General features: G+C 34.6%; 9 protein-coding genes and 1 pseudogene across 9 annotated transcripts in view; 6 read left to right on the top strand and 4 right to left on the bottom strand.

The window, feature by feature from the left end:
* Positions 1-14,513, bottom strand: part of LOC132543283 (dynactin subunit 3-like) — a 14,680-nt gene extending 167 nt beyond the window's left edge. Inside the window, exons 1-7 of the mRNA XM_060206765.1 lie at positions 14,418-14,513; positions 7,556-7,640; positions 6,820-6,906; positions 5,811-5,894; positions 4,409-4,467; positions 4,102-4,161; positions 1-924 (exon numbers count right to left, since the gene is read on the bottom strand). The exon at positions 1-924 is cut by the window's left edge and continues 167 nt beyond it. Coding sequence (XP_060062748.1) covers positions 844-924; positions 4,102-4,161; positions 4,409-4,467; positions 5,811-5,894; positions 6,820-6,906; positions 7,556-7,640; positions 14,418-14,513 — 552 coding nt within the window. The 3' untranslated portion in view covers positions 1-843. The remainder of the gene's footprint in view (positions 925-4,101; positions 4,162-4,408; positions 4,468-5,810; positions 5,895-6,819; positions 6,907-7,555; positions 7,641-14,417) is intronic.
* A 3,038-nt stretch (positions 14,514-17,551) lies between these two features.
* On the top strand, positions 17,552-19,082 carry LOC132543334 (la-related protein 6-like). Its single transcript, XM_060206824.1, has one exon. It carries the CDS (start codon positions 17,625-17,627, stop codon positions 19,080-19,082), a length of 1,458 nt encoding a protein of 485 aa, XP_060062807.1. The 5' UTR covers positions 17,552-17,624.
* A 9,470-nt stretch (positions 19,083-28,552) lies between these two features.
* On the top strand, positions 28,553-33,403 carry LOC132543285 (uncharacterized). Its single transcript, XM_060206768.1, has 2 exons — positions 28,553-29,249; positions 30,193-33,403. Exons 1-2 carry the CDS (start codon positions 28,632-28,634, stop codon positions 30,502-30,504), a joined length of 930 nt encoding a protein of 309 aa, XP_060062751.1. The 5' UTR covers positions 28,553-28,631; the 3' UTR covers positions 30,505-33,403.
* A 1,616-nt stretch (positions 33,404-35,019) lies between these two features.
* LOC132543289 (phosphorylated adapter RNA export protein-like) lies at positions 35,020-40,555 on the bottom strand. The gene is made up of 5 exons (XM_060206773.1): positions 40,505-40,555; positions 38,129-38,978; positions 36,997-37,088; positions 36,511-36,665; positions 35,020-35,686 (listed from the first exon to the last, which is right to left on the bottom strand). Exons 1-5 carry the CDS (start codon positions 40,547-40,549, stop codon positions 35,404-35,406), a joined length of 1,425 nt encoding a protein of 474 aa, XP_060062756.1. The 5' UTR covers positions 40,550-40,555; the 3' UTR covers positions 35,020-35,403.
* A 2,589-nt stretch (positions 40,556-43,144) lies between these two features.
* LOC132543319 (uncharacterized) lies at positions 43,145-46,225 on the top strand. The gene is made up of 2 exons (XM_060206807.1): positions 43,145-43,226; positions 43,818-46,225. Exons 1-2 carry the CDS (start codon positions 43,145-43,147, stop codon positions 46,223-46,225), a joined length of 2,490 nt encoding a protein of 829 aa, XP_060062790.1.
* Positions 46,226-48,113: 1,888 nt separating this feature from the next.
* LOC132543318 (shiftless antiviral inhibitor of ribosomal frameshifting protein homolog) lies at positions 48,114-55,968 on the bottom strand. The gene is made up of 7 exons (XM_060206806.1): positions 55,909-55,968; positions 52,893-53,004; positions 52,467-52,510; positions 52,101-52,232; positions 51,242-51,345; positions 50,320-50,483; positions 48,114-48,331 (listed from the first exon to the last, which is right to left on the bottom strand). The coding sequence occupies exons 1-7, from the start codon at positions 55,966-55,968 to the stop codon at positions 48,126-48,128; spliced, it is 822 nt and encodes a 273-aa protein (XP_060062789.1). The 3' UTR covers positions 48,114-48,125.
* A 2,315-nt stretch (positions 55,969-58,283) lies between these two features.
* Positions 58,284-67,449, bottom strand: LOC132543330 (shiftless antiviral inhibitor of ribosomal frameshifting protein homolog). The gene is made up of 8 exons (XM_060206820.1): positions 67,336-67,449; positions 63,677-63,788; positions 63,106-63,149; positions 61,804-61,938; positions 61,352-61,452; positions 60,670-60,734; positions 59,663-59,971; positions 58,284-59,476 (listed from the first exon to the last, which is right to left on the bottom strand). Exons 1-8 carry the CDS (start codon positions 67,375-67,377, stop codon positions 59,298-59,300), a joined length of 987 nt encoding a protein of 328 aa, XP_060062803.1. The 5' UTR covers positions 67,378-67,449; the 3' UTR covers positions 58,284-59,297.
* A 2,488-nt stretch (positions 67,450-69,937) lies between these two features.
* LOC132543288 (shiftless antiviral inhibitor of ribosomal frameshifting protein homolog) lies at positions 69,938-76,454 on the top strand. The gene is made up of 8 exons (XM_060206772.1): positions 69,938-69,995; positions 70,702-70,765; positions 71,565-71,676; positions 72,271-72,314; positions 72,521-72,655; positions 73,876-73,976; positions 74,362-74,525; positions 75,108-76,454. The coding sequence occupies exons 2-8, from the start codon at positions 70,739-70,741 to the stop codon at positions 75,293-75,295; spliced, it is 771 nt and encodes a 256-aa protein (XP_060062755.1). The 5' UTR covers positions 69,938-69,995; positions 70,702-70,738; the 3' UTR covers positions 75,296-76,454.
* A 1,423-nt stretch (positions 76,455-77,877) lies between these two features.
* Positions 77,878-91,910, top strand: LOC132543317 (uncharacterized; annotated as a pseudogene).
* A 3,619-nt stretch (positions 91,911-95,529) lies between these two features.
* Positions 95,530-108,981, top strand: LOC132543316 (chitin synthase chs-2-like). Its single transcript, XM_060206805.1, has 15 exons — positions 95,530-95,726; positions 96,255-96,366; positions 97,122-97,466; positions 97,955-98,010; positions 98,170-98,347; positions 99,500-99,649; positions 100,269-101,533; positions 101,897-102,130; positions 102,396-102,475; positions 102,781-102,883; positions 103,677-103,830; positions 104,113-104,328; positions 104,993-105,128; positions 105,553-105,753; positions 107,015-108,981. Exons 1-15 carry the CDS (start codon positions 95,530-95,532, stop codon positions 108,979-108,981), a joined length of 5,394 nt encoding a protein of 1,797 aa, XP_060062788.1.
* The last annotated feature ends 2,721 nt before the right edge of the window (positions 108,982-111,702 follow it).

Genomic DNA, 111,702 nt, shown 5'->3' with positions numbered 1-111,702 from the left:
AATTTCAACATATGTCGATACAAATCTCAGACAACACAGACAGATAGTGTAATAACAATGAAGAGCATCATCTGCCAGGTGGTTTTTCCCAACAGGAATTAATAACAATACATAGAGGGTAACAGTGACCAAAACAACGTCGATCTGCCTTAATGAAGAGTAATGATTAGTTTTGACATATGCGATGTGTTGTCGTGATGATGATATATATACACACTCTGGATTAAAGCCCTTCATCCCAATGCGATGTTGTATTTATTCAACTTCTACAACAGCACTCTTGTGGAATCTGTCTGCTGGTCACCATGGAAATGCACTGTGTACACGAATGTGTGAGCTCCCTCCCCCAGTATGGTCTAATTAATAGACAGATTTATAAGTTATAGAGCTAGAAATAGCAATAAATTATCTACAAGCATCAACTTAATCCTAGTGATATGAACAGCACTTAACACCTGAAGCTTTTATAAATGTATCCAGCAGTTACTATAGCTACATAATCAAAAACTGGACAAGTATAGAATTTACATCTGAAATAAGATTGTTAATGTTGAATTTGTTCAAATAATTTATCTGTATTCCATCACCATTCAAGACTGTGAAAATAAACTAAAAGAATGACAACCTGTCACAGAATTAAGCTCCATTCAAGCTAGGACTTGGTTCAAGATTGTCAACTACCCAGTACGTGGAATTTACACTGTCACATAAACATCTATAGAATCTCAATTCCAAAAGATCAATTGTGTGAAGGTGACCATGGATCACTTCGTCACTTCATATTGCACTAGTTCTGCTGACAGCATAAGTAAGTCAATGTTTAATTCCAATAAACATTCTTGGTCACTTCTTAGAAAGTTTCGCCATCTCTAATTTGGTCAAAATTTCATCCCATTGTACAAACTGCTTGGATGCCATGGATACCTGAAAGTTGGTTAAGGATTAGTATAAACAAAAAAAAGGTCAAAAGGATTGATATTCTTCCTAAATATAATATCATTATTCTTGTTTCATGTAGCATGTTTCTAAGCAATTATTTGAACTTCTTATGTAGGTTAAAGAAAGTTAAAACCATCTTACCACACAATCTTTCTGGATAAGGAAATCTATTAACAGGACAAGAGCATAAGTGAAACAGATGATTGCTTCCCGAAAAGGGCTTTATTGGACACAAAATTTTAACAAAAAGCAACAATTTTGTAATAAAGGGGTTTCAAGCACCAAATCTGATCCATGGTATGTCCTCTTTGTATGACCAATGTATACACCAAGCTTCATTGTCCTAGCTTAAACAAAGTTACGCTATGGACGCAAAAGGTAAAACAAAGGGCAAAAACTGTGTAATTAAGGAGTTGCAGGCCCTGTATTTGATACATCCTCTTAGTATGACAAATGTATACACCAAGTCTGATTATCCTGGTTAAACACAAGCATAGTTATCGCTCACGATACAAAATTTTAACAAGGGACAATAACTCTATATTATGGACTGCAGGCCCTGAATTTGATATAATGCACATCCCCATGGTATGGCTAATGTATACATCGTGCTTCATCATCCTAATTTAAATGTCTGTGAAGTTGTTCTCCAGACAAACATTTTAACAGAGCAATTATTTTGGAGTATGTCCTCGGGCAAAATTCAGGTTAACATACGGTATTAAAAGGGTGAATGTCAAAGTATTCACATGTAAATGGTCCAAGATATAAATCATGGTTACAGGATTAATACTATACATTGTTTGAGTCTTAAAATGAGATGCATTTTGGTTTTTGACAGAAGACAAAAATGGCTCTTCATTTGTGTCTTTCTTGACCTTGTACCTGCTACACATGGAGTGATTATGAAATGGACACAAAATATCGAAGTGAAGTATTTAAGTGATTGTGTGAATATTGAGTTGTGTTATTATATATTGTCAAAACAAGGAGGCTTAAATTTATTTCATCAAGTTTAGTGCTGTGACTTACTTACCTGGATTTACCTGTGCTTCAAATAAATTCTGTAATTATCACTTATCTGTGGTTTTCTTTGTCATTACTGTCACAATTCCTGACTGTCCCAAAAAAAATTTTATCTGAAAATTAGGACAGTCAGGAATACACTCCTATAAAGTTCAACACTTCAATTGATATAAAGCTAAAATGGCTGCCAATCTTGTGTATTTGTCTACAGCCTTTGTAAAAACTTTGCAAAAAAAAAAATAATAATTACAAAAAAAAAAAAAAAAAAATGGCTGCCAATTTCTCAGATACAATAACCCAATGATATTGTTACCTTAGAGGAATATCTCTGAAGCATTCTAGAAAGTGATTTTTTTTATCTCAGCATTGAGGTTTTTACCTTCATTGTCAGCTGGATACCATCATATGCATCAATGAATAATTTTCTATTATGATTTAAAACTCTGTTAAAACTGTAGTATATGGAAAAACAAGAGACTGTATGTACTGTACATTGTGAGAATCTACAATCTCTTTTCTTGTAACAAAGGTATCATAGATTTTAAACAAAAGATCCCAGAGGGATCTTGGCGCCCACCATTTGAGGATCTGTTTTCAGTTCTTGAAGATTTTTTTTTGTTTGTTACAGGTGTTGTAAATGTTCATGAACTGGTCTTCATTGAATGTACTCAATGATGGCACAAGATATTTTTATTAAGCACCTATTAGCAAATATCATTTGAAAAAGATCCCAAAGTATTATTAGATAGCAGTCAGTTACAGGTGGATAATGGACAATATGCTTGTGCTGTATTACTGTCGACATCCAAGATGGCTGCCTGTGGGCCACCTTGATTTCAAATCAGTCCAAAAAAGGTACAATGCACAACTAGGGACCAAGGGAAACCAATATCTATGAAATATCAGAAGGATCCATCCTGGACTTCCTCAGATATAGCAGTAACAAGATTTTACTCTCAAAATCCAAGATGGCTGCCTGTCAGCCATCTTGACTTCGGATCAGTCCAAAAAGGTACAATGCACAACTAGGGACCTAGGGGAACCTGCATATAAAATTTGAGAAAGATCCATCCAGTACTTTCCAAGAAATAGCGGTAACAAACTTTTACATCCAAAATCCAAGATGGCCACCTGTCGGCCATCTTGAATTCGAATCAGTCCAAAAAAGGTACAATGCACAACTAGGGACCAAGGGGAACCTGCATATGAAATTTGAGAAAGATCCATCCAGTACTTTCTCAGAAATAGCGGTAACAAACTTTTACTTCCAAAATCCAAGATGGCCACCTGTCGGCCATCTTGAATTCGAATCAGTCCAAAAAAGGTACAATGCACAACTACGGACCAAAGGGAAACTGCATATGAAATTTGAGGAAGATCCATCCAGTACTTTCTCAGAAATAGCGGTAACAAACTTTTACTTCCAAAATCCAAGATGGCCACCTGTCGGCCATCTTGAATTCGAATCAGTCCAAAAAAGGTACAATGCACAACTAGGGACCAAGGGGAAACTGCATATGAAATCTGAGAAAGATCCATCCAGTACTTTTCCAGAAATAGCGGTAACAAGAATTGTTTATGGACGGACGGACGACGGACCAAGGACGCAGGGCGATTTGAATAACCCACCATCTATTTGAATAGATGGTGGGCTAATAAAGCTGCTTGTAATTGAGTACAGGATTTAAGGAAAGGCTATCTCTAAACAATGATACTTTAGTAATCCCTAAAAGGACTTTGAACAGGATTCTAGGTAAAGAGATGTCTGCACAATGATGCGTCTAGTAATCGAGTACAAATTACAATTCCAAAGGGACTTTGAACAGGATTCTAGGTAAGGTGATGTCTGCACGATGATGCGTCAAGTAATCGATTACAAGTTACCGTTACTATCAGACATTGTACAGGATTCTACGTAAGGAGATGTCTGCATGATGATGTGTCTCGTAATCGAGTACAAGTTACAACCCTAAAGGACTTTGAACAGGATCTCTCTGGGTAAGGAGATGTCTACATAATTGTTCTTCTGTAGAGGACGAGTTTCAACTTCTAAAGGACATTGTACATGATAATTCTGGGTAAGAATATATGTACAGAATAAGCCTATATCAGTGGTTAGAGTGGTAAAAAGGATACAATATTGTTGTAGGCAGATAGAATATTCCTCACTTCATCTGTAATTTCTGCTGCCTTGTCCTGCATCACATAAACAAAAATGTTAGCTTCATTAAACTAAAATACTGAAGACAACAAAAAAATCCTCAAACTTAAACTACAAAAAAAATATCAAGATTGTTAAAATGGACACGAATCACACTTTTAAATTATTTTTTTTCTAATTGAGATGAATAAAGACTTAAAAAAATTCTTGATTGTTCCAATAAATTCGGCAGATATTCTACTATTTAACTTTCTGGCAACTGCTGCCATCAAGTACAATTACCTGTTGGCTCAGTTGTGCTCGACTGAGTTCCTGAAATTTACTTGTATTCTTTGGCAGAGCTTCAAATAAAACAAATGATAGTATTTAACAAATGACTAAAAGACAATTTAACAATAACAATTTAAAAAGGTATTTGTTGATTATGATATTCAAAGTTATTCACAAGACAGCAAGTAGCATATTTAATCTCATAATTACAAAAGTAGCAGTTTACAAATAGTGTATGAATACGCAACTTATCAAACTGCCCAGCATCAAGTCATAATAATATTTTTTTTTGATAGTTAAAAATTTAGGGATTTCTTAATTATCTTGTAGAATGAAAATAATGATGATAATAATAAAAGCATATTTTTCAAAGTCATGAATGAAATTTGAATATCTATTTATCATTAATTTCAAGGAATCTATGTTTAACAATTTTTCAGTATTTCTAATTTCCATATCTGAAGTACGTATGCATCTAAACTTTGACCCCTATTCACAATACCACTGGTAAATGTCTACTCTAGTACAGTTTAGTGTTTGTTTGTTCATGAATATTACAGTAGACTGACAGAAAGACAATAAGCAATAGAGTAACCTTTGTATACAATAGTTTGTCCATATTTCACCCTAATATGTAATTGAAGAGTAAAATTATACACTATTAAACACTATTTTATTGTCCTGTATTAATCCATCCCCTTAACTTTGAGTAAGAAGCACTGTATTGACCCCTGGACTTATTGCAGATTAAATAGTTCAAATTTTGGTGGATTTAACAAAATGCTTGAAGCAAACAGAATGTACTTTTTGTACTGATAAAAAAACCTGCTACAGTTTCCTCTATCAATTTTTTTTCTAGGTATGTATTTTCATCATAAGTTTATTCCACTGCTAAAATAAAACATCATATGACTAGAAAAACTTTCTGGAGGAAGAAGGGTTATTTTTCTACTTTGAACGAAACCTTACTAAGAAGCTGTTTTCCATGATGCAGATGGTAGTTTTGGTGATGAGTAAACAACTGTAATGTGTTTTTTGACAGTAAAGTTGAAGTTCAATCAAACAGGTGAAACTGTTTGAAATAGATGTTGCATAGGAAAAAACCATGATTGTGCAATCACGTTACAAAATGGCTTCCCTGGCTGCAATGTCAAAGTTTGCTACCTTTCTTTAACATTCCCATCAATTTCTGCCTTAATGGCACCTGTGGAACTGGAGAAGTTTAAAAATATATTTTTCAAGATGGCCGCCATAGTGAATTTCAGACATACTAAAAAAATAACAGTTGGTCAGGACCATCTCAGGAGCATTTCATGCAAGTTAGAGCTCAATCCCACTAGTAGAAATTGAGAAAATTAATTATGTTGGCTGAGGAAAAATACTTTTCATTCACAAACTTGTGCCACTCTGTTACCTTTCATGTGTTCACTGTTTATACAATCCGAAAGTGTTTCCATTGTTTCCAGTCGGAGAGTCTGCTGACGGATAAAATCTTCATCTAAAACAAAAAGAAAACATGGAGGTGCTGTAATGAGGGGTTCTTTGTTACCATGTTCAAACATCCCAATGAAATAATGAATTCAACATATACAAATTCTTATGTCAGAAGTTCATAATGTCCATTGGGAGTTTTTCTCAATTTTCTCAACAAGTCTGAAAGTTATCCTTGTTCTCATTGTCACAGGAATTTTCAGTTGTATTGAATCATTCAGTAAAATATTCAAAGAATCATATTAGTGTTTATCAATCATAACAAAAAAGTCACAAGTTTTCTGAACACAAGACAACAAGTACCTAGTATTTTACAATTGATGTATCATAATAGATTTTTCCTGATTCTCCCTTTGTCCTACTTATCCTTTGATATCCAAGCAAACAACACCGGAAAACACCAAACATTTACGTTATACCATGGGTCAGGTTCTATCCGAGGACTTTAAAGAAACACTGATACAACTGCTTCAATTCCCAAACTGTGTGGAAAGGTTTGGGGTCATTTGCCCGACCACATAGCTTTTCCCTGGGTACTCCAATTTTCTTGAACAGTAAGGCCTCATACATCCAGGTCAACAAGACTGACTACTATAACCTGATAGCTTTATTTATAATCGTCGCAAAATAAAATGAAATTCATACTTATACTTAAAAGAGTGATTTAGCGAAGTTTCATAATGTCATTTTCTAAGTGATGACAGTATATCGGACTGATCAATTACATACGACACTAGAACAGTGCAAACATTGACCACTGAAACTAAAGACTGCATTCTGTTGGTAATGCTGACATTTTGATTATTGGGACAGTGTATTTACCAACAAGGACCAAAGGGAACCTAGACGTGCAATTTGATGAAGATCCTTCCAGTGTTTTCTTGAGAAATACTGAAGATTTCTTGAGAAATACTGAAGATTTTGATGCAAACCTGCAATAAGGGTATCAGCCTTGGCCGAGTCCGACACTGTCATCTCGTCTGTATAAGATGGATCAAGGTACTGCTGGATGTCCACCACTGTACGAGAAATCAGCAGAAACATTTGAAATAACTTTACTTTGTCATCATGCCTTTGTGTGAAATGTTATTCTTAATATACAATTTTTGACACAAGTTAAATTTCACTATATAACAAATTTTTTAACAAATTAGCAACAATGAATTTACATATCCACAATAATTGCTACAGGTACATCAGTTTATAAACAAAATAAAAAAACTGTAATAAGCACAATCAATGGTTAGCCTTTTTCATTCTAAGATAAGATTACAATAAAGTGTGTTTATCATGTTTACAGTTGTTATTTGTAAAACCACAAATGTAGAAGAAAACCATCTTCTGGCTTTCCTAGGATTTTCAACGTAGTTTTTTGATAATAATGTCAGTAATACTTTAGTCAAAAGTGAAGTCTCTATTATTAAAATCAAATTGTCTCATAATTCAGACATTATCTTAGTATTCTATACAATGTAATTCAACATACTTATTCAATCATCTAGCTATACAAACATTTTTCTTTACAACATGTATCTTGTTAACTTAATCATCTCACATTACTAATGTGGTCATTTATTCAACGTTATCTCACTACCTGAATTATTTTGCTAAACAAATACTTTTTTCTGTACATGATTGTCATGGTAAATCTGTCCACGTTTTACCTACATTTATTATAGGCCTGTGATATACGCTTTTTGCCTTGAACTGCAGTGCTGGTCTTTGTCTGAACATTGTGTAGGCTATCAATGCACTGAAGTAGAAAAACAAAATATAAATTAAGACACATTTTTTTTTATTCATGGATGAAATATGTGACTGTCTGCAAAATTACAATCTTGATATGATGATCACAACAAGGCAGAAAAATACAAGCAATTTCTATGATGAAGAACTAAGGGCCGTAACTCTGTTTATAATGGGGCATGATACTCTAATGCAGTTTGTGGCGCTCTACCATTCTTTCATGCCAACAAACAGGTGGTGAACAGATCATGATTAAATGGTGGACAGGAAAACTCTGCATCATGCACACAGCTGAAACTGCCTATGCAGAAGTTAAATAAATAAATTTTGAACCACCTTACTTAAATGTTTATTTCAAATTAAACACATACAGTAAATGGATATCATAAATGCATGACCACAAAACTATATTAATTTCCATTGGTTTTTCAATCTACAGGTATGTTTGTTACAGGATGAAAATATTTTGCAGGAATATTAAAGCAACATTGGTTTTTCAATCTACAGGTATGTTTGTTACAGGATGAAAATATTTTGCAGGAATATTAAAGCAACATCGCAGTAAACAATTTTTTTTACCATCTTTTTTATTATTGCATATATATTTATATAACAAGTGTATCACCTTATGAACAATACATGTTGGTTTTCACTGAAATATGCACATAAAGAGGTTAATCAATAATTATATAAAGGAAATCCTTATCTGTTGATCAACAGTCTGGATAAGTAAATTTTTGCATTATATATGATTACACACAAACAAAACACTGTTGTCTGTAAACAAAGACGGCTTCTGCCTGAATCAGTTGGCGATTACTTTTTGCATAATTCTGAATTGATACAGAGTTATCAAATAATATTTGCCAAATCCCTAACAAAATCCTGTGCTATGAATGGAATTTTACTGTGTCACTACTGTTGTAGTCTTTTCTGTCTGAACCAAAGAAGTGGTCAAGCTGGACATTGTAAATTGACTGTGCATGTAGAAATGATATTAATGTTTTTACTGTGCTGTCCATTTTGTGTCAGGTTAATCAATGAAATAGCGATAGATAGTTAAGAAAGGTTAACAATATTTCTGCTTATTAAAAGGTAACAGGATTCATCCATATCTTCTCACAAAAGTAAATATATATATATATATATATATCTCATTGTACCTATAGTTTACCAATAATTTGAATAACATTTGAATCATTTAGCAGCCTGAGTTAAAAATATGTAAACAATACTAAAGATTATGCAATTATGTACAATTAGTCAATCATTATTATAATCATACACTGTATTTTATAACTTTTATAAAGATATTCATTTTTATATGACTTTTACTTAAACCTTATATTAAATTTTTTATATGCATTCTATACTTAAAATTTCTCACAATATTACAGTCATCATTATTATAGTACTACCACCTGTTAAGAAGTGTTAATTCAGATAAAACTGTAAAAGAAGCAGGTTATTAATACCAGTAAAGAGCTACAGCGCTAAGGGATGTGAAGCAGCTGATTTTGAAATTAGTAGCACTAATAAAATATATATATATACATAAGCCTTCCTAATTACCAGTACCATATATACACCACAGTAATATATTTTGTCACTGCTTTAGAAATGTACAAAACTTTAAAGCTTAAAATTTGTTTAAAAAAAATTTAAATTATAAAGAATTCATTGCAAAAGTATATGGTTGTGTTGCTGGTTTCTACAACAAATCTAGGAAACTACGTCAGAGTGACGTTTGATATTAAGAGTGCACTTTGTAGTCAATCCATGTGTGATATGATTTTCTAAAGCCTGAGGTCAACACTATTCTGTAAGGTTAATAAATCTCTATATTGACCTTATCAAAGTTACATAATTGATATATACATATATTTAGTGTCGATTGACAATTCCATGATCTTTAAAATTCATTGAAAAAGATTTACATTTTCCATGCCAGAGACACAAACTACGTGTATTCAGTATAAAGTTACCTTAACTGCACATCACATATGACATATATACATGAAACAGTATTTTGATTTATATCTTTTCTGAAGGCAAAAATGCCTGCCGTCACTTAAATGTAAAATAGCACACAACAATTTAAAACTGCCAGACTACCACATCATCTACAACTCTAGCAATCTTACTTTCTAGCAACTTCAAAACAACATAAATGATATGTAAATTGTCAGATGATGTTGAGGAAATGTTGTATTTCAAGTACTATGGTAAACAGTAAATCACTAAAGCAAAACAGAAACACAGACAGATAAAGTTTAATGAAAATTTACTACAACTGCACAGACTTAAATCTATCTAGGTCTCGGTATGTAGTGTTGGTATGTAGTGTTAATTAGCATTAATAGTATAACAAGCCAGCACAAGAGTTCAAGTGAATGAAAAATGATATTGATAAATTTAGAAATTAAACTCTCACCAACTTAGGGCATTAAGGTTTACCCCTTAATAATAATGTAAAATAACAGTATACTTTATCAATCATGTTATTATACATGACTGGTTTGGGAGTTTTGTCAATTAAATTCTGGCATTCAGGAAAAAAATAAAAAGCTAAAGATCTTGAATTGATTGATGTCATAAAAAATATTGATATCCTGGTGCTGATATTTTTAATGATCATTCACTGTCATTTCAACAGTTAACATATAGGGAAATTACTCCTCCTATACAATCCTGATGACATTTTCCCTTATATTATATGCATGTTAGTTTTGTGAATTGGATAAATGCATGTGTACTTTCAATTTAGAATCTTAGAATGTTAGAACAAAGAATTAAACAATGTCATGTATTCACATTTCTGATAACAATAATTATGAAATTCAACATGACTAATGATTTCACCCGTAACCGAGACTATTACTATACAAGGTACTTATTGTGTATCACCCATTGTGTTAATTACTATATACCTAGTCCAAACCTTTACTATTCCTGCAGGCTTACAGTAAATTGTGATCTGATTAAAACTGCTACACTAGCTATATAAAATCTGAATATTTTTGAAAACATGTTAGTCTGATCACTGTGTTAGTAAACTACAACCACAGATAATGCATACATTTGTAAAAGAATAAGTTTCAAATTTATTATCCAGAAAAGAAATTCTCCATAGTTTCTAATGATGGCTAAATATCTGCCAATCATTTGCAGAATGTTTCTATCTGGATGATAAATTCACTGTTGTACTGAAGTACAATATGTAGGCTGTCACTGTGTGTCTAAGTGTCCTCTAGGCAGGGTAAGTGGATTCAGAATCAGTGTCCAGTTCAATTACATTTGTACATTTAAGTTTGGTATTTATCTTTAATGAAATTTAATGAACTGTTGAAATTTTCATTTTTTTTAATTTTTTTTTTAAATTCAAGTTTTTTCTTGGTAGGATTTGGGGCCAAGTATTGCCTGACCTATTGCCAATTAAAAAACTATTGTACAGTACCGGTACTATATTTTTATAAGAAGCAAAATCTTGTAGAATTTTTTTCTTTTTTTGAATTAACAAAATATTCAAAATAACAGAAAGAAAACCATTTCTAATTCATCGACAGAAAATCTTGGGTTAGGATATTTGTGTCTTTGCTTCAGAAAATTAGAAGCTACATAGGGAAGATCCCATAGATTATGATGAAATTTGAATATCTTTGTATATATTGTTAATTTTCCCAATTTGTGATTTTGATGTGATTTTTTCCAACAAATTCTATGCCATATGGATAGGTCCCATCAGTTAAAAGCCACAAATAAGAACCTGATTCAATTTTCCATGCGAGTGAATTTTCAGATCTCATAGAAATTCCTTTAGATATCAGAGATCTTTCAAATTTAACACTGAGTATTGTATTTCATTTAATTTATATATAAATCTAAGTCGGATGACATAAATCAAAATCAATCAGGTGAAAATTTTGACGACCAAAATAAGTATATGACAGCCCCCCACCCACTCCCCCCTCCCACAACCCCATTCCTTAAATCCCTTTTTTTACTTCAATTTTCGGCCATGTTTTACACTGAACACTGGACACTGAAAGGAACATGGATGTGCTGGGTGTATGTGCTTTATGTATAATGGACAATTTGTATGCCCCAAAACAGCTGTGTTACCTCTTCTCTTTGCTTGCAACCCTGTTTTTAGAAACATCAGAAAAGATGAACATTAAACATGTCAACACAACCAATACAATGAAGAAAGGTACAAATTTAACATATCTAGGTACAAACTTTAAGAATAAAAAACATACTTAGGCATATGTTAAATTATATCTCCATAGACATGCAAGGTTTGATATAGTTTGATGCAGGATCAAATTCAATAAAACATATCACAAAATCATGCTTGCACAACATCAAAAGCATTAAAAACAGTTGTTTCAGCATTTTACAACTTTTAAATGACAGTTATTGTATCAAATATGATGATGGAAGCTCTAATTTATGGGGGAAAAAAAAGAGGAAATTTTACATGAAATTGGTTTCTGATAATCATGTATACACCATTTTTTAAAACATTAATCTTGGGGTGGCTCAAAATGTCCATATCCAGTTAATGCAAGTGATCAATCAGAATATAAGATTGGAGGTTTAATATGGTAAGCTCAGTTTATTATCGAAATTAATGGCGTGAAATCCAATAAGATTTGTGATTAAATAACATAAATGAAGATTTACAACATGTATTATTTCTATGGGGAAAAAGCAAGAAAAGTTGGTTAATGTCAATTAAGTTCTGCATTAATGAAATTATGCAAGCACTTATTTAATGAAAGTACATAAAGATAGCGTGTTTCCTTATTTCTATTATGTACTGATCCAATTTCAATTAACTAATTGTTTGACATGTAACAGAGGTCATTTTTCATCATCAATGCCTCCGCTAGGAATCGCACCCGGGACCCCTGGCTTACTAGTCTGCCGCTCAACCAATCGAGCTAAAGAGAAGTTCTCCCTAGCCGAGTGGTATATTGCGGCTAGTATTTTACCAGGGTTACATACTCCCCCTCCAGGAAATAACTCGTCCTCGAGTTTCCAGGGGTTACAGCAATGCTGATGGGGCATGGCTAAGTACTATTCCCGGGTCCCTACATGGGCGTCAATGTAACAGAGGTTATTTTTCATCTCAATGCCTCCGTTAGGAATCGCACCCGGGACCCCTGGCTTACTAGTCTGGCGCTCAACCAATCCAGCTAAAGAGAAGTTCTCTCTAGCCGAGTAGTATATTGCGGCTAGTATTTTACCAGGGTTACAGACATGTAATTATATAAGAAGACTGAGTTCTGACAAAATTTCTGGGAGTCAGAATTAACATACATTTGTTAAAACATCTGACTCATTGTCATGCAGTAAATAAACATCTGCTCATCAAAGACATTATTTTTTGTCTGAGGAAAAGCATTTTCATATTTCTGAGTATTTCATTATAAACCTAACAAATTAAGTAATTTTGTTTTATTTGTGATTGTAAATCATGTTTTTTGTGTGCAATTTGCACTTACACTTTAGGAAATGTAACACCAAATTCCTCATTCAGGTACTTGTCTACCCATGGTGTATGAGTGCCAGTTCAAGACAGCACTTCACTTTAGCTTCAATAATCAGCTCATATTGCCAATACAGACATATTATTGCCATCTGAAAAAAGTGTTTATACTCTTGGGTACATATACTTCTACCAATGCCTTAGAATATTCTTAGTCTGTGCTTCTACACTATATACAAATTTGCATTTATGTAGAAGTTGAGAATACAGGTTGCCCTTACTCGCCTCAACTAGGGCGAATTTCCCTTTAGTCGAGTGGTAGAGTGTCTGGCTAGAGACTGTAGGGTCGCTAGTTCAAACCCCAGCATAGGCAGGTTTTTTTTCGTAACTTCTTCCAATTACAGATTTGGTGCCATTGACCACTCCAAGGCTAGAAGCTATAGGAGACAGATGCTTCCTTGAAGGTATCGAGTCTGGGTTGTTGTTGTCTTTGGGGTTGAAGATTTTGTGCAGGAGGGAGTAATGTAGAAGATGAAAGTACAGGTCACTTTACTAGTTTCAACTAGTGGGTATTTCCCTATAGTGGAGTGGTAGAGTGTCCAGCTAGACACAGAAGGGTCGCTAGTTCAAACCCCATTAGTTGCAGGGTGTTTTTCATTACTCTTTCATTTTACATTTATACTTATATACAAATCAAGGAAAATTATTTTACTTTAGGGGTATTAGATGCCACTGGACTTTCGGTCAATATGATGACATCCATGCAGATGCTGTTTCTGTCCTTAGACTAGATGTAAACATCACATCAAATATATGGTTATCACATGCTATGTAAGAGCATCAAGTCGGACTAAAAAAAACGTTCACATTATGTGCTGTTCACTATTTGAGAAAGGTACACATTATTATTAGAGTGCAGTTTACTTTTTATTAATCAAAACATTCAGGAAAATTGATTACAGTCAATAAATAATCATTGACCGTTCATTGGTTTCTTTCTATCTGATTTGAAATTATCATTTTCATCTTTTTAATGATAAATTTCACTGACTTTTTAATTCTATGAAGTGAATGAGGTGATACTACTGGCTAGAATGACTAACATCTACCTGTCTAGTGGACAGTGAGGAGAAATTCTGGGTAAATACCAGACTTTCCGATACCGGACACTGACAGTTGCATGACTAATCTAGTCAACATGGCTCTGTATCATCATAATTTATACGAGTGCAAAAATAAAGACCTTTGATGCAAAGACCACTTAACTAATAAGTGTACATATGTAAGTACCTTCGGATAAAGAGCGTCTTTATCGGATGTTCCGAAAACCAGACGTTCTAGTGAAGTTATGCGACTCTCAAGCTGATCCAGCTGGTTGTCGGCCATGATGTTTACGTGATGTTCCAGAGCAGAATTACTTATATTGTTTATTTAATAAGTATGCATGAAATAACATTATATTTCAACAGCTTCTATCACCAATTAATGAAGGGTTATCACATGAAAAGAAATTAAGCAGGTAACAGAAATCATTAAACAAAATAAATCTCTGGCGTTTCATACTGATATGGGAGGTAATTAGGGTGCTATTAGGGAAGATCTCAAAATCAAATGGACATTTTGAAAGTACGAGCAAAAATGCCAATCCTGTACTTTTCGTATGAACCCTTATCAGAATAGTGCAGTTGAATTTTTTTTTTCTCTATTGTGGCAATGCTTCCATTCAATACAGATACATACTACAGAGCGAATCTCGAATTCATTGAACTCGTACATTCTATATCACATTATGAGTTATGACTTACATTTACAAACTAGCAGAAAAAAAGCCACTTCTTTCGTGTAATCCATTTGCTTGGTTGTTACAACATCAATCCGTGTTTTTAATTTTCAAGGGACAAGTCCGTGATTTTTTTGCAAGTCCGATGTAATGATATACAATATATTAATGCGATACTAGCACGCCAACATAATTAAAATTTCTTTAAATCAGGTCTTGAAAGTCAACTATGTCGGATAAAATCAGAAATGTATAACAGAGGGGTATGAGACTTAATGCGTTTTTTTCTCAACTTTTCCTAGTTGTTTCAAATTCTAGAAAATGCATCTTTGTATCTATTTTGCTATCTGATTATCATGTCTGTCTCGAAACGTGCTAATTATAACGTATAAATTGATATTTCTATACGATGAGTTATGGAATATCATAAATTGAAATACCGTATCAATAAGAGTTAATTAGTATTGCTGTATTTCATGTGCAATTTTTCTCTAAAAGTTCCTAACAATTCCTTTTCAAAAAAAAACATTATGATAAATCTCAATTTTCAAATTGATCTCGCTAACTTTTGTGACAAATATATTCTGTTTACTTAGAGTAAATAAAACCCCAAAACAAAACGCGTGTTTTAGCCATTCACAACTGAAATATGACCCTATATCGAAGAAAGTCATTGTAAATCCATGGCATTAAAAATTTCCAAACTTTTCCGTGTGACCATTATAATTTTTATGGTTCGTTATTCTAATTTATTATTATATTTTTGTTACGAAAATGAGAATCGCATTTCACTGTTCGACAAAATAAACCCCAATGATTGTTGATATTCACATACTGTGGAAATGTCGTTTATATTTTATTATTCATTTCGTTAATTACATACGAAATCCTTTATGTCGAAGATATCAAATGTACTTTGACCAGAAAACAATGTAATGGTCTAAATTTAGGTCCATCTGTCACAAATTAATACTCACAAAACATATATACGGAAATAAGTTGGCTATAACGAATTAGGTTCAAGTGTTGATGACGTCACAAATATTTTGACGTCATTATATCATAGAATTTTAAAGACTGGTCAAGCGAATTAATTCTCACATGTTGGCTTAATACACATGCCGGGATCGTAAACCATGATAAAACTAACACCGTAACTCCCCGTCGCATCTAGTTTTCGACTTAAACACGCTGTAATACATATATTTGCTTAAAGTCGGATGAAGTAAATCAAACACATCGAACGTTGGATCATTAACAGATTTTCTTATATTATTTTTTTTTGCTATTCAATGACACATAAAACTAAAGGATTTTCCCGTCGCATCGTGGAGTACCATAAAAGTGTAATACATATATTTGCTTAAAGTCGGATGAAGTAAATCAAACACATCGAACGTTGGATCATTAACAGATTTTCTTATATTATTTTTTTTTTAATGACACATCTTTAGAAATAAAGGATTTTCTCAACGTGGAGTACCATAAAAGTGAGGGTATTTATTCACGAAAAACTTTTCGGACATACATGTACCTGTGAGAGCATTCATACAACTTCGGATTATTATTACAAGAAAAAAAACTGAAACAAAGGGCAATGAACTATTTCTGGCAATTTTTGTTAATGTCTAAAATGTGAGAAATGACAGAGGGGGTTGAATCAGTTTTAAGGAGTGAGTAACAAAGCCTGCTGGTCTCCTCGAAGCGTGAATCTCTGTCGTTATTTTTTTTATCATTAATTCGACGTATAGTGATTCGAAACAAGGTTGCATATGAACTGATAACGGAGTGAATCGAGTGCGAATATCTTTAAAAATGCGTCATGGCAAAGACTTAGATATAAAACTCCCTATCTCTAAGTTCGTTGTCTTAGGTTGTACATGTTCAATAAAAATATATACATATATATTTAAACCACTATAATCAAAATTAAATTTCAGGATTTTAACACCATAGTATATCAGATTCCTATATCATAACTGCGCTGATCACAGTGGTATAGATATATCAATAGCATTCTTTATTTATTTAATTGTCAAAAATGCAGTAAATCATTATTATATAGGTACCTGTTCTCGGTATGTTTGCGAGTATGAGCTGTGATTGGTTGACTGAAGGTTCTTATTGTGTCCGATAATATCAAAAGTGATTTGTGAAGTCACAAAATAAAGGCAAGTGGGGTGAATATATCGCCAATTTACGTTTTGTTTAAGACCTATAACATGCTATTTTCATGTTTAGAAAAGTATCTCTAAAGTTTTGGATAAAAAAAACCCTCTTATATTAGTTTTAATGCCATTCCAGATTTTCAGTACCCGTCTTAAAAACTAGTATTTCAGTTTACCTCGCTTCAGTTTCGGGTTTTTTAAGCACGGCATCTTTGCTCCAGAACCCATTTCCTGATTGGACAACGGAGGGAATATTCGGATCGTTTCATAAAGTTCTTATGAAAAAGAAATATATCTATTATCCTTTGTGCCCATTCGTGACCACTCAATTCACTAGTCTGCTCCAAAAAAATGTTGAGATGCCCCCTGATACCATTGCGGAAACGGAAATGGAAAGAAAGCTTGACGTCATCACAAGGACGTACACACGGCAGCTAGTCAAGAAGGCACGCAGTTTTGTGGGGGAATTCCTTACAATTTTACTGCCTTATAGACGGAAAGCTGTTTGTTTTGGATCATTCGAAGGTGAAATAGTTCTACTTTGAAACAATGAGTGGGTCTGTTGTGAACGAAAGCGTCCCTGTCATTCATGAAATACCGGCTGACGACGGTAATTCTCCTAAACAGACGGCAGAAGTAGTAAACAACGTGGCCGCGAGTTCGTCCCCAGTGGCCCCATTTCTTCGTGTTGAGCAAATAAAAGACGAAGATGGCACGAGCTCTGTGTACACGAGCGAGGAGGAGGGGGACGGTGACCGGGATAAGTCCCCAGAGCCCGAGTTCCACCCTCCGACTGATGAATTACGCGACAAGATAATCAAACAAGTTGAATTCTACTTTTCTGATGTCAACATATTGAAGGATGCCTTTTTGTTGAAACACGTTCGAAGAAACAGACAAGGTTATGTGAGCATCAAACTTATTACTTCTTTTAAGAAAGTGAAGTCTTTAACAAAAGATTACCGTGCTGTAGCATACAGCTTAAGACATTCTGATCATCTTGAAGTGAATGAAGAAGGAAAGAAGGTGAGACGAAAAGACCCACTCCCTGAATATGACGAAACGACACCTTCACGTTCAGTCGTTGCAGTTAATCTTCCTATGGAGGTGCCATCAATTGAAAATGTGGCTGAACTTTTTTCTAAGTGTGGTGAAGTTTCATTAATTCGTATCCTGCGCCCTGGCAAGAGTATACCACAGGATGTTAAGAAATATGCAGCAAAACACACTGAAATTGGTACCACAATATGTTGCGTTGTTGAATTTGAAAAGCATGAATCTGCTAAACTTGCCTGTGATACAATGACAGATACTGAAGATTGGCGGAAAGGTATGAGAGTCATGCTTCTAGCTCCTCAGAAAAAGAAAGAAAAAAAGAAGGACAAAGAAGGGAATGAGGAAAACGAAGGTGAAGATGGGGAGGAAAACCACGAAAAGAAAAAGAAAAGGCGAGAAAGAAGGAAGAAAAACAGAGTTGATGAACTTGCTTGTGAAAATGATTCATCATATGCTAGTAGTGGGTCTGAGGCTGATACTCCCACACCTGTAAAGCATTCTGTTGCACATCATCAAAAGTCACTCAGTCCAAATCATTTGGACCCCAATAGACTAAGCCCATCGACTTCACCTCGTTCTAGTCCAAGATCTAGTCCAATGACAAGCCCTAGGTCCCGTCGCCGAAATCAGCACACTAAGTCACCCCTGACACATGGAAGTCCTAGCAACAGTCCTAGGAACAGCCCTAGAAGCAGTCCAGAAATGAGTAGAAAGACTTATGATTACTCCTCTGGTGGAGACAGTACCCCTTCTAGTCCTTGGGTACAGCGTAGGCTCAAAGCTGCTCAGGAAATCAGTCCATTGGCTAATAACTCAACCCCTGGACGCAGTCCGAATGGAAGACATCACATGTTAGATATGGAAGGAGTAATGAGACAACCCAAAGGTCCTGATGGGACTCCAGGGTTCTATCTTGGACGTGGTAAACCAAGGAGCAGTACATTTTCATAACATATTATGAAGCTTTATTTAAGGGGAGTCTCCAACTGAAACTGCCTATTGAAACAATTAATTTGCAATTTGTTTGCCAGTTCGTATTTTCTTTTATAATGTTAAATGCAGGCCTAAAGAAAAATACCTGTGTTTGCATTGAGGTGATTTACCCTTCTGTCTTCAACTAGGGAGAGCTTCTCTATAGTTTGATAGGTTTAGCGTGACACTGGTAAGTCAGAAGTCCTGTGTTTGATCCCTAGCTAAAGCATTATTGTAATGAATAATGACCTCTATTACATATTTATTTAGCTTATCCCTACCATTTATTCTCTATTTTGACAATATTAAAGGAAGGGCTTTTTAAAAGTCCAGAATCCTTCCAAATAGATGGTATTTTAAGATGAAATTTTTTTCTTTGGTATGTTAGCAGAAATGTTTTTTGGGCCATATCCTTGATATAGCTGGTATCTACAACTGCCAACAATAGCATATATGACCCTGTTCAAGTACCATTTAGGTTTGTTGTAAGTTTAGCATGCTAATATAGTTCTACCTATAAAGCAAAACTGCCCATTCAATTGCACACCTCTCTGCCGCCTCATCACTTTTCCTTTTTCTATGAAATTATGGAAAATAGGTCAACTGACTGTTATATCCTATAAATGAAAGAGGTTGCTTACTTCAATGATCTATAATGTACACATATTCAAAGTTTCATGTCTCAATATTTCAATTTATGTGATAGGTTTTCCCTGTAAATAGTATAGCCCACACACAGCATTTGTATTTGTTAGTAAAGTGATTAGTGTGCTTATAAGGTTAAATAAGGTTACTAAAATTAACCATGTACCCGATTTGTATGCAACAGAATTACTTTATCATGACATAATCAGATGTATAGATTATGATATAGATATAACTTAAATTACTATCATGTTACCTCACCAGGTCATTGCAAAGTTTCAGATGAAACACAAGAACCTTGGGTTTGCAGGTATAGATATAATTGAAGTGTACTGAAAATGTGCCATCTTGCTCTGTTGTTAACAGAGTTGTGTCCCTTTGCTGATTTTTCTTTCATACCAAAGTATGGACAGACATGATTTTGTACTGCTTGCAATATGAATACCATTCCTTGTGTAATGATACAATTCAACCACTTATATATCAGTCATTGAAATAAATCATTTGGTTATGTACATTGTTTCACACCAGGTAATTTTTTGTGAAGATTTGATTAAAGTTAATTGGACAATTTCATCCAATTATATAAATGACTTTAAGAATCCGTTGGAAAAAAATAACTATATGAAATTGATAAATGAAAAGAAATGCTTGACATTAACCAACTGTGCTTGTTAGAAGTAGGAAAAGTTTGTAGTCTATTTTGGTGAAGTAAGATAAAATTTGTCATCAAGTTACTCTATGCTTTATACCAAAAATGAGATATCTGGAAACTCCTTTGATTCAGGTGGTCTATTCTTGACTGTGCCAGGGAAGTACACAGGCTAGTTATTGCATTGTATTAAAGAAAAAAAAGCAAAATTACAAAGATGTATGTATTGGCTTTGTATACATATATGATAGTACAGTTTGTTATAAGATGTTCCTTATCGGATAATACACAAGTCTCCATTTTACAGAGAGTTGTGTGAACCAAGTACATTTAAGTTCGACTTGGGAGAAGAAAATATTGAAGTTCATGATCAATAACTTCTTTAATCACATATTTTTTTTTCTACATTTTATTTTTATAATTCATAGACATGTCTTTCATCACAGTAGACAGTGTAATATCACTGACCTAAGATATAGATTTAAGTCTATGGTTTTGTTTCAAGTGTAATTGAAAACCAGCAAAAATTATATTTCTTTGTGGGATTTTGAAAATAAGATTTTTCTGCTCTGTTTTACTATTCTCTTAACTTGCTGAAGATGCAAAATATTGGTCATGGTGTGATATGAAAAACAGCACATATAACTGGAATTAAATGCAACATACATGTAGCTTGTGACATGTTTTTGCTTATGTTGAAATATTTTTTGACAACATTCCATTAAGATGATGAGGGCATGTGTTGTTCAGCCTTTTTCTTTGTCATTCTGTATCTAGAATCACATCACAGAGGTGTGAAAAGCATAACCTAACTCTAGCATTGTATTTATTATTTTTTTTTATTTAAAAACCAATTTTGTACCAATTAAGTTTTTTGTAGACACTACCTCTTTCTAATTTAAAGTTACAAAATGTGTATAACTGTAATGACCACACATGTACAGACCACACATACCTGTATATTACATGAATTTCAATCATTTACACGTCCAAGGTAGGTTGCCCTAATTTTATTTTCTTTAAAGTTATCTCTCATATATTAGTAAATGATAGCAACTTCGATTCCTAATATAAACACATGTAATTCTGAAATGTCACTATTTCATAAATTACACGCTTTTGTGTTCTTATCGTATAAAGATATGTACCAGTATAGTATTATTGTATATCAAAGATGCATTTAAACATAAATCAGCTCAGACTTCTTGAGGTATTTTACAATTGAAATTAATAATGTACCTGTACTTATTTGCCTGGTACAAGTCAAACATTCAATAAGGTTATAATTAATCATTTTTGTTGGTAGAACAGCTTTCTTTTTAACTGTAATACTTTGAATATGATATCATTTAGATGTAGTTTAGGAAGAAATGTACTTTCATTTTATGTGTATATGTGTTGAAAGTCAGTGATTCTAATTAAGCACTATCTGTGATGGTGGGGTTAAATTACAGTAGTTTTCACATTATACTATTTACTGAGCTTTTTTTGTAAGCAGAATGACTTTGCTAACCGTGATGGTTCATAGCCAAATATGATAAAAAAGTAATTATTCAGTAACGCTATACTAAACTTCCTTAAACCTTTCTCTAACATATCACAATTTGTGTAGTATATACCCAAAATATAGCACTATACGAGCCAGTAATCTATTGATTTTTTGTTTACTTCTGCCATAGGTCCTTTTCAAAATGTGATTAATGAAAAAACAAGATGTTTAAAATTGAATGAATGCCAAAGATATTTCATTCTAAAAGCCGCTTATGTGTACTTATTTTTCCTCAAAAGATCTTTTAGTAGTTTGCTGTAAAAAAGGTATCTGGAACTATTCTGACACATTCATTAAATATAGATATTGAGAACTCAGTTGTTATCAGCTACTTAATACATATTGTGGTTGTAAAATTTTGTTGATAGAATCGGCAGCCTTTAAAGTTTGGTGATAAATCTGTTTATTTTTAATTTTTTCCCATGTTTGTTCAGTTGATTGAATTATTGTTTACATAATTAACCTAATTACTATTTAAAAGATCATGTTTGTTTTTTTCAAACTTCCAGAGAAAAATATTTTGTCACATATGTCGAACTTTATGTTATGATTTATGATAAAACATGTGTTACGTTATATTTCTAGTTGGAACATTGAAAACTCAGACTGATGCAAACATGTAAGGATCAACAATGACCAGTTTTTAGTAATATTTGTTGTTGATATTTAATTTGAAAATGACAAAGAGAGCATAATGGGTGATATTGATGTACAATTCGATAAAGGCTATTTAAAACCAATTTTTTTCATTTATACTCTGCTTTGTAGCAGAATATTGTTTTTGTTTCGTATTTCACATTTATTGAAAACAAAATAAAACTAATCAAATTTAAACTTCAAGCATTCATTCAAAGATTTCTAAAAACATGTAGACATGGTGTTTTGTATAAGTTTTTCCTCTTACTAGGTCAGGAGTTTACTTTTTAGCCTGTTATTGTTTTTTTTTAATTGTTTATAGCGAGATTTTAGAGAAAATCACTGTCATAATTTTTTTTTTTTTGATGTTATATATTTTATAAACATTTTGTATGCATACTTATTAATAAATGATATTTAATGATAAATGAAAATATTGGTGGCATTTATATATATATAAAAAAGCACCAGCATTTTATTCAACGTAAAGTATTGAAATTGTTTTCTTTTTTTTTAAAAAAAAGGTCAGTTTGTCATCTGTATCCTATACAGGTTGTTCAGCAACCTGTTACTATAAAATCATATATTTTTGTGGGGCTCAAATTTTGAGCTTTTCCAAAAAATAAATGAAAAGATTTTGATTTTGTGGTTGAATCTCTCATGAAACTCGTTAGTACTATGATTCTTGTCAACTTTTATCCATTTATCATTTTTGTTGTCATAAAAATTAATTGATTAAGAGCATCTGCTAAATCAACAAAAATAAGTTCCCCACAAAAATTACTGATTTTACAGTAAGCGGTCATGTGAAAGGAACTCGTTGATCAGGAAAATCACTGAATGTATTCTAAGTACCTTTATATTTAGATGGCACTCATTTTTGATATTTTGAAGACAAGACGTCTTTTTGTTACAATTCCTTTATGTGTTAGCTGTATATATATTGTTTACTGTATATTTGATGGATGGACATAACTGTCAACTGTTACACTTTATTGTATGTTTATCTATTTTTTTTGTACTGTTCATAAGCTCAAGTACTGGCTAAATATCAGAGAGATCTAGATATATACCAGTGCATGTACATTGTATACCATTACACATTATTTTATTGGATGTACATTTTTCTAAATTTTGCAATGTTATGGGTAAATGATGTCGAGAAACAAATCATACAAAAGACCCAAGTCCTGTACCTATAGTTTATGGATGAAAAACATGGTGCTTATCTGTGATCAGAGGTTCAATACATATTTGTTTTTAATGATCTCTGGCAGCCAGGCTGGTCACCATTACTGGGCCAATAACTTTTTTCTGAGTTGCAAACTTTCAAAAGATCTTGTCAGAAAGTGCCTTTTAACAATCCTCATCTACAGATAATCTGTCTGAAATATTTTATAAGTTATTTCTTTGGTTTAGAAATTAAAATTGTATATTTTTTAAAAATTCTGTAATAATTAGAAGACTCTTGAGAGGATGTTTTTGATTCACAAATATGCGTTTTGACCCTTTTGTGATTTTATTTTTGAAATTGCAGATCCTTGAGGCTTAACTGAATACCCCGAATTCAATGTACTATGTATAATGTATCTCTGAAATCAGTACACTTGTCATGGTTTGTTTGGCATGACCCGAGGAAGTGTCCATCCTTCATATATATACACTCACTTTACTGTTTTCTGGTTCAAATTTAGCATCATGATGAACTAAATTGAGAATTATGTGTTATTTAGGAGTGGTTTGAGCTTCTTGACAAGTTTCTCAGTATTTATTCTCAAGTTAAAATTTTTGAATTAAATACAGTGAAAACTGATGGCAATTATAATTTTTAGTTACTTTGGAAAAATTACAATTCCTCATTTTCATTTGAGATTGCATTTAAATTGTATTACCAGGTTGGTATGAATTTTATTTTGATTGTGCATTTTTTTTTTGTAATGTCTTGCAGAGCTAGCCCATCGACATTTGAATTTATTTGTGAATTATGACCTTCCTGTCAGTCCTTAAATGGAATTGATAATGCCTTTGATATGAACTGTATTGATACTGAAATTAAAGTTAGATAAGATTACACTTCTGTTGAGCGAGGGTTTCAAGAATAGTCATATTTGACTTGTAGATTTTTTGTTGACAGATATATCAAATATATATGTTTTAACTCTCTTTGCAGCTCAATAACAGTGAGATATAGAAAATCTCTTAAAAGATATCATTCATTAAATGATGTAATTTTTATATAGTTCAAGACACAAGATTTCCTGTCATCAAGTTTGCTCACAAATTTTTCATTTACTAACTGAGAAGTCAGAGTTCAAGGTGAGTAATTGTTTTATGAAAACATTGAACAAGATAAGTGCTTGATTACTTAATGACTGTTATTGTATGTATATAAATCTACTGTTATTCATATACTAGATATATTTATATTAATAAATTAATATTGGTATTGCATTTTGTGTTCATGAATATTGAAAATCAGGTTCAATGTACAAGTCACTGATGACTCCAGAAGTATTTGAAGAAAGTTTATTTTACATTTCAGACTTAAGGATGTATGTTTCTTACAATAAATTGCATCTCCTCTCTGAAGATTTCCAAAGTGACTTGGTGACAGTTTAAATTATTAAATAATTAAAGAATCATATAAGAATGGACTTGAAATTAAAGTTGGAAACAATTAAAAGAAGTTAAAGGGAGCTAACTCAGAGGTGTAATGGATAATGTAGCGTTATCCCTATCCACAAAGTTTTTTTTATTTTTTGTTTTAATAAAAATGTGACATATGTCATAAGTTGTAAATGACGGCAGTTTTGCAGTTATGTTGTAAATATCATTATATATATATTACGAGATATTATGATATGAGTGGTAACAGGTTTACTATGTAAGAATTGATCATTTCATTGTAATTGTCTGCTTACATTCAAATCATGTTATGATAGTGAAAATAAAACCAAAAAAAGCTACTTTCATGTTTGATTTTTTTTTCTGTTGTGTATTTTCATAGTAGGTGTATTTTCATAGTAGCAGAGAAATTTACTCACGAAAAACATAACTGTGTATACTTAACTTTTAAAAAAAAAAACCCAGACATTTGACACATTACATGGTACTTTGTCAGGCACATGACGGAACATTCCTCGGCCATTTATGTGTAATTTGATAAGTTGTTAATGTGTGGCATGCATCAATGTGAATGGTGGACATACTCAGAATTGAATTTGTGAAACAGGATTTGCACTACCCACTGCATTCCTTTCTGCGACTTTAAAGTTCAATCATGATTCATACGAGATGTACCATTATTTTGCACTTTGATTTATGTAATGCATTATGTAATCATTAGTATAGTTACAATAGAGGCATCTGATGCTATTAATTTGTTTTCTTATAAACATGTTTTGATAAAATACCTCTTCAACCTCAAAAACAAAATGTGTTGTATATTAATAGGAACGTGCTTGTATGCAATATTCATGATTGGGAACGAGCTGTCTTCAAAATATCAAATAATTGTGACTTGTAAATATCATAGGTTGATGAAGAAGGGTTGCTAATTCTGGAAACAGGTAATCACGCTTCTGCAAAATAATGGAAAGCTGTCACTGTTGGTTGTGTCTTAGGTCGTCAAGGAAACCAGCTTTTCGAAGGAACGACTGCGGTGTACATGCATGTGGGTATACTTGTATATGCTCGACATGATCAAGTAGTAATTTTATTTCAAAACATCACATCACCAGAATAACTGAAAGTATAATTGAAGGATATGGCAAGGTCTTGATAAGCTCTTTTCAAACTCCAACCTTGTATGAAATATTATGTGAATATTATTCCCGATTGAATTTTTTTTTGCAACAAATTTTCCAATCTTCCCAAAGACGAAATACTAGCTTATATGCTAATATATATATATATATCTGGCTTCGGTATTCAGTTCTGACTGTGGATTTTAAAGAACTCCAGAGATTTTGACCAATCTTTAACACCTCTTCTGAAACAAATTATTCTATTAGAATATTTAACTTTTCCACTCTGTACATCACCATACCCCATTCTACACCGAAAAAAACGCCTTCGTTCTCTTATAAAGAGAGTTTTCTTTTCCAAGAAAGGTGAACAGTGGTATAATTACAAGCGTATTTCATGATAAATAAAGATATGTCCAAATCAAAGGAGGAATGATTGAGTTACTGGTTGACATGTCGAGTTGAGTGGCAAGATCTTCAAACAGAAGATGTAGTTTAAGTTATGGTTTAGCTTAAACAATACTATCATTTTCAACATTTGTATAAAACAAGTACAATAACAGATACTAAAAACACCAAAAGAGGATTGGAAAACGAGCTAATAGTTTTGTTTTTGTGTTCGTTTTATTTTTTTCCAATCTCATAATTCACACATACTGTACATGTATAAAGAACGACAACTCTGTATAGAACTATGTATAGTCGAACTCTTTAGACTCGGAGGTAGGAAAAAGTGGTAATTGCATAAAAGGTAAACAAGACACAAATTTCTCATTGCTAAATATTAATCATCAGTTCGTTACTAGAAAAAAGAATGTATGTTCAAAGCTGGAAGTCATTCAGGTTGATATATTTATATCTATTATTGAATGATAAACTCCCAATCGCCGTTTTATTTAGTTATTTATTTGATATCATTAAACTACAACTGACACGCGTTCGATCTGCTTTCCCGCCGAATGCTGCATATTTTTAATATTCCCTCCTAATACAGATTTAGTGCCGTTCACCAATCAAAGATAACAAGCGCAAGGAGATTGATCAGCTGTCTTGGAGATATAGAACCTGGGTTTTTGTTGTCGTCAAATACTTTGTGAAGGAGGGCGGAGTGTAGAGATTGTTCAGTTTGACTTATTACCCTCGAGAATTTCCTCGTATTATTAGCGGAGTCAAAGAGTATCCGACTAGAGACCGAAGGAGAGCTGTTGTGAAACCAGGCAACGGCAGATTTTTTTCATTACCACTTTCTTTTACACCAGTACATATATATGTGCACAGCAAATTATTACAGAATTCATCTGTGTATTGGAGCTTACATGTATTTTTTAGGCTCTGATCCATTTTATTTAAAAATTTTATATATGTAATGTGTCCCCTATTGGTACATACACACAAGTGTACTCTATACAGCTGCTGGAGACAGTCTTGACATAACAGATTTAGGATTTTATCAAAGTAAGGTTACAAATTTTGGATACCAACACTAGAGTTTGTTGTCAAAGAAAGTATCAGAACTCGGAGTGTTACTTTTTAAAAAAAAAATCATTTTTAAGGTTGAAGTGTTCTTTCCCCATTTTTTTATCAAGGTCTTAGTTAACCTGAAAAACTCTTGAAAACAGAGCAATATCAGAGCTTAGCTTCCTTTTCACAACACATAATTTTGATGGACAGATTGCTGTCTAATGAAAAGGCTCCACACCAAACAGCGGTCTATCAGAATTTGTATCAAATGTCTGATGTTGGAGCGAGAGGACACTGAAGAAATTCAAATTTCACAGGGCTCTCACACCCATTTTGGGACTGGGGCCCGGGGCCCTTAGAATTGGGAAAAATAATGGTGTTTTCCATAGAATTGGGAAAACTTCGGGTCTAAATTGGGGAAAAAAGATACTATTTTGCATTGGGAATGGGGTCAAATGTCCGCCCCAAATCTGGCAGATCGAGAGCCCTGTTTCAAATGAGTTCACACTTTAAATATTGCATCACAGGTACTAACCTCATCAGTTGATACACTCAATCTGTGTGTATAGAATGAGTATATAGATAGTCAAGGTTAATACCTGTGATTGGAGAGGGTCATTATAGGGTCAATGGAAATTATTGACTTCAATTATTCCTCGCATATATTTGGTAATTTAGTAATCAGACTGTTAATGATTTTAAATTGATGTTAACATTTAATTAATATTTATTTATTTTGTTTTCCAGGTCAACAAAATGTGAGGAGTATTTAAAAAAGCACCAAGGTATTAGCAGCCAAATTTAGAGATTATGATAATTATCTCGATTGATAATATACTATGGAGATAGACGTGAAACAAAGATCAGAGGAATGGTTCCAAGAGAGGAAAAAAGTAGTTCTGACAGCATCTAGATTTGGGGAAGCCTTAGGGGTTGGAAGAGGGCGACCATTTGATTTTCTTTGTTACCTGGTCAACCCTGAGTCAGAAGATGTGCTCGAAGATGATGAGGGATCACAACAAAAGACTTACAAAAAACACGGAGTTGATACAGAGGTTGTTATATATGAAGCTTACCAGTTGCTTATGGGGAGTAATGAATCACACCAGCCTCGAGACTCAGGTTTCTGGGTTCCACGAGAGAGTGATATGTTGAAGGGTCTGGTAGGTGCTACACCAGATGCAGTTATAACCAACAAAACTGGTAAAGTCATTGGTGTTTGTGAGTTCAAAGCACCAGTGCATAACTTGTTTGGCTATGGTGAAAACTGGGGAAGGATTCCAAGATATTACATGGCACAGATTCAGGGACAGATGTACATGGCAGGAGTGCCTTGGTGTGATTTTATGGCAGTTTGTACCAAAACTAAAGAAGTTCTCTTAAAACGTGTATATTTCCAGCCATCCTACTGGATGCATATCTCTTCTACTCTCAGCACATTCTGTCATATTCTTCAGGTAATTAACCAGCAACCAAACATTTTTTATCACATTCCACATCACATGTACCTGTATAAAACATCAGTATTGTACAAATTCTATATCAAACATCAACACAATGAAAACTATCAGTAATAAACAAGTTGATTCTAAGAGAGATGCAAACAGCTGGATAATGTATACTAAGGGGCAGTGATAGTTCAGTTGGTAGAGCATTGGTCTACATGCATAATGACAGGTGAAAATCTGAGGCATGTGGTTTGAGGTTCCTTACCCATGATGGTTTAAGTTTCTGAGGAAACCGAGAAACAAACTCATCTGTGCTGTTATGGTTGTGGCATTTGACAAAACACTGTATACTTACTGCTCTGGATAGCATAAGATGGGCATCCCATATGTTGTTCAGTGAGACAGCCACCAGTTACACAGTACAGGGCAATAAATGTAACAAACAGAAGTAGTTATCCTGACCTGTATCACCACAACATGACTTATTACAGTCCCATATAGAAATTATGTGCCAAGAATTCATGTAAAACCCATGCCCCAAGTAAGAAGTTTCAGTATTTAACAGATGTATAATGTAGGAGATAGAGTCAAGGCAAACATTTTCTTTAATGTAGCTAGGGCAAAGATCAAAATGTAGGTCAGAGTGAGCTTCTTTTGATACATCATACACAACCTGTTAGCTCAATAAGGTTCCAGTGACAACTTAAGAAGTGTAGGAGATAGATCCCAGGCAACAAAGCAGAATGGAATGAAGAACAAACAACACAAAACTACGTAGTTAACAGTGGGAGAATTATAAGCCATGGGGATCAACATAAAAACAATATAACTTGTAATTAATTTCTGTTTTCAAATCCTAAATTATTTACTAATTAATGATATAAAAAGATTCTGGTCAGTGAAACAACCTGTAAGAAGTAGAGTTTTATTCATGATGCTCTTCACTTTTCAGGAGGCAAGACAGAGAAAGAAACTGAACAAACCGGTTTATGACTTTGAAGCTGCTAGGAGACTTCAGAGTGTTCCTTTCCAAAATAAACTGTTTCCTGGTGAGGGGCAGATTCGTGTTGTGAACTTATTGCGACGTAATGCCAAAGGAGAATATGGCGTAGCAGCAAATCCGAATAGCTGGTTTACATACAGTTTCCTGATGGGTGTACCTTATGTGGTGCCATCTGTACTGAAACGTTACAGTGAAAATCTTCTTGAAATAATTGACAATGATATACAAAAAAAGAAGTCTCGTTCATCCAATGATGAATAGCATATAAAAAGATATATTGATGAAAATGATTATTTATCATCAAATTAATTTATTCATTAAATTTTTATAATTGTGTACAGATGTGAAATTTAAAAAGGGAGATAATCACAGATCATTGAATACATTTTTGTGGTGAAATTTTAGTATTGTTATTTTAGTATTTTAGTACATGTCCATAAAGAAATTTTGAAATGATAAGCTGGAAACATATCTATCATTCAGCTGTCATCTTGTTTTACACACATTTATTATACAATATGCTGAAGCAAGAGTCTATAGAATTATATACATTTACAGAATAATAGGAAATTTGATAGCAGTCTTGGGGTAGAAATTCAGTTTAACATATTTTGAGTTTTTCATGATACATTGTCAAATTTTCCCATAAGGACCTTCCTGTCATGTCATGAAGCACCCATGGAGTAGGAACCATTTTTTGTTTTACAAGTGGTGCTGACCCCATGAGGGTAGAGAGGTGATAGCTAAATAGTTTAATGCTTATAGGAGAAAAAGAAACAAACCATTCAGATTCCTTTTTCTTTAATTTGGATGGTATAAAAGTTGGCCCAAGAAAGCCAGTTGAGCAATACAGGACCTAAAGGTCTCTTGATCTAATTTTTAACAAGAATAAAATTGGTATCACCTGAATAGGTGAGCTATTGGAGAAAAGCATAGCTCGCCTATGTATAACATTTTTCACATCAAAGTGATAGAAATATATGTACCTTAAAAGATAATGCAGACTGATAAATTTCAAATTATATCAAGTACTATGAAAGTAACCATGTCCTGAGAACCCCTGTCAGGCCCTTTAGAAATAAAAAAAAAATGTCATTACATATAGATATGATACTGCAAACGAAAGCATAGTTTTAATTGCAATAAATATGTGGAAAACTGAATTTGGTAAGAAAAGAAATACTTATTTAACTTTGCTTAATTAATCTTTCAACCCAAAACTAATCTCATAAATGAAAATCAGCATTCTAGTTTAGATCTCAAACTTTGCAACATCTTAGTCTGAAAATTTGTGCCCAATTATGTAGATTGAAATCTGCTGAATATCATTATTATGTCTCATTTGTAATAGTATTATATGAATTAAAATCTGAAATTATTGAAACACTTTCAATCATTTAAACATATTATATGTGACATAGTTCTAGTCGTTACCTTTTATTAACCATCTATTTCTTGGTATTATGTAGATAATTACCTTTGGTGATTATCATGTGTAATCATGCAGTACTAATACAATTATGTATACTGTAGAATCATTAATTGTTGTGGGTGATTTATTTTCTTTGATTCTGTGGGCACTCTAATTCATATGCCAAAGAACTGCTAAAATGAGTAGATTTACATTTTATATATTCATCTTGAAATGAAGTGTCCATAAAAAAGTAAATTTTGAAGAAAAAAACTAGATGAATAAAAAACAGAAAAATGGATCCTCAGAAAAATATATATGACAGTAATACTATCCTAAGTTTCAGCCAAGAATATGTTCATAGCACCAGTTGGTACATAAACTGCTTTGATACTTTGACTGTTATACCAAGATACATGTACTAGTTGTGTGATCATGTTTAGCATTAGTGTGTTATGACTGAGAGTAAATGGATTTGTCACATGAAACTCATGAAAGTGTGGTATATGTGTAGGAAGTGAATGACGAAGTTTGCACAACACTTAACAGTTATTGAGATGTGTAATTGTATAACTGTCCCTATTACCAGATCACGAGATTAAAACTGGGAATCACATTTTTTGCTTATTTTGGTATGATTTTTATTTCATGAGGCGCATTACAATTATGCAAGCTATCATGGGAAAATTCTTTTCTAGTAAAAAGAATTTTCTGAAGCAACAGTTACTATTTCATCAGCTTCATTATATATCAACATGAATCTTATCTCAGGCTTTCTGTAAGATTACTGAAATTGAATACAACTGTATAACATGTATCACTCAAATCAGGAGAAAAAAGGATGATTTAATTTCTGAAAGACGGTTTTTATCTCACCAGACCTGAAGAGCCAAGTGAGCTATAGAAATACCTCAGCGTCCATTGTCTGTCAATTTTATTAAATATCACAACTATTCATGAATGACTGAGTGGATTTCAATTAAACTTGGTCTGAAGTATCCTTGGGAAAAGTAAATCAGTTTTATATGAATGGTGGGTCTGGCCCCCCAGGGGCCTAAGGAACAGGGCCCATTAGGGAAAATCAATAAATTTCTTTAAAATCTATCTTTTTTTAGGAATTGCAGGATATTGTCCAAATTTGGTGTTAAGTAGGCTTGGATGAAGGAAAATCAGTTTTATATAAACAATGGGTCTCAGTCCCCTGGGACAAAAGGGGCAGGGCTTAATACAGAAAATGTCAATTGTTCAAAATCTATCTTGTTCTTCAGGAATTGCAGGATGGTGTCCAAAATTGGTCTGAAACATGCTTGGGTGAAGAGGAATCAGTTTTGTGTATATGGTTGGTCTCTCCCCCTTGCGGCCAGATGGGTGGGTCCCAGTAGGGAAAGTCTATCAATTTTTTTAACTCTACCTTGTTGATGTACTTGAGATACCACCCAGTTCACCATATAAGCTATTACTGAAAATCAAAACAGAAAGACAGTATTGATATAAGAATTAACCCATTGTGGTTTTATCAAGTATATCGAAGTGGTTAAGTGACTGATCGTTAATTTGGAAAGATGTGAAATACCAAACCTATTAGCATGTATAATATTGCTGGCCTTTAAGATCCAGGTGAGCAATACCGGCCCCATAGGACTCTTGTTAACAGTTAAAATTGAGGTAGATTTTGAGAATTGACAAAACCTTTTATAAACAATATGTATTAAATATGTTTTACTCATTAAATGGTAATGTTGTCTCGGACTTTTCATGCTTTTTGATGTTTTTTATCTGTTTATAGTCAAAATCAGCAGGATACATCATTCTGCAAAACGTTGCAAAACTTCTCTTTTCAGATCTTTTTACTCACTTTTGTTAGATCACCAACATCAGCCTGTAGAAATAAGTGGAATAAGATGAAAGGTCAAGGTCACAAGAGAATTCTTGGCTGGTTGGAATGGAGGTTGTAATCAAATGTCAAAGGTCAAAGTTCTCGTAAGGCTTTCATATTCCTAATCCAGCTCAAGGAAGTTTACTTGTACTGAAAACAATTTCAACATGCATAACTTAATGTTATTAAGACAGGTAATTGGCATGTTCTTAAGGCTCCAAAATACAATTCTTTATTCACAATTTCATGAGGCTAACACAGTAATTCCTGATGCCCTTCTTAAACAGGTCTGCAGCAGTATTGGTCTATGAACCTCAGGTGAAAGATTTGAGGTGCAACAATGGTTCAATAATCCCTTCCAGTGGCAGTTTGTGTTTCAAAGGATGCTGAGAATTTGACCTGCCCATGTTGTAAATGATTGTGTCTTTGTACAAAACACTACTATACCCTTGCAATGACAGTGGGAAACTTTAAAACCACATTTCATGACTTATACTAAAGGTATTATGACACTTTTTGCCTCTTCCATCTTCCAGTTCTGATAGCATACAAGACAACACTGTGTGTTAGTGTTATCAGTTTCTTGATATATGTATATCTTCAACCTTTTAACTTTTTAAATCTAAATTCCTTTTTGTGTATTTAGAATTTTGTCAAAAAAACATCCTTAGATAACTTAAAAATATGTTCTTTATCGACAGCGCCATTTGCAGTGTGGTTGTCATCTGACATTTGGAATAGAAGTTGTAAAAGGATCAGATTTCTCGCTCGCAGAAACAATGTTATTCTGATAATCAAATGACTTTATCGTCGGATCATTACTGTCAATACCATAATCAATATGAAATATAGAAGTGCTTCTGAAGGTACTGAATTTCTTTGAACTTCTGAAAATAATGATAACAAACTTTGTCAAACTCCCAATACGACTGCTCGTCAACTATCTTTTTCTTGCTATCAGTTTCAAATTTAAAAACACCAAGAGGAACAGAAGGGATTGGTAAGAATTGATAATCATCTCTTAAGTTGTGTACAGTTTAAGGAAAAAAATGCATTGTAAAATTTCATGATGGTTTATCATTGCACATGTTTTTCTAAGCACTTTCAAAGCTAACATATACAATCTGTAGAAATCCTCCTATTGTAATCAATAAATACAAGGCACTGAATCTATAAAGAATTTGAACAGATACTAGCACAACATATACTAGAAACAGGAGGTCTAGCACAGGATTTAATATTAAATAATAGATGTTTTTAAATACTCTACCAGTAATTCTATTTTACCTTTTTGTTGAGCTGAAAGTATTGTGCTAAAATATCAATACATTAATTATAGTGTCTGTGTGTATACTTCACCAGGGACGTATAATAATGTAATATACCTCCCTGTGTTTACATATGCAAATTATTTCATCATTGCACTAATTTACCGAAAAGTGATATACACCAAATTTTGATTAAGAAAAATAACAAATACACATGTTAATTGGGTGTCCAACTACTATATAATCAGAATGAGGAAGTTTTATTGGTCTTCATAATACATCATCTCTCAGTCAAAATAAACATATTAACAAATATTTTGTAATAAATTGACCAAATTTGCAACAATTGTTCCCAAGACTTTCAATTACACAAAACCATCACAACAGAAACCACCTCATTCCTTGAGAGTTGCCGCTGAGCTTTTTTGTTTCAATAACACATATTTACTGAACGAAAATCATTTTCATCCATTTCTGCTGTACATATGGTGTTGCTCATAGTTGTTTCTACACTGGTTCAGTCAATGCTCTCGTACAAAATTTTCTGCTAGGCTCAAGTGTTCACATGAACTTTTCCTTCCTTGACCAATATTTTCCCTACTTTTTCAGTCAATACTCTCACACTCACCAAGTTCAATATCAAGTACTTCAGAATCATCAAACGAAAATTCATTTTCATCCATTTCTTGTGCCTCCTTTTGTAGCTGTTTAACTGCCTCTATTTCCTGAGCAATGTCCTTTTCACCATCCTCATCTTCACTATCCTCGTCACAGCTCTTTATTTTGGGAACATTTTCATTACCCATCTCCATTTCCTGTGCTCCACCCTCTTTGGAATTCTTGGATTTGTAATTTGATTGTGGTAACATTTTTCTTAATTGATTTTGTCTGAAATAGATAATAAGAATGGCAATGAATTAAAGGATGAAACTTGAAATTTAATGTTTGATTTCAATTAACTGTGTGATAATGTATTCAATAAGAACTAGTATAACATGTAATCTAATGTGTCAAATGCCATATTTATTTATTGTTTTGACCACTTGAACCAGTGTTGCTCCTAAATAGGATATATGAATGGACCTAGTGATCGTATTCTGTTTTCTGGTGAGTTTTAACTATTTAGAGGCCTGTGTTACTATTTACAGGTCTGTCCCAATTTTTGTCTGAAATGTTACATTTAAGTGTTGACAAATCTATTTTCTGCATAAATGCAAATGTAATGTAATACTATACTAAGGAAAATAATCAATTCTACAGCTTAAACCAGTCATGATCGCCAACAAATTGAATAATTGTACTCCCTCTCTCTACATATATATATTATGTCACTTTACAACTGAAATAGCTTGCCAATAGTTTTGAAGTAATGAAATTCAAAACTTACCATGCTGAATTATTTCACATATTTATCTCTTCACAAGCAAATGGGTTCTTATCAATTGTTAATCACTGTGTAAATTTTCGTTTTCATTACACCTGTTATTTCATTCATGTGCATACAACACAAAAGGGACAAAAAAGAATGATGTTGGGCAATCTGGAATGCTGATTTTGGACTTCAGAAACTGAAAAATAGTCTGAATATTAACACAATTGAAGTACCACAAGGTGGAGTTTTCCTTTCCATCCAATGTCACCATCTAATACAGTATCATACTTCTATTTTACCACAGCAATTATATGTTAAAAAGTGTTGTCTTATAATTCACCTCTTTCTCCTTGCTCGCTGAAACTTCCGCTTTTCCTTTTTATATTTCAGTTCCTCCTCTGCAAATATTTCCTTTGTCTGTTCTGAAGTAACCTCTTTACTGTTCTTTAATAGCTGTATATAAACACCACCTGGTGTTCGACGTCGTTCACCACCCTAAAAACAAAACAGCATAACTTAAGAATAATATTGATACCTTTTCTTCAGGTAGTGTGTCTCACCACTCAGTTTACCTTCTGTAAAGAAAAATTCTTTTTTTGTGTGTGTGTGAGTAATCAGTCAGCTACTGTTTAGATTGCTGTTCTGGAGTTTTAATAACCCAGCTGGTACTTCATAATTAATATGGACAACAGGGATGGAAGTTTGTATGAAGTTCACCTTCCTCTTAGTAAGTTGAAGGAAGTCATAGAAAGCCTGTATATCACCAAATTATTGTTACATTTGCCCACCATATATTCACTTAAAACTTGCTAACATGTTAACATACATAAGTCCACAGTCCTCCAGCAGACTCAACATCTTCCGTCTGGTGGGCATATTTCAGGGCCAAACCTCTCCCAATTACACGGACAATCCTAGCTACAAAGGAAAATACAATTCAAAATTAATAAATACAACACAGGTTTTCATGATAAACTAGAAATATGCATCCACATGAAGTACCACCCCGGTCCCCTTGCATATTAACATGTACACATAAGTATTGCAGGAGAGATGATAAGGATTTAAAACAAATTTAAATTACAAACATAGGTTGATAATTAATGACAGATAGGAACTGATGGCAAAACTGTTGATAGTACTGCAAAATTTCTACCTGTGAACAACAGAAAAAAGTAAGAAAAACTGCCATCTGCCAAAATATTCTAAATGCAAAGGGCAATAACTCCATCAAATTTGGATTTTTTTTCCTGAATTGAAGCTGCATTCCAGATTAAACTTTAACATTCAATGGACAGGCCATAAAAAGGATCAACAGTAAAGATCTGATTTGAACATAAATAATTGCTGATACTGTTGAATCTATTCTGTATGGATTGTGACTACATAATTGTAGAAATTATTTTGGCAAATATCATTTACAGTCAAACCACCATATCTCAAAGTTGTCAGAAATTTGGGAAAACTTCGAGTTTCAGATTATTTGATTTATTTGATATAGAATGATTAATGTAAAGTTAAGCTGGGACCAACAAAATACTTAAAATTATAAAGGGTCTTTGAATTAAAAGAGTTTGAGATAACAAGGTTTTACTGTATTTCAGCATACAAAGTGTCTAAAAAGTTCCATAATCAGTGACAGAAATTAGTACTTTTAAATTTTGCTTTAAGAGTATACGTAGCTGTTTGTTGGTGGATATTAAAATTTTCTTTCAGTTTAAGTAACCATTACATTTTCCATCTATATTTTTTTTTTGGCCAAACAAAAAAAAATTAAAAAATGTTTTTTCCACAGCACTGTCTTAGTAAAAGCACTCAAACATAGAGAGTACCCTGCAATACATCATGTGGTTGTTCTATGAGAAAACACTGATTCCAGATCTCTTTTCCAGAAACAAAAGACCACAGATTAATTTTAAACCAATGCCACATTCTAAGTAAATCAGCACTACACTTACCAAACAAGTCTGTGTTGGGTTCATCTAACATATCTAATATGGCCTTAATCACTTTTTCTTCTGGATCTTCCTCTGTTACTTCTTTAATTCTATGTATGTTTGGATCTACATGACCTAGTCTATCTTTCAAACTCTTATGCTCTTCTTTCCCTAATCTATCTTTAACACTACAATATTCCTTTTTACCAATCCTATCCTTCACATGTCTTTTTCGCTTTCTATTTTCAGCTTTTTTTGAGTCACCATCGTACAGCTCCTCTATGGAATCAAGAACACTTTCAAATGGATCGGTGCTTTCTCGTGATTGAATAGGCCGTTGTTCTACAAGACTTGGCCTATCATCATGATGAGCCTTCGTGTAATCATAGGATTCTACATCCCTTTCCTCTACATATTCCTCATTTTTTTCAACATTTGCACCAGCTTTGAATGATTGGGTGATGGTCTGTTCTGTTATAACTGAACCCCAAACATTGTTCACTTTCCTTTTCTTTTGAGGACTTTCCATTGCATCTTCATCTGTATCATTTGAAGGTGGCTTTTGTCCTCGTGGAGGGGAGGTAATTTCATGAGCAAGGTCCATACTCTGAATCCTTGGCTTTGAAAAGTACTTGGCCTTTTTACACTGCCAAAGGTCTGTGTCTTCATCGCTGGTATCAGATGATTCATCCTCACTGTCCGGCAGTGGGTTTAAGTGTCTGCTGCGATATTTCTGGTTTTCATAGGACAATGATGAGGTTTTGGTTGAAGGCTGTCTCATGGTAAAAGAGGAAGGGACATCACCACCTTCATGTGGATACGTCAAAGAGACAGCATCCAATTTCTTGATGTTTTCAACAGGTGAAGGAATCTGAAAATTAATAACAATGCAATTGTTTATAAATCTTTTCCATGAATTTGAAACTATACTTGTAAGATGATAACATATGCATGTATTTGATCACTAGACTTAACTACTTGTGTTTAGCTACTACAATGTCACGTGTGTTATGTTAGGCTTCATTTAATCTACGTGTTGGTACAACTCGGGAATTCAATGCACTTTAGTGTAATATAAACATCTTAGATGATGCTAACTGTTTTATTATCAGTCATTGTTGTGCAACTCTGAAAGGTGTTTGTCATAAGTATCTCGCTGTGTATGCCACTATCGTTACTGGAATATTTAGGATATCTTACTGTAGCTATTGATTATTCTGATGTGTCATCAACTGTTTATAAGTCTCTCGTAATGGTTCACTTCTACTTTTTATATTGGTCTATATCTGGCATTAAAAAACAGGACAGGAAAACATGGAGAAAGACAAGATTGTCAGGAATTTGTTTGACTTCTTCGTATTTTATGACTGAATGCACCCTATTTAAAATGGTAAACTGAATTGAAGTTCTTTATTAATTTGTAGGAAGTTGAGGGTACAGGTTGCATTACTAATCTCAGCTAGTGAGAATTTCTCTTTAGTCAAGCAGTAGAGTGTCCTTCTAGAAACAGAAGGGTCGCTAGTTCAAACTCAAGCTGTGGCAGTGAGTTTTTTACTACTCCTTCCTATAATTTATTTCCGTTAACCACTCCAAGGGTAGAAGCTAAATGAGATCTGAGATGCTTCCTTTGAGATATCAAACCTGGGTTGTTGTTGTCTTTGAGGTGGAAAACTTAGTGAAGGAGGGCGTAGTGTCTTCTATCACCATGTAGGTTACTATTTACTGTATAGGTGGGTGTTTGAACACGTCCCTTTGTATTGACTGTGTCCAAAGAGAAGCCAAGAGCTGACCCTTGAAATGTATAATATATGTTGTGTGTCCCAGCACTGGCCTTAGGGTAGGGGTCGCGTCATGTGCTACTATATATTGTTTACTTATGTTCTCCGATTAAAATACGTAAAATGTTTCATGTGACTGGTTCATAATTACTCAGTTAAGCAGCCACGTGTAACCCCCGACTAGAACCTGGATAGCTCAATCAGAGACGTATATATGTTGTATATGTCTCTGGCTCAATACATCGCTCCTACAAATTTTCGCACTTGCTTTAAATCATCGGACTACAATTAGCCTTGTCCATATTATTCTGACGTTGTGTCGACTTTATTGTTTAATGACACAAGTTTATAGTGATACCATTAAAGCTGGAATAAAACGCAATTTATTCAATTACAAGATAAAGGCGCCTGTGTGCAGATGGGTAAAATCACAGGTGTTTTCACCTGTGGCTGTGCGTAAACACAGCGAATATGAAATCGTAGAATGTACGTTTGCAACGACTGACGTGAATGCATTTTGATATGAGGGGTATTAAAGGAGAGTACAATGCTAGTGCTAATTCTTATTTAACACAAAATATTTTGATACAGCAGGACAATGCACTGAGATGGAACAGACCTCTTCATCCGAATCAAGTATCTCCCCATCTTCTAAATCCGCCATTTTTTGTGAAGACCACAAACGTATCTCCACATAGGAGAGTTATACAGGTCTGAAGGGATCTGGGGCTTCAACTTTTCTCTGACTGATTTTCTTTTTAAAAAATACGACATGCATTTATCAGACATCCTCAATGTAAATGTCTCAGAAATATATTTTTTATTACTGGTTTATGTTTCCTTTTTTTGTAAAAAGACACCCGGGAACAACGTTCAGTGTAATCGCTTACAGAAAGTGACGACTGTTCTGTATACTGAGTCTTTTGCTATATTAAACTATAAAATACTTCATATCAAACCATCAAAGGTCAAGAAAGCGCGTCGTAGTTAATTCCGTTTCATATTGTTGTGATTTATCTGAAATGCACATCTTTGACTCAATGTGACATATTACTTTGAATACTCGCTGTCACTATTACTTCAAATCGCCATACGTCCGTCGTCAGTCATCTATCCGTAAATAATTTTGTAAACAACATTTCAAATTTCATTTGTGTGATTTCCTCGGTCCCTAATTGTTCCCGTTTGATATTGGGACTGATCAGAAAAACAAAATTGCTAACAGGCGGCCTTCTTGGATCTTTCTCAAATTTCATATGTAGATTACCATTGGTCTTTCATTGTGTCTGTTTGATTTTGGGTCTGACCAGAAAGAAAGAAAAAATGGCCTACATACGGCCATCTTGAATTCTTCTAAAATTTGTTATCGCTATTTCTTGAGAACTTCTTATTGATTGTTCTCAAATTCCTTTTATAGGTTCCACCTGGTACATAGTTGTACCTGTTTGATTTTGGGACCGATAAAAAAATGGCTTACTGGCAGCCATCTTGAATTTTTGCCGAATACAGATTGTTAGTCCTATTTCTTCAGAAGTGCTGAACTGATCTCTCTCAAATTTCATATGTAGATTCCCTATGTCCTTTGTTGTGCTCATTAGATTTTGGGTCAGATCAGAAAGACAAAATAGCCGACAGGCAGCCATCTTGGATTTCACCAAGTAAGGTTTGTTTTAACTATTTCTCGTGAAGTTCTCAGTGGATCTTTCTTATATTTTACATGTATGTTTCCCTTTGTCCCTAGTTGTGCATATTTGATTTTGGGACTAGTCAGAAAAAAACAAACTAGCTGACAGGCGGCCATTTTCGATTTTCACTTTGACAAATTGTCATCACTCTTGCGAGATGATTAATGCATAAATCTTTCTCAAATTTCGTGTTTATGGGCCCCTTGGTCCCTGGTCTCTTCAATTTAACTTAGGGTCTAATCAGAAAAACAAAATGACCGAACATTTAAATATTCTAGTTTACAATAATGATATCTTATACATCGTAGACATTAGAGAAGATCAGGATGTTTTTGGTATATGTGACGTGTGGTTTTCCAGAATGAGAATGCTTTTATCTCAAACACAGGTACGAAATATATCGCCGTGTAATCAAAGGTCTCCTGAACCCCTAATTAGTCTTCCCGTCTTGTTTCTCTGATATGAATACATCATGATCTTCTTTTGCATTATATCCTCTGATGGGATGCATCTGTTATGGCAGTTTTATGTTAACATTGGGGGGCGGGGGCATTATACGTCAGTACTTTTTTAAAATGAATAATTAAGTAAGTCACCGACTTCAAGAAATTAGATTTGAGACTTAAAAATACAATAAAACATTATTCTAAGAACAGACACGAATTTATTGAAGTTTTGTATAATGACTAGTGTTTCAAGGCGTTTATTACACGTGTAGTCTACATCCGGTAGTGTCTAAAGTCTGAACCGGACAGTTTGTAAGACATGTACTTCCGTCATTTTGTCTGCAATAGCACAAACGAGGAGCATGTTGTACAACAATACTGCAGATGCAATATGCTTTGATCGTATACATGGGGACAGGTAAGACAAATACAGAACTTTTTTGTAACTGCACGAACATTTTGATCACTTTAAAAATGAAACTGCGGTTTCCATACACTTTTATCCTACTATCATAAATAACGAAAAAGTGAAGTTAATTTTGTTTTTTGACAACGTGAATTAATTTTTTTGCTTCTCTGTTTTTATTCTTTGTTCGACGTCCTTCTTGATATATCCCTAATGTCCCCCACGGCTGCATTTTAGTGTAAAAATACCTGTCCAACTGAAGATTCGGTTATCATGGGAATGTTAGTGTGTTCCTTGTTGAGTCTGGCTGGGAGCAGTACCACCTCTGGATCAGACAGGTAATTTGAAGGTAATCTTCATTAAGAATAATGACATCTATACAATATCTTAACTGCAGAGATGTATTGATTTGTTTTTACATGTAAGTGTTCGAATTAGGTTTCGATATTTTTGTCCTTTTTTCAGACGAAAACTAATAATCTGCAATGCAGGCGGAGCAAAAAATGTGATATTACAGTTATTGACTTTAGATTAGGTGATTACTAGGATTCATTAACCTGATAAAGGGCCACAGAGGCCGAAGCAAAGAATTTGATATCATAGGTAATCAGTTCGAAACTGATAATTTTCATATTGGTAATATATTCGGATCACTGTAGATTCTTTTTGAACATTCCAATTATTCATGATATACTTTGTATCCGACTGGTTCCTTTACAGGTATGGCGTCATCTGCATGGCTAAGGTACATCGGAGTTGTCATTTTGATAGGATGTTGTTCCTGTAAGGTTGTTCTTTTCACAGGTAAATGCATTACGTTACATCGCTACAAAGTTGACTTTGTTGTATAATCTATACAAACATCACGTTTGGTCAGTAAAACAGTCAGTATTTCATTGACAAAATCAAGTTGTGTTATAATGGTAACCTGCTATGTATTTTAGTAATTTACATATTGGAGGTACCAAAATTATTTCATGTCGGTCATTTCGATTTGCTGTCTTTTGTTGACGCTTGTGTGTCTTTCTTTCTTTCCGTTTGTATGTTTTTCCCCACATTTCTTGTGCGGAGAGAGCATGTGTACTGTAGATTTAGATCTTACGATAAAATCGAACAAATCAGATTGATAGAACAAATCATATTCCAAGGTTACTAGCACTCCCCTATAATCTTTGGAATGTTGATCGTCCTAGGATTTCGTTTTTTCTTATTAGATGTATCCTTTACCGTGATTGGCTATCTATATAAATGAAAATGTTGCTCAAAAGACTGTTTTATTTTTGTGTAATAGGCTGCCCAAAGACATGTCATTAATATGCATATTAAGGTATAATTAGTGTTGATTGAAACAACCATTCTGCAAGTGTTATCATGTATTTACAATATTGTTTCAAGATCGTCAAAATGGAATGAGAGAGAAAGACCGCCAAATTGAACGCCCTTCGAAACAACGCCAATCAAAGGTTAAAATGTCTGCGAGTCCTATTTTTCCTAGTGATATGACCGACCTGGGACTAATAGGACGTGGTAAGAATGGTCAGATCTTTGGTACCCTTCTGTCCGAAAACGGCGACGGCGTATCGGCTCAACGGCAGAGCATTGAAAATTTCATCGACAGTTTTAGCACTCTGTTTCGTCAGGGACCTTCACCACAAACTGTCATAACCAACACGGAGGACAACGTCCTCTCGGACGACGAAGTTACATTTGGACAAGGTAGAATTAATTCGCTGCGTCGTGACTCCGGTAACCTTGGTTCAACCGCCAATTCTGCCAGTTTGACAAGAGCCTTTCCCGGCCAGAGTGGACTTTCTGTATTGTCATCTGAGCTTACCGATGCCCCTCGGACTCTCGGACCTTCCCGAGATGTTGGTAGAAGGGTGAACATGATGTCCACTCTGAGTGGTTTGGACGAAACCAGGCCAGCCGGAGGCGTCATCGGACAAATTGACAGTTTTGACGATGTGAGATTCATTGGCATCGACCAAAGTCAAGGTGTGGACGGACCTGTCATGAGAGGTGAAAATGTTGACACAACGGCTTTTAATCAAGGTATGAGAGAGGCCTCAGTGCAAAGTCGACCTTCTGTGCGAACTGGTGGTAGTACACTTACCAGACAGATCCCAACTCGTAGCGAGATGAATGGACAACGTGATAGAAGCTCTAACACGCAAGCTAGCAGCACAGGTGCGAGAAATTCATTATTCAGCTCCGGGGTAGGTGGTTCAGAGCAAAATATTGTATCCGGAGGTGTCAGTGGCAATTTGTTACAACCTATCCAATCCTCGGTTCTCCGCACTGATGATACTAATGCTGGAGGCATTAGTGCTTCATCTCTTAGAAACAGTCTTATTTCTAACCTTTTAGGTAGAATTTTCAGCACCCCTTCTAGAGACAGTGATGCTTCACTAACAGTTATTGAAAACACACTTGATGGTATAGATGCCTCTGAAAGTCAAACTGGTGGAACTCCACTTTTTACTCGAATGGCCACAAATAACAGAATTACAGGCGATGGTCAGATTGGAACAGGTGGAGCACAAGAACTACTGGCTTCTATCGATGGAGGAGTTTTAAATGCTGACGTTATAGGTTCAACAGCTGTGCAAGACTTTTCTCTCCAAAGGGAATCTCAACCAAGTTTTGATCAGAACATCAGAGGAGAATCGGACTCAGGAGCAAGAGGACAGCGTATAGACGATGGATTTTTCGGTATTGGTCCGATCACAGATAGATTCGAATTATCCGGCAATCGTCAGGCCAATGTAAAAGGAAGTACATTGAGGTCAATGAAAGGCAGACGAATAACGTCTGCGTCGAAAATCCGACCTTCTAAGAAGGGTACTGGTACATCAATTTCTAGAGATGTAGTTGACCGACAGCCCAAGGGAGAAAGGGCTGACTCTAGAAAGGCTGCCTCGACAAGAACAGAATTCATATCCCGTGGTCCATACATGGTGTTCCAAACAAGCAAACCGTCCAACACTAAATCTGGAGGTTCAAACAAGTTTCAAACACGTACAATACCATCTGCGGTATCATCGAGCGGAACACAAAATAGTATTGCTTCTAGAAAACACACTGGAAAACAAAGTAGTCAAACTCAGCCATCAGTCAGTTCCGGCGGACCTAGGGATAGTTTTACTCGAGTTAGTACTTCAGGGTCAAATCCGAACATGTTTACAGCGGGGAATAGTTTACAGGGGCAAAGACAGGGAAATGTAGCAAGATCGTCTTCCCGTGTTCCAAATGTTCAAACTGGAAACGACCAAAGCGCTAACAGAAGGGCGGGAACATTTTCTTCTACATTTGGAAGTGGTGACAGACCAGATGTTCCTATAAAAGTATATATGGTTCTTCCCAACAGCGCGGGTGGGTCGGCTACTGGATCGGCAGGAGTGACTGTTAATCCCACTGCTGTTGGAGCTTCCGGAGGTACAGGTTTCAGCCAGAATTCCAGATTTACCTCGAATCGTGTCTCTCCCTTCGGTACAGCCAATGTCTCGATGGGTAGTACTTCCAATCTTCGTGGCTTAGGTTTACCTAACAGAAGCACCATGAGAGCGGACGGTCGATCGGTAGCAACAGCGTTTGGCACGAGAGGAAATGTCAGGAATATGGGGTCATTTTCTAGAAGACTTCAGGTAGGCAGGAATGGTGGATTCGGGACAAACTTTGGTGCGCGTCGGATAACACCAATGCAAGGGATGCTCCAGAGTCGAGGGAAGACCTCATCGGGTGCGTATTTGTACAGGCAGAATATGACTGATATATTTCGATTCGTGAGAAAGATTAAAGATTAATTAAAGTGTTCGCAGTTCTTTAATTATGCCTATTAGGATACATACAAGTAATTCTCTGTAAGACATTATGTGAAACACAAGAGCAATATACTGATGTAAATTCTGCTATTTCGGTAGTCCAAATACGGTTTTACAAATACATCGCAACAAAAAAGAATGACAGGAAACAGACATCTATTTTGCTCTATCCCTTTCAGCTTCTTAAGATTTAATTTGGCGATAATATATCCATTAAGGAAATATAAATCTTTTCAGTATTTTTATAATTTTTAAGCGTAAACAATAGGCAAAGTCACTCGAAAGGAGTTGTTACTATGTGTGTAAATTGTTTTTTCATGGAAATTGGAAACGATTTTTACTAAATCCAAGTTCAAAGTAAATTATGAATAAGTGTCTACTTTGTTTTCATTGAAACAGAAAACTTTTTTTTCTTAACCAATATATTAATAATATGACTAAAACTGTATAAACACGATTATTCTTAAAATCTATTTGTTTAAATTTCGTTCTTTGCCACTGTTGGTGATTCTTTAAAGTATTGCTGTCTGTATTCCAAGTGTCTGACCTCTGTGGTCCTTTTAATATTTGTATTTTCATTTGTGTGTTTTATTGTGCTCTCCTATTTTAGCAGTTTAACGATAAATAATACACAATACATTTGTTTTCTATAAATCTATCAATAATTCGTTTTACAGTTGGAACATACTGAACAAAAACAAAGCAAACGAAGAGCTTCCTGCTTGAAAGGTGGACTACGGAAAAGATATATGAGTCAGCAATGTTATTTGTGATCTTATTCATTAATACAACAACGTCAATAAAGACACATCTTCCTTATTTTCTCAATTTTGATAGAATTAAGGGAAATAGAAAAAGGAAAATAAACATTCCTATGCTCTAGTGCTAAATGTATAAGGAAATAACCCTTGTCATTGCGGTCTTTAGGATTAACGTTACTCTGTTTAACGAGAGATGCTACTTATCACTGCGTCTTGCTGGGAGTGATGACGAATGTCCTGTACTGATAAGTAGTCGTAGTCGTGGTGAATGATGTTTTGTGGAAAGAGTTAAGATAATTCTGTAGTAACACATTTTCCCACCTTTATCACTGATATTTTCTAATCTATTGAACGTTTGCTGTTATAAATAAACGCTAATTTTATCATTGCATGGTAACAAAGCATATTTACACACTCAATTCATATCACAGAAACAGTTCGTCATGCATGCACGTCCGAGGGGTCGCTCACGTATATACAAAACGACTTTTCAAGTCTCCTTATCATTTAGTCGCGAAAACATGTATGTGTCCATCTTTTAATGCTTGCCTTTGTGCCCCTATATAACAGGAACCTAGCATAAATTCCTAACCCATGGTCCATATATATATCTGTTATAGAGTCAAGGTCTATAACTCCCGAGAAGGGAAACTGAACGTGCGTAGTTTTTCCCTTGATATTCCAGTTATAAGTAATACATATATAACGTACAAGATAATGTTTAGATCAAGTATTGACCAAGCTACGACGAACCGTATGTAGAAATGTCTAGGTATATATGAAATGCTCTCTTGTGTTCAGTTTTCCCTTTTCTTGAGTTACAACCCTTGTCACTGTAATACAAATATATGGACCATGGGTTGGGAATTCGTGCCAAGTTCCTGTGACCCATTTCTAATTTCTGGAGAAAATTGACACGGGTGATACAATTGCAATAGAAAAATACTTTTATCACAGGACCAAATGCTGCCTCAGTAGAATTACATATGCAATGCCATTATTCTGCTGATAGTTGCGGTTGTGATTTCACGTTTTTTATACTCTTGATAAAAAAATAGAAATTGCAAAGTGGCGGAGATAACAGCAATAGAAAATTACGAAACATCCAAAGAAAATGCTATTTAACTGTTGTCTGAATGGTCACTTCCATCCTCGGATATGTCATGCATGTTACGTGGTCCTGGATAGTCCTGGAAGGCAACCAAGTCTCCCTGACTCAGGAATGTGGCTACAGTCGACCCCGTACTGATATGACGCTGACTTGGGTGCACCACTTGGCGTCTCAAAGATCGGGGATGGACACATCTAGTTGGTCCGAAGGGAGCATCTGCAGGTGATAAATGGTCTTATTCTAAGTTCTTTCTTGTTACCATAGATCAAAGTCTAAGAAAGTATACCAACAGACATACTCACCATTATATACCAACAGACATACTCCCCATTATATACCAACAGGCATACTCCCCATTATATACCAACAGACATACTCCCCATTATATACCAACAGACATAATCCCCTTTATATACCAACAGACATACTCCCCATTACATACCAACAGACATACTCACCATTATATACCAACATACCTATTCCCCATTATAAACCAACATACATACTCCCCATTATATACCAACATACCTACTCCCCATTATATACCAACAGACATACTCACCATTATATACCAACAGACATAATCCTCATTATATACCAACATACCTACTCCCCATTATATACCAACATACCTACTCCCCATTATATACCAACAGACATACGCCAAATTATATACCAACAGACATACTCCCCATTATATACCAACATACATACTCCCCATTATATACCAACAGACATACTCCCCATTATATACTAACAGACATACTCCCCATTATATACTAACAGACATACTCCCCATTATATACCAACATACATACTCCCCATTATATACTAACAGACATACTCCCCATTATATACCAACAGACATACTCTTCATTATATACTAACAGACATACTCCCCATTATATACCAAATACATACTTACCATTATATACCAACATACCTATTCCCCATTATATACTAACAGACATACTCCCCATTGTATACCAACATACATACTCCTCATTATATACTAACAGACATATACCCCATGATATACCAACAACATACCATTATATACCAAATACATACTCCCCATTATATACTAACAGACATACTCCCCATTATATACCAACATACATACTCACCATTATATACCAACATACATACTCCCCATTATATACCACATAATCATTATATACCAACAAACATACTCACCATTATATACTAACAGACATATTCCCCATTATATACTAACACATAATCCCCATTATATACCAACAGACATACTCTTCATTATATACTAACAGACATACTCCCCATTATATACCAACAGACATACTCCCCATTATATACCAACATACCTACTCCCCATTATATACCAACAGACATACTCCCCATTATATACCAACAGACATACTCCCCATTATATACTAACAGGCATACTCCCCATTATATACTAACAGACATACTCCCCATTGTATACCAACATACATACTCCCCATTATATATCAACAGACATACTCACCATTATATACTAACAGACATACTCCCCATTATATACCAACAGACATACTCCCCATTATATACCAACATACCTATTCCCCATTATATACCAACAACATACTCCCCATTATATACTAACAGACATATTCCCCATTATATACCAACATACATACTCCCCATTATATACCAACAGACATACTTACCATTATATACCAACAGACATATTCCCCATTATATACCAACAGACATAATCCCCATTATAACCAACAGACATACTCCCAATTATATACCAACAGACATACTCCCCATTATATACTAACAGACATACTCACCATTATATACTAACAGACATATTCCCCATTATATACCAACATACATACTCCCCATTATATACTAACAGACATATTCCCCATTATATACCAACATACATACTCCCCATTATATACCAACAGACATACTTACCATTATATACCAACAGACATATTCCCCATTATATACCAACAGACATAATCCCCATTATAACCAACAGACATACTCCCAATTATATACCAACAGACATACTCCCCATTATATACTAACAGACATACTCCCATATACCGACAGACATACTCCCCATTATATACCAACAGATATACTTCCTATTATATACTAACATAGATAAGGACCATTATATAATTTAAACATAATAACGACCATTAGATACAAACCGAAATACATACTTTGAGACCGGTTATAGCAGTTTGGTGCCGTACATGTATGGCTGGTCCTTGACCTCCTGCCAGATCTATTGTGTCGGTAAGGCGGGAAAATTTCTGTCACGTGACAGATAGTTGTTCCACAATGATAGCAGGGCGATGATGTACTGTTCATCTGGCCGAATCCACTTAATCAAGAAGAAAAATTATTCAAAAAGAATCTACATTCAAAATAGCGATAGATGTTATAACAGGCATCCTTAACTTTTTTATTTTCTTTTCCTTTTGGACATGAATATAATATAACTAAGTCCATCGTCGATTTTCTGTGATGGTCACATCATTTGAGAGGGTCTTGTTGTCGCTGATTAAAAATGTTTTTGTAAGTGGACATAATGGACTCCAATTATAGTCTGTGATTTCCAGATGTAGAAATCAACCAACGACTCTGGTCGGGCAAAAAAGAAGTAAATAAAGACGCATTGAGTCTTATTTAAGCGCTTAAATGATAATAAGTTTGAAACTATGTTATGTGTTTAATTAATATACATGGACAAATAAGCTGTTAGACTCAAAGCATGTAAAAAATCCTTTTTCTTCAGAGAGATCTGTATCTTTGAAACTATCATTCTGATTTAGTCACAGAAATTTGTTTAAACTTGTGTGCAACCTTTTCTTTCCCACGCATAGAAGCACAGTTCAGAATATACACATGTACTTTAAAATCATTCATATAAACCGTTACACAATTTTAGGTACAACGTACTCCCCATTCAGTCTTTCACAGTGATCTAAATCAGATATTTTCTTGTTCGTGCATTTTTTTCGACTATCAAAGCGTTCCTCTTTAACAAACGCTTTGAGAGATTAGTCAGAAGCTAGAAAGTATCTGATGATTATGAAGCCATGTTACATTGCAATTATATAAACATATATCAAAACTCACTTGAATTCGTTTCCACAATAGTTACATACGAATTTCGCCCATCCCCACTCTCGATCTGTAGGAACTGCTTCAAAACGCCTCCGACAATGTTTACATTTGGATACCTAGAAAACACGAGAATCAACATATTCTATATGTACAAAAACGAATTTAACGCAATGGTGTGATTACATTGTATAAATGGACGATGTAACAAATTTTCAAACGGTCTTCTGTTCATAGAAATGCAGAGGGTCCCCACATTTCTTCACTCTTTCTTTGCAAAATTACATGACATCTATTTTGAAGGCAGACTAATCAAGGCAGGCGTTCAAACATTTGCCGAGAAGGATGTTTGTGCCAGTATCGTTTAGCTCTCATTCATCATTCAAAAGAATAAAGCAGACACCCTTTCCTTGTGCAGCATTTTAATGTGCATGCGGATGTATAAACTCGAACTCATTTAGACATTTCGTATAACCAAAAAAACAAGAGATTCAGTTGATGAACAAATCATAACACAAGATGTCACTACCAACCCTCCATTAAATGTGGACACGAGGACTATATATTCTCAAGAGATCATTTTGATAATGTATGGACGGTCTCCCGGGGTATGCGACTTGAGCGCATGTGTTGAATAGATGTTTTTAGGAGATTGCGAAATGTTTGTGAAAGCCTCCTCGTCAAGGCGTGGAAATGAAGCTGACTTTATAATGCTATCACAGTGAATTAAACTTCCTCATACCTCAGGATGTCCAATGGTTTTGTGAGATACGGACGAATTTTCATATCAAAGAGATATCGAAAGATGGACTGGAAAGTTAAGTCTAATCAAGGCTTGCATTACATGATTGTTGAAGTCATTTATATCACTTACCGGTTTTCGAGTCGGAACTTTTCTCCACCACACATTATCATTGTCCTCACACGCAAACTGTCGGACTTGAAATGGTACCTCATTTTGAAAGGCGAGATTGCGAACATTATGATCTGCCAGAACTGTGGTCCACTTTGGTAAAAACAAAATGTGCTCTTTTATCACGAAATGACGATATGACTGATTCAAAGGATATCCTCAAATTCGTAAAATTGGAGAAGAAATTTCTATAAAGAATAGAATCTAATTCAGGAAAAAAACACTGATTACAATAGTAGATATGTGAAGTATTGTAGGTAGCACAAGAAGGTACACGATTTCTTTTGCAGTATAGGTACACTCTGGAAATCATATAATACTACATACCCCTTGTCCTGCCCCTGAGATCTGTCTCACTTGTCGTGGTTCACCTATATAACAATTGGTTGGATATCATTTTCTCAGAAACTAATGGAAACACATGATACAAAATAGCTGATCGAATATTAAATTTCTGATGAAAATTCTTTGAGATTGATTGTACATTCTACTAGCCATATCCGTAGACTACCAGATGTCTGCTATTGTTCATCATACGTATTATGTGGATTTCAGTTGTCATGTAGAATAGAAACGGCAGATAATTTTTACGACAAATAGTTATTGAATAAGCTTACATCATTGATCGTCCACTTCGCATCACCTGTAAATCGTACACATGGACATATCCTTTATTTTTTCTTTATAAGCAGATACGATATACTATCTCTTCAAGATGAAATTGATATCATTGACAGAAATTTGTTTACTTACTTTCAAACACGAAATTAACTGCAGCGGGGAGACTCCAGTCATGGTGTTCTAGTATACGCAGTGCTTCTTCTTCTGTGAAACGCCCAGAGAGCAGTTCCTGGAGACGTCTGGCCTAACATGGCAAACATAATAACACAATAACAACATGCTACATATTTCAGAAGAATGTTGTGATTTAGGAAGCCCTGCTCAAGTCCGAATTGTTTTGTATCCAAAGCAAGCTAAGCATAACTGGGTAAGGAGACAGTAAATTCTGCTCTATCTTTAAACTGTTTTTAGAATGTCACGGATGGTAATTGTTTTATAAGGCGGTCATTTTATCTCTGAATCAAAAAACAAATCCGGTAGTCTCAGACGGTCACTTTACACACCAAACTCACATTACATACATAGACTATAGATATCAATATATATACACATCAACTCCGTTGATATCTATCTACCGCGTATATATTTCATATGGACATAGAGGCTTTAAAACTGCGTCCATTATTTATACTAATAAATGCTAATAAATGCTAATATATACGTTTATATGTAATGGCGAAATTAACACATATCGTTAAGGCCCATTACAACGGTTTTTCAAATTTGCTTTAATCATACCTCGGTAGGCAAATCTTTATATTTACGATTGTCATTGATTTTAGGCTAAAGACAGATCTTATTTCTATCTGAAACTCTCTCATGACATCTGATCATGAAATGCATTCATGTATGTACCGAGACGAAACGATAATATATATATATATATTAGTCGTCATTATGAATATGTATAAATTAAAATTATTGAAAGTTACGAATTAATGGTATGAACATATATATATATATATACCCTTCTATGCCAGGTAATAACATACATACTCCATGGCCCCGCTGTGTAATGCTCAGATTAGAGCCTTTGAACAGGTAACCCTGATATACGGAGCATGTTAAGCTTAACCTACCGTTAAATAAATTTGATTGTATTGGCTATTTTTACCTATCAAATAATCAAAAATCGATATTACAAGTATACCGACTTTTTGGAGACTGTCCAAAAAGTTGCGAAAAACAGATATATCTTGAAAGGTTACGGAAATCATACATTTGTCAAAATTATGTTGATGATTCCTTGAACAACCAGACCTATATTGAACCATACCATTATTCTCAATCCTTCAGCTAGCAGTCAGATCATTGTGACATGGTTACAAAGCATTCCCTTTATACATGTATACACCAATATATTTACTATACTGTAACTTTACAAATGCATACACATGTGATAGCTGGCTAATTAACAATAATTCATTAAGGAAATTTAGTGTTGTTATTACTTTTGTTTCGTAAGTTTTTTTATAACATATCGAGTCATGTAAATGGGTTTACCACATGGTAATGAATAACGTGTTCAACTTACATTTTCATTTTATATCAATTTTCCTTTCTTATTAAATTGGTATATTTTACTTAGTATAGAGTCAATGTGTATTAAAGTTTTACTAAGAATTTCTGTGATTAGAATGGACAAGGTATATATCGAATTTGTCAGCAGAAACATACTGTGGCCGAACGAACTTTTGTATGTAATAGCAATGTCAGTAGCTGGCTGCATTAGGTTCTTTTATCTTTTACATCTATTTTCTCATTTTGAAATATTTGCTATTTTTTTTAAAATTACAAATAAATGGCTGTATTTGAACAGCGACACCGTCCTTGCCTTTCCTCTTATTTTTAAAACACATACCTTAATACGCCAACCTTATGTTCTTTTGTTCATTTCAACATCCGGGACACTGAACCTTACTATTGATGTTACCTCGGTACTTACTATAGCTGATATTTCTGTTATCATTGTTTTCGTTAGAAAAAAGATACGTAGAAGATATACCTAAGCTTAAACATGTCATTTTTTAATATGCAATGTAGCGCAGAGATAGACATGTCTTATTCTCCTAACACATATGATTAAATTAGCCTTGTTGGTGTCGGAGATTACCCGTGTCACCGGGGGCAGTTTATCGATTACGTTATTACGCATGAGCAACGACATAAATAGCATTGCATTGTCACCAAAATAGGGCAGGATGTTACACAAGCCATACAACTTGACTGATCGAAAAAACAATAAACTACAAAAGAGAAATCATAACATTCCTTTCACAGTACACAACATCTATAGAACAATATCGTAAGTGTGATATATGATATACACTTTGACATGGAGTCCTGATACATATCAGCAGTATAAAATACCAGATCACCACACTGTTGCCCACGAACCACCTTTCCTCATTATAGTCGATAAAAGCCATACATTTATCTTTGTTGTGTGTCCAATGCTTAATACAACAAATTCCAGATGGATATCTGTGTTTCATCAACACAACATTTTAATGACCAGATCGCCCTTGACTACGCACGTGCAACTAAAAACAAACATTTCGTAAAAAGTTAAAAGAAAATCAATAATAATGCATACAGTTCAAGGGATTTGTACACTACTACCATGGATATGTGACATCTACATTGTTATACATACACTCATATTATCGCTGATATTGCAGTTTTGTATGTACGTTTAGGTAAGGATATTTACAGAGGCCTTGATACGTATCTCTCATTACCGTTTCTCATCTAACAGTTGTCTTTTTTGTTCAGTCTTTTTTATTTACTTAATACACTGCACTGATTAAAGGAAGAGGTCAGCGACGTTGGTATGCTCATACCGAGTAACGTCGCCATAGTAATATATTTGAAAGGCCAGTACTGTTTTATATCAGATAGAAAATATGCTGCCTGTTTCAATTCGTAGCTCTCTTGATTGACACTGTAGTGTCGTAACGATATCAACAACCGCCTGCACCTCTCCCCCTGCCCCTCCCCCCCTGCCAGACACATGCACACCCTGCCTTTACACATGTAAACAATGATTGGCAGATACATACATGTGTAACGGATTATTTGAACGTACACAAATTTTCTGCAATTCCTGTTACTAGACGCAACTTGCCTCAAATTAACGTCAACTTACCTCTTTTATTTGGTCTTCGGTAGCTCCATGTCTGCCGTCCGCTGCTGCTTCAAGTTCCATACCGACAGGGCGATACTGAGATCATAAGAAGTTGTGTTTGGGGTCAGACGTGTGACGGACGGATTGGTTTCCTATCGTCTTTATCGTTATCGCTGCACGTATAAGGTTGTACATTAAATTGCTTGGCTTTGTTATGTAACACTCATAGTCCATAGTTACTCATGTGTGTTGTTTGTAAACGAGGTACCCAGATCGTGTATGCAGTCTGCTTTACCTGACACTATTTCACCTGTATGGGGAAACTATATTGTTCATACACTCTTCTTAATGATTTTAACGGAGGAATATTTGCTGAATCAATACAACTTCGCTATTTTTCATATTGATGTCACAATAATCGTTAATGAGGATCCACCTGATTTTAAATGTTAAATCATGTCTCCTAACTTTAGTACTAACAAGTCAGGTGATGTAGGAAAATATAAATAACACCGCCCCCTTTTCCTTGCTGGTCATGTAAAATTGTGGTTATTAATATTTACAGGTATCTTTTGAATCTAAACTTATACTTGCAAAAATATATACATACCTTCACAAAGTTAGAACACCTCTCATTATTAGCTTATTTCTATATGTTCTTAACAAGATATTAAGTCTCAGGACTTTAAACAATTTTTTTTCGCCATGTTACATTTTATAGCAAAACTTTGTTTTAACATGTTAGGGTTTACGTTGAGAATATGTTTTAATCAACTTTGTTATAACATGTAAATTCCTACAGTAGGGTTATTATGGAATAAACTGTATGACATGTCAGGGTCTACAGTGAGCAAAGATTGATATAAACTTTGTGATGATTTGTCAGGGCCTACATTGTGAAAAGATTGATATAAACTTTGTGATGACTTGTCAGGGCCTACATTGTGAAAAGATTGATATAAACTTTGTGATGATTTGTCAGGGTCTACATTGTGAAAAGATTGATATAAACTTTGTTACAATGACTTATCAGGGTCTGCAGTGTAAAATGTTTGATATTGAATTTATTTTGACATGTCAGGGTCTACAGTGTAAAATGTTTGATATTGACATTATTAAGACATGTCAGGGTCTGCAGTGTAAAATGTTTGATATTGACATTATTTTGACATGTCAGGGTCTACAGTGTAAAATGTTTGATATTGACATTATTTTGACATGTCAGGGTCTACAGTGTAAAATGTTTGATATTGACATTATTTTGACATGTCAGGGTCTACAGTGACAAAAGTTTGATATTGGCATTATTTTGACATGTCAGGGTCTACAGTGTAAAATGTTTGATATTGACATTATTTTGCCATGTCAGGGTCTACATTATTTTGACATGTCAGGGTCTACAGTGTAAAATGTTTGATATTGACATTATTTTGACATGTCAGGGTCTACAGTGTAAAATGTTTGATATTGAATTTATTTTGACATGTCAGGGTCTGCAGTGTAAAATGTTTGATATTGACATTATTAAGACATGTCAGGGTCTACAGTGTAAAATGTTTGATATTGACATTATTAAGACATGTCAGGGTCTACAGTGTAATATGTTTGATATTGACATTATTAAGACATGTCAGGGTCTACAGTGACAAAAGTTTTATATTGACATTATTAAGACATGTCAGGGTCTGTTTGTAACTTCGAATTCTGATTAACATTCCTGTAAAGTTATTTCTCCAATGCACTTATCTGCAAACCCTTGTCCTCAAAATGAAAAATTGTCTAAAATAGTACGTATGAAGATGCTAGACTAAAAACTTAAAACTTTGTTGTAGTTGTATCTAAACTATACAGTGACCATCATATCTTATTTCATACAGATACTGATTATTTCAGTGCTATAATCTTCAATTCTTAAACAAAACGTTGTTACCATCATATCTTTCGATTCTTCAATCGTCCTTGTGGCTCCTTGCCGAAAACACATTAGCTCTTTGAATGAATAATGAAATGGTACGAATTTCTAGATACTTACAGTAATGCATTGCATATATTACAGACAACATATATTCCATTACATTTGGTTTTTTTTCGAAATATTACAATCAGAGTGCCACGATGTTAAAAACAGAAAGAATCAACTAGGAAGACGGCGGTGAGCAATATTTTCATAAAGTCGTCGGAAAAGTACAAAGGTAACATCAAATTATAGATTTTTTAAATAAAAATGCAGTTTAAACGCACATTAAAAAGCCCACGTAGTTAAACATGAAGTGATACGTACCTTTATCATAGTATATGAACACATTCTTTAAACAGAAAACCATGCGTATTTGATACGATCAATGAGCACTAAAACTGTTACCAAAATATGTATTCGAGCAAAGCAAAACGCATTCTGTTATTTTATCAGCATAATGTTAGAAAAAAACTTCATTTGTTATATTTAAGGTATACAAGTGAAATAGGGAGTATTAGGGCAAGGAAGATGGGTATATTTAAAGATTATGTTGGTGCATATAATTTCATGTTTTTTCTCATGAAATATTATACAAAATTTAATTTGCTGTTAAAGGTTTTAGTTTTAGTATGTGACTATGAGTGCTATATAGAAATATACAGTCAATGTTGAGCGAAAATTGATAGAAACCTGCTAAGCAAGAGAGGCTATATCAGTCATGAACTTTCATCTATTTTCACTTTTGCTTTGTTGTGACAGTCATGGGATTTTTTCTCTTTCGTTAATAAAATAGCATTTGAAACTATTGATATGATGTATGAATATGAGTATAAAAGAAAACGTTTTGTTTTGGAAATGCATTATTTGCCCAGTATGTAACAGACAAACCAGCAGTTTATATATAACACTATCATATCTTAACTTTAACAATAAGCAGCAACCTACAAAGTAAGCAAATAACATTAATGACTCCCAAGAATAATGTTTATCATAATTTTAGGATTTAAGACATGCATATACTAGTAATATTAGTAATTTCGTAGTTCTAAATATAAGTTTACATGTTAGGATATGTTTTGATATAAAATACCTTACTTCTGATAACAGGTTCCAATAAATTGGTTTGGTCATGGTCATGCCATAGTTGATTTCTGACGTTCAATGTAACTGACTAAGAAGTTATCAACGAACATAAAGAACTAGCAGAATCATTTAAGTGGAATGTAAAGCTTGGATATGGAAGATGTAAATAATTTGATTTTAAAAAAATGTATCAAAATGCAAAGACAAGAATGAAGGAATGAAATATAAACATTATTCGATTCGCATAGCTAATGCTCTCACATTCATCTTTCTCAAAGACAAAAATCAGCTACATCATCGCATTTTGATTTGGCTGTTAAAGACCCAATTCCGTGAATCTAAGTGAATTTGTAGTTTTTTGACAATGAGGTCATTGTTCTTGAATAACGGGTAAGGATGACACGTAAGAATCCAGGGAGCAGAGATCGTCCTGTTCAAGGAATGTATCTACTGTAGAACCGGAACTGATGTGTCTCCTGCTGGCAAATATCACCTTCTTCTTGCCCTGTCTGGATTCTGGACTCACACACACGTTCATAACTAGAGGCCCTGGACCAAAGCAAGAAAAAGACAAATGTTGTTTTTGTTGCATTTGAAAAAAAACACATTTCATTTATTACTGTTTTAAAATCATTGTTCATATTTTTCACTCCTTGTGCTTTAAAGAAACATCCAGTTCACTAGTGTTACAAATGCAATAACTGAAAGATAAATTAGCCTATATAATAATTTTACCTCCGTGTGAATGGCCTCTTTGATATCGTCCAGGGGAGACATGTACCACATGACCACCAGTTTCCAAATAACCGTTGTTTGTTTCTTCCCGACTTCCTGAACCACGGTTATAGATTGTTTCACCACCTCCAGTGGCACCCGTATTCTCGCTTCCTGTCATGTTGTGTCCAGAGTCATTACTTGCGGTCAAGTCGTTTCGAGAGCCCCCAGTTGTGATCACGTTGTTGCCCGTGCCGTCACAATCAGGTGCGTTACAACTGTGTCTGCTTCGGGTTCGCCTCGTCCGACGATAAACTGGAGGTCGGATTTCTGGATGAAATGAGTTAATTTTACCATGTTAGATTTACTCACATAAGTTGTAGGTTGGTATTTCCTTGATGTTTTTTTAAATATGACATAGCGTTCATTTGCCTTCAAACCATAATCTAAACAAAAAATATGCAAGAGAGAATGGAACAGAAGGGACACCAGAATACCACCAGATGCCACTTTAAAACAAGAACAAATAATACATTAACATCAAAGCGAGACATGACGACATCACGCACAATCGGGGGCTAAATATTTCTTTTCGGACAGTCTTCCTTTCCACTAAAAGAACATATTTAATTGCATAACAGCTATGCCTTGACTTTATGACTTTATCGAAATGTTCAGGAATATTTATCTCCGTATGATTTTCTTTCCTCGTCGTGCTCGTATATTGTTTACCGTAACCTTCATGCCGCGTTTTGATTGATACCAGCAATGACGAGCTTCAGGACAAACATAATTTACTGAATAAGAGGGCTTGTGCACCTCCACATCTAGCTTTTGACATTTCTTTCGATCAATTTGGATTTTCCTCAGTCACCTCTTAGTTTTGACATTTATGTCCATAACATCACTAAGACGAACAAACTGTAAGATGCAGTATAACTCATTTTGACATTCTTATCATATCAAAATTTGTATAAAAATGTATTATTTACTTGTGTGTCTCTCGTGCAATCTTTCATCCATCTTACCTGTAGCAAACGCTTCACTTCCACATTTGTAACATTCGCTTCCAACTTGCCATTGGCCATGTCCACTATATAAAAAGAGTTTTATAGAATGGCATTGATGTTAGTATGCCAACAAAATGACCTTTTTAACCATAAATTACTTATTATGGAGTAAAACACAATACTTTAGTCAACTAAAATTATATTGTTCACTAAACAAAGAATCTAAACTATAGTGGGAAAAGTCATGTCCAGTGATCCATTCGGTTTTGCACGAACCAAATTCTAGTTTTTTTTTGTCAGTTTCCAAAAATATTCCCCGACGGAGTTATTGAAACATTTGTTTTACTTGTGTTTTTTTGTGAGTCCAAGCAATGCAAAATTATAACGACTCAATGTTTTTACATTGAGACGTGATCATCGATTTCCAATTTGCTCTTCTGCGATTTTTTTTAGGAATTCGGAACCTGTGTGAACAAAACTAATGGTTCCTACCAACTCTGAAGAGAGGCTCCGAACGGAAGGGCAAGGTGGCGGAGAGGAGGGATGGTTGGATTGTCCGATGACATTCGAACGCGAACAGACGGCATAATGTTGTTCTGGCAATTGTTCAACTTAATTCAATCAAACATTTTCTTATATATGTAAGGTATGCTAGTATCAAAAAAGTTTAATTATAAAGCGCATTGATGATAAGTTCTACCTGAATTCATTCCCACATTCACAACTGAATATCGCCCAGCCCCATTCATTCTCAACCGGAACAGGCTCGTATTTCACATGGCAACGGTGACATTTCGATACCTGCAACAGATCAATATCAGGTTTGATATTTAAGAAGACTAATAAGGTTGGAATTCCTAGCCTTGATTGAAACTACCCTTGTCATCATATTCATGTTTGATTTCTTTTATGTAGTGTCACTTTTATGGTGTAGCCGGGGAGATTGCAGACACCACTTTAGGGTGTACACTACCTTACTTTCATATCCAAATCTCAAAGATTTAAAACATCAAGAATGAAAATAAAATTAACAATCGCTATTGGTATGTCAGGGTCTATCTAACAAAATTTGGTGGAAAGAAAAATAGGAGCAAAAAACAACAAAAAATAAATCATAATTATATAAAACAACAACAAAAAAAAATAAACTACCAGTTTCCTTTCTGGTACTTTCCTCCACCAGAATCGGTCACAGGATTCACACGAGAAAAGGCGTCTCTGAGTGGCTATTCCTTCTGCTAGGTTTCGCGCAATATTCCGATCGCTCTGGATTTCTTTTATTTCGTTCTGTTTCGGCAAAAGTAGGTAATAACATTGAAATATCATTAGAAATGCCACGCATGCTACTCTGAGCGGAGAATAATACCGCTTATCGCTCAGAATATAGAAATGCTGACTTGATTCTTAAATTTTGATATAAATCAATAAGGAAGTATCAATGGAATATATGTTGAAAAAAAATGAACATTTCTAAATGCTATCACTATGACGACCATAAAGCTTCTCCGCACTTTTCATTTACCTGTATTGTTTATACCTTCAATAGATGCAGGTTGGTGAAAATTATGGGGAAGTATTATGGTCGTCATAGTGATGTCATTCAGTAATATTATATTTCCATATGCAACATGAAGATGGACGTGTTTGATGCTAGTTATTTTGCTGGGTGGTTCCGTTGTTGTATACCTTGTTCTCATTTGAGAACGTGGCATTACTTACTTGGGTTGACCAAGGTTTACATAGCGAGTGTCGTTGATGAAGCAGAAGACCTGACTCTGCCGGAACACCTGGTCGAATTCTCCTTGTACTTTTTCAGAAGTCTCCGTGTAAATATTTCTTCTGTTCATATTTTGTGCTTGTTTAATGGAATTTGAGTTTCAGTTATGATTATGTTGCCATTGTGCTTTCAAACAGACAATACGGAAGGAACTCCAACGAAAACTAGGTAATTCTGCCCCCTCCAAAAGGGAATATGTGTGGACCTGAGGTCATGAAATTTACAATCTTGGTAAAACACCTTTGACCTTAAGACCTTTCGATCCATGAAGAGTATTTCATTCTACTATATTTGAGTGTCTTGAGGAGAGGGACCACATAATTTACAATTTTGATTTACCTTTGTCTATGGAAAGTTTCTGACAAGTTTCATTGAAATCGGTTCAGAGGTTTTCCTGAAGTCAAAATTTTTCGAACGCAGGACGGGCGACAGACGAAGTCGGACAAAAGAATATCGCAATAAGTCACCATATGTTTTTGTCTAATGTGACCTTACCACCAGGTGATACAGAATGGATCCCCCAAAAAAATCAAATGATACGCAATGACCCAGTACACACTGTGGGCAAAACATGGTCCTAACAGAAATCAAAATAATAGGAGCGAGTACTGTCAAAGAGAAAAGCAGAAAAGATAAGGAGATTGTATAGATCACAACGGGAACACGCATAAACCTACCTCTGATAGCCGTTGGATGCTCTGTCGAACAGTCGCTGGTTCATCTAGGAAAAATAGCTTTTTAGTAAATAGTAAAAATCTTTTTCTTTAACATGAGTAAACCAACACGCGTTACAGGTAATGTAACGATGTAGTAAGTGTATGAAACTGTATAATAAGATAGATAAATAATTGTGGCACAAATATTTTGTCCCGTCAACAAATGGCGAAAGTATATATAGTATGAATTATGTTTTTTTCGTAGAACACAATTAACGCTAGTCTTTACTATGATGTTGGAAAAGATGACCACAAATACATTGTAATGTTAAAGAAATATGGTAACATAAGGAAAAGTCAAACTGAATACAAAACAATTCCATATTCTTCATTTATATTAAAATTCCATGAGTGAATTCCTTTAAGTTTACGTCATTGAAAAATGGTTTTATTAATTAGTATACAAATATCACACACACACACACACACACACACACACACACACACACACACACACACACACACACACACACACATATATATATATATATATATATAAATACATACAAAATATAAACATGTAATTACTGACTTTCTTGTATAAAACTGATGACCTGTCCATCATTCCAATCATGTTCCTGAAGAAGGGTTTTAATTTCATCCTGTGTGAATCTTCCGTGGTAGAGTTCCCGTAAATTTAGTACCTGTTTGTAATAAGATGAAGATCAAGTAAATATCTATCATATTCAAGAAATGTAAAAATTCTAAAATAAAAACACATCCTTCAAAAAATGTCGACTTGTCCATATCCGAGTTTTGAGTCCAGTCAAACGAACCGATTGTAACTGGAAACTTTAAACTAAAAGAAACAGGATTCGAATCAATTTTGTCATTCTATTCGAAAGAGGAGGTTCACAATAAAAATGCCAATGCCATAAAAAGACCCCATCAAATTAGAAATCAGAACTTCAAACAACACCGGGAAAAGGAAAAATACATACTAAGATTAAACACTACCACATACTATATCATGACCAAAGAGACTTTGATGATGTGAAATTAAAGAAAAATAGATATACTGATTCTTGTACACGGATAGATAATACATTATCATCATTAGGTATTGGTTCATATAAACACTGGAGCGTTTCTGCTTGACAAGCAATGTTCGTTGCTTTTGCGAGCACATTGTTCCAGACACATTTTTGCCATACATCAGCCTTGAACAAGGCAGACAACTTCAAATCAAGAACTCAAAATACATGGTACCTGAATGATGTGCTTTCCATGGAAAATGAGCAGTTGAGGAGAGATAGGTGAACAAAGTTGAGCTTGTTTTTGTTTGAATGGTTTGAAAAGAAATGCTGCCAAATCCTAACTTTTAGCTGCTGATTCCAATGTATTACTAAGGTGAAGGACGTTACGCGAACATTTGATTCTTTAGACATACGATCCATAGAAGTAAGAAGTATTTGGCAAACTATTAAATTCAATATAGAAAATTACAAAATATTTTTGATTTATGAGAAAAGCATGTAAAAAGTCATGTGTGTAAAAGAAGCGTTCCATTTCGTTTTTTTTTTATTGTTCACAAAAGGAATGAATGGGACAAATATTTATATATATATGCCTATTAGAATGACCTGCGGAATTATATTTTGCTTGAAATGTTCACTACACCACTTTTATCTTTTGTGATAATATTAATATTTAAGAATTTTGTCTTTTATCTTTTAGTTTGTTTGTTTTTCTTTATTTTTGCTTATTTCCTTTTTTTGTCATTGTCTTTCATCGTTTAATGACCCTAATGACCTTTCATGTGTTGACGGGCCGTTAAGATCGTAAAAGTAAAATAAGTATATGTTTACTACATAGTTGTGGGGTGCAATTAAGAACATATCAAAGTACCTTTATGTGATGCAGTTTACCTATCATCCTGACCTTGATATTGACTGCTCTGTTGTCAATATTGTAAGTAAAAGTGATCACGTGATGTAATTCTGGTCCGATTTCACATTAAGATTCACTATTGATATGTTCCTGTTATCTCTATATTAATCACGTTTTAGACCTGACAGCTCGCTGCCAATACCACTCTTATCTAGAGACATCGATAGCATATCCAATACAGTAAACATTTTCAAATAAAAATTCTACTACAAAAATAAAGCTTCTAATTAACGTTACGGGGGCAAATATACCCATTGTGCACTATTTGATAAATTCAGATGCAGTTTTTATTCCATTTTCATCCATCCCCCAATCCCCAATCCCCCTCCCCCACCCCCAACCCCCTCTCTTTTCCCCCAAACAACATCGAAGACTTTAAGACGTGTCGTGGTTTTATCGAACAATGGAATTCAGTATGATAACAATATTTAATTATCTATTTCTATCTTTCATAACACCGTCTAGATGTCACTTTAATTCCTATATTTACTGTTCATGCTTTAAATTACGCTGGATCTTTTGTTAAGTCAGATAATGGAGCACCCACTGCAGTTAGTGTCAAGATACGCCTGAAAGGACAAACCTACGACATCAGGAACTCCCGCCAAGATGTCGGTCAACACGAAAGCAAAAAGAGTTCCAATACATGTTGTTGAGGTGACACGGTGCACTACTTGTCGTTGTAAACATGAGTGACCTCGATGGCAGGATCACTTTTCTTGGAAGCAGCTGTCGATGGTTATCAAGTTGAAATGATACTTTGTTTCTATTCAATCATCTTTGAGAATATATTAACGGAACATATACCTGTTTACATGTTTGGAAGAAATTTTGTGAATCTGAATGGATTTGTATCAAACCAGATCTATGTCCTGCAAAATGGCTGTCAAAGTCATAAAATTTCTGCTGTCGCCATTTGTGTGTAAATTCTGTACAAAAGTTATTTATTAAATACACCTGATCTATTCACAAACATATCTCGGTTATTCCTGTGTCAAGACTTTATATTCATACAATACACATTTACCTTTGCACGCTTACGTTACGTGTTTTCCCTGCTACCTTGTGTGGTCTATTGGCGGCGCAGTGAATATCGATTGGATATATATATTATCGCTCGAAATTAAACATGCTCTCATCTGCTGTCAGTAGAAATTAAATCAACAGGATTTATACTATTATGAATTATATTGATTTTAAAACCCCTGGTAGAAATTTAAATGTCTACCAGACTCCGAAACATTCGTACCGGCTAATGCGCCTTCTCATTTCGATTTTAACGATCTAGACTTTACTAAGTCAACTCTGAGGCTTCAAAATGTGTTCCTTTTAGCATCACTGACGAGTCCTAGAAGGACGAAACAGTTAGCATCACTGACGAGTCCTACAAGGACGAAACCGTTAGCATCACTGACGAGTCCTAGAAGGACGAAACAGTTAGCATCACTGACGAGTCCAAGAAGGACGAAACAGTTAGCATCACTGACGAGTCCTAGAAGGACGAAACAGTTAGCATCACTGACGAGTCCTACAAGGACGAAACCGTTAGCATCACTGACGAGTCCTAGAAGCACGAAACAGTGGTATAATGTCATTTATTTTACAGTTTCTAACTCCGAATTTGTATTTTATATGCTCTTCGTTAATGTGTTCCCTATACAAACACATTTTGGTGTACTTTCTTACTAACCTTACTCTCACTTATAATCATCAGGTAAGGATTTACATAAATGTTTACCTTGTATTCTTCCTTACTACAAATTAAATGTAGTTTAGTAATATAACGAAACTAGATTCTAGATAGGAACTTCTTTAGCACGAGACACATCAATGTAAACAATTGGCTATTTTTGAGGCCTCGAAATCTCCGTCGGTTATGGTTCGAACCCTACAAGGTCAATGTATGTTTATCAAGAAGCTGAATCACGGACCATCTTTTGTTTTACAATGTGTATTAGTTGATTGTTGATATCTTAATTCTCTGTACAAAGAAATACACACATGAAGTTGAAGATGTACATTGGCAATAAATTGTATACAAGGCACGCCCCCGTACAATGTACATGATGCTCCATCATCATTACGAGACCCTGGCTCAAACTGACCCCCGATTTATTACAAATCAAAGAAAATGAATTATTGGTTCTCCTATTATATTAATCATGTGTAGAAATATATTGTACAGTTCAATAAAACTCAGTCCAGATTTGTTTACTTTCACTTTCGAAATCAACAATTCCAAAAACATGGAATCTCTTTCCGGATACTACACACTAGTTAAATGTTTTTCAGTTCTCCTACCTGTTTTAGTTTTTCTTGTTGTGCTGGTTTGTCGTCTGCCATAATCACTCAAACCATTACACTTTAAAACAGATCCCAGACGGTTGTCTGTGTTCAGTGTCAGTCACCCCTATTACGTGTGTAACTGCGCACCTGATGTATTCTCTGTGTGAAGTATGTGTAGTACGTTACATCCTGGTTCGGTGTATGTGTATTACGTCACCTAACGGACAAGAAAATGATTAATTAATTCAGTAAGTAATGATTAAGAGTAGACTGCAGCTTCATCACAGCAAAATGGGCATTTTATTTATTTGCATTATTATAGAAAAGATACATTTAGCCATGATAATGCAGAAATTAGCGAGCTTGGATTAACTAGATTTATTTATAAATAAAAATATTGTACAAAAGTCACACAAGATAATAGGACCTTTCAATGCAAATTTAGACTTTTTACATAGAAATCGGGACACATTATTTACAATAACCTTGAAAGTAGCACAGTTAGAATTTATGTCATTTAAAATCATTTTGTCTATTATGTAATAGCTGATAATAATAGTACGTTTGTTTATTAGATTATATCTACAGGTATACTTGTGCTCACTGATAAAGTTGCCTAGCTAGCCAGAAAAAAATAAGGAGAGTAATCTGATAACTATACATAAACATGTAAACATATATGTTAACGTTTGTATCACGTGCTAATGTTTCTCATTATTAATCATTGCAAATCAAATGTACGTTTTATTTGTTTGTGTCTTCGTTTGTTTGCCATGCGAATTGCCCCGTCATCAGCAAGAATTATAGTAAGGCGAGGTCTACTTGCAATCACTAGTAGCTGCCTCACTGAACAACATACAGGAGATCCGTCGCCTGTAATTCAGATAAAGTGTTTAGCTCAATGACGCAAAATCAACATCACAGAACAGGCTTTCCTCGTCCCCCTTAAAAATACAAAAATGCAAAATTTAACTTCTCGAAAACATAATATCATTTACAGTATTTAGAAATGCTTCTTTCCCAGCAATATAACCACTTTTGAATGTTAACTGCCAGCAAAGCGTTGGAAATATTCTGCATATAACCTACAGCCTCCTTTCGATTTTCTGATCGACGAATCAGTTCCTCAAAAAATAATTGACTTAAAATTAATTCCAGAGAATTTTTGATCGGAACACAACCCAGTACACCCCTTCCTGCCACCCCCACCCCCCCCCACCCCCCCCCCACCCCCCCCCCCCACCCCCCCCACCCCCCCACCCCCCTCCTTTTTGATCTGATATCAACAATACACAGAGATGTTTAGCAGCTAAAGATGAGCAGGATACTGGTTTACTGTTGCCTTACGTCGTATTAACAACCAGGGACATTTAAGGATTTGAGTGTTGGAGGAAAGCCTGAGTGGGGAGCTAGTGATGAAGTCGGTCAGACGCCCCCATTTCCCCATTTAATGATATCATATAATAGATTAAAAACGTTGACACATTTTACACAATCTCTTGTTATATCATTTATTTCACATTTCATGGAATTTACATGCATCAAAAATAAAATATGAAAAAATATATTTTGACAAGTTTCAAACTCATTACGGACAAGAAACAAGCCCAGATGTTGTTTTTTTTTTCTTTTTTGGAACGCAATTTCAATATCAGTCTTTTATCACAACTAAGTTATTATCAGCAACCAAATAATTGACAAATATTGCCTTCTTATATTTACCAATGAAATGTGTAAAAATGTATTTTACAATCTCTTAAAAGTATAATATATAGAATTTAGAAATGTCAACTTTTCCTTCTTTACCCATTACAAGGTTTACTCTCTTAAAAATACATTATCTACCAAAACTCAATGTGCATTTCACAATATAACTTATAACAATCTTCTATTTCTCGTAAAAAAAAACAATAGAACGAGACGATCAAAGTGGATATTTTTATCATTCATAACTCTTGCTTTAGCCAATAATTGGTGAAAGAAACACTTTAAAAACTGATAAAACTCCTTCGATTCTGGACAAACAAAGACCGTGTGCTACAAATCTGATGCATCGGACAAACGCCTAAACCACGCCGCCACCGCGACCCCTATGTAATAGAAAACATGCCTAAACCACGCCGCCACCGCGACCCCTATGTAATAGAAAACATGCATGATTTATAAAATATACGTGTCCCCATTTAAAACAACAATGGATGATTACAACAAAACGCCCCACAGAAAGAATAGATTTGAAAAAATTGATGATGATAAATGATAATAATATTAATTATAGAGTAGATGTCACATATGTTCACTAAAAGTATATGAAATTCGTACAGTGACTATCGTAATATTTCAAAAAACTTACAATGCATGTTCGAAAAAAATTGACAATATTTAAATACGATATAAGTGGTTTACAATACAAATAACAGAAAATCTTAGGTTTCAAGCTCACCATCTTCATTAAGTTCATAATGCATTTAGTCCAAATTTTTGTGAAGAACTTTAACACTGTGTAGTTTGACATGTAAGTACAAAGATCGACAACTCTGAAATAAATATTGTTGATGTGATTTGTGTTGTAACTGATGATGTAAGCATATTGTGTGTATTGGGTAATCCATTTAACTGTAAATTGTTCCACGAAAGGACGAGCTCTCCATGAAAAGTTTTAGACACACAATCAGGTAAGTACACAACACATACTTTCATCCGATAGGTTAAATGTTATGTCATTAATATGACAACTCTCTCAGTTAAACTCATTCTGAGGGTGTAACTTGGTGTCTCCTTGAGAAACATAGCGGATTTAAGTTAACAGTGTTTTGCAATTTTAAGTCCTGAAAAATTTAGCTGTCTGATGTATCTTTCAAGTATGTGAACTATCATTCGGAGCAGTTAATTTGAATGTCCTCCATATAATTTCAAAAAATGCAAGTTCTTGCTTCTATTTTTTGAAATCAAGACCGAAAGAGAAAGTACATGAATTCCACGACAGAAAATCGGAAGTAGGATAAAAAGCAGGGTCTGTTTTCGTATAAAGCGGTTCCGGGAATACATGTACAAGGAGTGATATGACACGAAGTGGTATCTTTCTCTCAGATAAAAAAGATAGCTCTAGAAAGCGATTTGTCATCGTGAAAGCACTGTCATTTAAGGTTTTGATCGATTGAGGTTAGTACAACTGTATCAATGGATGACGGAAGTATTATAACAGTAAACAATATTTTTACTTGGAAATACTGTTTCTGATTCCTCGTGGTATTATGTTGATATTTCATGAAGCCGAATACTTCTCACTTGAAAAAAAATTGTCAATGAATACATAAAGCTGTGAAAAAGTTCTTTTTCAGTATGTAAATTATGGTGTGGAATTTTGTATTATTTATGTAGGAAAATACCTAACTGATACCCTGTCTACGTGACAAACATGGCTGCTGTTGGAAAACAAGCACAGGTATGTAAAGTTCGATAAAAATGAAGTATCATTGTTTGACGATCATGTTCCAACTGAAATAGAATATTTCAAGGTAAAAGAGTATATTGTTGTTTAGGATGTCGGCAATAAAAGAGAAATCAATGGGTTTTTTTTGTTATCAGTCTTTTGTATGATGCAAAAATTCCGACTTCACGAGAGTTCCACTTAGAGATATTTTGTGAAGATACATACCATAAGTAATTGAGTAACTAACGAAATAGTTACATACAACCGTGAGAGAGAGGGGGGAGAGAGAGGGAGAGAGGGAGAGAGAGAGGGAGAGAGAGGGGGGAGGGAGAGAGGGAGAGAGAGGGGGGAAGAGAGAGAGAGAGAGGGACGGGTGGAAGGGGGGGGGGAGGGAGGGAGGAGGAGGAGAGAGAAAACGAAAATACACTCCAGTTTTTTTTATATCTATCTTTGTACCCTTTGTCGACCCATGTGATTTATTTTTGTAGAAGATGATTTATCATTTCTCCCATTATTTAAATTTTTGAAAATGTGAAAACGTAATCTAAGTACCTGTAATACAAAAACGAAAATTTCACCAAACTTATCTTTAATTTTCTTTTTATTGAATGTTATACAAAAATGTATATTACTCGTATTGCTATGAAGAAGTTTTGCAATGGAGACAAGTCTAGATCTGACGATGGTTTCGTGTACTCAAACCAAATGTTCAGAATTGCGCTCTCTTTAGATATAATTGTGAAATCACGTTCCCAGTAAGATATATTTTCAAACTATTCTTATGATTTATTATACAAAATTGTATGTATAGATTGCAACGCTGCACAAGTTATACGGAGATAGATACGATCAGGCGGAGGCAAAATGTCTGCTCCAACACCACGACTGGGACGACCGAAAGACAATTAACTTCATACAGGAAAGTTAGTACTGTCTGTAATTACTGAACATTTAAAAAATGTTTTTCATGAAAAGGATATTTAGTTTCAATGTAGAAATAGTTGTGGCTCCGTTAACTGAACAGTTCTCCTTCGTGGTTGATAAATGGCAGTAGGCGCTTTGAATCCCTATCATTTCCTTTATGCTTCATTCTATACCAGTTTCTTCTTATCTTGTGAAAATAACCTGAATTTTTCTCTATCTTCTCCTGGTTTAAACGACATATTTTATGATAATCACTCAGTAACGAACTCTCAAGTTCACAAAGATATATATCAATATATATACACAATAAGTTTCTTGATGCAAGACTAAGTTGAAAAGGAGATGTATTGATAAACATTGCGTTTCATATCCAATGGTTTTATTTATGTGTCGTTACCTGACTTTGATATATCTCTGTTTCGAATTTTTCACAACTTTCTTCGTTTAAAAAACTGTACAATTTCAGTTCTATATGTACAATACTAGTTTACACTTGGAAGTAAACCTGGACCAGCACTAGCCCTGAAGGAAATCTTATCAGAAATTGATGAAGTATTATCTTGATTCTATGCACGAGTTTCATTAATTTACAGGTGAACCAAGTGACGTGCGCAAACTGATACTTCGACTTTTGGGGGTAATGAAACAATTCTAAACAATGTTTTAAGTATAATGCTTGCTTAATCTGCAATTTATGGAGAGATAGTTATTCATGTCTATCATTTTACTTAATTTGATAAAAAATTACAATCGAGCGACGATGAACAAAGTTAGTTTTTCCAGTACCAATTCCTTTTTTGTTTAGCAAACTAATTACTTTCTTTATATTCAATTTTCATTTAGGATGAGAATTCGGAGGTCAAGAAAGATGAAGACATGGTTAGGTCTGTTTCGAAAGGATTGACAACAGCCATGAGACAATTTGCGTGTGAACCATGTGATCAGGTCTGGTGGAGCAGTGTGCCGATCAACAAGCCGGTAATTATATATACAGGAGATGTTTTTGTTACTTCGAAAAAAATACTTATTTTCGTTCCGTTTGTACAAAATTCCGTAATTTTGATTGACATCGCTCGATCAGTATATTGTACCTACCAGAAATACAACGGACTAGATCAATTTCACTCTCTCCCAGAGTGCATTGCGGTACCCCTATAATATATTGGAATAAGACCACAATTAATTTCACTATATGTTTCATTGTAACATTAAAATTCATAACTAAGTCCCAAAGTTTCATCTGCAAATTTCCATTTCACCTGGCCAAGATCAACATCTGAGAAGCAAAATGTAAATGTTTCAACCCATCATGTTGGGCATTTTCTGGAGATCTACCTCCATGTGTGTCACAAACGTCAATTATATACATCCGGATCTGGGGTAAAGGTGAAAACAGGACTTTTTACACCGGACCCTGCAGCACAATATACATGTTCAATATGAATGATTTACACACTGACAGTTAGATTATCACATCTATAACACATCTACATCAAATTTATAGGCAAACATCCAATTCAAAGAGGCATATTATTTTTTTCCCTAATATACATACATTTTTTAGGGACTTCATTCGTGGGTACTGAACCCGGAAGTATTTAATTGTGATCTTAGTCCTATTATTATGACTGTTAAGGAACGGCAACTCTGGTAGACATTGGGTAAATCTGAGTGCTATGGGATCAGATTACGAATTATCAAGACATTGGAAACAAAACTTTTTAATTCATACTCCTGTACTTACATTGATCAGTATATACAAGAGAAGTTTGGATGAGTTCACTCATACCCTGAGAGCGGAAACATGTAAACAATGAATTAATTTTGCTTCATTATTTTCTCTTTCTTAGGCATACGAACTGTAAACAATTACAATAATAATCAGTTCGAAAATTCTCATTCGGCTTTCTATTGGATCCTGTTGTTTGATTTCCAGACAAAAATAGGATAATATAATATCAGTACATGGACAGGAGAGTTATAAATATTTCTATGCAATAAGCTGTGCCTTATAGAATTTATTGTAAGTTGTCAGATAGACATAATCTCTCAAAGTTACTTCCCTTTGTTTTACTCTGTCAGATGGTAATCTTGATAGCCGATTGGGACGACAATGATCGTTTTTAGGTTTGGTTAAAAGTCTTATATTGATTGTTCACCTTATGGATTTTTTCTTGGTTTTTAAAAAAAAACAAAAGGTCTCGAAGTGTAAACTCTGCAGATCCAAGTATGATCCAATACCCAAAGAAATGATGTGGGGTTGGGCAATATTCAAGTGTGAATGTGGCAAAGAGTTTAGGTAAGTATGTCTGTGTATATTGATTATTGATTCTATGTATACAACTGTTCTCTAATTGTGTAGGAAGCTGTAGTTGTGTCAATGAATCAGAAGACGCTTACTCTTCCGGAACCCCTGGTCTAAATCTCCTTGTAATCTTTAAGGATTTACCATGTAAATCTTTCATTTGCTCATATTTTACCCTAGTTTAAGCTAATTGGGGTTTGGATTAAGATTGTGTTTACATGTTGATATTTTCTTGTTACTTTTGCCTTAGTGTGAAGAAGTTGTTGAATATTATGTTACGATATACTGCATGGTGGTGTGTTTTGTCATGTGTTAAAAATATTGAACTCTTATACAAGCTATGGTTAATATAGTTTCATTTTTTCCCCTTTTTATTCAGTGGTTTCGGTCAGATGGGAGTGACTCGAAGTGAATGTTACAGATGTGGGAAGTCTCCTTATCCGTCCACCATCCGTCCTCCGAACAGAAGACGAACACCGAAATCAAAACAGAAACACAAGTGTGACGCCCCTGACTGTCCCGGGTGTGGTTACAAAGGCAACGGTAGGAGATTTACATATATTCTCTGTTGTGTGTGTTTTGTACGATACCACTCTTCCAGTAATAATCACAATGTTCTCTCCGTTTTCAGTGTCTAATGATTTTCGAATCGCAACTTACAGTTTTAATTTTTGATAAATGTATTTCTGGAAGGTTCCGTCCTTTGTATTATTTTGTTTAGTTTGTTTAGGCAAAGAAGATATTGAATGGTATGAGTTTGTTTCGAGGAAATTTTTCCGTCTTGAAATGACGAAAATACGAATCGTAAGAAAAAAATATCAATAAAAACCTATAATGTGACATACGCTATGTAACAGTTAAGGTATCGTGTTGTTTTCCAGTCATGAAATACACATTTCCGTGAGTAAACAGACATAAATATAGGAGGGAAAATGTCACACAAATGGTGTAATTTTCGAATCTGGAGGTACGGTATACTTCTTACAATGTGTTTATACAGGACAATGTAGGGGGGGGGGAGAGGAGGGGGGAGGGGAGCTTTTTCGTGGGTAATGGAGAATAGTGTAATAAGTAACGTTATCTTTCACGAATATGTAAGATTATTAAAATACTTTTTAATCACAGATACAGAAAATGATATGGTAAAGAAGTGTATACATCCCAGATCTAGAGAAGGAAAGGCCAAGGTCATTGTCGCCAGCCAGGCCCATGTCAGTACCGGATCAACCATATCGTCTTTCCGGGATCAAGATGAACTTTGTTCGGCAATGTACAACACTTCCCTGTCAGCTATTAGGGAAAACCTAAAGTGAAAGTCACTTGATGATACATTAAACACCGGACTGGTCACGTGATGAAACATTGGACATTGCAATAGTCATGTGATTGTGCATTTGACATCTGACTAGTCACGTGATGAAACATCGCACATCGGTGTTATTACGTCATAGAACATTACACATGGGACTTGTCACGTGATCGGATTGTGATAACTGGATTTAAACACTTGAGTTGGTATTGATATTAAATGTATGAACTTATTTGCGAGTTGGATAACACCCTAATATCCGCCCTCGATTCATCAATTTTGATTAAGAGTTAACTATTTTTAACATGTATCTTTCATTCTTTTTATCGCTTGCAATCAATACGTTAAGGAAAATCCCTGCACTAACGACACCAATTACAGAGGCAGATTTTCACATTTATGCTGTAAACAATGTCATTATTGTCGTATACATTTTATTGTAATCAAAGCTACAGCACCACTACTTTTATTTCCATAAAGATGAGGTTGATAACGTTCTGAATATGATAACAACTTGGAATGTTTTACAGATTTTACAATTCATATCAGGTACATAGAATAATTGATCCTCCTCAAGAAATGTCGATAATTGATGAATATTCTGTCAAACATTGCTATAAGTCTGGAAAAAACACTCCGTTAACTTTGTATCGATACATATTGTATATATAGAATTCACTTCAAAAATATCAGATATCGAATTGAAATAAAAAATGAAAACAAGTCCTCATTTTGCTTGTAATACATGTAAGTATGTCCTACACTAAGGAGATCTTGTTGATGATGGGACAAAGTAGTTTACCTTGTATTCTGATTTCAGTTTCGGTTATATAGAACAGTCGTCTCAATAACATACAAAAATTGGCTGGACACTTTTTGTGAGATACAGAAATATGCGATAGTGTTGTTTCTGGAAATTTATGTATAAAACGAAGTCAGTAAACAGACAGATGGACCCGTGTTTATACATGTATATCCTCGGATTTCTTATATAAAATTTGTCTTTGATATTCTAATTTACCGTTTTGAATGAATGTTTTAGTCATGTGGTGTAAATCATCATGCAATAAAATTATTTTATTAATCTTTTTGTTACAATATCCAAATGATTGGATTCATATTCGAAATGTTGAGAAGTGTGTTTAAATAAAATTTGCATCGTTTGTTAAGCTCTGTTTTATTTGCAACATAAGTATTCATTTTCTGAAAATAAATATTTATATATATTCGGATAATTGGTTTCATGCTGCATGTTTGGACCCAGTTTAAGGAATAGAATCATATTATGCAAGTATTCAGAATAAAATCCTGTGCAATTAAAAAACAAAATGAAATACTAGAATGTGGCAGTATTAAGTCAAAAACCGTATTTATATTAGTGTACAAAACATACCGGACATCATTAAAAAATGGATGCGTTCCATTCACTACCAACATTTAGACAGTATGCAATTATCCTCCACGAGAAGTCATCTAAATCCAAAATGCACACCATTTCGAACTTTCTGGAATGTCAACACATTCATAACATGGACATCCCCTTTATAGAGATGTGCTTCGCTCTAACGCCTACAAATCTGATTGGTTGGTTATTTTGAGCATGCTCTCAGGGACGCTTGACAAAATATGTAGATATCCTGCCTTATGTCAAGCTTCATACAGAATAATAAACAAAAAACTGCCAAACACATTCAAACATTACTTCTTTTAAATAATTTACACGATGAATTATTGTATTTATATAAATGAGGGTTTAACAAAATCTCGTGTCCGATTGTCACCTTTTACATAGTCTAAATACATGTCTGCCTTGCTCTCTCAAATCCATGTTTAATTATAGATCTTGTCATTTTCTATACAGGAGGATATATTGCTAATAAATTCTTTCAGATTTTCCATATATATATCTCATCATTAAATAGATAATGCTGATAAGTGTCGCCACATGCCAAGCCGGAGGCTCTAGTTAGCTGGATACGGACATTAATAGGTAGGCGATACAATCACATGACAATTGACCCGGAAATGTAACCTTCGATTGAATGTTATATTACAATTGTACAGAATATTACTATTATCTATTTATAATAACTATTAGAAACATGTGACCTTTGAAGTCATGTTACATGTTTTTAGTGTTGCTAAAACACCATCCTGAAATATACATTAGTTGATAAGTTACTGTATGATAGGACATACATTTTGCATGAAACAGCAGAGCAAGCAGAGATTTTTGATGCTCTTGGCATATGTTGACGTAACCACAGAGGAAAAAAAGAGGATTTTCCTTCAAATAGTCTAAGACTGGAAACTTTGATCATTTAGCCAAATAATTTTATCCACGTTCTTATCTTATCGTAATTCTTTGGAACATCTAAAGATAGATACTTGTTAGCCAATACTGTAAAACTGTTATCGTCCGTCAATGGTCAGCTCGATTTCATGCCTTACTTCACAACTGCCATTTGCGCCTTTAGGCCTGACTTGGCATTTGCGTAGAGGTGACCAGATGCCCTACTGCAGTGTGAGTAAGGTCCGAGTTGAGCTCGTCAAAGTGGACCAAACTCTGGTCATGGAAATCTTGCTATGGATGGTCATCATGATTCGGACTGTGAAAGTACAAATGGAAGTGATTTCTTTTTCGGAATTAATGGCGGTATGTTTGTACAAGAAGAAACAGATTACTGCAGACAGGAGATAGTGGACCTCACAGTGTTTCAGATTCAGGTAATGTCAAGAAAGAAGATCAAACTGAACTCTGTACAGAGATATATACCTGCAACATAAACCTGAGTACGACTTAAAATATCTACAGGTGGCATTAAAAAGTTACTTAAACGCAGTTCTATACCGATATTGACATTGCTAGTGAAGAAATATTAAGAATTCATATTTAGTTTTGGGGTAAATTAACAAACCATTGACATTAGTCAATTAATAATAACACATTATTAGTTTTAGGGATTATGACGTCATAATATTGCTATGACGTTACGGCCATCACCATAGTATTCGTCATGAGATCATGAATCACACTGGTGCCAGGATAGTTCTTAGAAATCGAGTAGTTTTTAAAGGTAGTTTCAGATATGCGATAACGTTTTATTTGAAAGGTAATTTTATGCCCCCGGATCGAAAGATCAACTTTAACCTTGCCCATAACTATTGCACCGTAATAGGTAGGGCTTTCATATTTGGCGTCATTGTTCCTTGTAACAACACATTTCCGGAGATATCAAATTATTCTACATTGACCGTGACCTTTGACCTTCTTTAACATTGGCCATAATTATTGCATCGGAACAGGTAGGACTTTAATATTTGGTATGTGTGACAAGACTTTTTGACCATGTGACCTTGATCATGACCTTCGACCTACATTTTAAAGTGAAAAAAAAATTAATTACCAAACTGAAGACATAAGTGTTTCAAAAAGTGTGCATGCAATTAGCACATGCATAACACAGTACTGTTTCAATGTACTTTAGAATTGTGTTGCCACGGGGACATAGTGTTACAAAAACACGTCTTTTTTATTATCAAATCCGTCAGGCAGACATCTTTGGTTGCTTGCGTAAATAAAATTTCCGCATTGAGGCGTCATATCTTACATAGGCGATAGGAGTATTTATGATATATGTCGTATCGACAGTTTTATCAAAAATTCAATCTTTCAATGGAAATCCCATGACATCTAGGCAGAGATACTATAGAGTTGGAAAACCTTTTTATTGTTGCAGTTTGATTATGACGTCACGACTTGATGACGTCACTTGTACTGTGATATCATGAATTGAATATCGCTACTTTTCCTCAATTTGCAATGTAATTTTGGTCGTTTCCACTTTTAGTAGATACAAGACTTTTTCGTGATTTTTTTATTAATGTTATTCACTAAGGGCACGACGTGATTAAGAAAAAATGGGAAGTATGTGGAAAATAACCACTGCATACCCGGGTATAAAGGAGCAATGCCTTCAACAGTATTTGAGTCGTACCATTTTATGTGCAAAGAATGAACTTTAAAACTTTCCGTTACTATTCGAGAAGTGGGTATGTGTATATACTTCTAGAGAGAGAGAGAATATATTTAAACTTATTTAGATAGTACGTTACTATGAACATTTCAGCCAAAGTAGGGGGCGGGGACATGTGAAACCACATATTCCATGTTATCATGTATCCATCGGTGAGAATTAATAGATCGACAGTCACAAAAATGGAGACAAAAAATTGTAAAGGCACTAACGACGTGGTCAACAGAACAACAGAACTGAGTTAGTGTCCGAGTGTCCGTGTGTGTCACTCTGACAGCTGACGCAGAACAGACATACCTGAACATTACTGCACAAGATTTTCTGTGTTGACCACACAATTAATCAAACATAAAAAAAGCTGTAGAGAAGTAGTTCTAATGCCCCTGTGTATATTCAGTGTAAAGCGACAAACACTCATAACGCTGTACATACTTCTGTTTATTTATATAGATATATATATATATATTTGTGCATATTTTGCCAAATTTCCAGAACATGGTATACAGTTTACATCGATGTTTATTCAGCGATACGTTCATTCACATGCACGTGTGACTCTAAACGTATAATCACGTGACACATTAGTCGAACATGTCGTGAAGACCTGGTGAGTGATGTGTTGTGTCCACGCCAACGTTTTTCCAATATATTTATAAATGACCATGTCATTTAGCGCTACTTGACCAGAGCGTCTCCAGCCTGGTCATTTTTCCCGAACTACATTCCATATATGTTTAGACAAAAACGTTTTAGCTGGCAGTATACCTGCTGACATTCAGACTAGGACGTTTTCCTCTTCTCGAATCATGTATTTTCTCGATGTTTGAATATTTGCTTTGAGCAATGGATTGGATTACGAGAAACGCGCGAAATCAGGTATGTGATTTAATTATATACACGAACAGATACCTAACCCATTATACAGTGTGATATAGGAAGGAAATAAATATTACCATAAACTTGTAGCTTCTTCCTATATTTGATGTACCACAGAACATCCTGTTTTACTTACCTTTAAGAGAACGCATTCATTTATTGTGTCTCATTGGTCTAATTGTCTGGGTGGCAATGTATTTCAATGCAAACTGTATTTTTTTTTATTTCTAATGTATTGTGTATATCTGATATGGACAGGTGACAAATTGATAAAATCATTGTATTGTATTTTGTATTGTATTGTATTGTATTGTATTGTATTGTATTATACCTTGATACATTATACATTCATATTGTAATATAATTGTGGTCTTTGCGTTTTTTTGACGGATTTTAAAATTTGCTGCATGACAGACTTGCTGTTAAAATTTGCGTAATTCCTGGAACTGGTGGGATTTTTTACTCATTTTGCTCTCTTCCTTGGTAGTTTTCCTATCTCTTTATTTATTTTCTTTTCCTGTAAGGTTAAGCGTCTGTTTCTTTTTATCATTCATGTTTTCCGATTTCCCGTTCTTTCTTTTCACGTTGTTTTCCCGTTCCTGTTAATATGTGTCTTCATATTTCTTATTCTGTCTCTCCCCGTTTTGTGTTCTAGCTGTTCATTTCGTTCCTGTTAATGTGTCTTCATATTTCTTATTCTGTCTCTCCCCGTTTTGTGTTCTAGCTGTTCATTTCGTTCCTGTTAATATGTGTCTTCATATTTCTTATTCTGTCTCTCCCTATTTTGTGTTCTAGCTGTTCATTTCGTTCCTGTTAATATGTGTCTTCATATTTCTTATTCTGTCTCTCCCTATTTTGTGTTCTAACTCCCATATGTCTTACTCTGTCTCTCCCTATTTTGTGTTCTAGCTGTTCATTTCGTTCCTGTTTCATTGTCCTCCACTCCTCATTATTCCGTAATCCTAAGATACCGTACCGTATTTTATATTGTAGTGATGCTGCTTTGAAAGAGTGCCAGCAAAATATTTCTTTTTAGAACATAAACCTAATGCACTAAATTCAATGTGTGATTGTTCATGTATTTGCTATAACAACTTGGAATAGAAAGTCTCATGAAAAGGGGTGAGATTGGTGACTTCGAAAGATGTTCATTAAAGAATGACAAAGATGTACATCGTGACTAGTAAATACCAAGACAACATCAAATTTCGATCTGTATTTTAAAAAGTAAATAAAAAGAAATGATTTGAAAACATAAGATCTTAATGTGTTTAATGTTCATGTGCTTGCCTGCTGGTTCCTTTGTTGTATACATTGTTCTCATTTTGGTAACGTAACATTACTTATTTAGACTGACCAAGATGTACAGAGTGAATTTCGTTAATCACAATTAACACGCTCACCCTTCCGTAACATCTGGTCTACTTTTAGACGAGTTTCCGAGTAATTTTGTTCATATTTTGCCTTAATTTTATCGCTTTTAGTTTTGAATTACATATATGTTATATTACGTTAACATATTTGGTATTTTTGTTCATTTGTGCTTGTGTGTTCGCGCGATTTCTGAATTATAAAAGAATATGGTACAAAATAAATTGCGGCGATAGTGAAGTAAGGTTTCTTAAATAATAGCGATAGAAATGAAAAAATACAATGTAGTAACTATAGAATTAAGTGATCTTATCATTTTACCGACGAATAACATATTGTACAATTTATCTTCCTGCTACTTTTAAAATCAGCTTAAAGAAAAAATTATGCCGGATGAAACAGACATTAAAAGTACAAAATTACATTTTCTTTCCTTCTTTTTCTTGAAAGTGTGATATTTAATCTCAGACTTTCCTATCACTTTATATAACGCCAGAAAATGGCCACCGTGATTCCCATGTATATAGATATAAATCGGGCTCTCGCACATTTGATGGCCCGTCAGTTAGGACAGTAGTGGACAATACACAAACAATATACAAGACATCAAACACACACAAATTATTAATGTTTTACACTATAAAGCGCCAAGAGAACATCAGTTCTTAAAAGTACACACAATAGAGAGATAGAGAGTCTATTACCAGACATAAAGGAAGTTTTATTCAGTATATCTATGTAACTTTCTCGTTCTTTCATCTGCAATCTGGGGTTTAACATGCAAAATTGTACAGATATATACACAGAGTAGTTATATCTTAAACAATTGCCATGATCATCCAGCTCATTTCTGTTCGGTATTTTGTGTATTTATAACCAATTTGTGATCCTGTTTTTATCTTTTGCCGTTATTATAATAAAATTCAATATTCTATTATAAAACACTTTCTATCTTTTAATCGATATTTGAATTTATCTTATGCTATGTTTCTGTTTAACCTCTTATCATCCTATATGTTGTTATGTATTGTTTTGTGTCAAATATAACACGAAATTATGGATAAACCCACATAGTGTGTAGATTTATCGTATTTTACGACATAGTTAAAATAAACCATGTATATTCTTATATGATAATCCGAGGTGTGTTGTTCAATTACCATTAAATATCATAGTTCTTAATACGTCGTTGGACAAGAAACTTTACCCCAATTGTTTTGCATAGCAAGCGGCGGGCCTTCCATATGTTCTTCATCGAGGTAGTCTCTAGCTTCTAGTAGTTAACTGGTCGGGCACAAACCCAATGAACAAACATGCTGGGTAATAGCGTTTGGTTTATGGTTTTAAATGTTGAAATTCAATGTGTTAAAAGAAAACCCTACAGAAACCAAACTGCCGCGTGTGTTATCACCCTTGGGCAACAGTGGCTCGAGGTACCTTTTCCGCAGAACGGATTATCGATTGGTTAAAAACATCCTGACCTACAAAAATTCCATTCATGTGGAAATAAAAGACACTCTCTGAAGGGTTAAGAAAACTTAAGCAATTTTAAGAAAAAATAAGCATTCACAATTTAAAAATTGTATTAACAAACTTTGTTCGGGAAAGTAAATTTTAAACAATCAGGATCAAAGATTACCTTCCTGTTCATCTAATGTTTAAACAAGATTTCATACTTAAACACGGATAAGATATACGAACTATCCTGTAATACAAAAAGGAGAAAATATATTATTGCTATCCCTTCTGAGTTTCCTACCCGTGATGGGGTGTTCTCAGAAAGCTGGAAAATGGACTGATCTGTCAAAACGCTTCAAAACGACCCTGGCTAATCGCGGGTCATTAATCCCATAAAAGACACATACCAGATTTTTTTCTCCATTTTTCCCCAAAACTAAAGACTTCTGAACTTATCGGTTTTCAGATTTATTGAAAGGTTCTAAATGATACAATACTGTAGACAAACTAGAATATATCTCCTGAATTTCACCAATTCATAAAATGATACGAATATTTAAAATTAAAACTTTATTTCAAGCTATTGACGTAATGCCGTTTCAAATTGATTGTTCTTTTGATTTTGAAAGACAACTTTGATCTGTATAATTGAAGCGTATCAAGTATACTATAAAACATTTAATTTTTCGCTGATTTCCAAACTGTTTTTATATCATGATTTGTAAATCCAATTATAAATGGTCACTGAATAACATATCCAGTAAATTTCGATTATATAAGCACCTTTCATTACATTGATATAGGTTTTTTTGTCTAGTGCTAGTTCTTAATACCTAAACAGTGCGCGATCACTTTTTCCTTGGACTTTGGAACACAGATAGCACTGGAATTATTGCCTAACGTAAACTAGCGCATCAAAGGCAACGCGAAAGGCAACGCGAAAGGCACTAAAATTATAGTACACCGAAAATGTCAACACGAGGACAGTTCGTGAATCAATGACCAACAAAAACATGTACATTGATAGGTGTATTACAACAAGTTGTAAACAAGGGAAGGAAAAATAACCTTTCTTTAGTAAGTGACATTCAGCAATGCCATGTTTATATCAAGACAAGCACTTTAAAAATCACGAGAACATGGGGTGTTTGGTTATGAAAAACACAAAAGCATGACTTGTGAATGTGACCGTTACGTCTTCTCAATGTTAAATCAAACTAATAGGAAAGATAAAGCGTAAACAAAATTTTGCAGTGTAAAGTTTTGAATAAATGTCTGATACTTAATAATATAATACAACGCCATATCGATATTTAAAATCAGAGGGGTGACGTTAACTATGGAAATATATAGATATTAATAGCTATATACAGATAACAATTTGATTCTACACATCGTCACAGTGCATGATATGTGTCTGATTTCTGTTATAAACAGGAACTTTTTCAACTACCAGACTTAAAAGACGATGATGACAAGAAATCTGGTAACCATGACAACGCACCGTCACGTAATAACGATTTCAGTGAAGACACGGACACTCTCCAAACGTCTGACTTTGGGAGCACGTTCAGGTAAACGAATTTGTTTTCTGGCTTGGTGACACCTACTGGACTAAGTATTTCATCGCGTTGTTGATAAATTCCATGTATTGAGGGCGTTTTAGACCAAAATGATAACACACCAATGCTACAGTATAATTTTAATGTTATTCTCATCACTTTTAAAACAAACTATTATTTTCTTCTTCTTTATGGCACATTAAAATGAAAACTGACATGGAAATAAGTGTAAATGTCTTTCGTTTCAGACGCAATTTGTAAGCGGTCATTTAATCAGAAAATGCGAACTGGAAATATTAAATGAAGGTTTCGTGTCTTTTATACGTTTATCTAATGGATTTTTAAAAAAAATTCTTCTCAGCCAACTTTTCAATATTGAAAGTTTGTGTTATTTTTTCATGATAATCAATTAATTTCGAAAACGTGTACATTTTGAAAAAAAATGTAGACTTTTATAATCCTTGTCTGTCTTAGGTCCGAAAACTTTGAGGAAATGCGTAAAAGTTTGGAGGAAATTTGTGCCAGTATTGCGACATCGGACGAAGAATTAAATGAAGATCTAGATGAAACTTCAACACCAAGATTTTACAACAAGGAAATCATCAGGTTTTCTTCTCAATCAACTATTACCTAACACCTTATAAAATTGGTTTACCATTCAGTACGATTTGTCGTGATTAAACTACATCGGGTATCCATTTCTGATGATTCTAGTTTGACTTATTTCCCTTGATACAAATCACAGTTTAAATATGTTGTTTGGATAATCTTGGCTAGATTAAAACTGAAGTCGGAAAAAATTCGACAACAAATAGTTCCGAAATCTTCATCCTATTGGTTTGGTCAGAACTGACCAGCGGTCATTAAAAGAAACAAAATATTTATCAGTGTGTGATATCTGACCACAATAGACCATACTGACCATTACAAGAAACTTTTGGTTTCCTGTTAAGTGAATGGACACATGCTCTGTAAGATAAAAATCGCGTGACCTACCTTGACAGAACAGGCATTTGTCAGTTATTAGTCAGATAGCCTCAGGGCTGCTGTCCGCACTCTAACACAATATATCAAACAGGCAGATAATTTACCTGTAAGCGTTTTTACTAAACTAATTAACGGGAAAATAATTAGTTACTTTTAAACATAAACCTTAAGAAAAACGTGTATATGAAACACGCAAACGATGTCAAAGTTTACTGAAGTCATAAATTTATGAGGGTAAAAAACACACACACGAATTGTCATCTTTCCCTTTTGAGTTCTTTATTCAGTTTTTTAGTTAATTTTCACTGCTTTACTTCAAGTGATGTTGCTGCAGCTGAAATTCGACCAGTAAGCGTCCAAAGTCAGCTGGACACCGCTTCTAAAACCAGCAGTAAGGTAAGACTTCCGGTCAATGTTTAAAGTCAGCTGCACACCGCTTCTAAAGTCAGCATTAAGGTAAGACTTGCGGTCAATGTCCATTGTCAGCTGGACACCGCTTCTAGAATCAGCAGTAATGTTAGACTTCCGGTCAATGTCTAAAGAAAGCTGGACACCAATCCTAAAATCAGCAGTAATGTAAGACTTCCGGTCAATGTCTAAAGTAAGCTGGACACCAGTCCTAAAATCAGCAGTAAGGTAAGACTTCCTGTCAATGTCTAAAATAAGCTGGACACCAATCCTAAAGTCAGCAGTAAGGTAAGACTTCCGGTTAATGTCCAAAGTCAGCTGGACACCGCTTCTAAATCCAGCAATAAGGTAAGCCTTCCGGTCAATGTCTGAAGTCAGCCGGACACTTCATATAAAGCCAGCAGTAAGAAAAGACTTCCGTCACTGTACAAAGTCCGACACACAGATCTTCGTACACCCAGCATGAAGATAGAATAAATAAATTTATAAATGAATAAATAAATAAATATGTTCACAATTTTTTTAAATTAAAAAAAAAACTAAATAAATAAAAATTAAAAACCAACAAACAAATTGAACTGTTGAATTTACAAATCAAATTTTTTTGTTAGTTGAACGTGAACAATTTATGTCACAATATAGTTTTGCTGACTATTTTTTCCTTGAAGAACAAAAAACATGATTAGAGTTCTTTCTTCATTTCCCCCATTTACCTTGGATGCAAACAATAAAGTTAATATGTTTTGTCTTTCAGAAATCACGTAATGGACTTTTTCACAGAGTTTCCGACTCTAAACAATGGATTTCCAGGTAATCTTTCTATTGTCGATTTCAATTAACGTACGTAATCTACATCAGATAATACAATATGGCTAGTGGTCATCATACTTAGGCCATCTGTAATGCCTTAAACGTGGATGGGACGTCTGTTCACGTCTCGTGTGTATTAAGGGTGTATGCTATATAAATTGGACACACCTCTTTTCCCATGTAAAGCAATGATAAATATTTCTTATATTGTATATCCATCTAATTTCTGTTTATTTATTTATCTATTTATTTGTTGTTATTTTATTATATTTATTTATTTATTTATTTATTTATTCATGAGTTTCGTAATATCAAATTACGTTTAAATACAAAGTCAGAATCTTCACAGTTATCATAATCATGGACCACCATATCTTGTGCATATTCTTCGAATAATCAACCGACTAAATAATGGTGTTCATAACACCATATTTTCCGGACCAGAATAAGGAAACGATTTCCGAATATCCCCATTCTAGAGAGAATATTTAGTCTAAATCCCGCTTGCTGTCTGTAAGTGTTAAATTTAGATTAACAATACATGTAAATATAGGATTTAGCTTCCATTGTACTAGATGTCAATGACTTATCCACATGTGCTACCTTCCGAATGTTTATTTACTTAAAGTCTTACAACTTATCAGTTTAAAAGTTAAATACAAAAAACATTCAGTGTACTAGTACAATAAAGGTTATTATAACACATACAAAACATTAAGATATTATATAAAAAAAAAATCTTACATTGTACAAGACGAGTAGAAAAAAACCCAGACTGGTGGATAGCTGAATACACCTACCAGTACAGAAGCATAATAAAAGGACACTTATTATTCGAATAGTGCCGGACAATATCATTTTACGGGAGCTAATTGTCAGAGGATGCATGCTCATTAAACAACACACATTAAGCTTCAAATGTTGAACGTAATGATAAATTTGATTGTAAATGTTTTCCAAGATTACAAAACGCTTTTCTATTATGAACTGTTAGTTATTGTAAGAATTAATAAGACGACGGACGCCGGATTCCAATAATGTACATTTCACTGTTGAGAGTGACGAATATAACATAGGACGATATCACAGGAAGGTTGGTGTTTGTACACAACTGTCAGTGGTCTGGATACTGTACATGGTAATAATGTCGTGTCCGAATAAAATTGACCAGTGTCTGACCCCTGAGGCAACATGTACTTCCATACGTATGTAGAAAAGATAAGCCAGCCAATTGTATTTTCATCTTATTTTACGTATTTTGGTGATATATATACTGAGTATCAATCCACAGATAAAAAAAAACTATAACGTAACTTCCGGTTTCAAAATCTTGTGCGCATGTGTCATTTGAATGATTTCTAATACAAGCATTTCATGATGATTTTTATGAGTTTTGATAAATGTGCTGAGTTTAAGATTTTTAATGTTTGTTCTTTGTTTTTTTTTCTTTTTTGTTTTCAATGTTTTTTGTCTTTTAATGTTATCTATTTTTTTATGTAATTTATTTTTAAAGGTTGATGAAGCCTAGTTCTGATCGAAGCAGTTACCATGGTGACGGTTCAGAAACTGGGACTTTAACATCCAGATCTAGTGAACGTTTTGGAATCGATATCAATCCATTCAAGAGAAAAGACTTTTCTATTCGCATGAATGTCGAAGACTTCGTCCAAAGGTACGCGATTATAATGAACGAGCATGTTAGGCTTCAAATATGCAAGAAAAAACGTCATTTTTTATTTTCTCAAGAAGGAATGTATACTACTATATTCTGCACCTGTCTACATATTATTTGCAATATTTAGCAGTGGCGGAAAACAGCTGTATTTCGGTACGTCAAGAATATTACTAACTTACTCAAATATATCTAAAGAAGTGTTTAAATAAGCGAATTTTTATTTTCATTGAACATGTTTTTAATTTTGCTATCGGTATGTTGGAGAGAGGCCAGCTGTTATGAGACATTTGATCTATCATCGAATTCTTTTCACTCACGACATCATAAAAACAGTAAACATCAACCTTTGATAGTAATTGTGTAGATTTGTTGGATAAAGCGACGCCACGGTATTTGTATATTTACTGAAGACGAAGTTCATGCATATTTCCAATCAAAAACTGACACGTGACGCATTTATCATTTTTATTATTATTTTAGAGAATAATCGCAACACTGATTCATGATTTTTTCCCAAAATTTGGTTCGCGTAATGTGTAGTTTCCACAACAATGTTGGTGATGTCAACAACACAAAATATTACACGGACATAACTTTGATAAGTTAAATGGTTAAGTTATTTACATCTCTTCTGAAAAGACGACTTTTAGGAAGGTTTTGTATTGATAAATAAAGATTAGGATGTCCTAATATAGACGACGTAGTTCATAAGTTCCGAAGTTTATGTTTTGGTTTTCTCGGATCTAACCTTATAGGAGATATTATCACCCCTTTAATTGGTTTAAGGCTGTATACATTTATCATTTAACCACATGGACTTTACAGCTATGAACTATGGTTTATTCTCTCTAATTCAGATTGGAGTCGTTTAGAAAAGATTATAAATCTCTGTGTCAAATTAATTGAGTGTTTTCCGTTACGTACTAGATCTGACATCTGCTTAGGAATGTTAGGTTTCCCTTCCATATCTGCTAGGTTTGACCAATGTAAACTATTTTTTCTGGGGTCGCTATGTAATTTGACTTCACATTGTGGTGTTAAGCAAATATTTGTACTACGTTTATTGCATTATCAAGTGGTGTTATCCCAAATACATGGTTTATTTTACATAAGTACGATCTACAAAATTATATATATGACTTTATAAAATCGGGTATGTTCCCGATGAAGTCTCATTGGAAACAAATAGTTAAAACGACAGTTTTGAGAAAGGAAGAGAGCAATTGGCAATCTCGTTTGAATGCTACCAATGACTTCAGTAGATTCAAAATTCTCCAAACTACGCTTGTACCTTCGCCACTCTATTTTTTCTCTGGCGCTCACTTAATGTTCGTTTTGGTACGGTATGTCAGAAAATGGCAAAGTTCTGGACAATTAATCCAGAATGTGAATTATTATGTTTAAGATGTGCTAGCTGCTGTGAAGATGCTTTAGCACACTGCTGCATCGATTGTCGCCACCCCATTATTGTAGATCTAAAGGATAATTTTTCACCAAAATTGTTAATGATTACGCGGTATCTGTATATATAATTGTTGACAATTTGGAACGTTAACGTTTTATTACAACCCTGCTAGGGGCCGTTCCTATAGAACTGTAATTGTTATTCTCTAATGTTGTAGAATTACAATGATTTAGATTGGAATGTTTTGTATTTATTATAAAAGTGTCCGAATTAACATTTCAATGAGGCTTTAATACAGCTACGCTTTTCACAGTTATAATGCTTTGCAATTTACGCAGTGTCTTTATTTTCCCATACTTTTGATATAAGATTTTTTTTTTCATTTGTGTACTCCTCTATTGATCATTATTATGTAAACAACTCTTATATTCTTTGATGCATTTTCTTTCTTTTTTTTCTATTACAATTTCACCCTGATTTCTTTTTGTACACCCACTTTATAAATCACTGCTTGTTTACTATGTTTTTGTACTCTTCAATTATGGAGGAAATAAAGATATGAATGAAAAGAGAGGAAGCTGAGAAAAAGGACCCGTCTGTACTGAAGTGGTTGGGCTAAACACTAAACTCTGTTTACTCTGGACGGCATGCGAGGGGCTTCCTAATCACTCATTTCTTAATTTGAATCAGTTGATTTATTAATTTATTAAATTATTTATCTAAAACATGTTAGGTGTTGTTAACAGAATATTCCAAAATTATAAAATATGTTGATTACCAATGCATAAAAACGACTTGACGGAAGTGAAAGATAAAGATGATTACGTACTTAACAGAGAATGATTAATAATGGTTTAAGAATCAGTAAAAAAATCAATGGAAAAAAGTAAAGAAAACTGATGTTTATAGTCAAGTTAAATGAGAACTTGTTCCTAGAAATTTATTTATTGTTCTGCATTATTTGAAACTTTTCAAAAGCTGTTTTATATGAACATTTAATAGACAACTTTCGTTGCAATCTTCTTAAATGATATAAGTACAAGTACACATGTATATAAAGTGGGTAATATTGTTCGCAATATTTCATTAAAAGGGCATCCTATTCAACCAATATATTTATTTTCAAAATAAACAAGGTTTAAATACGACTACAAGCAAACGCACTTGTAAAATTATTTTTAAATGATTTTAGGATTATTTAACTAATTGAAATCGTGGACTGTAAGTAGTTGAATAAATTCGGATACACTAGGTCTATATCACTTTTATATTTGAAATACCCGAGAATCATTTTCGTTGAGTGTGTGTAGAAGCGGGTTTATTTTTAAAATTTCGTAGTTTCGTGGATACTCTTAATACACGTATTCATGTGCACCAACTTTTTAAAATAAGAATGATCATTAAGTGTTTCTTTTTTTTTTTTGCAACCATGGAAATGGAGTCCATGAATATTCATGATTTTACAGTATTTAATAATTGGATAACCAATAAATATTTATCGGTAAGGCAGACGATCTATTATCTAGTAAACGATATATTCCGAATAATTTGTGTATAAATTCCATACCGATAATGTAGGCATTGTGAATAAAAACGTTAAAAAGTGAATATATATATATATATATATATATGCTCGTACAAATATTTTTGAATGTTAAGTAGGTAAACGACTACTGTAAAATCTGATTTTTTAGCATATTGAGAATGGAGTCAGATCGCATTAGTGTTAAAATTTAAAATGAAAAAGTAAAAGCTATAAAAATAGTATATCGAAAATTATACTAATATTTAGCAAAGATATTGTTAGTAATTATAACAAACTAAGCTTAGCTGTATAAATGGATAACGGTAAGATATTAAGTCGACCTTCGAAACTTACAAATGTAATTATATGTAGACAAATAACGGCAAACATTGCCCGTTCCTTTAGGATAGACGTTCGGGGATAATCGGGATTGGTGTTATTTAAGAACTTGAACGTGAACTTGATTTTCATTTTTATTTTGAAATATCTGTTTTGTAGAAATTAATGTATGAAATAGTGTTAAATTATATTTGAATTTAGTCATATTTTATTGTATATATATATACAAAAAATTGAACACAAGTTTTTACAATCTATCATAGTCCAAAGCATATGTTTTGTTGCCGCTCAATGTTCGTGTGTGTCTATTTATTTTTTTTAATTTAATTTCTTTTTGTTTACAAATTTCGTGAACTTTTGATTTCGTTCATAAATAAATCTTAATTAATCTGAACAATCTATTTTTATTAAGAGAATTGCATCAAATTGTGAAAATAGAACATGAAACATAGAGCATTATAAGACTTGCGATAGAAAAAAAATGGTTTGCCTCAGATTATTAGTCAAACGGCGCAACCTGAAAATCTCGATTTTTAGCATTAATTATTTACATAATAACCTTTTTCTGGAAAGTAGTCTGTTTGGTTATATCCGTTACATTATCTCAACGCTGCCAAACATATTTTTCTTTACTGACAAACTAAAACTAAATCACCTTTTCGTTTATGATATAGTGTTAATCTAAAAAGATCATGTCGTAATTGTAATGATATTTAACAATATTACATACGACACATATGTTTTTCGAGAATGATTAACTTTTATTAAGGTCTTTTCTGACACTTCATCTGTTTCCAACCCTCGTTGTGGAGCACAGGATCAGGAGAACTCTCGTGTATAAACCCCGCCGTCTATAGGCACAGGGTTGTTTCTGACTCGTGTGAGGTCAAAATATAAATAGGTCTCACAAGGCAGAATGAAATTTGCCATCTTAAATAATTGTTATTTGTTTCTTTTGTCATTACAATCCTTTCCACATGAACGCATGTCTCTCTGCGCCATTTTAATCGTATATATCGCTAATTTTATATTTTATATAGTTTCGTGCCGTCTCGAAACGACGAGTTCCTGTAAAGAAACAAACTATTCTTTTCACAAAAACGAATTTTAATGATAACTGACTGTTAATTAAAGCACCCGAAATGGTTGACAAATCACTGTATAGTTTAAACAACTATAGATGCAAGTTAGTAAAAAAGACACCAGCGTCATTAATACCTTTCACTAGAAATTTAGAGGTAGATACTTTATACAAAGTTGTTACAGAACCAAAGAATGAACCAAACTTTCTGATTTAAACATATTTTATCGCACATAAGTAGCAACAGGATTGGGCACAAGTTTTACAGCTGCACCATACAGTAAGAACTCGTCAGTGATGCTAGGTAATTTGAAACTTGAAAAGCTTTGCAGAAAAAATCTAGCTGAATATTTCGCAAATAAAAAATACACAACCATCGATACATATGATTGTTCTTCTGGCACATCAACATGTTCAATGTTGTTAAGTTCTTTTGTGAAATGACATTGAGAAAGAAGAGTAAACGTAATCAAGTTGATTTGTTAAAAAGATTTCTGTAACAAAAATGTGTTGTTTCTGTGGTGTTTTAACCATAACTCTTTTCATAACGTCCGAGCAAATCAAAAGGGATAGATATTTTAAAAAAGTATTATTACCCATTATCAATTAAAAAGAAAGTGAAAAAGCATAGAATTTTTATAGAACCGCGAAAAATTTAACCATATCAAAACAGGAAAAGAAGAAAAAAATCAGTATCATGCTCAATAAGAAAAAGTGAAAATGTCTAGAACTGTATATGTGTTTTGTAATGATTACAATGACGCTATCAGTTTGGTCTCTATTGGAAGCGTACATGATCAATTCCATTTTATTTACACGCAGTTTTGCTTTTTTTTTTTTTTTTTTTAATTTTTACAGAAATTATACATCTGTACAGTAACATACTTTGAATATAATTTGGCACAGGTTGTCAGTTGTCTATATTTAAAGGAAAAGATTGAACATAGATAGCATCATAAAACTATGGATGAACTGTTTATCATCGCTACTGTTTATCTCATCATTTCAGTTAAATGGGGAACAAATATATTTGTGACAGCGTGTGTGGCTCGTGTTGAAAACTTTGTTGAAAAAGTTTTGCGTATGAATTAATGAAAATTTGAAATTATTATTTAAATACATTGACAACACGGCATCGCACGAATGGTAATTTCTTATTTATATTTTACTGTCTTGTCAGTTTCCTATATCGAAACAAGTTTACAATCTGCAGCCTCTAAATTGAATTGCAGAGCGAGATGTTGAACGTTTTATAATTTATGAAATATTCAAAGTATCCTAGCTCGTACCGTATGCTGCATAATGTTCTCCATCGTGCACGGTTTAATGTTATGCATGGACGGGATTATTTCATATATAAATGTACACTTAGAAGTATTTTTGTATCCTGAAAGAGTTTATTTTGTATATCAAAATCTTCTATAATACAAGCCCCCTCTACGTTGTTCTGTGATGTGTGACCAAGTATTTATAACAATTTGGAGATTAAATCTCTTACTAATAAACTACGGGGATACTATCTTTGAAGCTTCTGTTTTAGCTTTTTGCTCTGCTGCTCATATTTGGTTTATCCACTTCATACTAGGTAACCGCTGTGTCATTGGCTGATGGATTTGATAAGCATTCCCTGAACTGACAGTAACATCAATAGATTACCTCCACACTTTCGTGTTTTCGTGAGGCTGGCTTTTTTTTTATTCGTATGTGGTATCTCTATTTTTGTGATTCTATATCACGATGAAGGATGACTATTTTGGAATCGTTTTCGAGATAAGCATGGACATAGAGATCATCCTTAAAAGTCTCAATATTATTTCAATATATGTCGGGTCAAGACGAAAGGACAAAGTTATCAAATTAATGTATTATTGACATCTAGAGGCTTAAATGTATCCCATGCATGTCCACTTGAACACCCCCCGGAACAGGATTTCACATAATATATTTCATCTCTGATCTCTGTCTGTAATACTATGGTATCACATGTATAGTGAGAACTTTTGCTGAAATATCTAGCATTGTTCATGACTATCTAAAACTACAATGCCACACATATTTCTTTGGGTGATATATCGTTTGTTCACCACCCAACTTAAATACATTCTAAGAAAGTAATGTAAACTTATTTCTAAGACTGGCCCGTTCCTTTTTAGTACTTTAAATACTTTAAATATCCGACGATCATTATTTAGAAAAAAGTAAACCCGGTTTGCAATGTCAGCTCTTATGTCGCTAAAATAAAATATTTACTGTCACCAGATTAAATTTTAAAATCGTTTTGTGGATGACGACCCAGGTGACCGTTGTTGCCCTTCATTGTTTGCACTTTCACGAGCTAGCGACAGCTGATATATACTTTTCATAATATAATTATACAGAAGACATTAAGTCAGGTATGTAGCGCTATAATAAACATTGTGGACAGTAATCATATTAGTATTGTTTGCTGAAATGGTGCTCTACCACCTTATTCGTGGATATGCTCGTTCGCTTGACATCCTCGGTAGATATTGAAGGGATACGGAGGGGTAACAACCAGAGGGTAGATATGCAAGACTTGTCAGAAGAACTATATTTCAAATAGAACGGTGAATTAATGTTTTTTAGGGTTTGCTTGGTGTCATTAATAGCTGAAATGCCCCGCATGATGTAATGTGGGAAGAACTGCGGGCATCTATCCCGTGTGCTTGTAGTGTGGGAAGATATGTGGGCCGCTGTCCCGTGTGATGTAATGTGGGAAGATATGTGGGCCGCTGTCCCGTGTGATGTAATGTGGGAAGATATGTGGGCCGCTGTCCTGTGTGATGTAGTGTGGGAAGACATGCGGGCCGCTGTCCTGTGTGATGTAGTGTGGGAAGACATGTGGGCCGCTGTCCCGTATGATGTAGTGTGGGAGGGCATGTGAGTCATTGTCCCGTGTGATGTAGTATGAGAAGCATTTTTGGTCGTGGGCCGCACTCCCGTGCGTTGTCGTGTGGGAAGGACTAGAGTCGATATCCCGAAAGAATAACTGTGGAAAAGACATTGAGTTGAAATCACGTGTAATGCATTGTGGGAAGGATTGTGGAAATCCCATCTGATGCAGTGTGGGAGTCGATGTCCCGAGTGATGAATTGTAAGAATGACTGTGAGTCGATTTCTCATGTAAGGAATTGTGGGAAGAACAATGGCACGTGTGATGTAAATGGCAAGCATTGCAATAAAATATTTGAAGCGGAAATAAGTGTGTGTCCACGTGATCTGATCCACACGTGTCTACTAATGTGTAACGTGGCAAGGCATTGAAAGAAAGGCAGTTGTATATCTGTCTCGTGCGACTTGATGTATGCAGTGTTTTAGCTGAATGTCCCTCGTGACTTTTTGCGTGACCGGAATGTATTCTTGAAAAGGGAGCTACTATAATTGATATCATTATGTCACTATTTCCAGATTTCGAGACATTTCCTTTACTCCGAACGTGTCCGTTGGGTCATCAGAAGATGCTTGCGAGAGGATACTTTCTGATGCTGGAATTAATGGATACGCCATAGCGAAAGGCAAGGTGAGTTCATGATGTCATAATAACAACGGGTAGGGCATTGACAGGTACAAGGTGAGTTCATGATGTCATAATATCAACGGGTAGGGCATTGACAGGTACAAGGTGAGTTCATGATGTCATAATATCAACGGGTAGGGCATTGACAGGTACAAGGTGAGTTCATGATGTCATAATAACAACGGGTAGGGCATTGACAGGGACAAGGTAAGTTGATGATGTCATAATATCAACGGGTAGGGCATTGACAGGGACAAGGTAAGTTCATGATGTCATGATAACAACGTGTAGGGCATTGAAAGGGACAAGGTGAGTTGATGATGTCATAATATCAACGGGTAGGGCATTGACAGGGACAAGGTGAGTTCATGATGTCACAATATCAACAGGTAGGGCATTGACTGGACAAGGTAAGTTCATGATGTCATTATAACAACAGATAGATCAGAAAGAAGGAAAAGGTGGTGTCATATCAATTAGATTGTCATCCTGTCAATGGGTTGGCATAAGCAATGGTCAATCAATCAGCCATTATATCAACTTAGGAAAATGGCTGAGAGGAGGCCATCTTGGATGTTGACACCAATACTGCAACAATTTTTCACTAGCCAAAGGGCAAAGGAACCAAACTTACACACAACTATTAAAGATCAAGCGACGATGGGCACAAATATCTGTTATGGGATTTCTTTCCCTATTTACAGACATTGTCTTTGAATATGAAACTTGCAGAATGTATACAAAGGTTTATATTTTAGGTTCTTCTTAGACATTGGCATGGCCCCGTTCTACAGGAAATCGTTGCCGAAAGAAAACAGATGATGGCGTCTGCGCATGTGTCGTATATGATGGATAACGATATCGTTGATCTTGACGATGCGACATCAGTGTCAATTGATACCAAACGAAGACCAATATTGGAGGCAATTGTAGATGTCCGCTCGGCCGATTCATCGTCATCTAAACAAAACAATACCTTGACGTCATCAGCATCCTCGCACACTAGAGTGGCTGAATGGATGCAGCAACAGGATCACGTGACCTCAGATGTCTCTTTACCCACACCTGTCTACAGCAATACACCGCCACCGGTGTTTTCAAAAGTAAGACGAAATTTAGAATCTATCGTTTTTCTTTTTTCCATAAAAACCTGCTTTTCTTCCAAATGTCTCACTTGACACTACCGATAATTTTGGCCTCAGTGATTGGGCTCAGTGATGATTATCAGCCTAAGTGAGGAAGACTATGTGTTCTTTCTAAACTGGAAAGTAAAACGCGTATTGTCCCAACTGAGAGGTTAAAAAAATCTCTAAAACATGAAATGTCCCGACTGAAAGTTAAACTTTTAAACACGCAATTCTAACAGTAAGTAAAAAAATTGCTAGAGAATTGCTGATATTTTTAATTAGCTTTCTAAACAAACATCAACCTTATTTTACTATTGTAGAAATTCAAATCGTTTTTACGTACTTACAAAACAAAACCATATTTGATGTGTGATACAAAGGTTCGTGATATCACATTGTGGCATTACGTGATTGATCTTTCTAATGTTTTTTTTGTGTTTACATGTATCTGTTTTATTTTTCAGAAAAGTAGTCACGTCCGCATCAAGATGCCAAGAAAGGATGACTCGCTATTGGACATGTGAGTACTCAATTCTTTCTTTTTCTCTTTTCGGCAAGAGAAGTTTGGTACTTTATCGTTCATGGACTACGGGACAATCCGCTGTTTTAGTTGTGATACAACTGTATTATTCACAGACACCAGCATTGTTCTGAAGTATCCTCTTTCACATTTTTACAGGCGTCTGTGGGATAGATTTCAGATGATCCCGCGTGAGCGCGTGTCAACCAGCGATACCTTCCGGCCATTTCTGCGAGCATTTAAGATTTTCTGTTATGTCTTGTTCTTTTGTGTGGTTCTGGGATCAGCCGTCGTCAGTAAACTTTGTATTCTTCTCATGTCGTCAAGTATTCTCAAGGTAAATTGTTGCAGATTTCACATATAATAGAAGGTACATTTCTTGTTCTATCATTCTCCTATTTATATTTAATTTCATCCATTCATATACAAAGGTTCGCGATCAGTTAATGTACAATGGTTCGCGATCCATTCATGTACAAGGTTCGTGATCAATTAATGTACAATGGTTCGCGATCCATTTCTGTACAAAGGTTCGCGATCCATTTCTGTACAAAGGTTCGCGAACCATTCCTGTACAAAGTACGCGATCCATTCCTGTACAAAGGTTCGCGATCCATTCTTGTATAAAGGTTCGCAATCAATTAATGTACAACGGTTAGCGATCTATTTCTGTACAATGGTTCTCGATCCATTCCTGTATAAAGGTTCGCGATCAATTAACGTACAACGGTTCGCTATCCATTTCTGTACAAAGGTTCGCGATCATTTAATGTACAACGGTTCGCGATCCATTCCTTTACAAAGGTTCGCAATCCATTTCTGTACAAAGGTTCGCGATCCTTTCATGTACAAGGTTTTCAATGTTTGGACAGCTGTAGTCAACAATATTAACTGATGGCATACATAATAAAATGAATAAATATATTTTGTCTGAGAATAATTCCGGTTAGGTGTTAAAGAACAGCATCTGACAGATCCTATCACGTTTCATTATGAATTATGTCGTCAACATCATTAGAAATTAATCAAATTATTATACAAGTATAAAAAACAGCAATTGAGGGTTCTAGTGGAAACGTATTAGCTTCAAAATGAATTTACCGTCATATCTGAATTCAAATAAACTTCGTAATACGATTTTTACAATATATTCTTGGGTACTTAGATACACAAGCGATAAAAAATGTATCGCCAGAGATAAGTATGATAGTTCTATCAAAGTTATTTTATTTTGAAATTTTCCAGTGATATCAAAATATTCCGCATGATACTGCATTAATTTTCGTGAGCGAATTACTTTCATTGTTTCGCGGGCACTCCACGAATTTATTTGTCCACGAACTTATAGTGATTAATTCAACTTTATTTATCCATAATATCAATGGTCAAGGAAATTGTAGTTTCTTTTTTATTAATCACGAAAATTGAAATCCGCGAAAATATATGACTTATACAGTATTCCATTTTTGTGTTATATGCGTGTTTACAGGACAAGAAGGCACTGAGAGAGTCGAATAGCCCCACAAACACTATGCTAGTCATTACGATCTGTTTCCCTTACATCATATGGATGTTCAGCTTTTCAGCAAAGTCACTGTTTGGCAGTAACGCTTGGCCATCCTTTAAAACTATCGTCATTGTAAGTATTTAATGCATAAAATAAAGTACCTCGCAGTTCATATCATACACTTGACTTACCATATAACTTTTTACAAAGAACTTATTGTCTTTTCATTTTTAAGGTCATTTAAATTAAAACGGAAGTAGCTATACTAGCAAACCATTAGTTTTCTGGTCTTTTATTTTGATTTATTTCGTTTTTATCGTTAAACGTAAACAGCGAACTCGTTAGAAACAATATTTATTTATTAGTTGATTTTAGAGTTTTATTTATCCACGAATTAAAGAGTCAACTAAAGCAAGATAGAATAAAACGCACACACAAAAAACAAAACAAAAAAAAACAAAAAACCAAAACCAAAACAAACAAACAAACAAACACCACCAACCCCCCAAAATCAATAACTCATCAAAATTATAGCCTCAAAAATATACATAATTTTGCAGTATATCTCTGATTGTTCATTGGAGGGAAAACGCAACTAAACTTACTTTATTAATCAAGATGAAGTAGCCTAACAAACCAATTGGTCATATATTCATAATTAGAACATGAAATTGAATCATATTTAGCTGTGAATTAACAAATCTGTAAAACGGCTTGATTTCTCATCCTTTTAACCTGTTTATGTTGCCAGACTTTGTTTATGGAGCTCCTTCACTCTTTTGGACTGTGTCTCATGGTATTTCACATCCTTCCAAGGATGGACATGGCTCGAGGATTACTTCAATTCTGTGGAATTTGTACAGTTCCTGCATTTTTAAAAACAATTACCATAGCAACGGACAAATCAAGACCAACCGTGAAGAGATTAACTTTGACCTTTATCAACGGCCTCGCTTTCGTTATACAGTTGTGCAATCTCGCAGCATCTACTATGTTTAGTAACCCTTTAAAAGAAGCAGAAAGGGACCAACTTCAAAGAGACGTTATTTATGACCCAGATATTCTACATACGGTAGGAAGGCCTGCACCTATGTTTGAAAATCGCTATATGTGGGAAATACCCGTGGCTTTGGTATTCATTTCCGTATCATATTGGGAAAATTTTGTAGAAAGTGATTTATCAATTTGCACGTTAAATATACCATTTCTTCAATGGAAACGGCGACTAAATTCTGTCCGGGAAAGACTGTACATTTTTGTTGGAATTTGGAAGACTGGCTGGACGCTACTGTTCGCTGCTCTTTTACTTCCGGGCTTTTCATTCAATATAGAATTTTCCACTTCCGGATCAAATCCAAGTGGCACAAGGATAGGGCACACTACGACAGTAGCAGCAGTCGCCTCTGGTGTGACTGTAACGTCGAAACCACCGATAAGAGCGCCGCCTGTGGGAGGGAGCCGTAAAATTCCTCTTGTGAAAAGAGCAATATCTGATCAGATCGGTTTAAACGGTGTGAGTGCTGTTCTCAATTTGACAAATGCAAACCTGAAAAGTCGAACACCAAAATTTCGTCCGAGACCTCTCCCTGTACCATCGACCTCACCATCTATTGAAAATCCTTCTCCAACCATCAACGGAAGTAGCGACGTCAACTACAATTTACAACTTCCGGAATCTGTTAAGAGGAACTTTGAACGTTACGGCCCGCTGTATCTTCAGCTCTTGTGCAGCGCAGTGTTGTCTTACTTTGGCAGTCTTGCTTGTAAACTATGTATGCAGGTTATAGGGTTCGCATTGCCTTTGTTCTTGGCAACACCTTTAACACTTGGAATCATCATCGTCCAATGCTATTCCAAATTCATCCCCTCCTATCTGTATATATGGTTGTGTCCGGAAATGGCCGGAGAAATCCGAATGTTCCACCTGTTGTGGCTAGGAGTTCTCTGGGTGTCACAAATCATTCTGACGTCACACATCTGGTTCCCCCGCAATGGCAGGATGGCCAAGATAGACAGGTTTGGTTTTTAATCTATATTTATATTAAGCATCTAAGCTCTTACTAAGCTATTATACATCCTTTATATGTCATTTCAAAGGAATATTTATATCATACAATGAGAAAACCTGCATAATTTACAAAATGATTGGACTTCTGAACAGTAAAATCATCAATTTTCGTGGGGTTTTTTTTATTGATTTCTTGGGTACACTTAATCCACGAGTTTGTGCTGATAGAATTATTGAGCTATATCTATTCAAGAAATCAATACGATAAAGCAATTTTTTGAAAATTGAGCCCTAAGAAAATATATGAATTTACGGGAAGTGACTTATCTTGTGTTGATATTTTTCTCCTTTAAATCTCGTTTCTGTTACAGGCTGTTTGTAATGCCAATCCGATGTGGCATTCTCACCGACCAGTCGCTGATACTACGTCGGCGAACCAATGATCGCGACTCTGCGCTTTTCAGTTCTGATGATGACGCGTCCACACTAACTGATGACGAGGAAGTTCATAGGGCTGACGATGTTGTGCCACAAATATACGCATGCGCAACTATGTGGCACGAAACGCGGTGTGAAATGACACAGCTTCTGAAATCTTTATTTAGGTAAATGTGCTGTACTGATAAATCAAAGTATCATTGATATAGATTCATCCTAGAGTCAAGACAATTCTTATCAAACTGTTTTAAGGTCCTTTAACGTTTATAAAACATCCAAGAAGGAAACCTCAATGAGTTTCTCAGACTCTTTATAGTCTCTGTAGTCTTTAAACAGAAAGGTCATCATTGATTCTCTAATGCTGAAACAGCGGCGGATTTCGTCGGTAATAGCAATTGTTAGTTAACAACGAATTAATTGCTTGGTTTTTAGGATGGATATTGACCACAGTGCGCGTTTCCTGGCTCAAAAATTTTACGGGATAAGAGATCCGGATTACTATGAATTTGAGGGTAAGCTGTTAATTGTATTGTAGGTGTCGAATCATCACACCATTTCATACAACTGTTTTTTGTTTGGGTTTTTTTTTTTTTTTGTTTGTTTTTGTTTTGTTTTTTGTTTGTTTGTTTTGCTTATCACAATTTCGATACATATTTTTCGGTCACTTTTGATTTTACTCAGTCAAACAGGAGACCATTAACATCACTGACAAGTCCTAAGAGGACGAAACGGATGGATGATGCAACTTAATTCATTGTTTGGCTCTGTTGTATCTAAAAATGTGCTATTGACTTGTGTCTTTTGTACAATCTTACAGCACATGTGTTTTTCGATGACGCAATGGAGCTCTCTGATGACGACAAACTAATACCGAACAGCTTTGTAGCGGAGCTCATGGATTGTATTGATGACGCTATCAGGTTAGTGTGAAAACATACACCTTTAAATGTACACCCTAAAACTTGTTTGATTTTTTGTACTAAAAACAAGTTTCTTATTGATAGCAAATTGTCACGTACTAACGGAAGTTGCTGATGGCTGATGGCAGATTTGCCTCACTAGGTTTTTGTTCTTGTTTTCAGAAGCATAATTGGAATTCCAGATATGTACCATATACTTTTTGGTGTGTTTTTTAAAATAAGGATGTTGCATGTTTAAATATACATTCGAACCTCCTTTTTATCAAATTCATATAACTCTAAAATCCTTTTTAATTCGAAATTTTCGTCGTTCCTGGCCAAATTTCACACGTCGAAATAATGAGGTTCGACTGTACTTTATTTACACACCTTGACCATCGTTTAAAGAGCGGCTTTGCGAGACATTTCCTTTGCTCGTATTGTGGAGATATCCGATAAACTAAACTTCCTTCCTAAATCAATTCTCTACTTGATAGTTTAAATCAAAAGCTTAAACGGGGCGTAATTTTCGTGGTTCTACAAAAGATATTGTTTCATGAACACTTGATTGTGTGGATGAATATAACTAATACATCAGCTTAAACTAATTATAACTGTTCGTGGATATATTAATTCGTGGGTTAAGAGCACCCACAAAATCAATGAAAATAAATTTGTCCCAAAATTAATTATCTTACATTATCCTGGAGAATGATATAAAATGACTATTAGAATTAGTATAAATAGAAAATAATAAGTATACGCACACTGTTGATTGAGGTCTGAATGGTATACGTTATTTTGTGTCTCCCAGTTCCGTCCACGAGCGTCAAATGACCCTGGCCCCGCCTGTGCGCACACCGACCCCTTATGGAGGACGGATGACTTGGCGTTTACCTGGAGGCACCCGCCTCGTCGTCCATCTGAAGGATAAACACAAGATACGCCACAAGAAACGCTGGTCACAGGTAAGAAATACCATGCACGTGTACAATAGCTTACCGCTTAGGAAATTATTAGTTTTTCTTTAAATGACTATCGAAACGGTAGGAGGATTTATGTATGTGATTTCAGATTGTTTAGAACAATCGGCTGTCTGCTGTCTACAATATGCAGATATTGATGAAAATTTCAGTTAGGTTTACAAAATGAGACTTAAAAGTTTCTCGCTGAACACAACAGAATAAATCAATCTGATTTTCATAAATGGCGAATACAGAGGTTATATATGTATTTATCTATTCCATTAGGTAATGTACATGTATTATTTACTTGGATATCGGATCCTAGCACAACCTGAAAACCTAATTCATCGTGATGTCTTGGGGTCAACGAGTACACCAGACAACGACTCCAACACTCATCGCGTCAAACTTACAGAAACACAGCTTCGACAACGTCGACAATCGTCACATTTTACGCGCAGTGTCATATTCAACTACGTCAGCGACGAGGTCCATACCCAGGTATTCTGATATATGATATAAACATATACATTGACTCATAAACAAAAATAGATTCTCGACAATCACGATGCTTTAGTATGTGTTTCTAAAAAAAGTAAAAAAAATATATATTTTTTTGAAATTTAACGTGATATACACACAAAATGATAACAAATCTGTCTTCATATTCATTGTTGGCATCCCTTTTGTATATCTCAATCAATTAATGTCAAGCTAACAAAAAAAGAGTTAGGACAGTGATGAAAAAACAACTCTAATTGTCACTATTTGAACATGTGACAGCCAAGTGTGCAATACTGAAAATGAATTTTCCAGGCATGTCCAAACTTTTATCAATAAATGAATAAAAATTTGATTTAATGCTCGAGTGAGCGGAACACGCTGCTTTTTAGAATCAAAACAAAATCCTAGATAATGAGGGGATCTACTTATATAAAAAAAATAACCAAAGCATAGAGGTGCTCATTCAAAACATATTTTCGTTCATCTTGATTTACATGGCGTTTGTCTGCGATGAGGATGTTTCCCCTTTCGTAACAATTTATCTTATTCTCCTTGTACTTTTTCAGGAGTATTTGTGTAAATCGTTCCATTTATCTTTTTTTTCTGATCTTATCGAATTGAATTTGAGTTGGATTATGATTTTGTTGTCATTTTTTTTCAGGCAGAAAATACTTTCATTTTGACTCTGGACGGTGACGTAGATTTCAAACCAGACGCTGTGCGACTACTGGTGGACAGACTGAAGAAAAACAAAAAAGTTGGCGCAGCATGTGGGCGCATACATCCGGTTGGATCTGGTAATTTTTTATTGTTGCAAGCTTCATATTCATTTAACTTAAAAAGAACTCGTTGTTGCTAGGTGATTATCCGCTCATGTATCTCTACCGAAAAAATATTTGTTGAAGAAAAAGGCTGTGTTTTGAAATAAGATCATTTAACCAGCATCAATGGCGAGTTCGGATCAAGAAACAGAATAATATGGCTTACTTCAGTTCTGACTGAACTGCGATTCTAATGCTTAGATTTATACTGAGTGGTGCCATTCACCTTTGCGTCTTTTGTACAATCTGCCGCTTTCTGATTAATAGTAAAAGCAATTTTGCATATACTGACAACGCTTGATGGCATTATACCGGGTTGACATAATCTAATACATTACTTCACTTAATTGACACGTGTTCAAAAGAAATAACCCTTATTCCTGTTTGATCTCTCTCAAAGGTCCCATTATGTGGTATCAGGAATTTGAGTACGCGATTGGCCACTGGCTACAGAAAGCCACCGAGCATGTATTTGGATGTGTCCTGTGTGCCCCAGGGTGCTTCAGCTTGTTTCGGGGGTCAGCACTCATGGATGATAATGTCGCACGGACTTACGCCATACGTACGACAGAAGCGGGCCAGTACGTCCAGTATGATCAAGGTAATGGGGGTTATTATAAAAAAGGTAAATAGTGATCATGTTGAGAATTAATGTTGTATAGAGAAAGCAAGGTAGCCTTGTCTGAATAAGGGAATGAGAAGTCTATTGGGATTAGGGTAAACCTATAGTATCGTTAACAAGTATATATGAAAACAATAATCAGCAGCCTGTAGATGTATTAATGAAAAAGTGTAACACTTTCTATTTGAATGTCCACTATATAATGACCATAGAGAACAACTGATTCATAGCATATCACAAATAGGAACACCAATAGATCATCGCCATTTTGACTCGGAAACTCTTCTGAATGGTTGTGAAACATATTAATATTACTCTCTTGCATAACGCAACTGTGTACATTCAATAAACCAATAAATTTGATGTGTGACTTTCCTCGTACTTTATTTTTGTAAAGATTTCCAAAATGTAACCTGATGGAAACAATCCTTATTAAGAGTGCATTTCAACTCTGACTGGACTAGGTAGGCATTATGTAGTGTATACTATTGTATATATACTCAAGGGATAAAGAAACGCAGAGTAAACTTTGAAATTTTTTTTCGTTTTGTGTTTTTCCCGAAAAACATCGTAACGCAATATAAAAATGCAACACGGACCACGTGCGCTGTAACCTAGAGAGTTGCTTGACCGATTTTCATTGTTTTTAACACACACACACACACACACACACACACACACACACACACACAAATATATATATATATATATATACTTATATTTAACTTACTATATGCTGTAGTAAGAGGACCAACTCCGATATAGATAAAAATAACAATTTACATCTGGAAAAACTAGATTATAATTAACCATAAAAATACATAGTTGTATACCTACCGAATGGGTGGATGGTCAAGGTGTGTATACACAGGGACTTTTATACCTGAATCAATGTTCAATAAACTATCAATAAATTCGTATTATCTGCATAATTATGTTCAAAACATACTTCAGATATACTAATTTAACAAGTCATTTATATTCCATAACAAATTTGAGTTACTTCCCCTCGTCTGCTTTAAAATATTGGATCGCTATAATGTTAATGAGGATTATGTGTTATATTCATGATCTAGATTTCAAAAGGCTTAATATAAGCCTAGCCTGTTGTCCGACCCTATTAACATATGAAAAGTTATAAAGGAAATTGAACAATACTCATTATAGTGTATTGATTAGATTAGGAAGGAATCAACTAAATCTGTATTATACCAATGATGTACTACCCATCCTGTTGTAGGCGAGGATCGTTGGCTAAGTACTCTCCTGCTCCAACAAGGCTATCGAATCGACTACTGCGCAGCTGCAGATGCATTGACTCACGCGCCTGAGACATTTTCAGAATTCTTTAATCAGCGACGTAGGTGGGGACCATCAACTCTGGCAAATGTCATCGACCTACTCGGCGACTGGAAGAACACAGTCAGGTTGAACGATAACATCAGCACGCCTTATGTTCTCTACCAGTTTTTTCTTCTTGTCTCCACCTTGTTAGGACCTGCCACCGTGCTTTTGATGATGGCAGGGGCGTTCTCAGTCGTTTTCAAGACAAGTGTCGTCCAATCGTACGCACTGTCTTTGATCCCTCCAATCGCATTCATTGTACTATGCATATACGCCAAGCCAACCACACAAGTTACCATAGCAACAATAATGAGCGCGTGTTATGCTATAATTATGACTATTGTGTTGATAGGGACCATTGGGACAGCCATAGATGGATCGTTGACCAGTCCGAACGTCGTCTTTCTTCTGATTCTTGTCATCATTTTCTTCGTTGCAGCCTTAATGCATCCGGAGGAATTCGCTTGCGTCATCCCTGGTGCGTTATATTTCATATGCATACCAACGGGATACCTAGTGCTTACTATATATTACCTATGCAATCTGCACATAGTTTCCTGGGGAACAAGAGAACTTCCGATGCGGAAGTCTAAAGAGGAAGTGCTAGAGGAGAAGAAAGCTTTGGAGGAAAAAAGACTGAAACGTCAAAGGAAAGGTATCCTAGGTTGGCTAGGTCTAGATAGTTTTTTGAATGAAACAGCAGATATGTTTCGACAATTACGCCAAGCAACTCTAGTGCCTAAACTGGATACTAAATCCAAAACCGACGAACTTCTGGAAGAACTCGTATTCGAGTTACGACAAAGCCGTGATACAAAAATGCCACCGAGGTCTCGGCCGTTCTCAGCGATGACAGATGCCTGTAAAGCAGACACCAAGGTGCTTAAACACGAAAGCTCGAACGAACGACAAAGCCATAAGCCAGAAACATTCATGTCAAAACCGGATGTTACAGATAAAACTCCATTGTGGATGAAAAATGAGGACCCAGAGAATCCTGGATGGCTGCAGGACTCTGTGTGTGGGGAGGGGCCAATAAAGAGGATGGACCAGCGAGAAATGTTGTTTTGGGGACAACTTCTAAAGAGATATCTTCATCCCATTGTAGAGGACAAAATTCACCAAGAAAAAGTCGCAGCTGACCTAAAGAACCTCCGGAATAATGTTGTGTTTGGGTTTTTCATGACAAGTGCTCTATGGATTGCACTGACAATGCAGTTGCAGCTGTTACAAGACGAGTTTAAGGACACTGCACTTTTCATTAAAATTCCCCATTACGATCCTTTGAAAAAGGATTTAACATTTGAACCTCTCGGTATGTTTTTCCTTGGATTATTTGGCACTATTTTGGTTTTTCAATTTATTGGTATGCTTTCTCATCGCTGGGGGACCATCCTTCATGTTCTTTCCATAACTGACGTGTCATGCGGTAAAAAGTTTACAGAGAAATATAAAATTCAAGAAATCATCATGAAAACCATGGAGCTTCAACGAGTCATCAACATTGAAAACGAACCAGAACCCGATTACGACGATCCCATTGCAGATTACGAGGAAGAAGATGTCGATGACGACGACGAGATGTCATCTAATATGTATACTGATACGTTATCTAGCGCCTCTAGTACAGCACATCCACCTTCTTATCACTCACAAGACTGTCCAAATAAGAAAGCTAACCTCCGCAGAAGAAATAGTGCAATCTTCAACAAACGTGGATTCTCCACAGGTCGCACGTTGAGGAGGGCGTTTGAGCGACGCTTTAGGAATCAGTTGAAACGCGAAAGAAGTGGAGAAACACAGGCAACTGATGACTCTCTTAGCAACATACACAGGGCTGTGGAAATGTCAGAAAGTGTGTAAAACTCCCCATTGTGGTTATAATACCATACAAAGAGTAGTCAAGGTCGCGATAATAAAAGAAATGTTGATAACTTTTTTCTTGATTTAAGTGACAATGCTAAAATCTTTCCATTTACGTATTGCAATGACTTCGAAAATTGCTAGAAAATGTACGCTATAAAAATATATACAAATAGTAATAGATTTTCATTTAAATTAATTGCAATCGTTGATTACAGCAGTGTGTAACTATTTACAAACAGTAGTCATTTGTCTACATGTTGTGTTACGTGTAATTGCAAAACAATAGCATTTATAACGTGTTGTTCACATTTCACGTAATAACATATAAACAATAGTTATACTTTAAGGAATGAAGTTAAGAACCGGAAATGTCGAGTAAGATGATTAACTTCAGAGCACAGACACACAATACACAAAAGATTTTATTTCGGTGAAAAACATTATATAAACACCATATAATGTTGACAAATGACAACAAATATGTTAACAAACACTTTTTCATATATTAACATTGGGAATGGCATTCTGATTCTTTTAAATCACTATGGCTGGCAATCAGATGTTACTTTTTTGTATTGAAATTGATTTACATTGTGTGCTACAGTTTTAACGCGGGCAGTCAAAATCTTATTCCGCAACGCATCGAAAGGAAATAAATTCCGGTCAAAATTAAAGTCCATTTTATTATAGAACCAATCTCTACATCGATTACTGCACAGGTTTCCTAGTTTTTCAACAAAACGTCATGAACTACAAGGTTTTGCCATGTACAATTCTCATTCGGACCCATTTCTGCTCTGGCAATCTGACATCTCCGTTTTACATAGTTATCCATTCCGACTTTCTGGTATTTGTCACATTGATTGAAGAAAATGAATGCAATAGATTCCGTGATTTTTCTATCTATATAATGATTACAATACATCTATACAAACACCATACATGATGAAATAATCTTCATATGTATGAGGTGTTGAAGATAAATTTCTGCATTGGACACATCTTAATAATATATTAAATCAGCGTAGAGGACTCAGTTACAGACCTTTATGTATTACTGCGAACTTCAATTTTAAACAATTTCTTACCTGTAGGTCAAGATTCATTACCTCATGTTACTTATAGAAAGCTAAAGAATCGCAAAAAAAAAACCAAAAGAAATCCACCCATACAAAAAATTCATGGCAAACAGCTTCGGCAAACGATTTATCTGATCCTCTTACAATGTATTAAGTCCATTGCATGTGCTATGTTTCTACAAATTGTCAATCTAATTGTAAAGCTTTACTTTGAATAGTTTTAGTGAACAATTATTTAGAAAATTCAATATTCCATAGTTCTTTTACAAAACGTGCTTACACGTGCTCAAGACACAGTCTTTATCTACCATATGGGATATATTTATAATTTATTACATGAGAATAAAAAAAACATCTGTTGTCCATATAATCATTTCAAAAAGAAAATAAACTTGATAATTTTTTTAATATTTGACAGTAATTTAGTTAATAAAAGATTTGAACAACATTCCTTGATGTGGTTGTTTGTCATACTTTGAGTACAAGTTTAAAAAAAAAATATGCCCGTCAGGGTCGGGCGGCGAAGTGGTAACGTACTCGCTATTCAACGAGTCGTCCGGGTTCGATGAGTTACCTCCCCGGCCCCGGCGGAAATAACCCCACTTTAACATTTATTTAATGTAAGATCGCCTTTTTATACTTAACTGATGTGCTAACTGGAATGCTTGACACGTTTAATCATTCTTAAGTAAACCGTTAACCTTCGATGCGTGCATTTAAATCATATGTATTCTATTTCATGTTTTTCACTTTTCAAATTACCGCCATCCACAAACCACTGCTATGTTAAGTGGCAAATATCCTGAAATTAGAAAAGACCTTTCATTGTGATAATTGTGCTTCAATTGGTTTTGTTATTCGAGAAAGGTGTTCTGTGACAATTTTATTCTTTATTTTTGTTTCTCGATAACTTTATAGTATGTATCACTTAAAAAACGACTCTTTAAATAATGATTTAAATAAAAATAGTACTTTCGTGATGTAATTAATACTATTATTCTATTTAAGAGCGTTTCTGACACATGGAACTTTGAATACATCGTGAAAGTAAACTATGAAAAATAAGTACATGTTTGTAATATCGTTTGGTACATTTGTTCCTCATTCCTGGTATAAAACTGACAAACTGAATGGCACACTAATTTGTTAAAGGAAGATGACTTGCTGCAAATATTTATTTACAATATATGTACTTAGTACACTCGCTCTTTTTATTCCAAGTCACCATTCTTCCGGATGACAAAAAATGAGCATAACACCGTATACATATGTAGCTTAGACTGCAATTAGCCTCTAGGTTATCAGGAAGAAGTTATATTAACAGAGCTTACATGGACATTTTATTTACACAAATAGATTTTAACCAATATGAACTATATATATATTTACATGAAAATTTTTCATGATATTCGTTTGTTCTGCTACAATAACAATCGCCGTGCATTTGAAGACTGTTGTTGACCACACAGTTATTGATTTTTCTATATTCTATTATAGATTTGATAGACGTATAATTTATTGTTGGCATTTCGTGTTTCCTGTTGTTAACTCCCGACTTTTTAAGTTTGTTCATGTTTATGTTGAGCAGATTAAAATTGGAGTAGTTAATGTACTATTTACGCAAACGAAATTCGGGAAA

This window comes from Ylistrum balloti, unplaced genomic scaffold (genome assembly GCF_031769215.1).
Source record: "Ylistrum balloti isolate Yb309-2 unplaced genomic scaffold, AGI_CSIRO_Ybal_v1 Utg369752, whole genome shotgun sequence".
Taxonomy (NCBI): Eukaryota; Metazoa; Mollusca; class Bivalvia; order Pectinida; family Pectinidae; genus Ylistrum; species Ylistrum balloti.
Note: the sequence above shows the minus strand (reverse complement) of the source record. Positions and strands in the feature narration are given on the sequence as shown.

Coding starts and splice junctions, on each gene's coding strand:
- LOC132543288 (XM_060206772.1), top strand. CDS start 70,739: ATGGCTGCTGTTGGAAAACAAGCACAG. Junction 72,315..72,520: donor TGATACTTCGACTTTTGGGG/GTAATGAAACAA, acceptor ATTTTCATTTAG/GATGAGAATTCGGAGGTCAA. Junction 72,656..73,875: donor GTGTGCCGATCAACAAGCCG/GTAATTATATAT, acceptor AAAAAACAAAAG/GTCTCGAAGTGTAAACTCTG.
- LOC132543316 (XM_060206805.1), top strand. CDS start 95,530: ATGTGGGCCGCTGTCCCGTGTGATGTAATGTGGGAAGATATGTGGGCC. Junction 95,727..96,254: donor GATGTAGTGTGGGAGGGCAT/GTGAGTCATTGT, acceptor CACTATTTCCAG/ATTTCGAGACATTTCCTTTA. Junction 104,329..104,992: donor GCGACGAGGTCCATACCCAG/GTATTCTGATAT, acceptor ATTTTTTTTCAG/GCAGAAAATACTTTCATTTT.
- LOC132543334 (XM_060206824.1), top strand. CDS start 17,625: ATGAGTGGGTCTGTTGTGAACGAAAGCGTCCCTGTCATTCATGAAATA.
- LOC132543330 (XM_060206820.1), bottom strand. CDS start 67,377: ATGGCAGACGACAAACCAGCACAACAAGAAAAACTAAAACAG. Junction 63,789..67,335: donor AACAAGAAAAACTAAAACAG/GTAGGAGAACTG, acceptor TATTACAAACAG/GTACTAAATTTACGGGAACT. Junction 61,453..61,803: donor AAGTACCAGAAAGGAAACTG/GTAGTTTATTTT, acceptor GATCTGTTGCAG/GTATCGAAATGTCACCGTTG.
- LOC132543319 (XM_060206807.1), top strand. CDS start 43,145: ATGGCGTCATCTGCATGGCTAAGGTACATCGGAGTTGTCATTTTGATA. Junction 43,227..43,817: donor TAAGGTTGTTCTTTTCACAG/GTAAATGCATTA, acceptor TATTGTTTCAAG/ATCGTCAAAATGGAATGAGA.
- LOC132543318 (XM_060206806.1), bottom strand. CDS start 55,968: ATGGAACTTGAAGCAGCAGCGGACGGCAGACATGGAGCTACCGAAGAC. Junction 52,511..52,892: donor AGTTAATTTCGTGTTTGAAA/GTAAGTAAACAA, acceptor ATTGTTATATAG/GTGAACCACGACAAGTGAGA. Junction 52,233..52,466: donor TCTCAGGGGCAGGACAAGGG/GTATGTAGTATT, acceptor TTTTTACCAAAG/TGGACCACAGTTCTGGCAGA.
- LOC132543285 (XM_060206768.1), top strand. CDS start 28,632: ATGGAGATAGACGTGAAACAAAGATCAGAGGAATGGTTCCAAGAGAGG. Junction 29,250..30,192: donor CATTCTGTCATATTCTTCAG/GTAATTAACCAG, acceptor TTCACTTTTCAG/GAGGCAAGACAGAGAAAGAA.
- LOC132543289 (XM_060206773.1), bottom strand. CDS start 40,549: ATGGCGGATTTAGAAGATGGGGAGATACTTGATTCGGATGAAGAG. Junction 38,979..40,504: donor TACTTGATTCGGATGAAGAG/GTCTGTTCCATC, acceptor ATTAATTTTCAG/ATTCCTTCACCTGTTGAAAA. Junction 35,687..36,510: donor CAGCGAGCAAGGAGAAAGAG/GTGAATTATAAG, acceptor TATCTATTTCAG/ACAAAATCAATTAAGAAAAA.